The sequence below is a fragment of the Gopherus evgoodei genome, chromosome 3, assembly GCF_007399415.2.
Source record: "Gopherus evgoodei ecotype Sinaloan lineage chromosome 3, rGopEvg1_v1.p, whole genome shotgun sequence".
In the NCBI taxonomy this organism is placed as follows: Eukaryota; Metazoa; Chordata; order Testudines; family Testudinidae; genus Gopherus; species Gopherus evgoodei.
The window spans coordinates 43,403,195-43,547,373 of NC_044324.1; the positions used below are offsets into that span (position 1 = coordinate 43,403,195).

General features: G+C 41.6%; 1 protein-coding gene across 1 annotated transcript; it reads right to left on the reverse strand.

Annotated features, from left to right (window-relative positions):
• Window positions 1-89,892: 89,892 nt before the first annotated feature.
• Window positions 89,893-91,809, reverse strand: LOC115647690. The gene is made up of 2 exons (XM_030554380.1): window positions 90,603-91,809; window positions 89,893-90,395 (listed from the first exon to the last, which is right to left on the reverse strand). Exons 1-2 carry the CDS (start codon window positions 91,807-91,809, stop codon window positions 89,893-89,895), a joined length of 1,710 nt encoding a protein of 569 aa, XP_030410240.1.
• Between the last annotated feature and the right edge of the window lie 52,370 nt (window positions 91,810-144,179).

Here is a 144,179-nt window from a genome sequence, read left to right on the forward strand (position 1 = left end):
AAATTCAGATACAAAGTTTTGGTTCAGCCCATTTACAAAATCCTTTTACAAAATGTGGCTCTAAGTAGAGTTTGGATTTCAAACATTCCCAATGTTCCAACCAGCGCAAAAGCCGCTCTTATTTGTGCAAAGGTCTGAATAAGCCCATTGTCCCCAGGATCTGAGTGTGGAGTTGTGTGGGGCGGAATGTGGGCCCACATTTCCTACCAAATGCAACATGCAGAGCTCTGGCACACCTGAGGATCTGACCCAATTTCTCCAGTTCTCTGCTCACAGAAGCTTGCAGATAGGGTGACCAGACAGCAAGTGTGAAAAACTGGGACAGAGGGTGGGGGTAATAGAAGCCTATATAAGAAAAAAAGACCTAAAAATCGGGACTGCCCCTATAAAATTGGGATATCTGGGTCACCCTACTTGCAGACTAAGTTGGCTTGATATAATTACCCATAGAAGTGTGAGAGTGTGGGAGCACATAAAGACATAGGAAGGCTAGGTAAACTAAGGGCTTGTCTATACAGTGGGATGATGCACACTACAGTGGGTATGATTTCTAGAGCATATTAATTGGTCCATGCAGACCCTGCTGGTGTGCTTGAACACTGAACTGTTACAAACAGCACTCACTCATTTGCCAAACTTCTCCGTAACCGCTTAGGGCTTGTCTACATGGTGGGATAATGCACACTATGAGGGTGTGATTTCTAGGGTGTATTAATGTGTTGTGCATTAATTAGTCCATGTAGACCCTGTTGGTGCACCTGAAAGGTTCCCTAGTGAGTTTTCAGATAGTACTATTTCAAACACACCAGCAGGGTCTACATGGACCAATTAATGCGCAACACATTAATACCCTAGAAATCACACGCTCTTAGTGTGCATTATCCTACCATATAGACACGCCCTAAGTGGTTAAGGAAAAGTTTGGCAAATGAGAGTGAGAACTGTTACAACACAAGGAAAGGGAGGTTATTATAGGATGCTAGGTATTTACTCTCAGGAGATGCACTTTCTGCCATCAAGGGTTATCTCATATGTAGACAACACATGATTTAGGGTAAACATGCTATTAGATGTAGCTTAGAGGTGCAGCCACAGGGATATATTTTAGCCATATCAGTTCTATTTAATAGTAATCATAAGAAAATGGATTTTACATCCCAGGAAAGATTGAGATTTTTTAAAAATGTGGACCACATAGAAACAAAGTCAAAATTTCATTTTTTTGTGTGAAAAAAATCAAATAATTTCAGAAACATCAAAATATTTTGTTTCAATAAATTCAAAATGGTTTGATTTTCACAATTAAAAACTGTATGCAAAATAAATTCATTTTACAACTAGTTGTTTGAAATAAAAAATTAAAACTTTTTTCTGAAAACATCTCAAAATACAATGTTTTCACATTTGAGACATCTCCCTTCAATTTTTTAAAATGATATTCTCAAAATCAGTAAGTTCATGAAAAAACTGGTATAATCAAAATGGTATTTTCCAATGGAAAGCTATTTCAATGACAATTTTCCAGCTCAACTATTGTCTTAAATGGAATTATATGTTAAAACCCAGAACACTGAAAATATACACTATAATTGACTACAGGCAGTATGTACAGAATGGTTGATTGAAACTCTAGGCTGTTGGAAGTAAATTACAGAAGAATTGTACTGAATGTTCACGGGCAAAAATTAACTCTTCAGTCCACGGCTGTGGTATTCTGATTAAGTAATAGCAATGGTTTCTGAATATTTAGCTAGTTGCAATGGTGTAAATTACATAGAATGCTACTCTATAATCAGAATGCTCTTCATTCTAAAAGAAATGTTTACAAAACATTAAGATTATCATCATTTCCAAAGGTGCAATAGCTGTACTCAGAATTTCTGGGTTAGATGAACAGTGCTAGCAATTAGGAGAAATATGAAAAAAAAAAAAGTGTTCAATTAGAGAGTTAGCCTTCCATTCACCAGAATCAATTTCATGGTGATGAACAGAGCATTTTAATGGATTCCACTATTTTAAGATACATAATTCCACTAGATAGGTGCAACTTGGGCTCACAGAGAAAATTGCATATTGCTAACCTACCATACAATGCCCCTATAGCAGATCTGCCAGTCGCAATCATTGATACAGAACTATTTGCTACAACAGTTTTAAGACAATTTAAATGTCTTTATTTTTTATTCTCCCCTAGGGTTGACAACTTTGATTGAGTGATCTCCCTTCTGCTACACTGAGACTCAGAGACACTCCATTAACTGCTGTCATGGCAGTTCTCTGTTTGACCGAAGCTCGGGGGTGGGGAAACAAAGTGCAGGAACAATTTGACGGCTTATTATTATTTTTCAGTTTGTCTTATGCCTATCCACACCTTAGATAAGCTCCAAATTTTCAACAAATCATTAAAAAACCCACTAATGTTTACTGGTGTGAAATTTGAAGGAACATCTCCAGTTGCACAAATTCCTATATAAACTTTCTCACAAAAGAAAACCCAAAATTCTCCCATTCAGACAAAACCCCATTTAATTATCCTTCAGTCTCAACCCTCTTAAACCCTCCCAATCTCCTAGAATGCCTGTGTTAAAAGATGAGCTTTGCAGCATGCCCTCTGATCTCAGTTGTGTTATGAGGAATCAGGCAGTACCTCGAGTAACCAATATCAAACCTTTCAGGGATTTGTATTAAGAGCAGCCCTTAACTGCTATCTGGAAACTTATCGGAAGACAGTGCAATTCTTAGGGCTTGTCAACACTGGCACTTTACAGTGTTGCAAACTTTCTCACTCAGGAGTGTGAAAAAACTCCATGAGCGCTGCAAGTTTGACAGCTGTAAAGCGCCAGTGTAGATAGTGCACCAGCTCTAAGGGCTAGATTTCTAAGGGCTCTGGGCTGCCCGCAGCCACGGGGAGCTTTGAGCCCTTTACATCTCAGCAGAGGCCGGGATTTAAAGGGTTCAGGGCTGCCCGCAGCCACGGGCACAGCCCCAGAGCCCTTTCAATCCCCTGCTGTGGGAAGTCGATGCAGTCCAGCAGGGTCGTACTGCCTCTTGCCGGATATGCGTAACGGACCAGACCGGCTTACTTTCACCTCCTGACTGTATGTAGTGTTATGTGTATGAATGTGTACAAAACCATGCAGCTGCAGCCGCCAACCGACCAGCAGCGACCCCTAGCAACCGGCCCCCGTGGCTTGCTGTCTGCAGAAAGGCAGCAGGTGCTGCTGGGCTGGGTCTGCCAAGGAGTAAGTAACCAAGGCAAACACAGCAGCCAGCCAGCCAGGGAAGGAGCTGGGGAGGGGGGCGGGGGAAGGGAGGGGGAAGTCAGGATGAATGAAGGACAACTGGAATAGCCTTCATGAATATATACAAGAGATTAGAGAAAATTTTGTCCATTTCAGCATCGGCACTCTGCAGGCAGGACAAAACTAAAAGAGATCTGAGATTGCACCCAATGTCCTAAGGGACATTTCAGGTGTTTAAATCAATATACTAAAGAGGGTGGACTGGAATGAAAACTACTATTTCTTTCAAAGGAGGCACAATAATTTCCCCTGAATATTCAGCTTTCCCCTCCAATCCCTTGTGGTTTTGTCTATTGGGGCTATTTTGCTTTCCCTGTGAATATTAGTTGCCTTAGCAAAATTGCTTTGCCCACAATAACCCCTAATCATCATGACACATCTTTCCCCCATGGTTCTCCATGTTTTTTGTTTTTTTTTTAAAAAGTAACATTTCAAACGAGGATCTGCAAGCAGTTGGACATCACAACCATGATCCTATGCTGGGGAGGGAATGGGATAGATTTGAACTTGGAAATGGTTCCTGATTTTGTCTTAGGAGATCCCCTCATCCCGGGGCCAGAAAAGAACTGTCCTTTGCCATGGTCACACACACCAACAACAACTGGAGTGAAATTAACAAGGATGCCAGAAACGGCTCCTAACTCTGGGCACTGAACTGCACAGGGAACAGCTGAGTTTAAACTGTTCTTTTGCAGGCAGCAGCAGCAGGCATCTCAGCCAATGTCCCTACTGCAAGATAGAGCTTAGAGGAGAACCCCTGCTGGGGGGGTGGGAGGGGGAGGAACGCAGGGCCTTGTCTGCCACCTGGCTGGAGGAGGGGGAGGGAGGAGCTGAGAAACCAATGTGACAGTGAGGTTTCCCCTTCCACCTGCTTTTATTAGCTCTGGATTTAAGCTGTGCAGCCAAATGCTTGTATTGCTGTGTATTAGTATTGGAGAGATCCCCTCATCCCGGGGGCAGAAAAGGACTGCCCCTACCATGGTCAAACACACTCTCCCTTTGACCCCCTCCCTCCAGCTACTGTGAGTGAAATTAACAAAGATGCCAAACACCTAGCCCTGGGGGCTGAAGCATCAGGGAACTGCTGAGTTTAAAATATTTTTATGCAGGGAGCAGGCTTCTCTCTCCCTCTCTCAGTCAGTCTCTTTCTTACCAGTCCTCCGTATCGGCCCATACTAGCTTACTTTCACCTCTGGATATGAGTCAACAGTGTGCCCTTGTTGCTAAGAAGGCTAAGGGCATTTTGGGCTGTGTAAGTAGGGGCATTGCCAGCAGATTGAGGGACATGACAATTCCCCTCTATTTGACATTGGTGAGGGCTCATCTGGAGTACTGGGTCCAGTTCTGGGCCCCATACTAAAAGGAGGATGTGGAAAAATTGGAAAGAGTCCAGCAGAGGGCAACAAAAATTATTAGGGGGCTGGAACACATGACTTATAAGGATAGGCTGAGAGAACTGGGATTGCTTAGTCTGCAGAAGAAAAGAATGAAGGGGGATTTGATAGCTGGTTTCAACTACCTGAAAGGGGGTTCCAGAGAGGATGGATCTAGACTGTTCTCAGTGGTACCAGATGACAGAACAAGGAGTAATGGTCTCCAGTTGCAGTTGGGGAGGTCTAGGTTGGATATTAGGAAAAACGTTTTCACTAGGAGGATGGTGAAGCACTGGAATGGGTTACCTAGGGAGGTGGTGGAGTCTTCTTCCTTAGAGGTTTTTAAGGTCAGGCTTGACAAAGCCCTGGCTGGGATGATTTAGTTGGGGATTGGTCCTGCTTTGAGCAGGGGGTTGGACTAGATGACCTCCTGAGGTCTCTCCCAACCCTGATATTCTACGAAATGCTCAGGAACAGATTCAGCTCTCCAATATGGTAGAATAAATCTAGAGTAACTGCAGTGATATCTTCTGAGTTACTCTCATTACACCAATAATACCCTGGTCTTCAGACTAACATGGTGTTGCTTTTACTAAACATTTTTCCTAAGGAATCATTCACAATGTCTGCAATTGACTGAAAGTGTCAAATTCATCTTAAAATATTACTTTTTTTATATATTATAAACAAATGTCTTCCCCCCCACCCAATATTCAGACTATAAATGGAAGAATACACAGAGTATGGCCAAAGTACATCAACAGCTGCAAAGAAAAAGCTTATATTTTGTAATCCCTATAGTCAACAAGCTACCCTAGTTAAGAGGGAATCATCTGCTTATGATCCTAAAGTAAACAGTCCACAAAAATTGACATATTATCCAAAATTTTACTCTGGTACACTGAAATAATTGTGGAGCACTGACTTTCACTGAATTAGTCGGTCTATGTACTAATATGAGAACAAGACTTGTCTCATTGAGATTAAAAACAGTATAAGTGACCGAACAAATCTGGTCTCCAATAGAGAAGATAGGAGAATATACACATTTCATCAGTTTCACATCTGAACCAAAAAAGAGGGGAAAAAAGTCAAATGATGAAGTATTTACCTACATGTATGAACAACTCAAATTTAGTTGAAGTCACAACATTTGGAACTGTTTGGAACTCAATTTGGCTTTTGGCACGTGTGCCTCCATTATTAGGTGCCTGGACTTTGGTGAAGATGGACATGTAAGGTGAGGTGGTGGCGATGGAGCGAATAGGGGGCTGGTGGGAGGGGGCAGTGGGTTGAGAAGAGGAGGTGAGTGGAATATGGGACATGCCAGGCTGTGGTGGCCAGAGAAAGAGGCAACTTTCCCAAGCTCGGGGGCTGCTGCAGCATGGGAGACCCCCTCCCCTTCCCAGCTCAGGGGCTGCTGCTGCAGCGGGGAAGAGAAGGCACATCCATCTCATTAGAAAAAAGTCAGACTACTCATTAAAATACTAGGGTTTTTTTGTTCTACAAATAAAAACACACAATTGTTATTACCTTTTTTTTTTTTTTAAATATAGCACCTTTATCCAAAGTGCTTTACAATAGTGAGCTTACATTTGGAAAAATCATTAAGTGGTCCGACGAGACCCTCAGAAATTTTCAAGTGGTCAATGAAAAAAAATAGATCGAGCTCAGTGATTCTCAAACATCAGCTATTATATACGCAATCAGACATTATCTCCATTGCTTAACCCCCCCCCGCAAACATCAGAATACCCCCTTAATTGAAGTTTAAAAAGTATTCATGACATATTTAGTTCATCAGTCACTAGAATTAATGAAATATTCCTTCTGAGTGAAGAATTTATTACTAGCTGCACCAGATTTCAGGCTAGTTGTGCCAGATTCATACATACGCATTCTACTAGAGCAATATAAAGGAGTAGTGGGAATACTTCACTGAACAGCACAGCAACTACAGCAAAAAAAATCTGACACTTTCAAATGTGCCTTTAATTAACAAACATCTATAAAGTGATGGAACATACATGGTCCCACCTGAAATCCTGACTGCCATTGTTGGAAGTGGGGGATGTCAATCTCTTTGAAATTGCTGGAAACAGATTGTGGAGAATATATTTGTCTGATCCTAACAGAAATTCCCTGCACAATGCTGCAAAATGAGGTATACAAATCCTTCCAAAAATCGGTTCCAATCTGTCATGGGGAACAATACCTACCTTCTTTCCTGACTACAAATCTGTCGATCAGTTGAAGTTGTTGTGTCTGAGGAACTAATAAATACTTGTTTTATGTATTTATTTTACATCAAAAAAAAACATTTTAAAAATATCAAAAGAAATAATTTCAGATGCACACATTTGGTTTTTAAAAAGTCATACAAGAATTAAAGGGAGGGATTGGTATAGTGAAAGGCAAAGAGTAATGGTTGTTGCCAAGGGAAAGGTAGTTGTCAGATAATCAAAGAAAATGTGGGCAGAAAACAGATTTTGTTGTGGCCATTCACTTCCTGCTCATTCATTTGCTTGCATTCTACAATGGTTGACTATTAAATACCAGTACATAGAACTGTCCGGAATGTGCCAAGGCCATTCATGCTGAACAACCTGTGCACGCATTTTTTTTAAACACATAAAAAAGTTGGATCTCTTTGATGCTATCTAAATTATAGCCTGCAAAAAGAGTTTGCTTGCTAAAGTTTCTTTTGTGACATGCTGGGTCTAACTGGGTAATGAAAATGGATTCTCAAACCGTCTGCATGCTCTCTAAAAAAATTGAGGCTGTGGGGCAATAAAAATGTTCCTGAGTATTATGTATTACAGACAAACAACAAGCATTTGCCAAAGACTTCAGGCTCAGACCAGCTGAACTTAGCTTTTACCGTGCTTGCCTATGCTAACTTTGAAAATTATCTGTCCTTCACAGCTTTGGAAATTAAATTAAATTCTATGAGAAAAATCATCTTTTTAGGATATACACATTTCATGCTGCATTCCCCTAAAACAGAATTTTAGGCGTTATCTTTAGCTAGTATAAGGGATTGTCTACACTAGCCCTTTACAGCACTGCAACTCACTCAGGGGTGTGAAAAAACACCCTCCTGAGCACAGGAAGTTTCAGCACTGTAAAGCGCCAGTGTAGACAGTTACACCAGCTCTGGGAGCCGTGCTCCTAGCTTGGAAGCTATGCCCTCATGGAGGTGGTTTTTTAAAGAGCACTGGGAGAGCTCTCTCCCAGCACTGTGCCGTGACCACACAAGCCACGTTAAAGTGCTACCACAGCAGTGCTTTAACATGCCAGTGTAGACTAGCCCTAAATGGATGAACTTTACTCAAGTTATGTACTGTGTCCCTTACCTAGTTAAGAATGAAAACTTCAGGTTCCCAGTGGCACCAAAAGGATCTAGAACCTAATATAAAAATGAGGTGTTTGATTCTGTTTTTTAGCAAACTGCATAATATTTAATGCTCCAACATCAAGTTCTGGAGTAAGGGACTTGAGTTGAGATCGTTAAAAAAAGTCAAGATAGATACAAAATTATTTTCAGGAAACCCCTCCGGATTCAATGCTATTCAAAACTTTCAAAGGGCTGCAATATTTTGGTTGGTAGGATTGTTATACAGTATAATTTAAAGGAAAAGTCTGCCCAGACAAACTTGTTTAAAAAGTTCACCTTGCATGTAACCTAATTGTTTCAGAAGGAAAAACCAAAACCCATTTGATTTAACTAGACCAAGACGAGCAATAAATAAGTAAATCAAGCATTTCCTTACCTTAAAATCCATCATAATCTTGTGTGGGCGTTACTATTAAAGGCTTTCACAGTCAAAGACCAGCATACATATGAATAGGCATAAGAGTAGCAAATGTAGCTGTAAAAAGTGACAGGTCCATAAATTGCTGAAAACATTCTCACGTCACAGAATTGGGCCTGCACTTCAATTGAAATCTAAAACTTAACACCTGCTTCCTTTAGTCCCCCTGTAGTTTTCTCTATATGCTGTGATAGGCTCTGTTCTTTTATCTCCAGAAACACTTCCCTTTTCTATGTATGCCTACACTGAAGAGAAGTATCTGTCCATCCCATCCCACATCTCCTTTTACAATACTTAGGGTTAGTCTACATTAAATAGAGACAGGCCACACAGATAACTCCATACTTGTTATATTATTTTAGCTAGCTTGTACCTAACGATTTAGTCCCTGATTAAGCAAGGTGCTTGATACCCTATTGCCTTCAAGGGGAAACAATGATGTGCTGAAAGTCAGGCATGTGCTTGAATGAAGGATTTCTCTTTTCAGATTATTCAATGTAGTCGGCCAGGCTTAGAATGTTGTCCTTGTGAGACCAAGAACTTCAGAACTGTAAAAATACTAGCTGGCTAATGAGGGATTAAATGAATCTGAGAATAATTGATTGATTTTATGGTTTATATAGTACCTTTCACCCAGGAAGATCCCATCCGTACTTTATTAGCCATCGTTCCACTCACCAATGAAGAACAGCTGCTTTGGGGCAGAATACAGCGATTATGTACCACCAAACACCAAAGCTATACAACAGTTTAGGGTTGGAAGTGAGGGACCATATCACAATCATGAAATTGAGGGAATTTAGGTAACTGTAATGCATTAGCCAAATTAGATTTGGTCAGGACATAGGAATACACCTTATTTGACGCTAAGTGTAGAGATGGTCCCAAACCAAAACCTCGTATAATCTAGGGAAGTTTGGATTGTCACCCAAATTTACAGCTAGTCCCTTATATGTATAAAAGAATGAACCAGAAGCCTGGATCCCACACTCCAGAATTCTGGGCAAGTTGTGATTTATTACTTATATTAGCCTTGTATTAGAGGTATGTTTAAAAGCACCTGCGCTGAATGATGTTCTATACTTACATTGACAAAATCTGTCAAATTTGCTCTTGTTTGTCAGTCTATGGCAGAGGCATTGGTATTGATGCTAAATGGAAACCAGGATTACTATTATCTCATGTGGCTTCTGGCCTTTGACCTACCTTTCTCTTGACCATGACATCATGTTCTTGTATTCTGAACTGATAGCACCCAGCATTTCTGTGTTGTTTGACCAAGGCAAAGAAATATTCGTTTTGATTAAATGAGATTCTCCATTCTCTCATGAGTTTATTAGAGACCTGTCAAGACTTCAAAGAAACCTGAAATTACTTCAGTGGCATGATTGCATGGGTGAAGGCAGCTGCCCCCATAAGACAGAAGCAGATAAGAAATCCTGTGGCAGGGTTTTGTGCCTCATAAGCTTTAAAGGGCCTCCATAGAACATACACTTAGGCCCCAATCCTGCAATGAGCTCCTACTGGGCATACCCCCTGTGGAGTTCATTACAAGAATGGGGCCATAGTAGTCTGGCGAAATTCTGTAAATTCTCATCCTAAAGATAGGTGTTCCTTGCACAGTCAGCAGCGGAACACAGAGTTTGTGTTGTTAGAGTAAATGTGTGGGGAAGTGAAAAAAATCAGGCTAATCGGGGAGTGGGGGGGGGCAGGGAGGACTTGTAGGGGGACTATAGAGTGATTTCCTCCGACATGTTAATTAAAAAGATGGTGCAAGGCCTTCCTCACTCCCCACTCCAGAAACAACTTCCATGCCCATTACAGAAGGATTGAGCATTGATTGCACCTTTGGTTTCTCTGGTTCTCTGACTGAGTCCTACAACAGTTTAATCTCCAACGGACTGAAATGCTTTAGTCTAACTAAATGTCACTGGGCTCAGAGGGATATTTGTTTGAAACGTAATGGCCTGTGATATTACAGAAAGGCGATTAATAGTCCCTTTGGCCTTAAAGTGTACAGAACTAAGAAGTCAGATAATTTCACTTTGTTTGTATACTATGCAGAAGGGATTCTTGACCCATTCATATCAATTTGGATTGATGTTTTTTCAGTCCAATTGTGTGATTCTGGTCACTAAATTCCACTCTCACTGGAACAGGATAATTAATGACGGCCCTTAGTCTGAACCCATAGTCTTCTATGGGCGTGCACATGGCAAAGTGCACATTTATGACTGGATAGTGTTACCAATCAAACAGCTGAGTCAATGGTTTGGAAAAATAGTAAGAAGTTGATGGAGAACATTTTATATGTGGAACTAGACAGCCCCCCACCATCACTGAGTATAGGAAATGCTCTCCAAATTTTCTTTTAAAACAGCAACAGGAAGACAGTTATGTGTAAGGCTGGGTGAAAGTTTATTTTTCCAATTGAAAACTGGGGTTTTGAGAAAAAAAGTGTGAAAATTATAAGCTTCCCATGAAATTTTATTTAATAAAAACAAAAAGGAAATATTTTTATTCAAAATGACAATGTAGTGCCTCAGAGTTGTATTTTGGATGGCGCATACGCCCATTCTCCTCTACAGGCCCATCCTTGACAGGACTACATCCCCCATAATGCATCACAGCCAGTCTCCTGTGACACAACTCCTCCCCTCCCCAAGAGGTGAGATAGGAATACATTTATAGGAGAGATTGTCCAGTCAGTAAGCCTGGCCCATAGAGGAAAAATAGGCGTATAAGGCACCCATACAGGTGTACAAAGCCCATATTGGGCCTGAAAGAATTAAAGGACAGCAATGTGCCCAGGTATCCCTGCATCTCCAGACCTGCACAGCATGCTCCAACTGGAGAGCAAGCTTAAAAGGGAGCAACCCACCTCTGAAAGAAGAGACTGGGGAAGAATACAGACCTACCCTGAAGGACCACTCCACACTTCAAAGGTGCTGAAGAAGCCTCCCTGTAAGGATTGTACACTGAGCCCAGTTAGGGCTGAAAGTTTAGATGTCTTTGTTGCCTTATATTGGTCTTGGAATTTTTATCAGAGTTACCCCCTTGGGTCACTTTTTACCATCTGTCTCTCCCCATAGCTCCAAGGTGCCGACCTTCTAGAGGCCCTGGGTTGGAGCCTGTTGGAATGGAAGGGCCCTGGACTCCCCTCCCTACTGCAGGAGTGGCATAAACCTCATTCCCCTCCCCATCCTCCTCTGGGAAGACAAGGACATTGCAAACCTGAGGTGAAGCAAAGCCCATGTATGGGTGAGAAGCTGGATTGAAAGGCTTTCCAGCTGGAAAGTGAGGTTGAATACTGGATGCACTACCCACTAGAACACCTGGCCCTCTGAGAGCTCTATTACAGGGATGGACTTTCATTTCCTCTGGAAACTATATTTTTAAAACAATGACAGTCCCTTGCACTTAAGCCACAACTCAAAAAAGGAAGATATTGAGACACCTTTATTCACCTTCTGTTTGCACATTAAGACCCTTATGAGTGTCCTGCTGTGCGGTGAACTCAGTATCACTCTTCTCCTTTCTTCCCTGTGCCCACTGTTACAGAGCCTGGAGTAGCCAACAAGCAGCAATTTACAGAAAGTTACATAGTAGTGTAAGTAAACAAAGGATCTTGTAAATGCTTCTTTCTGAAACTGATTTCCTGCTGCTGACAGTTCTCAGTTCTGGGCACTTAATCTAGAGGCATTTAGTCTTGGTCTACGCTAACAATGTCGGTATCACTACATCAGTCAGGGGGGTGGAGGGTCAGGTGAGGAGGTCATGTGCCCCCTGTTAGCTGCTGCCTCTCATCCCCAGACTGGTAAAAAAAAGGATTCCACTGCACCGCTGATGGGAGGGCTTCTCCTGTCAACATAGCTACAGCCTCTCAGGGAGGTGGAATACCTACCCGATGGGAGAAGCTTTCCCATTTGCGTAGATAGCATCTTCACTAAACAAGCCCTTAGAATGAACCAATAAGCAAATTAAGTGGTCTAGTTTTATTTTATTCTATTCTACAAAAGCATAATATTAATTTGCTGACCTCAGTGATTTACTGCAGCTTTTCAGTCAGATTCTCATCTCAGTTTCACCAGTGTAAAGCTAGAGTAACTCCTCCCACTTCATGTTACACCTGATCCCAATTACATCAACAAGCCTAATTCTCCATCCTGTTACCTAGTGTTATGCTAGTGTAACTTCATTTAAACCAACTGATTACACCAGTGTCAAATAATGACTAGAACAGAATCACGGCCGTGAATTTCTCTGGGTTTATACTGGTGTAACTGAGATCATTATCTGGCCCTTTTTTGTGATTCACATACTATCAGTTGTATATTTAATAAATGATAAACTAGATTCTCTGGCATAAATTGACATAGCTCCACTCATTTCAGGTCTGGCAATGGCTCAATAATCCCATGTGTTCAGATCTCTCAGCTTAAAATTGTGCTTAAAATAGTAAATTCTGAAAGGCAAGGACTATCATTTACACTCAAAATATGTTTGTACGGTGCTTAATACATAGTAGCTCTGGTCTGGTCGAGGAGTCTAGGAACTGTTTTGATGTGAATTTCGTAGCTTGGCCCATAAGTCTTAAGTTAAGGATACCCCTAGATGAGATTCAGCCAATTCCACCAAACTGCAGCAATCCACAATCCAGTTGAAGCAGTGTAGAGCAGCCTACAGGCAGCTCTAACCTGTGCCAGAACTGATGCAGAGAATCAGAGGTCATAACTGAAGGGTGCTGGACATGGCAGAGAGTTGGTGGGCCCTGTTATATTAATGAAAGTTACATATAGGCACCAACTGGAGGATATTACCTTCCCTTGGTGACAGTAGGCATATAAAAAAACCTATGGGGTTATGCTCCGTAAGCTACATGGCAAAACTGGGTGCACTGCTCCTTGCAGACAAAGCCTCGTTTTAGAAAATTCATCTGTGCTTGTAAATATTCATTTTTGATCAATGAAAATATGCTAATTAAGGATTTGCTGTTAAAAATGTATAAATATCTTTCATTGCCGAAAGTAATAGAATAAGTAATTACTAAACATTATGATCTGAAGTTAAATAATTCAATGACAGCAAACTCAGTAAGGAGAAGATATAATTGAACTGTTGATCTACTCGCAGTATTTTATGTTTACATAAATATACATAAAGCATTGCAAGATTTTAGGTGTTGATTTTTGTATTCTACAAGTTCATCTTTTGCTTGTTTGCTCACCTTGGGATCAGTCCTGCAAGGAGCTGAGTACTCTAGCCCGGGGCCAGGGAAGCAATTAAACAACATGCCTCGCTTTCAGCTCACCAGTCATTTCATTGACTGTGATGGGATCTACTCACCTGCTTACAGTTAGGTACCTACTTAAGCACTGGCTGGATTAGGGCTGGAGTGAGCATCACCTAGCAGAAATCAGCACCTTCCTACCAGTTAAAACAGTGACCTTTTCCATCTCCCCCAGAATCTGCAAGAAGTTCAGATTTTTGTCAAGGATGTGTTCCATCCAGCAGGCAGGCAGGCTCCTTGGTCCCCTTGCCTACCTTGGACCTTGCAGCAAACCTTCCCTCACCCTGCAGGAAGCCTTCATCTTTGTCAAGTGCAAAATGGCTCTCTCCAAGTTCCCCCCAATGAGTCCTTTATAGAGCATGCTGGGGTCACTTGCTTATTTGGTCTACCTTTTGGTAATTTCTCACTGCTGTGAAACCCTGTTACTTCAGATCAAGAGGAGGAAGTGTCTGTCTCCAGCCAGAGCAAATCCATTGTCCCAAGGTGTTTATGTTAAACAGATGACTGTTAGTTTCACCCTGGCCCCTGGCAGAGCCGTGAAGACAATCCTGTTAAATCAGGGTGGATCCACATACTTACAAGTTTTCCCTGACAGGAATTTTAGATACAATTTCATAATATCAACCCTCAAGCAGAAATTGTACAGACAGAACCTCCTATTTGTCACAGTTGTGAATCTAAAAATAGAACTTAGGCATGTAAGTACCATCGTGCTCAAATTTACTTGATAGTTTTATAGGATAAAAGTTTCCTAAGCACCTAAGTATCTTGGGAGCTTAAGTCCCCCTGAAAGTCAATGAGACAGGCTCCCAAGGGCCCGACTTGAAGTCAATGGGAGTTAAGATCCCAACCTGATTAGGAACTTCTATAAATCCCACAAGGCATCCATCTACCTCTTTAGGCAGCAAAGTAGCTTATAAATCTGGCCCCTAGGTGCCTAAGTCCCATTTGAACAATGAAATTTAGGCTCCTAACCCTTATAGGCACTTTTGGAAATTTTATCCCTAGTGGCCTATATGAAATAATGGGCAGACCCTGTCCAGCACCTAGTGAATTTGGCAGACCCACATCACTAGAACCCAGTATCATAACTGGCTTGCACTTGAATGAGTGAAATGATTCCCATGGATATACTTTAAAATAATCTGATGATCTGCTGAGCCTAAAGATGTTATTAAATGTAATGTGATGTTATTCTGCAGAAGCATAAAGGTTCTCCACGTCATGATGAGTCAAAGGAAAATAAGGGTCCGGAGGGCAGAGCGCACAGCACAGAACAATCTAACTATGTGAAATACTGCAAAGGCAACTACAAACCATCAGCAGAAATACCTGTGAGCTAATGAAGCACAATGTCTTCATTCTGGATTACACGGCGGCCCATGCTGGTTTCAATCCTCCGTTATGGTCAGAGAGCTGACCCTGCCTTTGAAAAGAGAAAATGGGATTTGCAGTTGTCATCCATAACTATAACAATGCAGACAGAATGTCCCATAAAATCTGTTTGTAATTGGAAAAATTAACCAAGGGAATGGATCCTCAGCCAGTGTAAACCAGCACATATCTATTGATACTATATGGGAAATAGAAAACTATCTATTTTAGGTGACCTGCTACTAATAGTACAATGATCAAGGGAATTTGTATTTGCTTAGTCTACCTGTGTGAGGCATTTTAATCTTCTAATACACACATGCTTCCAGCTATCCATTAGGAATAGAATTAATATTGTTCTGCCACCATACCTGTCTATGCAGACTCCCTCCTGCCTGTCTGTCTCCATGTCAACATTCTCTTTTGTCATTCTGGGTGAAATTCACCATATGCAGAGGGCCAGCCCAAGACTCTCACATAACTTTAATCCCTGTAGTTCAATCCTGTTAAGGCTTATGAACATGTTTAATGTGACAATTGTTTATCTTGCTTTTCATAATTGTCTCTCCATTATATGATGCTTCGATGGCCTGTTTCTCGTAGGCATGTGTTGTCTCATCCTGGATTGCAAATTCTTCATGGCAGAAACCATCTTCTTTGTTCAGTGTGTAACTCCTATTTGGAATTAGATAGCTGAGCTCTTAGAGTTCCATACTGAGCCTCTAGTGGGTCACTGAGGGACTATAACAATAATGGCTATCAAAGCCCTCTGACATTTCCCAGCATGCTTGGAATCAGGGGTAGGATCAGAATGGATAAGAAACCCCTGCAGAGACCAATAGGGAGGAATTGCATGGGATGTTCTATATAAGCAGTTTGCTGGCCCAATGATGAGGCAGGGCTGTTTAGCCCCCTCAGTGGGAGGGGACAGCCTGACTCATGTTTCAGATTTGAGCTGGGGATGGAGATGGGGCTGCAAGAGAAGAGCAGAACAGCTCAGGGAGTCTGATTAACTTCCCCTTCCCACACAGGAAGTCTACAAATTGCTGTGGGATCTAGTGCATGGGTCAGGCAGTTCCAGCCCTGCAGAGACCAGAGTCAAGAGTGGTGGAGATCTGAACTGGTGCCAGCTACTGAGCCAGCGGAGACCTCTACAGGACTCCAGACCACAGAGTCAGGAGAGGACCCTGCTCCATCCAATGGCAAAGATACAGTGAGGTTTAAGCTGGACAGCATTCACAACATTGTAGCACTCTTCTCCAGATTCATCTTCAGTGGGCTACTGAGAAGGTGCCAGAAAGGAAGCTCAGGGCAGGGAAGAGTTGAGAGTGCTGGAAGATGGGGATCAGGTTGATTTGTGAATGTGTTCGAATTTCTTAAACTTAACCCTTTTCTTCCCCAGATCTTATTTTCCTGCTCTCAATAAAGTCATCTTGTTGTACTCCTATTTGGGGTGGGTGTCATTCTGTTCTTGGGGTTTATGCTGATGTACTTTATCATGCCTTTTGCACCAGGTCTTATACTTTCTGCTGGCTAGTAGCACTAGTCATTTCCACCAGGGATAGCACTCGGTCTTGGGCACAGTGAATGAATCACCTTGTGTGTAGAGGCATCACAAAAAGAAACCAGGACCCAGCCTACCCCCCTCCACCAGTGAGGAGACAGGAGCAGCTCTCTCCAAACAGCAAGTGCCAGCACCAGGCAGGGAAAAGGCTTGAGGAACACCTTGGAGGTAGGGTTGCCAACTTTCTAATCCCTGAAAACCAAACACCCCTGCCCCGCCTCTTCCTCCGAGGCCCTGTGCCCTCTATCCCCCCCATCACTCGCTCTCCACCCCCCGTCGCTGTACTTGCTCCCCTAAGACTCACCTGCCACTTGCAGAGCCAGGCTGGGAAGCGCTGATGTGGTCAGAGGTCAGTACTCAGAATGAGGAGCTGGACTGGGGAATTTGGGGACACAGTAGGTTAGGGGGTGGTCCCTGGAGCAAGGGGCTGAGGAGGGGAATGGGGACACAGCAGCATGGAGGAGGCAGACAGGTTACTCCCCCACTCTTCCCCCACATGGTGCCAGTACCTACTTTGGATCCTAGTCTGGGGGCCAGCCAGTTCTCTCTGTCAGGCTGGGGGGTAGGAAGAGCGGCAGCTGCTAACCAGATCTGTTCCTCCAGGCTTGATCAGCAGCTGCTGCTCGTCCCACCCCTGATGGCAGAGGCTGGGTACTGCAGGTAACTGAACTTTTAGCTTTGGTCAGCTGAGCTGACTGGATGCTGCCAGTTTCCTTTTTCAACTGGAATGTCTGGTCGAAAACCGGACACCTGACAACACTACTTGGGGGAGGGGTTACATGTGTTTATACAGCACCTAACAAAACATCCAGTCCTTGTCTGGGGCTCCTAAGTACTACTGAAATGGTAATAGTATTGAACAAGATTGGGGTCAAGTGGCGTAGATGCCTTGTGCTGGCCTTAAATTTCCCCCCGTGATATGTTTGCCTTTAGTGTTACCTCAGCCTTTTAAATCTGTATGACATATTTCATACATATGTCAAGGCTGACAGTCACATTAACAGGTTTTGTCAATTTCCTAAAAGGACAAACATTTTTGCCATGCAGCTGCTGTCATTACACCAAGGTAACCATGAAAACTGGATTTACATGGCTTTTACCAGCTAGCAGCTTAAAAATGGCAATTCTGACTGAAACGCAAGGCTTGAAAAAAGCATACAAACCAAAACTGAGAAAGGATTTCATAATCATTGGTGGCTCAATTACTGTGGCTGTTTTGTTTGTTTGTTTTGTCTTTTTGAGATCTAGTTGATACCTGCAAATATCTTGGGAAAAACTTTGTTTTTAACAAAAAATTAATTGTGATTTTAAAGGTTCATTTTTTTCTCCATTGCAAACATGAAACTAATTAATTCCTAACCCCTTGCATGCTACTGAAGCATGAATCATTCAGTTATAGTTATATTATATCTTGGTTCCACACAGACATTTTGTTAAGATTGAATCTTCTTCTTTAACCTCTGAAACAGGATTTTCTCTTTCTAAATGAAATGCTATAGTGTTCAGTTTACCATAACACATTAGATTTAGAAAGTCACAGGTAATACATTTTTTATGAATTCCCTCTTTATATTTACCAGCTACTGCTAAACTTCTAAGATATGTTAAAATTCTTGCTACAAAGCCATAATCACACACATTTTTGTCCAGCACTGCAAAAAGCAGATCTACTCAGCAAACTACAATATCACCAGCAATTAGAAGCAGTGAATAGACAAGAAGCACTGGAACTGGCGACCACAGTAATCAAATGGTTTGCAGATGTTAATCATGCCGTAAATGATATGCATGGTGACTGTTCTCTGTAGTTAAGAAGAGGATAAAAATGTGAGAGATAGGGTAACTTTTCTTATAGAAATAGCTTTTAGAATAAACATCTGAATAGACTTTTTTTTTAAAAATTGAACAGACACACACATGGCCTCTTTGCCAGTAGGACATGACCATAAAAGTAAAGTTTTCTAGAAAAGACACACTGGATCCTTTGTAGGTACCATAACAATCATCATAGAAGGAGGCCAGCTTGTATATTATCATCTCTAGAAAGCTAAAACTTAAAGTTGTCAGCATCATAAACTGAGTGAGGTGAGGGATGGGCTAAGAACATAAGAGTGGTCATACTGGGTCAGACCAAAGGTCCATCCAGCCCAGTATCCTGTCTTCCAACAATGGCCAATACCAGGTGCCCTAGAGGGAGTGACAAAATCATCCAGTGATTCATCCCTGTCCGCCCATTCCCAGCTTCTGGCAAACCAAGGCTAGGGACATCATCCCTGCCCATCCTGGCTAACAGCCATTGATGGACCTACGTTCCATGAATTTATCTAGTTCTTTTTTGAACCCTGTTATAGTCTTGGCCTTCACAACATCCTCTGGCAAAGAGTTCCACAGGTTGACTGTGTGTTGTGTGAAGAAATACTTCCTTTTGTTGGTTTTAGACCTGTTGCCTATTAATTTCATTTGGTGATCACTAGTTCATGGGTTATGAGAAAGCGTAAACAACACATTTACTTTCTCCACACCAGTCATGATTTTATAGACCTCAATCATATCCCCTCTTAGTCGTCTCTTTTCCAAGCTGAAAAGTCACAGTCTTATTAATCTCTCCTCACACAGTAGTTCCATACCCCTAATCATTTTGTTGCCCTTTTCTGAATCTTTTCCAATTCCAACACATCCCTCCTGAGATGCAGCAGCCACATCCACACACAGCATTCAAGACGTGGGCGTACCATGGCCCCACTTAGAGGCAATATAACAACACCTTCCGTCCCATTATCTATCCCTTTCTTAATGATTCCCAACATTCTCTTCGATCTTTTGACTGCTACTGCACACTGAGTGGATGTTTTCAGAAAGCCATCCACAATGGCTCCAATGTTCCTGAGGGGCAACAGCCAATATAGACCCCATCATTCAATATGTATAGTTGGGATTATGTTTTCCAATGTGCATTACTTTGCATTCATCAACACTGAATTTCATCTGCCATTTTGCTGCCCAGTCACCCAGCCTACATCCATTAGGCCTTTTTCTGGCTGCCTTCCCCAGTGTTTTGAAATGTTTCTGCATTTTACTTTTGTTTAAATTTGTAGCTGAACTCTTGCATAATTGTCTTCTGTGCATTAGCTGGTTTCCTTTATCGCTTTTTTCCAGATCATTCCACTTATTCTCTGCAAATTCAGGAAAGCACTTAAGTACACACAACTTTCAGACAATAGGACTCATGCTTATATGCTTTCCTCAGTTGGCACCTAAGGGCAAGATCACTTTATGCCACTCTTGTGTGGGCTACTCACCATGCAGTCACAGTGGAGGGAGGGAGAATAGCCTCAGCAAGGCAGCTACTTCTCCTTTCACATAGGCATGCAGGGAGTGAGCAGGGCCTGTCAGTCAGCACAGCGGAGCCATGGCAGAGAGAGAATAATTAGCAAATTGCTTAGGCATGCAGCAGTTGTCCAAAAATGGGCATATTTTTGGAGATTATTGTACTCTCTCCACACACACCCACATCATCATAGGAAAGCTTTTTCTTTACATTTAGATGAGGTATGATGTGGAGTTGTCAAGTGGTGCTGCGATTGTTTAGGCGAGGTAAAATGATACCCAAAATGACATCCATTTTTTGCACAGGCCTAGAAACACTGTAATATCTAGAGTTTAAATCCATTTCAACACTTATTGTAATGTTTATTGACCAAACCTACCAAATGTTAATGTATTAAAGATGGCTTTGCTTGGGCCAGTATATATTTTTTCCAAATATGATGAAGCTGTTTAGCATATGGCAAAACAGCAACATTTTGCAGTATTCTTAATTGTCAAAGTTTCTCACAACTGATTACAATCATTTTTTATACTGTCAGTTGAACCTTGCTGACCAGATCAGTCTGACACTCAAGCTTGTGCAGCAGTGGATTACATGCCCATACAGTTTGTAATGTACAGTGTACAGATATAAATGTACATGAATTCCTAATGTAACATCCCCATTTGTAAGCTTTTGTACATATAATATAGCACCTAGTCTGCCAGGTAGAAGGTATTTATTTCTTGTTGCGTATGCATGCAGTACTAGTCTTTGAAATACTCTAGAAACTAGCTTTTTCCATTCAGGGACCCTTATGCCTAGGTCATTATTCGTGTTAGAGATAATAAACAGCATCATATTGGGTTTCAATCAAAGTGACCACTAAACAAAAATGCCAACCTAATTTAGCACAAGTCTGTATGCTTGTAAAAAAATGAAAAATGGTGGTGGTGATAATGCTAACAATATACTTTGGGAATTTTACCTCTTCAGGGAAGTTACATTATATGAAAAGAGGGAGGATACAAGCTCCTTAAAACTTGGACTCTCCGCAAAGTTTAAATAATGTGTTTTGTCAAGAAAAACCAAAAATGCAAAAACTGTAAAAACCATCAGCACAGGAGAGAATTAGGATACAGTTTGTCAATGTGTCTTTCTTCCAACTTGAGTAAAATATATCTTGTAGTGTTACTAGATAGTTTTGCTTTAACTGTAAGCACTGCAGTTTATGACATGGTCTCTCTTCAATCAGCTGATAAAATGCAATGAAACAAGAAGAAAGCTCTTCTCCTGTCCAAGCTGCTACAAAGATATAACGCTTTACTTCCTTCACATGTGGAAACTACAAGCTATTCCAGTAGCAAATTACAGTCAAGATTAGAAAAACACTATGGTTCTGCAATTTCATTCCATGCACAGCATGGACAAGGCAAATCTACCATTGCTCTATGCAGTGCAACAACATTAGCTGATGCTGTACAAGCTGTTAGTAATCTGAAGCAGGAACTTATGTCATCAAAATGTTTTATGAATGTTCATCAGGCAAGTGAGCCTGATGAACAGCTTTCAAGTGAACAAGCAGTTCTGTATAATACCACTTCAAGCGTTTGGTCCGCAATAGCCAAAAAACAAGTGTCAGAATATTATAAAAACCAGATGATTATAGTTTACAGGAGGTCAACTACTTTTGTGCCTCAATTCATGCAGGAGTTTGTCCTTTGCTTGATAGATAAAGAAGCATTTAATTCAGCCAGCAAGGAGTATCATCCTTCAGAAGACATTTAAAGAATATGCCTCTCAACTAGAGTACAGAGTATTTAATAGTTCCAAAATGATCACATCATTTCATATAAGCTTTGCTACACAGCTGCACCATATGTTTGGGTCTCACAATGTAATGGACATACTGCACTTTCATGGATTTGCATCAATTCTGATGAGGTGAGGTAGTTTAACACTAGTGCTGAAAACATTGAAATGGGAAGTCTCCAGGGAGGTATATGTATTCCAGATGGAATTGTACCACTTCATACTGGAGGAAATTTCATCCAAAAAGGAAATTATAGTATAGTCATCAATGTAGAGACCATTGGTGGAAAGTATAGTAGAACCTTAGAGATACAAACACCAGAGTTATGAACTCACCAGTCAACCACACACCTCATTTGGAACCAGAGGTACACAAACAGACAGCAGCAGAGACAACCACCACCACCACCACACAGAACAGTACTGTGTTGAATGTAACTGCTAAAAAAATAAAATAAAGGTAAAGCAGCATTTTTCTTCTGCACAGTAAAGTTTCAAAGCTGTATTAAGTCAATGTTCAGTCAAACTTTTGAAAGAATAACCACAACATTTTGTTCAGTGTTATGAACATTTCAGAGTTATGAACAACCTCCATTCCGAGGTGTTGCAACTCTGAGGCTCTACTGTATACCGTCCATTAAAGGGCTAGAGTGGTATTTCAAGAACAGTCTGCAGATAGTCCAGCATCACAAGAAATACCACTAAACCATGGGAAAGTCACTTACTCTCCCTGGACAATCAGAGTCTCATATGCAGTGTGTAGCATCTGGAAGGCCTAGAACACCTCAGAGTTAACTTGCCATGAAAAAGTACTTGGGAAAATCAACTCTGTCTGTAGTCAGAACAATCTTCCCTGCAAAGAACTGTGTACATGCCAAGGCAATGAAGACTGTGGTAATCCACTCACACTCGATACATCATAATGAGGAACAAGATTATGATGTTGACTGGAAGTGTCACCTGCACTATTATATTTCAATTATACCCATACAAATTTATTAGATTGTTGTGATGCTTTGAGGTCAAAGAAATCCCATTCTACATCTTGAAATAGTTGTTAAACAAACAAACTAATACAAATATTTTCAAGTGATCATTTTAATGTGATAATATATTGTTATTTATCTCTGTTGCTATGGTAACAGCACTGCTTGACAGCTTCACATCATACCTCATCTTAAACGAGACATAATAAGCTTTCAAATTTATGCATAATGTGAGTGTGCATAGAGAGTACATTAAGTTGACCAAAGCGGTGTTCCAATTATTATTAATCGTCACTATTCTAGGAAAGGGGGACTTTTGGGGGGAAGAATGTTTCTTGAGACTATGATTAACCCATTGGGAGCTGCCCAGTTTTCGGCCATATAACATACATATCACTTCTGAAGAGGCTTTGTAAATCAGGGACACATGAGCCTGCCTGAAGCCACAGCCTACAGCTCTCTGTGTGGGTGCGCAAAGCCCTGAAATGCAGAGGAAATATCACATGGTCAATAGCACTGAGGAAAGGTTCACAAAGCAGAGAGCATTTTATGGAGACTATACAACCCACTGTGTTCTGCAGAGCAAAGCTCTCAGGTGGCACTCCATGCAGAAGAGTAGAAGGTGTAAAGAACACAATGGGTCGTTTGCAAGGCAGAATAACTATACTGAATCAGTAATTAGGAGATAATGCTATATGTCCGTAACTCTATACTGCTTTTCCTACACATTACAGACATATTTTAGAGTGCTCTCTCATAAGAGAAGAGAATTCCAAGATGGCCAAGGGCACAACAGGAAGACGGTCAGTTGTCCTGCACTGTTGTTCTGTTCTGCAGTGTTGACTGCCTCGTGTTAACCATTGAACGCCTCTCAGTGAGGTGAATTAAAGTTGAAGGTACTCAGCACCATGCAGGATTCTTTGCAGATCCACTAGTTCAAAACCTTGCAAAGTGGGTGAAACAGCAGGCCACCCCCTTTATGTCATCCCATAACCTGAATGGAAATATACAACCCTGCAAAATATAGTAGCTTGGGGCTGAGGAGTCCATTTCACAGCCATGAGTACGTTTCCCTGAGTGCCCAGCCTGCTTAATTTGGACTGTATGCCCTGTTGTAGAACTGGGCCCTGAATGTTCAGGCCCCGATCTTCAGGTCAAGATTCTTATTTACACTAATGTCTCCTTATATGGCCAGAATGGCCTATAGGGGTGTTCATGTCAATGAATATTCAGGTCTTAGCTAGCATATATTGGCATAGCTCCATTGACTTCAGTGAAGATACTCTATTTTACACGAGTTGATGATTTGGTCCAGAAGTGTGTATTTTAAAATGTGATTAAAATCATGTTGGGCCAGATCCTTGACTGGTATGGAGCTACACCAACTTACACCAGATAAGAACATGGCCCATTATTGCCAAAATGTGGAGATCATATTTACATAGCATAGAATAATCTAAATTTTACAATAATCACTGTACTTGCATTATGGATCCAATAAATCTCTTTTCCTCACCATTATGTTGTTAATTTTACTGCAAAGCCATTAAGCTGAACAGTACTTCAATAATGATATCAAAACCAGCATTTCAAAGGGAATAAAAACAAACATTGGATTTCCTCATAAATTGCCATTTGACACGCTCTCAGCAATAAAAGTCACTAAACCCAAGGGGAGGCATGAAAAGACTTTTTTTGTTAAATTATCTTTTAAAAAATATTTAATTAAAACACGATATGAATGTAGTGGGTTTTCAAAAGTGTTTGAAGGACACTGGGGTATATTTAATGCAGAATAATTAAGACACTAACTTGTGCCTAAATATTTAACTTTCAAATTGCTGAAATGGATTCCTTGCCTAAAATTTATTAATTTAAAAAAACCTACACACACGGAGTTAGAGTGAGGTTTTTAGCATGAGATTTGTGTGTGAGGCAGCACGTCGGTGCATTGTGAACTGCTCCAGGGACAGGCATAAATCCCTTCTTGCACCAGAGGGATAATAATCTGCTGTTGGTCCAAACCAGCAACATTACTACCTTCCTGGTCCATACTAGTAGAACAGTAGTTACCAATAGAAAGACATGATTTAGTCCTAGAAATAGCAACACCATGAACTATATAAATCATGTCTATCTCCTTGAATTAATTTATATTAGGTTTCTGAAATCTTTTTGGTTTAAAAACGTTACTTCCAGTAGTCTTATAAAAAGGACCACAAAAGAGGAATTTTAAATGTAGCTAGAATGCAGCTTCTGAAGGGGCTATGAGAGATCTTCTGAGCCACCATGAAAACATATGTGATGTCCAAATCTATACCGATTTTCTAGGACAGAGATGATTTATTCTTGTTTTCTAAGATCTGTTTTAATATAGAAAAATATTCTATAATTTATGGGAATATGTCCTGGGAACATTCTTTTCAATGCAGTGATATATATCGTAGCAAATTTTTAAATTATGTAGTATTACTTTAAACAAGAGCACGAAAATCTTTGATTTAGTGAGTGAGCCTGTACATAGTTAATTTTTCCAGACTTCATTATAATATCTCCCTACAGGCTACTGTATTCTCTAGCACTTGCAAAGTTAAAGGTTCTGCTCAAGGAAAGAATATAAACAATAGTAATTCTTTACTCAAGTCATTAACATTATCAAAGGTCCTAAAGGGGTGGGGGGGGGAGGCACCCTTTACTTGTGTGACTTGTGCAAGGACTTATTCCGACCAAAGTCTTTATCCCTCAGCTCAGCTTGTTTCCAAAGGTAGCAAGAAGTATCAAGAAGGTGATAGGGGTTGCAGCATCCTTTAGGATGATATAGCTGGTGCTGTTTCTCTGCACAGTGGGTTGTTTGAGCTATCTAGTTACTGAGGGCCACCTAAGTAAATTGGCAGAACTCTCCTGGAGTCAATGGAATTAAATAGACTTATGCTGGAGAAGGAATCTAGCCCAATGATTTTAACTGAAGTGCCTCAAAGTGTTTGAGAAACATGAATTAAGCCTCTCGAAATGGCCACAAAGTAGTTATGCCAATTTTACATACCGCAAAGAGCAGAGAGGCTATCTCCAGAATTGTCAAATTTGAGTGCATAAAATTAATCACTTAAATCCATACCTAGACAGCAAAATCAGAGGAGATGAGCACCTGCAGCTCTCATTGTGTTGCAGATGCTCATCAACTAAAAACTGTGCTTAATCACTTGATTCAGCTTTGACAAGAGTGTATCTCCACTCTGGCACTTTGAGTACAGAAGGTGAGGGTCTGCAAGGATTTTAAAAATTAATACTTGCCACTCCAGGCTTGTATTACACTCCCAAGGTTACAGCTTTTCTCTGACTGTAGTTTGGTAAATGCTGCCACCACCCAAATGCAAAAAACAAAACAAAAACCCTTTGAACCTAGGAAGGAGCACGTAGGAATTCCCTCCCTGTGGGGTACCCTCAAGCCCATTCACCCCCATTTGGGGAAGAGCTGAGAAAGAAAACAGAGAAAATTAGCTGTAGCTACCAGCCAATCACACACAATCCAATTCTGTCCATAAAAAAGGTAAATTTTTATTAGAAACAAAAAAGAAAATACATTTGGAATTTAGGCTTTTGCTAGATTTTAAAAGAGCAAATCCAGAAATTAAGTACAAAGAATAGCTTTCTTGAGGTCCATCTTAAAAGTTACAAGTTAAAAGCACCTGGGGTTTAGCACAGAGGAATCCACAAACCAAAATAATGAAATAAACCTAACCACATCTATTTAAACATTCCCTGTCTAATGATTTCTCCTAGGTATGGAAGATGAATTTTCATACCTGGTTCAAGCCTTACACAGCATTGCTGCTCCTTCTCCACAGAACAACAGACAAAGGGAAAGCTCCCTCCCCCATTTAAAAAAGTTCTAGCCTTCCCATTGGCTCTTTTAGTCAGGTGCCCACTTCTTTTCTTTTACCTGTAGGCTTGTTAACCCTTTACAGGTAAAGCAAGCAGATAACAGACACCAAGAGGGCTGGGTGTCCATAAAAGGGGAGCCACCCCCTCCACCTTTATTTATCATAACTCCATACAACACATGAAACTTCAAAATGAGTTACACAAATACTGCTCCACCATATATGAAGGCAACGTGTCTTAGCTCTCTTTGATACACCACAGTAGCATTTAACATAATAAAGGTGAACTACACAAACATGAGGAAGCTTGTTACATGAAAATGAAAAGGGATGGTCACAAAAGTGAAATACTTGCAGGCTGCATGGAAACTATTTAAAAACACCGGAGCAGAGGCTCAAATTAATGTATACCCCAAACAAAAACAAAACACAGTAAGAGGACCAAAAAAAAAAAGACACCTTGGCTAAACAGAGTAAAAGGCGGTTAGAGGCAAAAAGACATCCTTTAAAAATTAGAAGTCAAATCCTAAGGGGATAATAGAACGGAGCATAAACTTTGGAAGGTCAAGAGTAAAAGCATAATTAGGCAGGCCAAAAAATAACTTAAACAGCAATAAGAGAAAAACACTAACAGCACTTTTTTTTTGTAGTTACATCAGAAGTAGGAAGCTTGCCATACAAGTAGTGGGGCCACTGGATGATCAAGATGCTAAAGTAGCGTTCTAGAAAGACCAGGCTGATGTGGTGAAGTTAAATTAATTCTTTGCATCGGTTTTCACTGCAGGGGAAGTGAGAGAGATTACCACACCTGAGCTAATCTTTTTAAATCTGAGGAATTATCCCAGATTGAGGTGTCAATAGAGGAGGGTTTGGGACAAACTGATAAATTAAACAGTAATGAGTCACCAGGACCAGATGGTATTAATCCAAGAGTCCCAAAGGAACTCAAACATGAAACTACAGGACCACAGAAACTAGCTGTGGTATGTAAGCTATTGCTCAAATCAGCCTCTGTACCAGGTCACTGGGGAATAGCTAACATAACACTGATTTTTTTTAAAAGGCTCCAATGCGATCTTGGAAATTACAGGCCAGTAAGCCTAACTTCAGACATATTGGTTGAAACTACAGTAAAGAACAGAATTATCAGACACATGGTGAACACAATACATTGGGGAAGAGGCAACACAGCTTTTGTAAAGGGAAATAATGCTTCACTATTCTATTAGAATTAGTTGAGGGTGACAACAAGCAGGTGGACAAGGGTGATCTAATGGATATAGTGCACCTGGACTTTCAGAAAGTCTTTGACAAGGTCCCTGTAACAGGGTTGCGCTCACCTCGCACGAATGCCTTCAGGCTGAGCACATATTCCTGTACACTCTACCTGTTTGTGGTGGGTCTTTGCTGACTCAGCCCTCCAGTCTAGTCATGCACAGTCTGTGTGAGATCAAAGTAACGCAAACACCTTTCAGGGTACAAATCCAACGGGGCATCTCTCAGTGTCCTCTATAATGTCTTTCTGTTTCTACCTGCTCCAAACTAGAGCAGTGCCCCAGGGCTCCTTACCTGGAGGCAATGTCTTCACTCTTTCTGGCCCCAGCTCTTCAGCTTGGCCACTACAGTTCAATTCTCCTTCTGGGGTGCCTCAAAATCCAGGCCACTTTTCCAGTGGAGGGGACCACGGCCCAACCTCTAATCCAGGTCCCAGCCCAGGGACCCTATAGATAGCAGCCACCCACAATGTCCCTTTAAATAAACTAAATTGTAGCTATAATTTCTTAAACCACTTCACAGAATCTTCACCCTTGTGCCCATGGAGTCCCAGAAGCTAGAATGGAGCACCATCCACTCTCCTCCAGCTCTAGCAAGAAACTGTCCTCACTCTGGCTCTGCAGTTCTTCTTATATTAGCGTGCTGGGCCCTGATTGGCTGCTGCCCACAGCCACGTTCTAGGCAGCTCGCAGGACCTCTCTACTGTCCTTTTCTGGGGCAGGGTGTAGCAGGGCCACCAGGCGACCAGCAGGGAGCCTCAGGGCCTGGTCCACCCCATCACCAAAAGTTTTTAAGAAAATTAAGCAGTCATGGGATGAGAGGGATGGTCCTGTCATGGATCAGTAAAAGATTAATTTAAAAGATAGCAAACAAAGGCTAGAAATAAATGGTCAGTTCTCACAAAGGAGACAGGTAAATAGCCTGGGTCTCTGGACAAACTTTACTGGGACATATGTTTTTTAACATATTGACAAATGATCTAGAAAAGGGGATGAACAATGAGTCCAAAGTGGACTATGAAGAGTTACAAAGGGATCTCACAAAACTGGGTAACAGGGAACAAAATGGCAGGTGAAATTCAGTGTTGAAAAGTGTAAAGTAATGCATATTTTATTATACACATAAAATGGTGGGGTCTAAATCAGCTATTACCACTCAAGAAAGAGCTCTTAATCATCGCAAATAGTTCTTTGAAAGCATGTCCTCAATGTACGGCATCAGTCAAAAAAAAATTAGGAATCACTAGGCAAGGAAGAGATAATATATAGGGAGAGATAGAAGAGGTAAATAATAAGACAGAAAATATCATAATGCCACTATAAAAATCCATTGCATGCTCTTCTTGAATACTGCATGCAGATTAGGGTATGGCTCACCTTCCATATAGGAGAGGTTAAAAAGACTGGGACTATTCAGCTTAAAAAAGGGACAACTAAGGGGGATATGAACGAGACCTACAAAGTCATGAATAGTGTGGAAAAAGTCAATAGGGAAGTGTTATTTACCCCTTTGTATAACGAAAGAAACAGGGGGGTCACCCAATGAAATTAACAGGCAGCAGGTTTAAAACTAACATAAGGAAGTACTTCTTCATATAATGCACAGTCAACCTGTGGAACTCATTGACATTGGATGTTGTGAAGGCCAAAAACGTAACTGGTTTCAAAAAAGAATTAGATCAGTTCACACAATACATTAACCAAGATGGTCAGGGATGCAACCTCATACTCTGGATGTCCCTCAATCTCTGACTGCTAGAAGCTGTGACTGGAGAACAGGGAGATGGATCACTCAATAATTGTCCTGTTCTGTGCATTTCTTCTGACCCATCTGGTACTGGTTACTGTTGGAAGACAGGATACTGGGCTAGATGGGCCATTGATCCAACCCAGTAGGGCCATTCTTATGTTTTTCCATTCTTATGTTGATAGAGTACTATCATTGAAAAACTAGAGAAGGCAGAATTACAGTATGGGCCATTCCATTTTATGTCATCAGTGCTGCTGCCTATTGATGGAAGCAATTAAAAGTATTGATTAAAAGCATTCATTAAAAGTAATGAAAAAGCAGCTGCCAAAATGGCACAAGTGGCCTGAGTGATCCAGGGGTTTTCACAATCCTTATTGAACAGGGAGCAGGGCTTGTTTTCACTACTATGATTGTAGCAGCTGATGATTAATCCTGTGTTTCATTTGAATTTGCTTTGTTATACCAATACCTTCTGGCCAACTGTAAGGTCAACACTCTGCCAGGTCAACTATCAGGAAGTATCGACATACAATTAATTCATTTCCGCAACATTATGATCTGCATTGAAAAGGAATAGAAGGATCATTTTTATAGTCTTTCACATGTTTCTCTCCAGCAAAAAATGTATTGTTTAACCTACTGTGAGGAAGGTCAGCAGTAATATTAAAGCAATCAGATCAGCAATGTATTAATTTATCACATTCAGTCCTAGTTCAGAAAGTCCCATATAGATCTTGATCATTTACCCAACTATGATGAGTATATCCCTGTATTCAAAACCCCACACATAACTGTAACAATCTTGGTACAAAGTATGCCTTGTAAGGTATCATTTGAAAACTCATAATTTGCTGGTCAGTATTATCCTGATATTAAGCCCTCCTGGCATTCTCTCCCCCCAGGAGCTGCAGGGACACACGGAGATGAGTAGGTAGCATGCCAGCCCCATCCCAGCACTAGCAGGGGTCCTGGGCCACAGGCCGCCACCTGACCCCACTCCCAGTATAGTACAAGTCATTAACAGGTCACAGGCCATGAATTTTTGTTTATTGCCTGTGAGCGGTCCATGACTTTTACTAAAAATACCCATGATTAAAATGTAGGCTTAGTTATGAATACATGTTCCAAACTACAAAGCCCTGCCCTGGAGGAGTCATGTCTGTCCTAAACAAAGGAAGGAATGTGTGCTTGCCTTCATTTTTGTTTTATTTAAGCAATAAACATAATCATCAAGCAGGAGGGAAGACAAAGGAAGTTTAAACAGATAAAAAAACAGCAGATCCTTCCGCAGACGTTTTGTCTCCTTGGATCTCTGCTGATTTTCAACAGAGGGACCGAAACTATAAAAAGGAGGGACAAATACCCCAAGACATCCTCCTGTCTCTCCCTGATCATTGCATTCACTGTACCTGAAGAGACAAAGGAAGCAGCCGTTGGACTCTAGAAGATGGGTCCTGACCTGAAGGATTTGGTCACTAAGACTTCAGAAAGCCTGTGCTGAGAAAACTTTGCTTTGAATCTAATGTAGTTTGTTAAGTTAGGCATCAGTAGGTATTTTATTTTTATTTGTTTTATAACTATTTCTGACTTTTATGCCTCATTATATGTACTCACTTAAAATCTCTTTCTTTGTGGTTAATAAAATTGTTTTATTGTTGTATCTAATTCAGTGTGTTCAAGTTGAAGTGTTTGTGTGACTCCATTTTGGGTAATAAGTTGTGTGCATATTATTCCCTGGAAGGAATAACAGACCTGAATTTTTTGTACTATTCAGGAGAGGGATGGATCGTACAGGATGTACCTTTCTGAAGGGTAATCCAGAACTGGGTGTGTGCTGGGGTCACCTTGCAGCACAATTAAGGCTGGTAAGAGCCAAGGTGTGTCTGGCTGGCTGTAACACACACACAGACTGAAGGCTGTTTGTGAGCAGTCCAGACTGGAGGCTACAGACGCAAGGCATTGTAAAGGGCTCACCAGGCTACAGGGCAGGGGTGACACAGCTACTCCTTGGTCTGGATTGTATTCTGGTATGTCACACCAACACCAAAATCATCATCTTTCTCTTGATTCATTATCAATATATAAATATATAGAGCCATTAATAGCTAACTAATACAATAACACAGTAGAGGAACTCTTGACATTGAGTGAACTCATTTGTATGTTATTTTTCTCGTTCATATGAAGTTTCCAATTCACTAAAGGTAAACACCAAGTCATTATTTCTGGAATGCAGTTATCAAAATTAATATCCCTTGACATACTAGTCATGGACACTGATCTCCAGGAATAATCACATTAATTCAGATCTTTTGGATAGTTCATGAGTCCCAATTTAAATGCTGATGATCATGGGGAAAATGTTTGTGTGTGTGTGTGTTTTTAGGGAGGGCAAACCTTTAATAACAATTCTTTTCAATATCCCCATGGCCCTTTTGTGTTTTTATATCTAATAAGTTCAATCAATCAAGGGACATTTATTAAAAAGAGTGAAACAGGAAAAAGAGGAGGTTTATCATTTCTACCGGTATGTCTACACAAGGATAAAAACCCTGCAACTGGCCCAGGTCAGTTGACTTGAGCTCATGGGGCTTGGGCTGTGGGGCTGAAAAATTGCTGTGTAGACATTCGAACTCAGGCTGGAGCCTGAGCTCTGGGATCCTGAGAGGGTGGAAGGTCGCAGAGCATAGGCTGAGACATCAAGTCAGCTGACCCAGGCCAGCCACTGTCAGGTCACGTGGCTTTTACTTCTGTGTAGACATACACCTAAAGGCCTGTGTTCCCTTGGTTTCTTATGATATACTTTTGGTCTGGGGAGGTGGATCACTGCTGGTATCTCCATTTTTTAAAATATCAACCCAGTCCCTCTTCCACTACACTTTGTAATATTATTACAGAAGCCAAAGTGGCTTCTGAGATGCACAGTTTTACATGACAGAGGAGTAGGTAACAGCAGGGTGCAGCACCTAAGTCTGTACTGCAGGAAGGCACACCTCTGCTTGGGTCCACAGCCAGGAACTAACTGCTCTCCTGGAGTAATACAGCTAAGACCTTTTTTTGCAAGAGATACTGGAAGAGGTGGTGGTGGTTCCCACTTTTAACTTTTAGCTCACTGGTTAGCAAATTCACCCCTTCTGCTTGATGAGGTGAAAGAGACCTATGTTTGAATCCTACCTCTCATCACTCTAGTATGGGATACTCTAATGCAGGTGTCCCTCAATCACTTCTGTTTTATTTGTTGCACTTTGGCTAATTGAGTCACTACGCCAGAAAGACAGTTAGAATGACCCTATAGCCTGATGGCTAGAGCACTTATCTGGGAGGAAGTGGGAGACTCAGGATCCAGTCCTCCTGCTCCAATGAGTCCCAACCCTCTTCCTAGTGGGAAGAGCCACATGACTGGAATGTTAAAAATAATCAACGGTTAACCTATTGAGGAATAACCTATTTAGGAAGAATCAAGTGGGCAAAAGGGGAGTGGGTGTGGCACTCTATGTCAAAAATGGCTTTGCCTGTTTTTGAGTCACGGATAACTCACAAGCAAATAATCTTGACTGCTATATGGGTACATGTTCTAACAAATAAAGCAGACATAGGGCATTAGTTTGCGTCTGCTACAGACCACCAAATCACACTAGGGAACAGGTTGACTAGCAGGTTAGTTTGATCAGATCTATTTTTTATAAATCCTTATTGACTGGCATTAATTATATTACCCTCCTTTGATTCTTTATTAATTGAGTCCCATACCAGTCCTTCCATTATTTTGTCAGGCATTAATGACAGGCTGAATTTTAAAATATTACCACAATATTACCTTTCTTCCAGTCTTCTGGAACTTCCCCAGTGTTCCAAGCATATTGCAAAACAATATTAATAGTCCAGGTTGTTACTCAGCCATCACTTTTAGAACAATTGCATATATCTGGACCTGCTGATTTAAAAATGTCTAGTTTCAATATCTGCCATTTAATGTACTATATAGTTAATGTTGGAATGGAGAGTATTTCATATAATCATAGAAATGTAGGAGTGGAAGGGACATTGAGAGATCATAAAGTCCAGCCCCACACTTATCTTCATTGAATTTCATTTTGTTGATTTCAGATCATTTCTCTAATTCTCAAGGTTATTTTGAATTCTATCCTGTCGTCCAAAGTGCTTGTAATCCTTTCCAACTTGGTGTCATCTGAAAATTCATAATCATATTCTCCACTCCATTATCCAAGTCCTTAATGAAAATATTGAATAGTATCAGATTCAGGAGTGATCCCTGTAGGATCTAATTAGATATGCCTGTGATGCTGGTAAACCAGGTGCCAGCTCTTGTCAAGTCTGTAGGCATCAGCCAAGCACTGACAAATTCATAGTTGGAAACCAGATCAGCTCACCTATATGTTACTATTATTTGGGATAGGTGTTAGACTCATAAGGATGTGTTTAGACTCTATAAAATACTTGTAAGTTGCTGACTGCATTAATCTGACTTCTAATGTCTGTATTTCATGCTACAAGGTAACATATACATTTGTTTTATAATCGTAAAAATGCCTGCTCTGAATTTGTGAAGTGAGACAGGAAGGGTGGCTCTCCACTCCCATCCCAGAGGGCTATCAAAATTAAGTGTGGCATTGTAGGACAAAAGCTTCATTGGTTGCACCATCCACCTATGGAGAAGTACATGCAGAAGGCCTTATTCCACCCATTTGAACTGTGGAAGAGGGAAATAAAGATAGTTGATAGGAAGATTTGTCCTCTCTTTTGCTGTGTGGACTCTTATCAGGGCTGGAACTAAGAAACAAAAAGCAGAGATCACCAGGGTTGACTTGGGTAAAGCTGACAGATTACTACATCTCTATCACCTTTTGTAATCATAGACTGAAGCCATTTGTGCATATGTGTTGCCTGCTTTACTCCGTAAATAACTCATTTCTTTTCCCTAGCTAATAAATCCTTAAATAGTTTACTGTAGGATTGGCTATATTGTCTTTGGTTGAGATCTGAGGAACAAACTGATTTGGGGTAACTGACCAGACTCTTGGGAGAAATCTGAATATTTTGTGATTTTTTTGTGTAAAAGACCATTTATCACTAAATGCAGTTTTCCTAGGGTGGCAAGACAGACTGGGGAGCCTACGGAGACTGTTAGTGAGTCCATGGTGAGAAGATTACAGTGATCCAGGTATTCACATTTGTTACTGGGTTGGTGACATCTAATTAGATTTTGGAGTGGCTGCCCTGCTTTTGAAAGTCTGTTCTGAGGTTGGCACTCAAGGTTATGAGTCACTCTAGACAGCATGACAACACCCTCCCAGTCTGCTGGTGAGCTATTGATAACTACTACTCTTTGAATATGTGTTTTACCCAGTTGTGCACCCACATTACAGTAATTTCATCTAAACCACATCTCCCTAGTTTGCTTTTTAGACTGTTACCCAGGATTGTGTCCAAAGCCTTACTAAAATCAGTTCTCCCCTCTATGCACTAGGCAATAGATCTGTCAAAGAAGGAAATTAGGTTAGTTTGGCATGAGTTGTCCTTGACAAATCCATGCTGGTTATTTCCTTATAACCTCTCTAGGTGCTTACAAACTGATTGTTTAATAGACTCATAGACTCATAGACTTTAGGGTCAGAAGGGACCAATATGATCATCTAGTCTGACCTCCTGCACAAAGCAGGCCACAGAATCCTACCCATCCACTTCTATAACAAACCCCTAACCTATGTCTGAGTTATTGAAGTCTTCAAATTGTGGTTTGAAGACCTCAAGCTGCAGACAATCCACCAGCAAGTGACCCATACCCACGCTGCAGAGGAAGGCCAAAACCTCCAGGGCCTCTGCCAATCTGCCCCGGAGGAAAATTCCTTCCCGACCCCAAATATGGCAATCAGCTAAACCCTGAGCATGTGGGCAAGACTCACCAGCCAACACTCAGGAAAGAATTCTCTGCAGTAACTCAGATCCCATCCCATCTAACATCCCATCACAGACCACTGGGCATACTTACCTGCTGATAATCAAAGATCAGTTGCCCAAATTAAGCTATCCCGTCATACATCCCTTCCATAAACTTATCAAGCTTAGTCTTAAGCCAGATATGTCTTTCTGCCCCCACTACTCCCCTTGGAAGGCTGTTCCAGAACTTCACTCCTCTAATGGTTAGAACCTTCATCTAATTTCAAGTCTAAACTTCCTAGTGTCCAGTTTATACCCATTTGTTCTTGTGTCTACATTGGTACTAAGCTTAAATAATTCCTCTCCCTCCCTAATATTAATCCCCTATGATATATTTATAAAGAGCAAGCATATCCCCCCTCAACCTTCTTTTGGTTAGGCTAAACAAGCCAAGCTCTTTGAGACTCCTTTCATAAGACAGGTTTTCCATTCCTCGGATCATCCTAGTAGCCCGTCTCTGAACCTGTTCCAGTTTGAATTCATCCTTCTTAAACATGGGAGACCAGAGCTGCACACAGTGTTTCAGATGAGGTCTCACCAGTGCCTTATATACCGGTACTAACACCTCCTTATCTTTGCTGGAAATACCTCACCTGATGCATCCTAAACTGCACTAGCTTTTTTAACAGTCATATCAACTTGGCGGTTCATAGTCTCCTGTGATCAACCAATACTCCAAGGTCCTTCTCCTCCTCTGTTGCTTCCAACTGATGTGTCCCCAATTTATAACTAAAATTCTTTTTATTAATCCCTAAATGCATGACCTTGCACTTTTCACTATTAAATTACATCCTATTACTATTACTCCAGTTTATAAGGTCATCCAGATCTTCCTGTATGATATCCCGGCCCTTCTCTGTATTAGCAATACCTCCCAGCTTTGTGTCATCCTCAAACTTTATTAGCACATTCCTGCTTTTTGTGCCAAGGTCAGCAATAAAAAGATTAAATAAGATTGGTCCCAAAAGTGATCCTTGAGGAACTCCACTAGTAACCTCCTTCCAGTCTTACAGTTCACCCTTCAGTATGACCCGTTGTAGTCTGCCCTTTAACCAGTTCCTTATCCACCTTTCAATTTTCTTATTGATCTCCATCTTTTCCAATTTAACTAATAATTTCCCGTGTCAAATGCCTTACTGAAATCGAGGTAAATTAGATCTACTGCATTTCCTTTGTCTAAATAATCCTGTCACCTTCTCAAAGAAGGAGATCAGGTTGGTTTGGCACGATCTACCCTTTTGTAAAACCATGTTGTAATTTGTCCCAATTACCATTGACCTCAATGTCCTTAACTACTTTCTCCTTCAAAACTTTTTCCAAGACCTTACATACTACAGATGTCAAACTAACAGGCCTATAGTTACTCAGATCAATTTTTTCCCCTTTCTTAAAGATAGGAACTTTGTTAGCAATTCTCCAGTCGTACGGTACAACCCCTGAGTTTACCAATTCATTAAAAATTCTTGCTTGCAATTTCATGTGCCAGTTCCTTTAATATTCTTGGATGAAGATTATCTGGGCCCTCCGATTTTGTTCCATTAAACTGTTCAAGTTTGGCTTCTACCTCAGATGTGGTAATATCTACCTCCATATCCTCATTCCCATTTGTCATCCTTCCATTACCCCTAAGCTCCTCATTAGCCTTATTAAAGACTGAGGCAAAGTATCTTTCTGGGAACTGAAGTTAGGCTGACTGGCCTATAATTCCCCAGGTCCTCTTTGTTCCCCTTTTTAAAGGAAAGATACTATGTTTGCCCTTTTCCAGTCCTCTGGGAACTCACTCATCCTCCATGAGTTCTCAAAGATAATTGCTAATGTGTCCAAGATTGCTTCAGCTAGTTTCTTAAGTACTCTAGAATAAATTTTATCAGCCTCTACCAACTTGAATACATCTAACGTATCTAAGGCCTGGTCTACACTACGGGTTTATACCGAATTTAGCAGCGTTAAACCGAATTAACCCTGCACCCGTCCACACAACAAAGCCCTTCATATTGATCTAAAGGGCTCTTAAAACCGATTTCTGTAATCCTCCCTGATGAAGGGAGTAGCGGTATTGCCATTTCGGAATAGGGTTACTGTGGCAGCAATTCAACGGTATTTGCCTCCAGGCGGTATCCCACAGTGCACCATTGTGACTGCTCTGGACAGCAATCTGGAGTTGGATGCACTGGCCAGGTAGACAGGAAAAGTCCCGCGAACTTTTGAATTTCATTTCTTGTTTGCCCAGCGTGGAGAGCTGATCAGCACAGGTGACCATGCAGAGCTCATCAGCACAGGTAACTATGCAGTATGAGAATCGAAAAAGAAGTCCAGCATGGAATACATGGGAGGTACTGGATCTGATTGCTATAAGGGGAGAGGATTCCGTGCTAACAAAACTCTGTTCCAAAAGACTAAATGAAAAGACATTTGAAAAAATTTCCAAGGCCATGATGGAGAGAGGCCACAGCAGGGACTCAGTACAGTGTCGTGTGAAAGTTAAGGAGCTCAGACAAGCCTGCCAGAAAACCAAAGAAGCAAATGGAAAGTCCGGGCCAGGGCCGGGACACTGAGCTGCATGCAATTCTAGGGGGGTCTGCCACCACTACCCCATCCTGTCCGTGGATTCCGAGGTGAGGGTGGTAATCTCAGCCTTGCCTGAGGATTCTGCGGTCAGGGAAGATGGAGGAGGAAGAGGAGGATGAGCTTGCAGAGAGCACACAGAACTCCATTCTCCCCAACAGCCAGGAGCTTTTTCTCATCCTGAGAGAAGTACCCTCCCAACCCTCCCAAGCCACTATCCCACACAATGAAGCCATGGAAGGGACCTCTGGTGAGTGTACCTTTGTAAATATAAAACATGGCTTAAAAGCAAGCGTTTTTTAATGATTAATTTGCCCTGAGGACTTGGGATGCATTCGCGGCCAGTAAAGTTACTGGAAAAGTCTGTTAACGTGTCTGGGGATGGAGCGCAAATCCTCCAGGGACATCTCCATGAAGCTGTCCTGGAGGTACTCCAAAAGCCTTTGCAGAAGGTTTCTGGGCAGGGCAGCCTTATTCCGTCCTCCATGGTAGAACACTTGACCACGCCATCCATGTAGCAGGCAATCTGGTATCACTGCATGACAAAGCTCAGCTGTGTATGGTCCCGGTGTTTGCCAGCATTCAAGCAACATCCGTTCTTTATCTCTCTGTGTTATCCTCAGGAGAGTGATATTGTTCATGGTAACCTGGCTTAAATACGGGAATTTAATTAAGAGGACAGAGATCATTCAGCTGTTTGCCTGTGGCTTAAAAGAAATCCTTCCCTCCATTTAGCCAAGCGGGGGTGGGGGGAGGGGTGATTGGCGCTGAGCTTTTTCGTGTTTGACTAGCTGGTATCTTCCCTGCTATCAGCCACGCGGTGGGGGGAGGGGTAAAGCGATCATCCCAGAGAATTGGATGGGGGAGGTTCTGGTGCTGCACGTTAACAGGAAAGAAGCAGCACTCAATGGGCTTTGCTTGCTATTTGGGAAAGGAGGGTGCTGGATATATGAAGGCTGCAGAAGCCGAAAGACAATGGCTTACCATGGCCGCATGCAAGCTGAGTTCTGATGCCTGGACCTGCTTCTGTGATCTCTAACACCAAAGCCACAGACACTCAATATTAAGATGGAAAATGCGACCTTGTAGTGATATCACATGTGCAATGTAAGGTGAATAGTGTTGTTCGCCGTGAAAAAGTATAACCATTGTTCTGTAAAATGAATCTTTTTAAATACTTCTCTCCCTTTTTTCCCTTCCTCATGCAGCTGCACATTTTTCAAGTCTTCCTCCTCCATCCCGAAGGCTATCTCAAATAAGGCAGCGGAAAAAAAAGACGCGAGATGAAATGTTCTCGAAAATCATGGAAGTGACCCACAACGAAAGAGCTCATCTGAACGAGTGGAAGGACATGGTATCAAAGTACAGGAAAGATGCCAGTGACTGTGAGGACAGGAGGGACCAACATGAGGGTAGGAGAGACGCTCAAGACGAGAGGTGACGGCAGGAAGATCTGAGGTGTCAGGATGCAACTCTGGGGCTGCTGCGTGATCAAACGGACATGTTCAGGCGTCTGGTGGAGCTTCAGGAACAGCAGCAGGATCACAGAGTGCCGCTGCAGCCCCTGTATAACCGCCCTCCCCCTTCACCATGTTCCTTAGCCTCCTCACCCACCAGACAACTAAAAACGCATGGGGGGAGGCTCCGTGCACCTGCCCATTCCACCCCCGTGGACAGCCCAACCAAAAGGCTGTCATTATTTTGAAATTTGTTTAGTGGCCTTTTCCTTCCCTCCTATCCTTCTCCCAGACCGCACCCAGGCTGCCTTGTCAGTTCTCTCCCTCTTTTTATAATGAATTAATAAAGAATACATGTTTGTTAAACGAGAGTGACTTTATTTCCTTAAGCAGGCTGTAATCGAAGGGGGAGGGTGGGTTGTTTACAGGGAATGAGTCAATCAAGGGGGGTGGATTCATCAAGGAGAAACAAACACAACAGTCATACCGTACCCTGGCCCGTGATGAAACTGGTTTTCAAAGCTTCTCTGATGCGCACCGCTTCCTGGTGTCCTCTTCTAATCGCCCTGGCATCTGGCTGCGCATAATCAGCGGCCAGGTGATTTGCCTCAGCCTCCCACCGCGCCATAAAAGTCTCCCCCTTACTCTCACAGAGATTGTGGAGCACTCAGCAAGCAACAATAACAATGGATACATTGGTTTGGCTGAGGTCTGAGTGAGTCAGTAATGTGCGCCAGTGCACCTTTAAATGGCCAAATGCACATTCTACCACCATTCTGCACTTGCTCAGCCTGTAGTTGAACAACTCCTGACTACTGTCCAGGCTGCCTGTGTATGGCTTCATGAGCCATGGCATCAAGGGGTAGGCTGGGTCCCCCAGGATAACTACAGGCATTTCAACATCCCCAACTGTTATTTTCTGGTCTGGGAAGTAATTCCCTTGCTGCACCCATTTAAACAGAGTAGTGTTCCTGAAGATGCGAGAGTCATGAACCCTTCCTGGCCATCCCACGTGGATGTTGGTGAAACGTCCCTTGTGATCGACCAGTGCTTGCAGCACCATGGAAAAGTACCCCTTTCAGTTTATGTACTGGGTGCCCTGGTGCTACGGTGCCAAGATAGGGATATGTGTTCCATCTATTGCTCCCCCACAGTTAGGGAATCCCATTGCAGCAAAGCCATCCACTATGACCTGCACATTTCCCAGAGTCACAACCTTTCGTAGCAGCAGCTTAATGATTGCTTTGGCTACTTGCATCACAGCAGCCTCCACAGTAGATTTGCCCACTCCAAATTGATTCCCGACTGACCGGTAGCTGTCTGGCGTTGCAAGCTTCCAGAGGGCTATCGCCACTCACTTCTCAGCTGTGAAGGCTGCTCTCATCTTGGTATTATGGCATTTCAGGGCAGGGGAAAGCAAGTCACAAAGTTCAGTGAAAATGCCCTTACGCATGCGAAAGTTTCGCAGCCACTGGGAATCGTCCCAGACCTGCAACACTATGCGGTCCCACCAGTTTGTGCTTGTTTCCTGGGCCCAAAATTGGCGTTCCATGGCTGGAACCTGCCCCATTACCAGCATGATCTCCAAAGCGCAGGGACCCGTGGTTTGAGAGAATTCTGTGTCCAGGTCCTCATCACTCTCGTCGCTGCGCTGTCGTAACCGCCTCCTCCTCGACTGGTTTTGCAGGTCCTGGTTCAACACTGACTGCACTAGAATGCGCGAGGTGTTTACAACGTCCATGATTGCTGTCTTGAGCTGAGCAGGGTCCATGCTTGCCATGCTATGGCATCTGCACAGTTCACCCAGGGAAAAAGGCGCGAAATGGTTTTCTGAAACTTGAACGGAGGGAGGGGTGAGGCTGTACCCAGAACCACCTGTGACAATCTTTTTTGCCCCATCAGGCACTGGGATCTCAACCCAGAATTCCAGTGGGCGGGGGAGACTGCGAGAACTATGGGATAGCTATGGGATAGCTACCCACAGTGCAATGCTCCGGAAATCGACACTAGCCTCGGTACATGGACGCACACCGCCGAATTAATGTGCTTAGTGTGGCCGTGTGCACTCGACTTTATACAATCTGTTTTAAAAAACTGGTTTCTGTAAAATCGGAATAATCCCGTAGTGCAGACATACCCTAAATATTCTTTAAACTATTCTTTCCCTCTTTTGACTTATGTTCCTTCCCACTTCTTGTTAATATTAATTGGGTTAAATATCTGGTTACCATTAATGTTTTCAGTTAACACAGAAGCAAAATTGGCACTAAACACCTCATCCTTCTTGATGTCATCCATTATTAGTTCTCCTTCCCTGCTACACAGAGAGGGCCTACACTTTCCTTCATCTTTCTCTTGTTCCTAATGTATGTAAAGAACCTCTTATTAGCTTTTATGTTCCTTGATAGATATAACTCACTTTGTGCCTTAGCTCTCTGATTTTATCCCTATATGCTTGTGTTATTCTTTTCTGTTCTTCCTTAGCAATTTGTCCATATTTCCACTTTTTTGGATTCCTTTTTGATTCTGAGGTTATTAAAGAGATCCCGGTGGGGCCATAATGGCCTCTGACTATTCTTTCTATCTTTCCTTTGCATTGGGATAATTTATAATTTTGCTCTTATTATTGCTTCCTTGAGAAACTGCCAATTCTCTTGACCTCCTTTATCCCTTATACTCATAGACTTTAAGGTCATAAGCAACCATCGTGATCATCTAGTCTGACCTCCAGCACATTGCAGGCCACAGAACCTCATCCACTCCTGAAAAAGACACCTAAACTGAGTTTTAACTGTGAGTGTACTTAACTATTAGAACCACATGCTAAGGGTTGTGATGGATTCTTCATGACTGGAAATTTGTAAATCAAGACTGGATGTATTCTAAAAAATATATTCTAGTTCAGTGGTCCCCATTGCGGTGCCCATGGGGCATCTATGTGTGCCCGTGTACTGTCCAGCAGATAAGCATCCGCCAAAATGCCGCCAAGAAGCAGCGTCATCCAGAGGCGTCGCTGCTGAAATGCTGCCGAAAATCTGCGGCATTTCAGTAGTGACACCTCTGGATGCTGCTGCTTCTTGGCGGCATTTCAGCAGATGTTCATCTGCTGGACACGGTCCTCGGTGGCCCGTCATCCGGCGCCCAGCAGACGAAAAAGGTTGGGGACCATTACTCTAGTTCAAACAGGAATTAATTCAGGGAAGTCTTATGGCCTGTGTTATATCAGATCTTGGACTAGATGGTCGCAATAGTCCCTCCTGTTTTATAATCTATGAATCTATAATGTATCTTAAATCAGTACCGAGATTAAAATAATTGACTGGACTGAACAGAGAATTTAAGCAAGTGATTAAAAGTTATGTGACCAAACAACGACAATATTAGACACAAGCCAAATTTTGCTCAGTTATATCTATTCATTCTCATTAAACTTTGGTGGGTGTAAAGAGGTCAGAATTTGCTCCATAAGGGTGTCAATATTCCTAAAGACATTTTAAGGCTACTTAAAGGATGACAAATTTTGGTACCTAAGTAGTTAAACATGATTTTGCACATGTCAATATGATTTACCAATACACTAATAGGAAATATGTATATAAGTAAATATACTGGATCTAATCCATGTTGCTAGATAAGATGAAGGGAATGAATCCTTGTAATGCTATTATCTTAAAATGAATGCAGACAAATAGCTCTACAAACAGTACAATTTCTCTTGGGTCTATCCAATCATAGTTCAATTCAGTTAAATGTTCATCTAAAATTATTTGCATTATGGATATACTTAAAACAACATGTATGATATGATTAACTCGTTTTCTACAACAAAGTTGCTCTAGCAACAACAAATGTGATAAGCCTGTCTGTCTTTCTCCCATCAAAACATGTCATTCATTTGCATTGTATTTTCCCTGCAGAGGTCTGAGATTGTTTTTTGCTGATCAATTTCAGAAAAGGAGAAACAGATCTTGAATAGAATAATCACATACAATGAAAGTAACAAGGCTGTTAGGAGGAAAAAGAAGCTGTTTCAAAATTCTATAAAAAGAAATTGGCTTAGAATTATATATTTTGCAATAAAAAGGTAATTGAAAATTAAAGCTATTTAGCACTATGAGAATACAGCAGACTATGAACAAATATAATTAAGTTTGCACACACAATGAAGAATATTGGACATTTTGTAATGATCAGCTATCAACCCCATCTTTAGGATAGAACTGAGGCAACCCATCACCCCAGTTATACGCACAATGATATCCAGCTACCGAATTCCTACATAGGCTGTGGACTGCCGATGCTTCCTGCACAACAGCCCTTGGTAGAGACAGCTAGAAAAGGGCAGTTCTGTTCATGCTTTACAGGATAGAAAAACAATAAATGAAATGAAGAGGTTATTTGAGGGCACACATCTAGTATTGCTCTGCTAAGTCTTTAATCATAGGAACCAATGAAAATAACCATCAAGAAAATGTCTTGCTATAAACTCAAAGCTTTAGAGTAGGGGAAAATCCTGCCAATAACTGAAGAGCAGAAGTCCTCAGTATTGGCACAGTTCTCCTTCCCCTCAGCCCAGTACAAGTGCAAACACATCTCACCCATTCACTACGAAATGATTTTCAAGTGGTGAATGATTAAGATTGGGACCCAAGAGCTAATAGCCAAATTGTGGGAAGATAGGAACTGAAAGGAGAAAAAGGGTAAAAGTTGGTAAATGGCAACTAGAACAAAGGACAATCCGTAAAGATTCATAACAGGGCTTAACACACATTTTTTCAGGCCTTTGGACTAAAGTTCTATCACATAGTCCACTGCCAGTCTACTTAGCTTCAACTTTAAGAGGCAATAACTCTTTCCAATTGTCCAGCTTCCTACCCTTGACACTTCATCTCAATGCCAACAGGACACATTGACAACTACATTTTCCTCTCACCATGATAAAACAACAGGAAAGGTGAAGACAAAGCTAAAACAGCTGAATGGCAGCATAAGCAAGCCGTGGTGGAATGAAGATTGATGTCACCTATAAGGTCACAAAAAACAATGTACGGTTCTAAGAGCCCTGCAAAGGAGCCAGTTTGGTCTTTCTAAGTTTCATTTCATAGGGCCTGCAAAACCTAGAGCTGTCCCTTTAAGGAAGGATGCAGCTGGAGTGATGCAAAAGGAATATAAAGGGAGTCTAAGGATGTTACCCTTGGTTTCAAATATCTATGATCCAGGCTATGCAGGAACATTTCATGTGTTAAGCACCAAGCAACAAGACCCATCAACAAATATTTATTGAATTCATAGCAGGTCTCTCTGCACAAGGACTCTGGGATTTGGTCTATAGTGAAGGCTCTGACGACAATAAATAAATTCCTCAAGATGCTAAAAAGAAGGGCACTGGTTTTGCTCCATGGGAGAGACACTTCTCTTTCCACCTCAGTTAACTCAGCTACAAAATGGGAATAATGTTCCTTAGCATCTTTTTTAAAGCAGTTTGCTGTCCTGGGATGAAAGATACTACAAATGTGTAAAATATTATACATTATTCAGAGAGTGATTTTTGGTTAATGCAGTTGTGTTATTTGCACTTCACTGAGCAGCACTTATGGGTAGCTGAACATATACGGATGGCAGATGAATATATGAGGCCCAAGTCAATTGTGTCTGCTACTGTACAATGATACCATCATGATTTGCATATTCCTGGGGCAGGTAGAAGAGAGATTTAAGGAGGAACAAACAAATCTGGAGTGCACTGTGTGATGCCTTTAAAACAAGATCTACTCCTTCTATTTAAAGATTTTCTTTCCAGTTAAAGTGTAAGTGGGTGGTGATTTATTTATTTATTTTCTAAATAATGTAAACATCTTAGGCAGGAAGCTCTCAGAGTGTAGGGGGTCAAGGGAAAGAAAAGAGGCATACAGAGACAGGACCTAAAGCAATCCTGACTAAATTATTTTTAAGTGATTGTTTTTTTCCTCCACCCTAGTTATTTGACAGCTTCCAAATTTTCATCATCGGCACTGGAGAAAAGAGAAGTTGTGATTTGCTGGGCTTTTTTATTTTGTTAGAAAAACACTTGTTAGAATACATATTCATAAGTGAGACAAATACCATAAACAGCAGCTCAGACTGCTGCCGCTGTTGTATATAAAAATACATTATCATACTCTTTAAAGTAGCTGATTCAGGCAGAAGACAGTGGCAAGGCAAGAGGAACTGAAACAGGACAATTTTTTTTATATGCAGACTTCCCCTCCCCCTAGAGATATCTGCCCCTCCCAATATACTTAGTGGTAGATAGTCCGGCTTTTTCAGATTTCTCCATTATTTCCCTACCCATATTGCAAATGGGTCCCAGAACTCTAGATTCAATAGCACTATTTTAAAGTTGAAATCTTTTAGTAAAATAGTCTATACCCTAGATATAACCTGATTTCTTATAGTGCTGGGCAATCCCTTCTCTCATTAAGTCAACAAGAGTTGCAAGCATTCAGCATCTTTAAAAATCAGGCTACCAAGTCAATGGAACTGGTTGAAAAAATAAATAAATAAATAAATAAATAAAAATCCTGGAATGTCAGAATTCTTTCCATTTGACAGGGTTTGAAACATATCAATTTTTTCAATTTTTTTCTTGACATTTTTTATTGAAATTTTTAAAGTTTTTACAAAATTATTGAAAGTTTTCATTTACCAACAAACATTTTAATAACCATTTCAGTAACAATTTGATGAGAATTTTGATAAACACGTTGCTAAAATGTCATTAAACCATGCAAAAAAACCTAAATGTCTCAGAAAAGTCAATTGTATTTTGTAAATTATTTTTCTGAATTATTTTTAGTGGAAAAAACTTTGTTAGTAACTATTTGCTAAAGTATCCTCACAAGATAGACCCCATTGAGACTTATTTAGTAAGACTACAAAGTAGCTTATATCTATTTAGGAGATGTATCTACATAGAAAAGTGATACCACTATAAATTGCTACAATTCTACCTTTATAATTCACCCTGTGGGCACCTCTTATTCTGAACTAAAAGTGACTTTTTTCAGTTTAGTTTAACCTCCTTATAAAGCAACCTAAACTACACAACAACAACAAAAGAGCCCTCGTATTCTGCAATAAGAACATCCACATGGAGAATTATATAATGCTATCTGTTTAACTTCACACCTTAGTTTATGCTGGTATTATTTTCCTGGGGTAGACAAGCCTTCTATAGCCCAATGTACTTTAAAGACTATGTCCCTGACCCTGCAAATCACTGCACCAGTAGAGCCTCACTGAGTCACGTAGTGACTTCCAGGATCACGGCCTATATAGGAATCACTTTTCACCAATGAAAATCAGCCACTTCCCAGGTGGAATGTGGAGGGTGCATAACAATATTACAAAGCAGTATAACAAAGAATGAGAGACATACTGTATCTCACTGGGCCTACTGAGTGTAGGGTAAAGGCAAGAATTTTAATAGTCATAATGCAAACACAGTAGGTTCAGGGAGCTATTATCTTTGCTGTAGAAAAAAAGTGCTATGGGATCCACAAATAACAAGGGTTTGTTTTATCTCTCATTTTAGAGACAAAAAGACTGTCCAGCCCACCAGAACATTCATCCGGAATAATGAAAGGCTCAGTTAGGGCCAGACCAGCCATTAAATATCCTAATTTTTCACATCATGAAATTAATGCAATATGTTTTCCTGAACTAACACTTTGTATAACCATAGAAAAACTGCTTTCTGCAGGTATCATTTCTGAAAGGGTCCTCATCTTTAGTCACAGGTCTCTATGGTCTAAGAAATCCCTGAATATACAATGTTCTGTCTCTGCATGGGGGCAAAGAGATGTTATTTCTGATCATGAGAAACAGTTGTTCCTCCAAAAAATAGCTCGTTTGCCAGGTTTTTTAAATCATATTTGAATTGCTGGAATTTCATGAAAAATACTTATCTTGTATTTTTGCCAAAAGTTCAGTGCAGCAAATCTGATTGATTTTTGCTCTCAGCTCTAGTTCTCCGAGGATGTACATCAGAGGGGAACAAGTAAGTGTTGCAAATCATATTCTTTTCTTCCCCAAAAGGATCTGTCTCTACAAATGTATGTATATTTATATATAACATATTCCAACTTGAGGTACTGTTTCTTAAGTCTTGCAAGAAAAATCACATGCTTATCCTAGAATCATACAAGCCAGGGGATGGAATTACCTAGTCTAATCTATACACCGTCCAGTGCTGGCTGTTCCTTACTTTGTCCATCTTGCTTTAAAACTGAAATTGGATAGTCTCTTGTCTGGCTGCCGTCAACTGCTCAGATATTTGTTACCTCTCTCCTGACACACTGCTTGGGCAAACTTTAACAATCACCATCTTGATCGTCGTTATTGGTCCACAGAGGATATGAGTCTGCTATAGCTGCCAGCCAGGGCCTTTATAGATTCATAGACCCTAGGACTGGAAGGGACCTCGAGAGGTCATAAAGTCCAGTCCCCTGCCCTCATGGCAGGACCAAATACTGTTTAGAACATCCTTGATAGACATTTATCTAACTTACTCTTAAATATCTCCAGAGATGGAGATTCCACAACCTCCCTAGCCAATTTATTCCAGTGTTTAACCACCCTGACAGTTAGGAACTTTTTCCTAATGTCCAGCCTAAATCTCCCTTGCTGCAGTTTAAGCCCGTTGCTTCTTGTTCTATCATTAGAGGCTAAGATGAACAAGTTTTCTCCCTCCTCCCGATGACACCCTTTGAGATACCTGAAAACTGCTATTATGTCTCCTCTCAGTCTTCTCATTTCCAAACTAAACAAACCCAATTCGTTCAGCCTTCCTTCGTAGGTCATGTTCTCAAGACCTTTAATCACTCTTGTTGCCCTTCTCTGGACCCCCTCCAATTTCTCCACAACCCTTCTGAAATGTGGTGCCTAAAACTGGACACAACACTCCAGTTGAGGCCTAACCAGTGCAGAGTAGAGAGGAAGAATTACCTCTTGTGTCTTGCTCACAACACACCTGTTAATGCATCCCAGAATCACGTTTGCTTTTTTTGCAACAGCATCACACTGTTGACTCATATTTAGCTTGTGGTCCACTATAACCTCTAGATCCCTTTCTGCCATACTCCTTCCTAGACAGTCTCTTCCTGCTCTGTATGTGTGAAACTGATTGTTCCTTCCTAAGTGGAGCACTTTGCATTTGTCTTTATTAAACTTCATCCAGTTTACCTCAGATCATTTCTCCAATTTATCCAGATCTTTTTGAATTATGACCCTGTCCTCCAAAGCAGTTGCAATCTCTCCCAGTTTGGTATCATCTGCAAACTTAATAAGCATACTTTACCAACATCTAAGTCGTTGATGAAGACATTGAACAGAGCCGGTCCCAAAACAGACCCCTGTGGAACCCCACTTGTTATACCTTTCCAGCAGGATTGGGAACCATTAATAACTACTCTCTGAGTATGGTTATCCAGCCAGTTATGCACCCACCTTATAGTAGCCCCCTCTAAAGTGTATTTGCCTAGTTTGTCAATAAGAATATCGTGCAAGACCGTATCGAATGCCTTACTAAAGTCTAGGTATACCACATCCACCGCTTCTCCCTTATCCACAAGACTTGTTATCCTATCAAAGAAAGCTATCAGATTGGTTTGACATGATTTGTTCTTTTCAAATCCATGCTGGCTATTCTCTATCACCTTACCACCTTCCAAGTGTTTGCAGATGATTTTCTTAATTACTTGCTCCATTATCTTCCCTGGCACAGAAGTTAAACTAACTGGTCTGTAGTTTCCTGGGTTGTTTTTATTTCCCTTTTTATAGATGGGCACTATATTTGCCCTTTTCCAGTCTTCTGGAATCTCTCCCGTCTCCCATGATTTTCCAAAGATAATAGCTAGAGGTTCAGATACCTCCTCTATTAGCTCCTTGAGTATTCTAGGATGCATTTCATCAGGCCCTGGTGACTTGCAGGCATCTAACTTTTCTAAGTGATTTTTTACTTGTTCTTTTTTTATTTTATCTTCTAAACCTACCCCCTTCCCCTAAGCATTCACTATGTTAGGCATTCCTTCAGACTTCTTAGTGAAGACCAAAACAAAGAAGTCATTAAACATCTCTGCCATTTCCAAGTTTCCTGTTATGGTTTCTCCCTCCTCAGTGAGCAGTGGGCCTACCCTGTCCTTGGTCTTCCTCTTGCTTCTAATGTATTGATTAAAAAGTCTTCTTGTTTCCCTTTATTCCTGTAGCTAGTTTGAGCTCATTTTGTGGCTTTGTCTTTCTAATCTTGCCCCTGCATTCCTGTGTTGTTTGCCTTTATTCATCCTTTCTAATGTGACCTAGTTTCCACTTTTTATATGACTCCTTTTTATTTTTTAGATCATGCAAGATCTTGTGGTTAAGCCAAGGTGGTCTTTTGCAACATTTTCTATCTTTCCTACCCAGCGGAATAGCTTGTTTTGGGGCCCCTAATAGTGACCCTTTGAAAAACTGCCAACTCTCCTCAGTTGTTTTTCCCCTCAGACTTGATTCCCAAGGTACCTTACCCATCAGCTCTCTGAACTTACCAAAATCCGCTTTCCTGAAATCCATTGTCTCTATTTTGCTGTACTCCCTTCTACCCTTCCTTAGAATTGCAAACTCTATGATTTCATGATCACTTTCACCCAAGCTGCCTTCTACTTTCAAATTCTCAACAAGTTCCTCCCTATTTGTTAAAATCAAGTCTAGAACAGCTCCCCCCCAGTAGCTTTTTCAACCTTCTAAAATAAAAAGTTGTCTGCAATGCAGTCCAAGAACTTATTGGATAGTCTGTGACCCGCGGTGTTATTTTTCCATCATATATCTGGATAGTTGAAGTCCCCCATCACCACCAAACTTGGGCTTTGGATGATTTTGCTAGTTGTTTAAAAAAAGCCTCATCCACCTCTTCCACCTTTAGTCCTTTAGCAGCTCATACTGTAGAGGCTTATGCTTTAGCTCTGAAAGCCCTGGGTTCAATCAGTAGAGTGGGTTATGTAACACACACTGAACAGTGAATTACACCAGCTCTCTTAAGTATTTTGTGTATCACTTTTGGAAATGTTGATAGTTCAGGATCAAGCATATTCCCATTAGCCTGAAGTGAAGTTCATAGAATCATAGATTCAAGTCCTCCATTCCTTGCTATTGCTGCCGGTGCCCTCCCACTGCCTCCACTATCTAAACAAATGTGCAGTTAAGTTTTTCTAGCAGAAAATTCTATGCTGTTTGAATTAACCTTTGGATGTGTGACCAAAGGATCATTTCAGTAGCGTGGAATCCTTGTACAATCAATGAAGCAGATCGTTTAAAAGCTGTCTGCATGTATTGTAATGCCAAAGTAAGTAGAGGCAGAAAAGAAGGACAGTTGACAACTAGACGTGTAATTAATGAACTATTAGGATCTGCCATTTGCAGTTCCAGGAAGAGCAATATACTTCTGATGGAAACAGTTTTACTGGTATTGGAGGAGGGAAGCAATAGCAGGGCTGTATGAAAGTATCAGATGGGATATACCTGTTCTTATTCAAAGCCTGATTCTGCAACTCCTGGGCATGATTCTTTCTTGCCCTGCACCTCCTGTAGTCATTTACACAAGCGTGAAGTGAGCAATATCAAAACAGAATAGTAGCATTTTACACCCACTTTATATTGCTGCAAGCAATGACACTGGGTGCAAGAAAATGATGAATTACACCTATTGAGCGCAGGCGGATTACTTTTATGAGTACATAACTAATCAACATGAGTTGATCAACTAGAGAAAAAAAGGCTGAGGCTATGTCTGCACTACAGGCTGGACAGAGGCATAGCTGTACTCCTGTAACTTTGTAGTGTAAGCGCAGACTACAGCAACAGAAGGGGTTTTACTGTCACTGTAGGAACTCCACCTCCCCAAGCAGCAGTACCTAGGTTGACAGAACCATCCTTTGGTCCACTTTACGGTGTCTAGACTGAGGCTTGAGTTGGCACAGCCACAACACTCCAGGATATGGATTTTTCACTTCTGTGAGTGCCATAGCCATGTCAACCTAAGCTATAAGTGTCTATCAGGCCTGAGTAGTGGTAGGGTTGGAGGAAAGAGAGACTGAACAAGGCAAAGAGGATGCCAGGGCAGAGGGGGAAGAATGCTGGATAAGGCAGTTTCCGATCCCCAAGACAAGGGGGCATACTTAGATTGCTGTCACTACCACTGCTGCTCCGCCCCAAAGGCATGCCTATATCACAGAGGAACAAGGGTTTTTGTTATGGCTAACTTGCTTGATAGAATGAAGTTCTGCTTTGCTTTTGTCTGGAATTTTTTTTTTTTTGGTACTTTTTGTGTGATGGGAACTAAGTAGCTTTGTCATTTATTACATTTTGCACAACAATGATCAATAATCTCTTTAATGCATAATTTTGAAAGATGTGGTGTTCAAAACAAAGACTGCTCAGTTTGGTCACAGCTCAGTGACATCTGAGCAGGTCAGATACCAGTCTGTGAATGGCTGTCAGATTATAGATATCTGGAGTTTCCAAGCAGTTTCTGTGATCAGCATGCAGCTCCATTAATCTATCCCTTTCCATTCTTTTCATATGTCATATAATAATGATAATGAACCAGGAAGTGCATATTTGTAGCCTGCGCAATAGACATAAACAATTTATCATTTTCTTTTAATTAAAGAATAAAAAGAAAATTATCCATAACAGGCTAGAGTCTCCTGAAGGATTTATGATTAACATATGGCTAAATGACACTGAGGCCAGCAGTGTCTTCCACAGATGAGCACCAGGGGACAAATTTAGACATGGTGTAAGAGGGTACACAATCCCTTGGAAGTCTCTGGTTCAGTTTGACCAATAACGGATATGGTGAGGTAAACAGTGTGTCAGGCTGTTGATGTAAAGTGAGCATAACACACATATTGAGTGGTAAAAGGGATACAGAGGAAAAGCAAATAGCAGAATGTGTAAAATAAACAAGCTCCTTTTTGCTTGGGAGAGCAGTTAGTTTCTTTAGCCCATACCCACAGAAGCTGCATTTTGTGAAGCAAATTAACCATTTGAACTAGAGATATTGAACACATTTTCCAGACAGTTTACTTGCAGGCACAAACCTATTCTTTCTGATGACATCCTCCAATTATTTTTAATTGGGTTCCATTGTGCTTTAGAAGCACAGGCCTGGACCTGTGTTAAGCACAGTGTGGTGTCATCTCTCACAGTGTGGAGGCATTTTGTAGAGGAGCATGCCTTCCCATTGGCCCCCATGCACCAGCAAGCAGTGCTGGCAGTTGCATGTTGACATACAACAATCTTAAAACAGCTACAGGAAGGGGTGCTACCCTGGATCTCTTCCAGAACATAACATTCCAGCTTCCCTCAGCAGGTGCACAAAGTAGGAACAGCATAGTTTTAACTGAGTTTATTTCAGCATCTCTTGGTTGAGCAGAACTTTATTCATAGCTTGCATCATGCAGTGAGGTTATACACCCCATGATGTATGGGAATGCATGGCACAGTAATAAAGCTTAGATTTCCTGGAGACTTTCATGAGTCTTCATTCCATTTCACTTGTATTTGCATTATATTTACCTTTGTACAGGTCACTTTCTATTGGGGGAAAATCACAGAAGAAATGATTAAACAAATTGTAAAAATAACATAGAAGAATGCATTAGTCTTCTGGCTACCACTTTTTAAATTCAAACACACAGTTAACATAATGAGCTATAATGAACTACTTCACCGAGAGAGAGAGAGCTATGTAGTACAGAACATTATAACAATTGCAAGACAATTATTTCATTAACTTGTCACATTCAATTAATATTCCTTCCTAATTAAGAGGAAAGATGGTCTTGTGCTTAATGCATAGGAATTAGACTCAGGAATTCTCTGTGACTTCAGATTTAAATTTTTGTGCTCAGTTTCCTCATCTGCAAAATGGGAATATTACTACAGTACTTCCAGAATAAATTCATGTTTGTAAAGCACTTTGAGATTCTCTTATAGAAAAATGAACTGTTTTTATTGTTAAAAATATGTATCAGAGACTATAAAGAGGCTTCAGAACTAACATGCTCTGAAGGACACATACAATTTCCCAAATGAAGAAAGGTCCCAGCAACATTCAATTAAAACAGCGTTTTTCAAACTGGGGTCACTGCTTGTGTAGAGAAAGCCCCTGGTGGGCTGGGCCAGTTTGTTTACCTGCCCCATCTGCAGGTCCAGCCGATCGTGGCTCCCACTGGCAGCAGTTCACTGTTCCAGGCTAATTGGAGCTTCTGGAAGCAGTGCGGGCCAAAGGACTTACTGGCCGCCACTTCCAGCAGCCCCCATTGGCCTGCAGCAGTGAACCGTGGCCAGTGGGAGCCACGATTAGCTGGATCTGCAGACAGGGCAGTTAAACAAACCAGCCCGGCCCGCCAAGGGCTTTCCCTACACAAACGGCGACCCCATTTTGAGAAACACTGAATTAAAATGAAACCCATCACAGTCACCTTCTCTATTGTCCTTACCTGGCTATAGAATATCTTAATAAAATGACATTTAATGCACCTTTTCATTACACTTGAGCTAAGATTGCTATTTTTTCTATTTTATTTTCAGTCAGGCTCTGAAAACTTTCTGATCTTTCTCATGTCTTCTGCTTTCCCATTGTCCCAACCTCTGTATTTCCGTCTCCTTTATCTTTTCTAGAGCCCTTCTCATTCCCAGCACTGAATTTCCTAGTAATCCCAAATATATGCTCTGCCATCTTGGAGGGCTTGCAGTTGTTTTACAATAATTTCCTTACTCTACTTTGCTTGTGACATATAAATTAGGGCAAAATTCATCACTATAATCTGTCTTGCAGATCTCTTGTCTGGACTGTGAATCTTTCCTAGATATTCTACACTTGTTCCACACATGAAATAGCAATTTGGAGCAAGAAATGTGCCTTGCTTTCTGTTTTATAAAGCACCAGATTTGGGCAGAATTTACAACAAAGACATTTAGTGTATATCTCCAGAGAGAAGTATTTTTCCCTAAAAATTCTCCTACCAAAGCTTTCCTTCTGGTCTATTTTGTTTCCCAATCCCCAGACTCAGGAGCGTCGCCAGCTTTTTTGCCGCTCTAGGCGGCAGAAGGTCCCACCCCTGAAATATCACCCCCGACAGAGGCGGCAGAAGGTCCCGCCACCGCGCTCACAACCCCCCAAATTTTAGCGGCCTAGGCGACCGCCTAGGTCACCTAATGAGTTGCACCGGCCCTGCCCAGACTTTTGCAGCTACAAATATTCCATTTTAGAATGTCTATGAGAACTTTTTTTCTTTATATATTCCATGAAAACTTAAAACCTCAGTTCAGCAAGATCCTTAACCTAGCTCTGAAAACATCAAGACTACATGAGTAGATTAAAAGAGCCTTAACAGCAACTTATCCTGTAGCCCACTGACTAAGGCACTGCCTTGTAATATGGAAGATTCACAATCAAATCCCTTCTCTGCAGATGGGAGGATTGAATGTGGGTCTCCTACATCTGAGGTGAGTGCCCTAACTACTGGGCCCTTTACAGAAACTACATATTTCAGGACATATTAAACATTTTGTTCAGCCCAAAATGGACTTGGCTGAAATTTTTCAAGATTTTCAAATTCGATTCAACCTGAACCAATTTTTTCCCTATTTTTTGGAACTGCCAGAGAACTGGGGAAAAAATCAATTCTCCCAGCTCTACTCAGAAGTTTAAAGTAAAGCAAATACCTCGTAGAATCAGGTCCTAAATCCTGAAATACTTGCTCTCTTAAAGTCAGTGGGAGTTATTTTACCAGAAAAAAGGCTTAATAAGTTGGACCAAGTGGTATCTGTTGATCCCTGTTCTCCTTTCTGCTCAGTTTTGGCTAGTGTAAAAATATCTTCCAGAATTTTTCTAGTTATACCAAGTTGGAACCAATGCTAATTAACAAAAGCAGCTCTATTTTAATCTTTAAAAAATCAGTTTTACCTTTCATTATCTCAAGTATATGGCCCATACAGATAGCCAAATCATTAATTTGAAACTTAATTATGCCATGAATTTAACATCACTCTGTGTTTGCAAACTGTTTATGAAGTATTCCTGATTGCTTCTCATGGAATCTTCATTCTTATATATCCAGTGGATAGTTTGTGATCAAATTCCAGCCTCAAAGTTGCTTGTATACTGTTTATTTTAACTCTGTTATCTTTGGTGTGTGATCACTAAAGTCACATAGTATTGTTTCTGCTCACAAAACGGATTATTGAAACAGGAAGTGGGAGAATGAAAAATATCAGAAGATAAATAATACACTATTAGTTATGAATAATCATTCATGCTCAAATCAGTGAAACTCTGGGAATTCGTGAACATTTTCACAAACAGTAGTCATTCAAATGCAACTCTGTGAAGAATGGTAGAGTTAAGATGAGTGAGTTTCTTCCAGAGCAAGCCACAACTACACTATGACAAGGAAAACAATGCATTTTGAAAAATAAAATGTCCATTATAATCAAATCAATAAAGCAGGAGACACCTGCATTTAAAAGGCTCAGCCAACAGGTGCTGTTAAGTAGATTTAAAATTCTCCTAACAAACTAGGGAGGGAATGCACTTTAAATCCTCCAGTGTCCAAAACTTTTGTAGCTAGTGCACTCCTTCCTTTACTTCTGCTTGCCTGATTTGCAGGTCCACTGGGTGGGAAATTCCTGCTTTTAGCTATTTAGTGATTCAGTCTTATAAACCAACTCCTACATATTCCTGTAATGTCTACAGGGCTGATGCTACTTCAGGGACATTTCTCACTGTCTTTTAAGAAAATAACTTTTAGCCCGTGTCCTAGATCCTGTAGCACAGCCTGAGTAAACAGATTAGGGCATATGGGAAGTCTACTCAGGTTAGGGTGGAAGAAGTCCTCTCTCCTAAGGTGTGGAGTCGCTGTGAGGCTGCAGTAGCTTCAGCAGTCACTGAATCGCCTCCGTAAGTGGGCTTAGCCCAGTGAATCTATGAAGTCATATATATAACTGACCTATCACCCACAACTCCCCTGCACATTAAGGTTGAGGTTTGTGGTTCACAAAACGAAGATACTTTATGTATGCTCCCCACACACCAGTGCTGTGGAATCAGACTGTTCCCACTGCCTTCCACAGCAACAGTTTTGAGGAGGGTGGTGATATGACTTCCTTCTTTATTTTTCCACTTCTCTGAAGGAGCTTATTAAATAGAAAGGTGCAATAATAATAATAATAAACATAGTTCAAATATCTTATTCTTTATGTCATTTTGAAAAAAGTTAGTGCTAGAATGCTAGGAGAAGTGGCCATGTAAAAATTCTAATATTAGTAATAGTGTACATAGATTGTTTTCATTAACCCCAATCCCCATTGGTTTGCAATCAGCTACAATGAGAATACTATCCCCTTAAAAATGACTGGAGTCATATAGGAACAGAAATATGTTCCTTCAGTTTTGAGTTTTGTTATAATTTGTCCCTACTACTAGCTAATAATATAAATGCAGTCTATGCACATGATGTGCTTGTTATATTGTTAAAAATACAGGATTTTTGCAAAAAAAACAAATCAAAACATGCAAATAGATTGCCATTCAAATTAGGTATAGTCACTATGATGCCCTCATCTATTTCCTTTTCTACTTTGTATACTCCATGAACATTCTGCAAACTGAAATAGTATCTCTCTTTAGCATGCTGGGGATCATATTACAAAAGCATTACTTGGCTGCTTTCTTCCACAGGAGCATCTGCTCAGCTGACAGTCCCCAGTGTACCAGCTTTGTTTTGTCCAAGACACCAAATGTGAGTAATGGATCTGGCTAAGCGTGATAATGAATGATGTAATTGTCAAAGGGGTTTAATTATCAGAACATTACATGTGGGATTATTTTGTAGTACAGTTTTTTAGTTCACTTACAGGCAGTCTTGAATTTTCACAAACTAAAGTGAATTGCATCCATCCAAGTAGTCATCATATTAACATATTTCTCCAATGTCTAGAAGTGTGGAAGGATGGCACTGAAGCCCGGTTTGCAAATTCTAGGAGATGATATATATTGCTCTATAAAACGACCATTAAAGCACTTCTGGGGATAATGTATTTCCAGATATCCTACAAGAAGCTTTTTAAGTATCTAAGACTTCAAAACCACAAGCCACTCAAACACATTGTAAAAGTTTTACAGTAAGTGAAAGTGATGGTTACTCAGCATCTCCTTATGCAACTCTTCTTGGGTTCAGAGAAATCTGAATAATATACAGTATAGTACAGTACTACATCATCTGAGAACAGCTGTAACGAATGTGGGAAAGCCTCAGAGTGAGAATGCTCTTCTGTGTTCTGTACCTGCCCTTGAAACAAGTATCCAAATATAAAGGCTTCTATCATACAGTATCTTCACAAGCCATATTTAGCCCAAAAGCTCTCTCTAGGCATTTTTTTTCCCCTCAGAGGCATGTTGTGAACATTGGTTGGGGGGAGGGGGATCTGGAGCAGGTAGTACACTCAATAATGGCTCCTGGGCAGCACCTAGCACAATGGCTTTCTGTTAGTGGACTCTAGCCTTTAGCCATTACTACAATAAGGATAATAAATAAACAAACAAACAAATACTGTATGCTCCCCTTCCTCCCAGCCAGTGCAAATGAAAAGCGGAGCAATCATTTATAAAGTATCTATTGTAGCTTGATACACTAACACTCCCTTTGTTCTTATACTCAGAAAATGCAACAGTTGGGATTGTGCCATCTCCTGCTCATGCAGGTCAGAATGTGAAATAGCCAGAAGGTAGCCCCAAGCAATCTTCTTCCTTTGATTAGCTAGATTAGTACAGTAATTTGAGGGATATTCCATGGATGCAGTAGCATGTCTTGAAAAGGACAGTGGTTTAGCAGTTATAGAAGGGGACGGGGAGTCAATCTTCTAAGGTCTCTTTCCAGCTCTGCCACAGATTCCCAGTATGATTTTGATCAACCAAATATATACTAAAAGTAAAACCATGAAGTGTGCCTGCTGACATAGCTAGCCAACGTAGTCCAAAGATCACAGCCATCATTGGTTCTCCCAGGGGAAGGTCACACCACTGTGTTCCACAATGAGGCAGAATATGACTGGTTTTCAACGTTACCCTCCAACAGAGCACACATCAATAGCTGATCTTAATATATATATGTATTTAAAAAAGGATCTCCTGGCAAGGTTTACATCCAGAAAGGACACCAAATTCTAAATCTTCTATATATGTACAAGCCATCCTTGATGGTGTTTGAAACCTAAGCTTGCAGGATTAGCTCTCAATCAAAATGACCTTTTTGTTGCACAACTTATCTTTCTGCCGAGGGTAGACTCCGTCAAGAGATGGAGCTAAAAATGAACAGGCAATAGTCTGCACTGTCTTATCCGCATTGTAGTTCAACCAGGCACCATGCTAAGGGGCTGCATTCCATCCATTCTTGGGGTGGCACAGTCCGTGTGGCTTTTTTTCTGTTTTGCTTTGGCAGTTTGGGCGGCAGTCCAAGCAGATTTTTTATTTTATTTTTTTTTGTGGTTCGGCAGTTCGGGTGGCAGTCTGAGTGGTTTTTTGGTGTTTTTTTTATTTTTTTTTCTTTTTTCCTTGAGGTGGCAAAAATGGAAGAGCCGACCATGGCTTCAACCTGCCAGGGTAGGCAATTTCCCCAGGAAAAAAACTAGCATGGATGTCCAGTAAGTTCACCAATCTTGCTAAACTTTGGATATATCCATTCAAAACTAAGGAATAGGCTCAGTTTATTAACAACATCAATGCTAGTCTTCTGCTACAGAATGCTGCATGGCCAAACGGACCTGGGCTGGTAGACTGAAACTCTGCATGCTTCTCACTGCTTAGTGTGTTAAGACTACAACTCAGCCATGCCATTTTCATATAATTGAATGTTTTTGACCTTTGTTTATATAAGATTGAAAACTGAAATGAGTCATGATATATATAACTTCCTTGAGAAAATACCAAACCAATGTATATCAACATCCCAAAGTCCAATATTACAGTTACAGATATTAGCAGATATTAGCATTACACCCACTGCAGTTTTACTTTTTATTTGTAAATTAATGAATCTACAAATCTACTGCCTTATGTAACCACAATTTGAATATGTAATTAAAATTAACTGTAAGGTGGTGCACATTATTGAACAAGCTTTTAAAATAGAAAATGCCTTAAATCATGACTAACTAGTTTTTTCCAGGGTGGTAAAAACCATAATTTATCTTGGCAAATGCTATGCCATCCCTGCAGCAGGAGGCTGTAACTGACTCACCTACTCTATGGATTGGGCATAAAGAGGGAACACATGATACATACTTACCCGTAACGTAAATTCCTGGGACAGAGGAAGCTCTTATCAAGTGTCTGAGGCCTACAGTAATTAAAATCCCAGACAAGCCCCCACTTATGTGATGGCTAACAGACCAGAGATTCCCAGAGCTATAAACAAGCCTATGGTTAAGCCAGGGTCTCAGGTTGAGAGCTGTAACAGATCCACGTCCTCTGTGGACTAGGCACAGAGGGGGACACGTAACTCAAACTGACCAATGTACTATACACACAAAGCAACTAATAATGTGTGTAAATACTCCATGCATATGCCTACTCATTTTGTGGAAAATGGATCAAATTCATCCCTTGTTTAACTACTCACTTCAGAGGAGCTGTAGGAGAGCATATTTGGTCCAGTATCATGACTTGGTTTTTGTTGTTAAAATTAAAATTTTGGATATGTATGTAAAAAAATGACCCCTTCTTGCCTCACTGAGCTATATGATAGATTGTACTTCTTTTCTAAATAGATCAGAGTGAAAATTTCCATGTGCATTATAGTTTGGGGCACAGGCGCTGACTTTTGTTTTTGCCAGTAGGAGCTCCTCGCTGCCCACTCCCCACCCCCCATGTGGCGAGTGGTAGGGGCCTAGGGGGAAAAGGCCAAGTGGGGCTGGGGCCTTGTGGGGAGAAGAGTCTGAGCAGGGGTGGGCCCTCAGGAGGCAGTGCAGGGGGAGCAGGGTCACACAAAAGATTAATCCAACCCTATGGGTGCTGAGCACCCCCTATTTTTTTCGATGGGTGCTTGGGTCCTGGAGCACTCACAGAGTCGGCACCTATGGTTTGGGGAGAAATAAATACATTGCTCAATCTTACTTTTGCCCTCCTGCTCCATCTCACGCTCACAAATTCATTCTTTCATACAACTGCAGAGTGGAAAAAGCTTTGGAAGAGGCCTTGTGTGCTCATCTGAAACTGTGCAACAGTGTCCGTTTTGTATCATAGCTTAGCTCCCAGCCAGTAGAATGAAAATGAAGGAACAATTCAGAAGATAAAGCATAGTCCTCCAGACAGGGAGATCCTATTCTGAGTCACACAACTGTAAATATTACTTTGCATTTACACTGGTATATGCAACAGTGCTCTTTGGCCATTTACCTTGCCCAGAATGGTTCAATGATTAGAGCAGAGAACTAGGATTTATATTCTAGCTCTTGCCTCTAACATGGACTAGCTGAGGCTGCACCTCAGTTTACCTATTGGTAAAGTGGACATCATAAAGTTACTCACCTTTGTATAGCATAAAGTTGAGACACAAAGATTAAAGGAACTAAGTATTATTAAGCAGCCAAATCCTGAAGTCCTTACTCACACAAGACTCATTTCTTCCATAGGGCCTTGCCTGTGTAGGATTTAAACCCTAGATTACAAACTCTACTGGGTTGGGAATATGTGGCCCCAATTCTGCAAGGTGCTGAGAACCCTCAACTCTCACATAGCACCTTGCAGCAAGCATTGAACACTTGATGGGATCATGTTCATTCTCCTTGCAGTCTCTCCTCTGGAGTGCACATCTAGGAGATACACCATCCCCCATTGCTTCATTTTTTCCTTCACAAAATTGTATTTGAAAATGAAAAATCACCAGTTCTGCAGTCAGTGCATTAAGAGAAAGCTCCAGGACTAAACAGACAATCAAATCCGATAACACTTCACAGTCAGACACCCTCCCACTCACTCTCCCCACTCCTTCACCCAAGTAGTAGCAGTGGGGAGGGTGGGAATAAAATGGCATTTAAGTGTTTTTCTCCTCCAAAGCTTTTACAAAAAGCTTTTAAAGTGAGTTTTATGGCTCTCCACTGACAGGAACATTATCTTTATCTGTTTCACCCTATTGAATGTAATAAATCATTGTACACCACTTTGGTGATTTCTAAACTCAGATTATGCCCTGTGAATTATGGGTAACCTCCTAAAAACACATATACACACAGTTTCTTGGTGTAGATTTTGAATGCTAGCATAGGTGAACATCTTTCAGAATGCTCTTCAAAATGAAGCAGCTTTGGATAGGCAGTGTCCTATGTACTTCTATTAGGTTTGTATAATTCAGAACACACTGGCTGTTACTAGATACAAGTTATGCTTATTCATCCGTAGTCTTGTGTGACACTCTTTTTTGTAGCCATTAGTAGAAGGCGGGAGTCATGGTTGACTATGAAACATGTATGGAGATGTGCTGGATTTCTCAGATGACTGTAACTGTGAATAAACACTAGAGTGTCAGTATCTGCTAGTCAGTGGTTACTGGGCACCATGGATAGGCTGCTTGCTGTCTACTTTGTGCCTCTGCTCCAGAAATGTCTCAGCTCAAATGATTCATGAAGTTATTCAAATTGGAATACCACAAATCTAATGCTAAAAAAGGAGTGCTTCTCTCTAGGTTTCATTCAGTGTTGTATAACACTCCATCCTGCCAGCTGCTGATCTAATGTAATTTGATGTGACCCATGCAGTCAAGTGTGACATTTCATTTTTGGATCAGATACTTGCTAATAGAGGTGATAGTGGGTATCAAAACTGATCTGCTAGAAGCAATCACCATGTATGAGCTGTCAAAACTAGAACTGAGGATGGAAATTCCATTTCCTGAAGGATTTTGATGTTTGTCTTCATTCTGATTAGGTACAATATCTGTAAATTTAGAAGTTATCCATAAAGGAAAAGCCCCAGAAAAATATTTTGTTTTGGCTTTTTAAAAATTTATATTGTATTGTAATACAACATTTCAAAAATGAAATGAGAAATTCAAAAACAAACAAACCCAAAATATTTCATTCTACAAATATTGAAATGGCAATTTTGACATTGCCAGAACTTCCCTCCATCTCACTTCCCAATTTTTTTCTCCTAAATTACATTTTGGCAAATTCAACATGCATATTTGGACATCAAAGGAACTTCATTCTTGGATGAAAAATGATTGTATCAGAGTTTCTGACCCATTCTAGTGAACTGTATACTATTTCTCCTTGTTGAGGCTCCAATTCACCAAAACAGGTAACCAACCCCTCCCTATTCAATAAACACTTAAATACATACTTAAAGTTAATCATGCACTTATGTTCCTTTGTTGTCAATGGGACTTCATAGAATCATAGACTTAAGCATGTTCCTAAAGTTAAGCATGTGCTTAGCCAAATAGGGATGGACTGCTAAATCACACATATTCAGTACTTGTATCTGCATTAATCAGTAAGAGAGGAAATATTATGTCATCATAACCACATATTCAGTACTTGTATCTGCATTAATCAGTAAGAGAGGAAATATTACATCATCATAACCTAATTTATTTATTTAGACTCCTGAATTTACATAAATATTTGTAATGAAATAAATATTTATTGGAGCAGGGACTTAAACCTGAGTCTCTCACTGCTCAGGTGAGTAGCCTAACCATTTGGTTAGAGAGTCATAGACTCATAGGTCAGAAGGGACCAATATGATCATCTAGTCTGACCTCCTGCACAAGGCAGGCCAGAGAACCCTACCCATCCACTTTTATAACAACCCCTAACCCAGGACTGAGTTATTGAAATCCTCAAAATTGGTTTGAAGACCTCAAGCTGCAGAGAATCCACCAGCAAGCGACCCATGCCCCATGCTGCAGGGGAAGGCGAAAAACCTCCAGGGCCCCTGCCAATCCGCCCTGGAGGAAAATTCCCTCCCGACCCCAAATATGGCGATCAGCTAAACCGTGAGCACGTGGGCAAGACTCACCAGCCAGCACCCAAGAAGGAATTCTCTGCAGTAACTCAGTTCCCATCCCATCCAACATCTCCCCGCAGACTATTGAGCAGACTTATCTGGTGATAATCCAAGATACAATTGCCCAAATTAAACTATCCTATCATAACATCCCCTCCATATACTTATCAAGCTTAGTCTTAAAGCCAGATAAGTCTTTTGCCCCCACTACTTCCCTCGGAAGGCTGTTCCAGAACTTCACTCCCCTAATGGTTAGAAACCTTCATCTAATTTCAAGTCTAAACTTCCTAATATCTAGTTTGTACCCATTCGTCCTCATGCCTACATTAGTACTAAACTTAAATAATTCCTCTCCCTCCCTAACGTTAACCCCCCTGATATATTTATATAGAGCAAGCATATCCCCCCACAGCCTTCTTTTGGCCAGGCTAAACAAGCCAAGCTCTTTGAGTCTCCTTTCATAAGGCAGGTTTTCCATTCCTCGGATCATCCTAGTAGCCCGTCTCTGGACCTGTTCCAGTTTGAATTCATCCTTCTTGAACATGGGACACCAGAACTGCACACAATATTCCAGATGGGGCCTCACCAGCGCCTTATATAATGGTACTAACACCTCCTTATCCTTGCTGGAAATACCTTGCCTGATGCATCCTAAAATCGCATTTGCTTTTTTAACAGCCGTATCACATTGGCGGCTCATAGTCATCCTGCTATCAACCAATACCCCAAGGTCCTTCTCCTCCTCTGTCGCTTCCAACTGATGCTTCCCCAACATATATCTAAAATTCTTATTATTAATCCCTAAGTGCATGACCTTGCACTTTTCACTATTGTATTTCATCCTATTACTATTACTCCAGTTTACAAGGTGGTCCAGATCTTCCTGAATAGTATCCCTGTCCTTCTCCGTGTTAGCAATATCCCCCAACTTTGTGTCCTCCGCAAACTTTATTAGCACATTCCCGCTCTTTGTGCCAAGGTCAGTAATAAAAAGGTTAAATAAGATCGGTCCCAAAACCGATCCTTGAGGGACTCCACTAGTAACCTCCTCCCAGCCTGACAGTTCACCCTTCAATACGACCCGCTGGAGTCTCCCCTTTAACCAGTTCCTTATCCACCTTTCAACTTTCATATCCATCCCCATCTTTTCCAATTTAACTAACAGTTCCTCATGTGGAACTGTGTCAAATGCCTTACTGAAATCGAGGTAAATTAGATCTACCGCATTTCCTTTATCTAAGTAATCCGTCACCTTCTCAAAGAAGGAGATCAGATTGGTTTGGCATGATCTACCTTTAGTAAATCCATGTTGCAATTCGTCCCAATTACCATTGACCTCTATGTCCTTAACTACTTTCTCCCTTAAAATTTTTTCCAAGACCTTACATACTACAGACGTCAAGCTGACAGGCCTATAATTACCCGGATCACTTTTATTCCCTTTCTTAAAAATAGGAACTACGTTAGCAATCCTCCAGTCATACGGCACAACCCCCGAGTTTATCGATTGCTTAAAAATTCTCGCTAACGGGCTCGCAATTTCACGTGCCAGTTCCTTTAATATCCTCGGATGGAGATTGTTCGGGCCCTCCGATTTTGTCCCATTAAGCTTTTCAAGTTTGGCCTCTACCTCAGTTGCGGTAATATCCACCTCCATATCCACATTCCCGTTTATCATCCTTCCATCATCGCTAAACTCCTCACTAGTCTTATTAAAAACTGAGGCAAAGTACTTATTTAGATATTGGGCCATGCCTAGGTTATCCTTAACCTCCATTCCATCCTCAGTGTATAGCGGCCCCACTTCTTCTTTCTTTGTTTTCTTCTTATTTATGTGGCTGTAGAACCTTTTACTATTGGTTTTGATTCCCTTTGGAAGGTCCAGTTCAATGCGGCTTTTAGCCTTCCTCACTTTATCCCTACATGTTCTGACCTCACCAAGGTAGCTTCCCTTGCTAATCCCGCATTTCTTCCACTCCCTGTAAGCTTTCTGCTTTTTCCTAATCCCCTCTCTGAGTTGCTTGCTCATCCAGCTTGGCCTATAACTCCTGCCCATGGTTTTTTTCCCCTTTCTTGGGATGCAGACTTCCGACAATTTCCGCAGCTGCGACTTAAAGTAATTCCAGGCCTCCTCCGCATTTAAATCCACAAGTTCCTCCGTCCAATCCACTTCCCTAACTAATTTCCTTAACTCTTTAAAGTTAGCCCTCGAGAAGTCGAACACCCTAATCCCAGATCTACATTCGTTTATCCTTCCATCTAGTTTGAACTGAATCAGCTCATGATCACTCGAACCAAGGTTGTCCCCTACCACCATTTCTTTTACGAGGTCCTCACTGCTCACCAAAACCAAATCTAAAATGGCATCCCCTCTCGTAGGTACTTCAACTACTTGATGAAGAAATCCATCCGCTATCACATCCAGAAAAATCTGACCCCTATTATTCTTGCAAGCACTCGTCCTCCAGTCTATATCCGGGAAGTTGAAGTCTCCCATAATCACGCATTTCCCCTTTGTGTTTACTTCATTAAAGACATTAAAGAGGTCTCTATCCATATCCAAATCACATCCCGGTGGTCTATAGCACACCCCAAGCACTATCTCAGGGGAAGCTCTAGTTGCTTTTTTACCCAGTGTGATTTTTGCCCAGACTCTGTCTTATCCATTTCATCGCTTCTTATTTCATTACAGTTAATCTCATCATTGATGTACAAGGCTACTCCACCACCTTTGCCTTTCTTCCTGTCTTTTCTAAACAGCACATAGCCTTCAATACTTGTACTCCAGTCATGAGTACTATTCCACCAGGTTTCTGTTATCCCTATAATATCCGGTTTCACTTCCTGCACCAGTAGCTCCAGTTCCTCCATCTTGTTACCTAGGCTCCTCGCATTAGTGTACAGACATTTTAATTTTTGGCATTCGGCGTCAGTGACATTCTTTCCCCCGTCGGGCACAGACCTTCTACCACCAGCATCACCCATTAATCTGGTTTCTACTCCACTATTCCTCCTTGGATCAATTCTTTGGTCATTCTGACTCTTCCTGGCAAATGGATATTTAAATTATGTGTACAGAGTGGAACTACTCCAACAGTAGAGACACACCCCAGAATACTCAATAGCATAGTGGCTAGAGCATTCACCTGGGAGACCTGGATTGAACTTCCTGCTCCTCATCCAGCAGAGTGGGAAGTCAGGCCTGCATTTCCGACATCCCAGAAGATTGCCCTCACCTCGGTGTCATTGGACACAATGAAGTTATTGTCGTCACAAGAAAGGGCTGACCTGACTTAGGGAGAGACTGCTCAAGACAATCTGCCACTCTCAGCAGAACACCAGTGTATTCCCCATTCCTATTTCTCCCTGAGAAGTTCCATAGCCATAGCTTTAATGTGAGAGTTGAATTTACCATAAAATGCCTATAGCATACATGATACAATAGTTTCTACTGATGCAAAGCTTTGGCACCTATCTGCATCTTTAGGTGCTAGATAGCTTTATGAATCTGTCCCCCACATCCCAATAATGATCAACAAATCATTTTGTTTTAAACACAAAAATAATAAATGGTGGGTCCTTTGTCTTCTGGTTTCAGAGCCTTCACATGCTTGCTGCTCATGTTTACTGGCTTTTCTCTGTAAACGTTTTTTTAAATGATAGCTGAGATTCTAACAAAAGCACATGCTTCCAGGAGGTGGAGCTTTAAAATCCCCACTAAATATCACAAGAACTGACAAGACCAAAAGGCTCATGTTTTAGCTCTGGATTTTCTGGGTTCAGTCCCTAGCAAAAGACCAAGATAACTGTCATTACACATGCTTGCACTGTTCACACCTGATAGCAAAAGGTGAGGGAAATGCTTCTGGCTGCACGTACTGTCAGATTCTGCCAGGTATACAATGCCTCTGGCCAACCCCTCATCCCAGCTAGCAATGCCCCTTTGTGATGAAAAGAAAGCAAGAACAAAGGAATGAGCTGCAGTAGTAAAAAGAGAATGCAGGCAGAAGTCCAGTTACAGAGTGGGGGCTACCAAATTTCTTGCACCCAATGCAGCATATGGGTAGGTGACATATGTGTGCATTCAGTGCAAGGAATTCCTGGCCCTCAAAGACCATGTATGGGCTTTGGAGACCAGGGTGGCTGAGCTGGAGGAGCAAAGGGAGATAGAGAGGTACAGTAACTCCTTGCTTAACTTTGTAGTTATGTTCTTGAAAAATGCGACTTTAAGCGAAACAATGTTAAGCGAATCAAATTTCCCCATAAGAATTCATGTAAATGGGGGTGGAGTTAGGTTCCAGGCAATTTTTTTTTCACCAGACCAAAAAATGTATATTATATATATATGCACACAGTATACGTTTTAAACAAACAATTTAATGCTGTTCACAATGATGATTGTGAAGTTTGGTTGAGGTGATGAGGTTAGAGGGTGGAAGAGGGAGAGATATTTCCCAGTGAATGCCTTACTGCTGAATGATGAACTAGCACTCGGCTGAGCCCTCAAGGGTTAACACGTTGTTAATGTAGCCTCTCACATAAGGCAGCATGAACAAGAGGGAGGGGAGATAGCATAGCAGACAGAGACAGACACACACTTTGTGTGTGGAAGAGAGAGAGAGATCCACACTGCCCCTTTAAGTAAGCTGACCCACTCTTAAGTGCATTGTCTTTTTACGTGGATCTGGAAGTTGAGACAGCAGCTGCTGCCCCAGGCTCTCTCTGTCTGTCTTCGTCCGTGCCCTCTCCCTGCTCTATATGGAGAAGGGGTAAGCAGGGTGCAGAAGCAGGGGGGAAGGGAAAACCCTGACAGTCTCTGGGAGCAGCTCCAAGGCAGAGGGCAGGAGCAGCACTTGGCAGTGGGGGGAGGGACAGCTGAACTGCCCTGATAGCCTGCTGGGCGGCTGCAGCACAGGGAACTTAGGGGAGCGGGGAGCTGATAGGGGGGCTGCTGGTCCACCCTGGTTACAAGCCCCCACCAGCTAGCTGCAACGGGCTGCTCTTCCTGCAAGCAGTGGACAAAGAAGGCAGCTGCCAAACGACATTAGAAGGGAGCATTGCACAACTTTAAACAAGCATGTTCCCTAATTGACCAGCAATGTAACAATGAAACAACGTTAACCGAGACGACTTTAAGTGAGGAGTTACTGTACATAGATGAGACTTTCCAGGACACAGTAGAACGGTCCCACCCCTGGTGCTCTTGAGGAGGATGAAAGTCACAGGGAAGGAGAACATCCAGCTGGAGCAGAGGGAAACGATCGCATAGCTGGGGCCCTCCTTCCAGATGATGTTGTGGGATCCTCTCACACAGAGGATACCTCTCCGGGGGAGGGAACTCCAGTTATTAGGAAGAGACAGGTATTAGTAATGGGCTATTTGATTATTAGAAACATAGATAACTAGGTTTACGATGACCGGGAGAACCGCATGGTGACTTGCCTGCCTGGTATGAAGGTTGCAGATCTCTCGAGACCTCTTGATAGACTTATGTGTAGTGCTGGGGAGGAGCCGATGGTCATAGTACATGTAGGTACCAATGACATAGGGAAGGATAGGAGAAAAGTCCTGGAGGCCAAATTAAGGCTGCTAGGTAAGAGATTGAAGTCCAGGACCTCCATGGCAGCATTCCCTGAAATGCTTCCAGTTCCATACGCAGGGGCAGTTAGACAGGCAGAACTGCAGGGTCTCAATACGTGGATGAGACAATAGTGTAGGGAGGACGAGATTAGATTTATTAGAAAACTTTTAGGAGAGGGGTAGTGTATACAGAAAACCAAAATGGAACCAGATTGCTGGCACTTAAAATTAAAAAAGGTAGTACGGCAGTTTTTAAACTAAGGGCTGGGGGAAAGTCGACAGGTGCGGAGGAGCATGTGGTTTGGACAGAGACATCCCTTAGGGGAGGATCTATTAATGGAGATTTTCTATATTGTAGTAAGAAGGAGAGTATGGAAAATGATAAAATACAGGTGGGATCTGATGAGAAACAGTCAAATGAAAAAAAGTCTAATTCAATCACATTAGGTAATGGGAGACAGATAAAAAAGTGACAAGTTTTTAAAGTGCTTATATACCAATGCTAGAAGTCTAAATAATAAGATGGGTGAACTAGAGTGCCTCATATTAAATGAGGATATTGATATAATAGGCATCACATAAACTTGTTGGAATGAGGATGACCAATGGGACACAGTAATACCAGGGTACAAAATATATCTGACGGACAGAACAGGTTGTGCTGGTGGGGGAGTGGCACTATATGTGAAAGAAAGCATAGAATCAAATGAAGTAAAAATCTTAAATGAACCAAACTGTACCATAGACTCTCTATGGATAGTAATTTTATGCTTGAATAATAAAAATATAGTAGATGGGATATATTACCGACCACCTGACCAGGATGGTGATAGTGACTGTGAAATGCACAGGGAGATAAGACAGTCTATTAAAATAAAAAACTCAGTAATAATGGGGGATTTCAACTATCCCATAGTGACTAGGTACATATCACCTCAGATGGGATGCAGAGATAAAGTTTCTTGACACCTTAAATGACTGTTTCTTGGAGCAGCTAGTCATGGATCCTACAAAAGGAGAGGCAATTCTTGATTTAGTCCTAAGTGGAGCACAGGATCAGGTCCAAAAGGTTAATATAGCTGGACTGCTTGGTGAAAATGACCATAATATAATTAAATTTAACATCCATGTGGCAGGGAAAACACAGTGGCCTAACACTGTAGCATTTAATTTCAGAAAGGGGAACTACACAAAAATGAAGAGGTTAGTTAAACAGAAATTAAAAGGTACAGTGCTAAAAGTAAACTCCCTGAAAGCTGCATGGAAACTTTTAAAAGACACGGTTGAGTATATGAGGGAGATTCCCAAACCTGAGCCATTCTTTTTAGGTGACAAATCTGAGGAAGTGTCCCAGATTAGAGGAGTATTGGAACAAACTGATAAACTAAACAGTAATAAGTCACTGGGACCAAATGGTATTCACCCAAGCGTTCTGAAGGAATTGCAGGACTACTAACTGTAGCCTGTAACGTATCATTTAAATCAGCTTCTGTACCAAATGACAGATAGCTAATGTGCCACTAAATTTTATAAAGGGCTCCAGAGGTGACTCTGGCAATTACAGGCCAGTAAGCCTGACTTCAGTACCGGGCAAACTGGTTGAAACTACAATAAAGAACAAAATTGTCAGACACAAAGATGAACATAATTTGTTGAGGAAGAATCAACATGGCTTTTGTAAAGTGAAATCATGCCTCACCAATCTACTAGAATTCATTGAGGGGGTCAACAAGCATGTGGACAAAGGGGGATGCAGTGAACATAGTGTATTTAGATTTTCAGAAAGCCTTTGACAAGGCTCTTAAGCAAAGTAAGCTGTCATGGGATAAGAGGTCCTCTCATGGTTTGGTAACTGGTTAAAAGATAGGAAACAAAGGGTAGGAATAAATGGTCAGTTTTCAGAATGTAGAGAAGTAAATAGTTGTGTCCTCCAGTGAGGAGGCAAAATTTGCAAATGATACAAAACTACTCAAGATAGAAGTCCCAGGTAGACTGTGAAGAGCTACAAAAGGATCTCTCAAAACTGGGTGACTGGGCAACAAAATGGCAGATGAAATTCAATGTTGAGAAATATGAAGTAATGCACATTGGAAAACATAATTTCAACTATACATATAAAGTGATGGAGTCTAAATTAGCCGTTACCACTCAAGAAAGAGACCTTGGAGTCATTGTGGATAGTTCTCTGAAAACATCCATCAATGCACAGCGGCAGTCAAAAAAAGTGAACAAAATGTTGGGAATCATGAAGAAAGGGATAGATAATGGGACGGAAGGTGTTATATTGCCTCTATGTGGGTCCATGGTACGCCCATGTCTTGAATGCTGTGTGTGGATGTGGTTGCCCCATCTCAGGAGGGATGTGCTGGAATTGGAAAAGGTTCTGAAAAGGGCAACAAAAATGATTAGGGGTATGGAATGGCTGCCATATGAGGAGAGATTAATAAGACTGGGACTTTTCAGCCCAGAAAAGAGACAGCTAAGGGGGGATATGATAGAGGTTTATAAAATCATGACTAGTGTGGAGAAGGTAAATAAGGAAGTTTATTTACTCCTTCTCATAAGACAAGAACTAGGGGTCACCAAATGAAATTAATATGCAGCAGATTTAAAACAAACAAAAGAAGTATTTTTCACACAACACACAATCAACCTGTGGAACTCCTTGCCAGAGGATATTGTGAAAGCCAAGATTATAATAGGGTTCAAAAAAGAACTAGATAAATTCATGGAGAGTAGGTCCATTAATAGCTATTAGCCAGGATGGGCAGAGATAGTGTCCCTAGCCTCTGTTTGCCAGAAGCTGGGAATGGGGGACAGGGGATGGATCACTTGATGATGACCTGTTCTGCTTATTCCCTCTAGGGCACCTGGCATTTGCCACTGTTGGAAGACAGGATACTGGGCTAGATGAACCTTTGATCTGACCAGTATGGCCTGTGATGCTGCACTTCATATGCTTTATGAAAATGTTTGTGAATGTGAATATAATGTAGCTGGAATATGTTTTACACAAAAGGTCTCTGTTAAGGTATCATTACAAAACTTATATTCTATTGAGTGTGTTCATCCTATTTGTTTGCATGTATTATTTCTAAGTCTGGAGTTAGGAGAATAAGATATAAATTTCTCTTAGTGATGTAAACACAACAAGTGGAAGCCATTAAGGGTGCTTCAGAATCAGTTAACTGTAAATGGTTCTGTTTACTTGCAAGCTATCCTCTGTACGTGAGGGCCAGCCCAGGAAGAATGGAGGCTGGGGTCTCACATGACATGTGACCATGTCACATGACAATGAAATCCATCTTAAATCTGGTACTTTTCCGTTTAGAAGGAGGGGTGGGGACCCAGAGAGACAAAAGAGTCCTGCCTTGAGCCAAAGCTATAAAAGAGGGTGGAGCAGAACAAAGGAGGCTGCCAGTCATGAGAAAACCCCTAGTTCAACCTGAGATGTCTGCTGGAAGTAACAAGGACTGTACCAGGGGAAAGGATTGGGCCCAGACTAGGAAGGTGTCTAGTCTGTGAAAGAATCTTATTGGAACATCTCTGAGGGTGAGATATTACCTGTAATCAGTTTCCTAATGTATTAGGCTTCCTCCCTCTCCTCCTCCCATACCAAGGAGGAGACCAGGATGTCACTGAGCAGGGCAATGCCTAAGTACCTTTGTGAATATATCCCTTCGGAGACTAAATCCCATTAGCTTTAACGTAAACATAGGGTTTGTGTTTAATTGTTAACTAGTGCATTTCTAAAGACATGTAGGCCTGATTCTGAACTTCATTACCCTGCTGTTACATCAGTGCAATGCCACTGACTTGAAAGAAGTTACTTCTAGTTTACACCATTATAAATGAGATTAAAAGCATGCTTTAAAGACCTCACCCTAAGTTCCTTCGAATCAATGCAAAACCTTCCACTGATTTCAATGGGCTTTGGCTGACGCCCGAAAACAGCAGTTCCTATTTTTTTTTCCAGACTGGGCCTCATTTCAGCGGATGTCGTCTCATGCACCACTTCTGCTGCAATACACTGTCATAAACAGATAGTTAAGGGTTAATGTCTCCTTTACCTGTAAAGGGTTACAAACAGTGAACCTGGAACACCTGACCAGAGGACCAATCAGGAGATAAGATACTTTCAAATCTCGGTAAAGGGAAGTCTTTGTCTGTGTTTTTTATTTGCCTGTTGTTCTCTCTGGATTCTGAGAGGGTAACCAGACCTACCTACAGGCTCTCTAATTTTCTATTCAAATAATAAGTACCAGTAGAAGGCGGTTTAGTCTTTTTGATTGTTTTCTTATTTGCAAATGTGTATTTTGCTGGAATGATTTTAATGTGTATTTGTGCTGGGGGGAAGTCTCCTCTCTAGTGTCTATAAGCTGAAAGACCCTGTAATATTTACCATCTAAATTACAGAGACAACTTTTACTTTTTTTTCTTTCTTTTTATTAAAAGTTTTTTTCTTTTTAAGACCTGATTGTTTTTTTCCCCTTGTTGAGGCTCAAGGGAATTGAGTCTGTACTCACCAGGGAATTGGTGGGAGACAGGGAGAGAGAAGGGAGGGGGGAAAGGTGGAATCCTTTTGTTTTAGATTCACGGAGCTTGAATCTGTATTACCTCTTGGGGAGGGGGAAAGAGGAGGGGGGAAAGGTGCATTCCTCTCTGTTTTAAGATTCAAGGAGTTTGAATCACAGTGATCTTCCAGGGTAACCCAGGGAGGGAAAGCCTGGGAGAGCAACGGTGAGGGAAAGGGTTTACTTTCCTTGTGTAAGATCCAGGGGGTCTGGGTCTTGGGGTCCTCTGAGAAGGTTTTGGGGGGACCAGAGTTTACCAGGCACTGCAAGTCCTGGTTGGTGGCAGCACTACAAGATCTAAGCTGGTAATTAAGCTTAGGAGGATTCATGCTGGTACCCCATCTTTTGGACGCTAAGGTTCATAGTGGGGATTTATACCATGACATACACAATCCATATAGAAGTTACAGCAGCTGTTTAAGGTAATATTGCACTAGGAATATAAACAAAACACTTATCTTCTCTAGAATTTGCATCTGTGTTCACACTAAGATGGAGTATGTGAGAGAGCACTTTTGAGAAAGCTTAATTATGGTAGGGAAGTGGAAGATGTTAAATCCTCCCTCTTTTATTAATGTTTGGTATTATTTAAAAGTAGGACAAAGGTACTTATATTGCTCTTTTACTAATGAACGATTATTGCAAATTGCAAATCTATCTACTATTGATCTTAACATTTTTATCCTAGGTTCTTTTTTTCTAACTAATTGGAACTTCAAATAGACCAGCTGCAAGTAATAAACATAACAAGTAGACTAGCATTATAAGCCTGTGTAATTGTATATGTGTGCGTAACACTGCTTTTTAATGGATCAAGTTTTAACCAAACTGTCTGGGAAAAATTAAAAATTTAGCAGATTACACACAAAGGAACCATGTACTTTTGAGTTTAATTTTAACACCACAAGGCTAATATCACTTCTTAATGTATTGTGTCACCTCTTCTCACTACAAAACTTTGAATATATTATAGGTCATAACCATAGAATTTAATTAACGTGATTCTGGCAATTTTTATTGCATGGTATAAACACAATAATAATAACTATGAACTGAAAAACAGCCCCTCAGTAAAAATACACCAAAAACAAGTAAACAAAATTTGCTAATCAACTAAACTGCATAATTAAAATGAATATAATTGGGAACACAGTATTGCCCTATCAAACCAGAACAATGGCTTATGAAGTCTGATAGCCTGCCTCCCTTTCACAGCATCCAGCTGACCAATAGTTTTGAAGAAGGTGAACATCCCCCTAATAAACTGTGCTTTAGGGGTTTAAATCACTGAGGGCAAGAGCTTAGTGGAGTTCAATATTAATACAGATAATGAGATAATCTATGATTCCACTACATGAATTAAAAAGAGATATAAACCCAATGGCTTTAGAGCAGAAGCCAACTACTAACTGAGGGGAGTTTGGATGACACCACTGGGCTAGACATGGGTGTTTTGCAGTGTTAGGGTGAAGAGATTTCTCTTTGTACAATGAGCTCAGGAAAGTCTCATGATAACATACACTTTAAACATGTCATAATTCTTAAAAACTACTAACTCAGTCATGTGCACTTCGATAACCCTCAAATAAGTGATGAGAGTGTAAAACAGAGATCCTCTGAAAAACAAATGAACATGCGGGACTAAATCAAGAGCACCACTTCCTCCTCTGTGCTTTGCCTATACAATACAGCTTTAGTACATAAGCAACATCCCATGTGCTTTACATGGGGAAGAACTTTGGTTTTATTGTACAGAGGATTTTGCATTTGTCAGAGAGGAGAAAATGCCCAGTAATTAAAAAAAAACAAATCCAGCAAAAATCTCTTTTCAGATTGTTGGTCTATGTCTGCAGGAAATTACATCTGATTGTTGTTATTCTAGTTGATCTGCTTTTAAACATTGGATTAACCGTTAGGGCAGCAGAGTTGTTGGGAGAGAAAAATAACTAGCTGAGTCCAGCAACTTGTCTCGTCATGCAAAGAACAGAGATCTTCTCTAAGGGGGCTTTGGTACTTGAGGCACAGTTAAGGTGCACCGAGTGAATCTCCGAGACTTGGTAGGTTTGCCTAACTTAAATCCACTTTGATTTCTGAACACCCACCTGTGATCCCTTGTTCTTTGACCTCCAATCCTCAGGATGTCCTGCCAGCAATTGCTATTTAAGAATGAGACAGTGGAACTATATTACCTTGAGTGCCTCACTTGCATTAACAATAACATCCTCCATATATGCTGTTCTTTTCATCTTACATTACAAATTCTCACTATAGATGTAACACACGTGTATCAGCACACACGCATGTAAGAATCACTTCACCCACCACTTAAATGCAGCCTCCTATGTTGTGAAACAAAGCAGCTATTTTAACCACATGCAACTATGCTTCCCCCCGACACACAAACACAAGGAAATAAATCATTCATTTAATGCTCAAGATCAATTCATGTTGCAAAAATGGAATGTAACTGAAATTTGGGTAGGACTTTGGGGCTAACACCTCTTCTTTTGAAGAAAAAAAAGATAGTAGTTCATTAAGGACTGCACATTCACAACCTCAGTTTAATATCTCATCCAAAAGTCAGAAGCCTCAGGGCCCAATCCTTTACTCAGGCAAAATTTTGAGGTCATTATAACAGTCTTGATTTCTCTGGGAGTTTTGCCTGGGCAACAATTAAAGGATCAGGCCTCTAATTAATTCCCTGTAATAGTGTGAAACCACCTACACTACATTTTAAATAATTCTGTGTTACACTAGCCTCACCCACTGGACTATGGTAACAGCCGCTTTTGACAACCAGGGGTCAGACTCTCCTCTCAGTTACACCTGTATAAATCCAATGTATAACCACTACTGGAGTAAATCGTGTTAATTCTGGTGTGCATAGACATCCTAAATGTACATTTTACATGGATTATCATGTAATTTTGAATTAATCTAATGCCCTTGTATTATAATCACTAATATCTTTCATTTGAAATAAATATTGCTATTTACCATTAGACGGTATATACTCTATTCAATTTTGCTTTCCTATAACAATATATAATTAAAGTATATTTCTCCTGTTGCCATAAACACTTTTGAAAAAGTAAGTGATGAGTTATCAGGAGGTATCATCTATTGTATACAGTGTTTAGAGTCTTCTGAAGTCTTATCTTCTATTCTCATTTTGCAGTCTCTTCCCTTTTTTGATCAGTACTGCTTATCTCAGTTCCTTGTCTTATGAATCTCATTTCACACATATCAAAGACACCATATCAAAACAGCAATATTTTAACATTAGTTTGAAACTTCATGAGTTTGATGTTATATCTGCATCACAGGATTATACAATCATTCTTAGTTCATAAACATCTGTATGTAACACACTTCCCCAAGGAGAGGTTAAAATAAAGGCACGTATTTTATGGATTTTTTTCCGTCTAATATATTAGAAGTGTTAAACTTTGATTTTGGATTTTTATAAGATTACTAGATATATTAATGTTAATAATTCAATACTTTATAGGCACCCATCAAACAAATTTCAGGATGGAATTTTAAAATGGCAAAGCCTTCTTTTAGCACTTAATTTTACCTTAATAAATAAATAAGAAGAAGAATGGAATCTGGACTACTTTAAATTGAAGAGTTTGTCAGTTACTTACAGGAATTCTCCTCAACTATCATCATTGCAGATATTAAACATAATAATGGTTAGCTAATTTACAATGCTTGTTCTGTTGCAAAGCCACTTATTAAGTACGCTAAGAGTATAATAGTGGTGTCATGTTAATGCTAAATCCACTCATACGTCCTATGAATAATCTAATTTACATGTTCATAGTTTCCCATGGACTATAAAGAACTTTAGAATGAAAGAAGGCCAGAAATACAGCCTCGGTTTGTTCCTTTCTGTGAACAAAAGTTTTTACCCCGCTCCAGAAACATCTGATTTTACTTGCTGTCAGACTGAATAAATTAATGCAAAACATTTTTTTTGGCACACTTGGTTGTGCATTGTACCACATGTTAATACTCAGTGGCGGTGACACTTGTCAGTTGTATATATATGGATAGGCATCATGCTACTCTGCTGCAAAAAATCACTTTCCTTACCTGCTTCTACAACCACATTCACTCCCTCCTACATTTCCTCTGCTGGCTCCTCCACTGTCTCCTGCATCTAATTCAAGCTCCTCATTCTCGCCTTCAATGCCATTCACCATTTAGCATCCTTTTACCGTGCTACTCTTGTCTCCTTTTCCTCTTCCACTCCACATCCTCTTTTCTTAGAACACATTGCTCACTGGGATACCCCCCTAATGCCCTTCTTACTAATTAGCCTCTGTGCTTTCTTTACACACAGGACCATATGTTTGCAACACCCTTCCTAGTCCTATCCATTTTGGGGGGAGGGTATTTCAAATCCATCAGCTTCAGTTCTGTCTAGAAAATGATAGGCAACCGTACAGTTCACAGAGTACTTATGTGAACTACTCCTTGTGAGATACACTGCTTACCAAGTAGGCTGTAGTCCATTTTACCAGCTGAAGTCAGTGTGTGGACTTCAGGTGTGACCTCATATAGAGTGCATTGCAGTGAAGGAATGAAACATGGTAGCAAGGTTCCCATCTGAGAGAAATAGACACAATTTCCTAGCTAGATGAAGATGGGGGAAAAAAGTATCCCTGGTCACTGTCACTATATGATCATCTGACAGGAGCTGGAAATCCAACAAGATTATGAACACAAGAAACAAAACACACACTCTGTCAGAGGGGCAAGTATAACCCTCATCATATCTTCTAGTGACCAGGAACAACTCAATCTCAACCAGATATAACTTCAATGAGATCATTCTCATCCATGCCTCAATCCCTGGAAACACTGATTTAATAATACAGATGCTCATGTCCCTAGGTTGACTGTGATGTTCAATGGTTCAAGATGCTGCTGATGCAGTCTGATATTTTTATTTTAAATATATGTATTTGGTGTGAAAATGTGACCCAAAGGCCTATTATCTGGTGTATCTTTTTCCAGCAGCTCTCCTGAGCAGGCATAATATGACAGATATTATGAGTTCTATTTGTATGGTATGTTTTCTGCTTATGCTTGTCTTTCCTATTATCCAGTGGTCATCATGCAGAGCTCATTTAGCTGGTAGCTGAATGTTAAGGTACAAGAGCAGCACAGGGACACTTCTGTATTTGGAATATGTGAGCACAGCAATTTTATTATTTGCATTACAGTAGTACCTAGAGGTCCCACCTGAGATCAGGGCCCCACTGAAGAAAAGTTTAGTGAGAGTCTCTCCTCTGATTAGTTTATGAAATAAGCAGACAAAAAGGTGTGAGGGCCAAGAGAGGAACAGAGAAGTGAAGTGATTTGCCCAAGATCACACAGCAGGTCAGTGGCAAGATCAAATCCCAGATCTGATTTCCAGTTCAGTGCCCTGTCCCTTGGATAATGCTGCCTTTCTGTAGCATGATATAGTAACTGACTGGATAGCTGGCTCTTTGAAATCCCTGAAACTGAGCACTCCAGCGGTTTTAGAACACCAAACAGCTGGGGCAGCCGAACAGGGTCAATATTGTCAGAACTTTTGTGCTGCCCATATTCATCTTTGAAAGTGCCCTTGTATTCAAAGCACCTCTTACTGAATGTTCCAATTCCCTTCTGTATTTCTGACATGGGGAGCTGCCCTCCAGCATGCCGCTCATGGCCCTGCAGCTGCATTGCTCTCAGCGCCTTTTTGGGTTCTTTCAATCAACTAGTCAGAGTAGGTTGGTTCAAGGCATATACCCCCTTCTGCGAGGTCTGATTTATTAAATCTTTCTACTAAGTGTATCTCACTTTGTTAGTCACCCAGTTCACACCCCATCTGGCACCATATGAGTCCTAATTAGTGTCTTACCTCTGTTCGGTAGCTCTCACAGCTATCCTTCTGGAGCTGGGCCTGTACTTTAAATGAGTACACACCATTCCTCTTCAAGCCAGGAGTCCCCAGCTCTCCTCCTGGACCAGGGCTATAATTTATGCAGTCACTTTCTCTTTCCTAAAGACAGGAGCCCCCAGCTCTCCTCCTGGAGCAGGGCTGTAATTTAAGTCAGCTGTAAGATCTCAGCCAGGCTAGCCCTTTCCTCACCTGTCACCTTTAGAAGGGATCAGCACACAGACCCTGTTTTGAAGGAAAAGGCAGAATATATACAGCCCATTCGTCAAGCTCATTCCCAATTGGTGGGGTGAGGGAAGTCTTGCCCCACACATTCTGTAAGGCTCCTTGTCCAAGGCCCTTAAAGAAACAGTAACTGACTTTCTCCCAGACACTACTTATTCCCAGGACCACTTCCTCCCCAACAATACCTTTTGTTCCCTAGGTGTTTGTATATATCAAAATATCCCAAAATCTTCAAAGGCCATGCTATGTAACTGGTGTGGGCTGACCACAAGGCACTACTATTAGGGGGCTTATTCCTTTACCCTCTCACTTCCCTGGTCCTTCTCGCATGAACAGAGAGCAACAATACCCAAAGTCCAAAGGCACAAAAAATTCGATGTTTATTGGGGTGAACTTCCGGCAAGCATGATTCCAGTTTCCTTCCTTAGTGTTCCCCTTCCCAGCTCTGATACCGCAAAGCCTTGCCTGTGTCCCTGTTCCCGTTCCCATTCCCCCCTTTAGCAAAACATGATCCCAATTCCCCCATCCCCATGCCCAGTCCCTGTTTCCATTCCCCCTTACTTCCTGATTGACTGCAGACTATATAGTAAAACTTGAGTTCTACTTAGCTATACCTTAAACAATCATTTTACTGAAATTTAACTAACCAATCCTAACATATTGTAACATGGTTATTTAACCAATTATATCTTACCACCTTAATTGGTTTACACCCAACAAAGTTAATTATACAGCAGACAGAAACAAACACAGAAGCAGACAGAGATTATACAGACAAACAATAGGGAAGTGGAGACTACAGTGATCGAACAATACAGAAATGAAGATTTCACATCCCAGCTATTAATAAGTGAGTTCTTGCCAGACAGGATGCTATCAAACTAAGTTTCCTTTTACATCTTCTAGGCTCTATCCTTTCCCTGGAGGTGATAGGAATATCAGGACAGGATTGTATTCCTAACAGCCCAATAGCACCTTATTTCAATGTGACTAGTTTGGAATGTGAGGATGTGACCATAGATTTCCCAGTTTATGGCTGGCCTCTGCTGCTTAGCTGAAGAACCAGGCCTCAGACTGTCACAGTAAAAAAAGGCCATTACACAGACAGACAGTGATTTTTAAATTCTTTCTTTTATACCTCTATAACTAGCTAAGTGATAAAAATATACCTAAATTCTTAAAGTATAGGACTTTGCAGATAGGTCTAAATACCTATATCCTAACAACTACTCTTACAGGGTCAGACTATCTCCCTTCCCTCCACAACTACCAATAGCCACCTTTGAAAATCATCCTGCATGTGCTTAGTGGCATTATTGTACAATCTGCTGGTGACAGTACAATTAATTACTCTGAGGATTATGCCTTCAAACAACAAATAACCAGCAGATGAACCTCTAAGAAACAAAAATCCTGATTTCCTTTAAAAGATAGGGCTGGGCAGCTGGCAGAAAACAAATTTGCTTTTTATCTTCCCTCTAACACAGAAATTGGTTAATGAAATCTAAGCGCTAGTTAATTTGGCACATGTTCTCATTACATTACCATATACAGGTGTCTATGCCTAAGAGAGATGTGCAAGTAAATCTACATTGGTTAGGAAGCGATCTACTGTAGACAGAGAGCTGTGTGTTGAGTGGACTTGTCAGTGTACCTAAATTTGCCCAATTAGCAAGATACCCCTGAAATTTTCAGCTCAAAAGTCCTTCAGAGAATCATTATTCACCCATTCATAACAGAATCTGAGAGAACATCCTTACAGATTTAGTAGAAGCCAGGAAGCTCGTTCACTACCCCCAAAGGAAAAAGCTTTTAAGTATCACAGTAGAATGGCACCATGATCTCTCACACATCAGGAAATATTTTTGAGGGAATGGCAATCTGATTTCTCCTGCACCTGTCCATTATGTCCTTGGGGGAGCAGGAGACTGGCACTCACAAGCCAGCATGAGATCCATTCCCTGCAGATCTCTGAATATATTGAAGAATTTCTAAAAATTCTTCTACTAGCAGAGCAAGTGAAACAAGCTTTATCTGAAAAGGCTATACCCTCCCTCCACCCTCCGCACACACACATCCACACAAAGGAGTCAAGCGTTTCCTTTGAAGAATCTCTTGGCTGGGTTTTGAAAGTGGGGAGAATATTGGAGGGGATTTATGACTTCATTGTAAATGCAGAGAGCAGATGGACATGCTATTTCACATGAGGGATTTAAGGATACCAAATCCAGATACGGTGCTCCTCAGTTTGTGACTCCTGGACATGCTGAAGGGCAATTAAGACACGTCTACAGATTTAAATATGGATGAACTCATCACTTTTTAATTGTTTGAGGTTATAAATGCTTAAAAGGTTGCTCAGACTGTCTCGACGACAATCTCTACCTCTGATTGCAGCTCGAGCTAACATACTTGAACTACCTTTAATCTGGTTTCAGAGTAGCAGCCGTGTTAGTCTGTATCCACAAAAAGAACAGGAGTACTTGTGGCACCTTAGAGACTAACAAATTTATTTGAGCATAAGCTTTCGTGGGCTACAGCCCACTTCATTGGATGCATAGAATGGAACATATAGTGAGGAGATATATATACACATACAGAGAACATGAAAAGGTGGGAGTAGTTTAATCTAGTTAGCTCTGGTCCTGGAACAGTGAGCTTCTTGCAGCAGGGACTTCAGCATGGGCTAAACCTGCAAGTAATTACCCAGGGTTTCCAGTGGGTTTGTACAGCCTACGAGGAAGCTGATTCGCTGCAGCTTCACTGTTCCAGGATTAAAACTAACTCAGTTATGTCTGCACACCCAGTGACTACAGTCTAAATACACCTGTAGAGTCTTGAACTTTGGAGGTCAGCAGCTATAGTTTGGCTGAACTGACCTGACTTTAAACCATCTTTATGATACCCTGCTCCTGGGATCAGCTAGAGGCCAGTCTGACCATTTAGCTGCAGAATCACTTGGAAAAAAACATAAAATCATCACCGATAAAGTCTGCAGAAGATACAAAAATTGGGAGAATGATAAATAATTAATAGGATAGGTCACTGATTCAGAGTGATCTGGGTCACTTGGTAAACTGGGTGCAAGCCAAGAATGTGTGTTTTAATATGGCTAAATGTAAACATATACGTCTAGGAACAAAGCAAGTAGGCCATACTGATAGATGGGGTCCTCTCTCCTGGGAATCAGTGACTTTGAAAAAGATTTGGGAGCTGTAGTAGATACTCAGCTGAACATGAGCTCCCAGTGTGACACTGTGGCCAAAAGAGCACAAGTGTGGTCCTGGGATGCTTAAACAGGGAATCATGAGCAGGAATAGAGGATATTTTACATCCATATTTGTCACTTGTGCAATCGCTGCTTGAATACTTGTGTTAAGTTTTAGTGCCCACAAATCAAGAAAGATGTTGGTAAATTGGAGAAGGTTCAGAGAAAAGCCATGGGAATGATTAAAGGATTAGAAAACATGCCTTATAGTGATAGATTTAAGAAGATCAATCAATTTAGCTTAACCAAGAAAACATTAAGGAGTGATTTGATTACAGTCTGCAAGTATCTACATGGGGAACAAATATTTAATAATAGACTCTTCTATCTAGCCAAGAGAGGCACAACACGATGCAATGGCTGGAAGATGACGCTAGACAAATCCAGACTGGAAGTAAGGCGTACATTTTTGACAGTGAGGGTGATTAACCTTTGGAACAATTTACCAAGGGTCATGGTGGATTCTCCATCACTAACAATTTTTTAATCGAGATTGGATGTTTTTCTAAAAGCTATGCTCTAGGAATGACTTAGGGGAAGAACTATGACCTATGTTATACAAGAGGTCAGACTAGATGATCACAATGGTTCCATCCCTTCTGGCCTTGGAATCTATGAATCTGTGAATCTATTATGAGGCCATCTGAATTCTTTTCTTAATTATGCCTAGCTGTCCAAACCCAAGGGGCCATTTTGACATCCAGGGATTGCTGGTCATGCTCTCTTTGCCCAGGAGTGCCTACTGCAGTGGCGGGTAAGAGGGGATGGTATAGAGAAGCTATTGTGGCTCTTTGCCATCTAAGCATTTCCCCTTACACTGTATGGCTGCTTGATGCTGCTGAAACTAAAGCAGGGCCTCACATCTCTTACAATTCTTATATTATTTAAAAATAAAACAGTTATGTGGTGGCAGCCATATATTTTGTTTGTTTGTTTTTAAAGCAGAGTATAGACCCAATTGTGTTAAGCGCCTGATCTGCTATATAAAAAAGCATAGGCAGGAAGAGACTTTCCCTCTTCTTGTGAATTCCCAAGCAGAGTGACTCCTCATAGTAGAGAATTCATGCTCAAGGAGGACATGGATTTGACAGCACTGCCACTGCTGTCAGTGCTCAAATCCACAAAGGGGTAAGGAGAGGGCCAGACCAAGCCTTGTTCTTCATTTGTATGGACTAGCAGAGCTGGGCAAGCATAGAGGAAACGTGGTACAATTCTATCTAGGGTTTACACAGGCCACACAGGGGGGTGGGAGAGGCCTGCTATCAACCTCCACCCCAAACTGTGCTCCCATGAAAGGCACAGGAAGAATCTGGACTAAAAGACAGATCTAAGCCACACTGAAAACAATGGGAGTGTTTCCATTGACCACAGCTGGCTTTGGATCATATCCTATGAATATTCAGATGGCATATAAGAGATTTAACTTACATTTAGAATACTGGTCCTGGGAAATTAGTAGTTAGGGCTTTAAAAATATATAATTATAGCAAGTGCTATCATAGCAGCTATTAACATTAACATGGCTACCTCACCACAATTATATAAAAATAAGCTTCTCTACGGAAACAATCAGGAAGCAGTATTTTAAAGGCCAAGCCTATGACAATCAAAGGTCACTTACACCCAGGAAGAATTATACTCTAAATACATACAAATATTTTCATAACTGGTAGCCAAGGGATGAGTTTAATAGTAGTGCAGAAAAACTACTGACTGACATGTGGATTCAGGTAGAAAATTTAATAGCTGGATATACCATCATCTGGTAGGAATGATGGATCTGGCATTAGTTTTGACAGTTTTACGTTTTGACTGTTTTACTCAAGCATCAATAGAATGTAAATTTCCTGGAAGTTGCTAGTAAATACTAGCAATTGGTTTTACAGTTTGAAAATGATTTTCCTAGAGGTGGAAAGAGCATATTCAGACATCAATTCATTTATGGCTGTCCTCTAAATTTCTATAGCAATAGAGGAAAGATGGACTTTTAAAAGACTGACTGGATCTCTTTTTTCTGTCTATTTAAAGGGGTTTATGTAAACGGTCACTGACAATGTCGAGAAGCTTTTTATCTGGGTATTTCTGTCACTGGTTTTTGGCTATTCCTAAGTTGTATGGGAAGAAAAGCAAGTCTCCCTTTCTAGAGTAAGAATTGTGAAAGGATAGTCAAAGAAAAAGGAAGGGCTTTGAATAAGGCGAGACATTCCTTAAAGTTAGAGGATTTGGTAGATTATGAAAGGAAGCAAGCTCAGACTCAAAAGGTTATTAGAAGATCTAAGAAGCCCTGCTGCCAAAACCTCTATAGCACTATTAATAAAAATACTTCAGTGGGTAAAATATGAAATAAGGTTATAAGGATCAATGTAAGAGAGCACAGATCCTTTGCAATACCTAGTTTAATTAAAAGTGGCATTACTGTTGATTCTAATATAGCGACATTGAACATGGTGAAGGTTTTATTTAATGTTATTAAAAGCATGATGATATAAATTTCGGGTTTTTTCTGCCAGGAATTCTTTTAAAAATGTTTCATGTTATTCTTTAAAATTATGAAGAGGATACATATTTTTTGTTGCCACTTAGTGAATTTAAAGAGGAAGTGTTACCTGTTTTGGGGATACTTTCCCTTGACTGACTTAATTTAACTTACAGAGACTTTAATCATGTAAGCAGGGCCGGCTCCAGGCCCCAGCGTGCCAAGCGCGTGCTTGGGGCGGCACGCCACAGGGGGCGCTCTGCCGGTTGCCGGGAGGGCAGCAGGCGGCTCCAGTGGATGCCTGCGGGAGGTCCACCGGAGCCGTGGGACCGGCGAGTGGCAGAGCGCTCCCCGTGGCATGCCGCCGTGCTTGGGGCTGTGAAATGGCTAGAGCCGGCCCTGCATGCAAGTGACAAATGTATTTGTTAATATTTTAATCTCAATTGAAGTAAGAGACAAGTTTCATACTTTTTTAAAGGCATATGAAATTACTACAGCTGGGTGAAAGATCCATAATAAGCCTCATACCAGGCATATCTCACTTGCTTCCATGTTTTGTTATCAACCCCAAATTTCTCAGGTTAATCTGGGCCAGGTTCTAGATGAACCCTAGGGATTTTTTTCCACACACACACAAAATGGTTTCACAGGGTTTTGCTGTGAAACTAGGCAGAGATTTAGCTGAGTTTTGAGGGTTTGTTCAAAACTCAAAATGTAAGAGATATGAAACCACCAGGAATGAAGAGAGGACCAGCCCAGAATGGGGAGAAAGCACATGGTGGTAGGAAGGGGGACATAATAGGCTTCATTAATGAAGCTGAGGAGTGTAGGTATATGAATAAGCCCAGGAACAGAAGACTTGCTGGGAAAAGAAACTCCCTAGCTCCCTTTATAGACAAAAAGGAAAAATAGATGGTGTGTTTGTAGTAGTATCTGAGGCCAGGTTAATTTGCATTTTAAGCTCCCTGGCTCCCCTCAAGGTAAAAAAAATTAGGGTTTCCTGTCTGCTGCCAAGTATGATTTGTGTATGAGCAAGGGGGATCAGTGGGAGAGGTAGCTCCCTAAACACACTAGAGGAGATGTGAGGGGGGAAACAGGCCTGACAACCTCTGCCTAAAGATGCCAGAAGGAGAAATGGGCATGCCCTCAGCCACCATGAAGATGCTGGAGTGATTCAGGTTAGTCTGAAGCAAGAAGGAACCACCAATAACATCAGGGTAATAGACCACTAGCTTTCCCTTCCATGAAGATAACAAGTTGGGGAGCGATGGCCTGTGACAGAAGGGTTGTTGTGTGGGCCAGGGCTACAAGGCTGGGTAGGAGTCACCATTCTTTAGACATGCATCAAGTTCATGAATTTCAAATATTTAGGATCCTGGTATTGGAATTTTTTAATGTATTATTGCTATGTTAATGTTGGGGTTTTGTGGGATCACATGATTTGCAATTATTTTGAAATGTTGTATTGTTATGATGAAACACCATTATATATGCACCCAATATTACAATACATAAGGTGGAGAACTCAGAGTTAGGGTACTTTTTTTGTTTGCTTTCTTTCTTTATCCACCAGGAAAGAAGTTCTTTAGGCACAGCCTGAAAAGTAGATCATTCTGGAACATAGTGAGCATTAGATCCCATCCTGCTTATTTAGAAAAGAGTCCTGTGAAAAATGGAACAGTCGGAATTACTGTTATTTTAGATTGGGGGGTGCAGGCAAGAAACAAGAAAGAACAAAAATAAAGTCTCCATAGGAGATCACAGTGTATATGTCTTCTCTGTAACAAGCTGCTGCATCTTTGCCTGACAAAATAGTTGCCCTCTGTAGCAGCAGACTTTTAAAAATTTAAAGGTATAGGATGTGGGGAAAAAGTCATACCAGTTACATAAGTTACATATACAAAATAGGAGGGAAAAGGTAGAATTATAGCCAGTCTCCACTTCGACATGGACCGGTGGAGAAGGGATAGCATGGACATAAATGCAAACTGCACCCTACATAAGCTGCTGATGGGACAATCTAAATACATTAGATAGATGCTGCTACTGTGTGCATCCCCCAAATGTGTGGAAGACATAAGGTCTGCCTCACATGCAGGTGCCATCATTTTGCTTGCTTTATCTTAACCATCATTACACTCAACACGGGCAGTGGCTTAAAGCACAACCTACCTTTAAAAGTATAAGAATCGTAGGGCTTGGCTATACTGTGTGACTAATGAATTTATCTGAGCATAAGCGTTCATGGGCTACATCTCACTTCATCGGATGCATGAAATGAAACAATGGGTGTTACCATACACACTATAATGAGGGTGATCAGTTAAGATGAGCTATTATCAACAGGAGAGAAAAAGAACTGCTTGTAGTGGTAATGAAAATGGCCCATTTCCAGCAAATGACAATGGGATGTGAGGAACTGTAGGCGGGGGGCGGGGGGGGAATTAGCATGGGGAGATAGTTTTACTTTGTGTAATGACCCATCCACTCCCAGTCTTTATTCAAGCCTAATTTAATGGTGTCCAATTTGCAAATTAATTCCAATTCAGCAGTCTCTCATTGGAGTCTGTTTTTGAAGTTTTTTTGTTTGTAACATTGCTACTTTTAGGTCTGTAATTGAGTGGCCAGGGAGATTGAAGTGTTCTCCAACTGGTTTTTGAATGTTATAATTCTTGATGTCTGATTTGTGTCCATTTATTCTTTTACGTAGAGACTGTCTGGTTTGGCCAATGTACATGGCAGAGGGGCATTGCTGGCAGATGATGGCATATATCACATTGGTAGATGTGCAGGTGAACGAGTCCCTGACAGGACAGGCCCAACATAGAAAGTAACAAGATGCCACTAGCCATCACTTTCAGCCCCCAGCTAAAACCTCTCCAGTACATCATCAAGGATCTACAACCTATCCTGAAGGACGATCCATCACTCTCACATATCTTAGGAGACAGGCCAGTCCTTGCTTACAGACAGCCCCCCAGCCTGAAGCAAATACTCACCAGCAACCACACACCACACACCAAATACACTAACCCAGGAACCTATCCTTGCAACAAAGCCCGTTGCCAACTCTGTCCACATATCTATTCAGGGGATACCATCATAGGACCTAATCAGGGGCTCATTCACCTGCACATCTACCACTGTGATATATGCCATCATGGAATCCCAGAATTGCAAAAGAGCTCCAGCCAGGGCCGGCCTTAGGATTCATGGTGCCCTAGGCGAGATTATTAAACTGGTGCCCCTGTGCCTGATCTGCTCTTAGCAACACAAACATAAGCTTACGCTATTGGAAAACTTGCCACATTCACGTTATTAAAACCAGTTTAACTTAATTAAGCACACTGTAATGCTGATGGACTAGCACTAAAGAAGCAGCCCTATAGAAAAAATTCTGATGACAGAATGATGCAATTTTTTTTTAATTTATCAAAATTTTATTGGAAATTTATATGAAGAGGTATTGAAACAAAGATTTGTTTTTAATTAAAAGCAATCTTTCTGGCTTTTTTGGCTGCAAAATCAGTAATAATGTCATCATATGACAAAGACAAAGTCGTGTCTAGTTCGATTGCGAGAATAGCAAGACCAGTTAAGCGTTCCTGACTCATTGTAGAGCGGAGATAGTTTTTAATGAGCTTTAGTTTTGAGAAACTCTGTTCTCCTGATGCTACTGTTACAGGAATTGTCAGTAGAATACGAATGACAATGTACACATTAGGATATATGTCAACAAGTTTGCGGGTATGAATAAACTGTACAATGTCCATCACTGCTTTTGCATGTGGCAACATTGATGACAATGTACTCAATTCTTCGTACAGTTCAAGTCCATTTAAATCAAAACTATCACCGTGCTTCAGGAGGCTCTCTAGGTTCTTGCACTTTGTCATTAGTTGTTTTCCTATTTCGTTGAATTTAGTTATGTCATACAAAAATCCAAACTGTTCATGGTGTACTTGCAAGGTATTAAACCTTTCATCAACATCAGATACTGCTTTATCCATCACAACATTAAAAAATTCAACCTCAAATTTCTATGGGCTCATCTGCTCCTTCATATTCCATTTGTCGTTTTTTCCTTGAAACTCGTGTCACATTCGCACATGGAAATTTTGGTTCTACACCGAGTGCCTGTGCAAGCTCTCTTGCTGTAACCTGTGCTTCTTTGAATCCATGTTCTCTGTATTTCACTAAAAAGTCTCGTGTGTTGTTTAGTAAGGTAAGTGTTGAATCAAGCTGCATCATTGGACTCTGCATTATTTTGCTTACACTTGAGATTTTAACAAGAATGTCATACCAGATTACGACAGATGTTAGAAACTTGAAGCTGGATATTTCAGAGGCCAATGACTGTGCTTCACTTTTAGCTTTTGGATCTCTGGCTTCTTCCGAAATAGCAACCAATGCTTCATAAACTTCCTCAGATTGATATCTCAACGTTTTTACACTTTCTACTCTGCTTTCCCAGCGTGTCTCAGATAGAGGCTTAATGGTAATACCATTGACATGTGCTTTGAATGTTTGCCATCGTTGAGTGGAAGCTGAAAAGAGCACGTAAATGCGTTGCAGCAAACCAAAAAAAGATATAGCTTCTACAGAAGACTTGGCCATATCACACAATGTCAAATTAAGGCTGTTGCATGCACATGGAACAAAAAAGGCTCATGGATTTTCTCTCAGCAATCTAGCTTGCATGCCAGAAATGCATCCTTTCATATTGGCGTCATTATCATAGCCTTGTCCTCGAATGTTCATTATGGACAATCCCATTTGTTTTAGTTCATCAAGGAGAGTTTGAAGAAGTCCAAAACCTGTAGTATCTTGTACTTCTAAAAATGTGATAAACAATTCCTTAACTGTAATCTGTGCTGAATCACTAATGTCGACAAATCTCACTGTTAATGACATCTGTTCTTGATGACTTATGTCCGGAGTGCAATCTAGAATTACGGCAAAATATTTTGCCAAAGTAACCAATGAAACAATTTTGTCTCTCACTTTATTACTCATTAGCATGATCAGTTCATTTTGAATTCTTGGTCCCAAATAGTGGTCATGTATTTCATTTTCAGTTACTCTTCGGAGATGTTCACTCATCACTGTGTCAAATTTTCCCAGCAGTTGTACAAGGCCCAAAAAATTTCCATTTTGGGGCTGGAATAATTTCTCAACGTTTCCTCTAAAAGCAAGATTGTTTGTTGATAGATATTCAACAATAGATAATAGACGTTCAAGAACACGACTCCAATGCTGTTTTTCTGACTCCAGCAATCTTTGATTTTGGGCATCAAGAGTTGTCTGATTTTTTAACCTTACACTCAGCTCACACCATTTGTGCACACTTTCAATGTGGTATTGTGCCTTTTCATGTTGTGGTAATATGTGACTAAGATTTTTCCAATCATTAATACCCATGGTTGCTATCTTAAAATTGCAATTATTGAAAATCTTGCATGGGAAACAAAATACAGCATCCTTGCATTTAGAGTACACAAGCCACCGTCTGTTGACAATTTCACCATTAGAAAGTCTTCTGTAGTAATTGTTTTTTGTGAATTTCCTACCTCTAATGTCTTTAGGATATTCAAGACCTTTTATTCTCACAGGGCCTTTCTCAAGTATAATGGCACGGTATTCGTTGTTTAAAGATTGCAGCCATGTGCCAATGTCATCTATATCCCATGCTAGTACAGTTTCAACTATTTTAATTTCTTGTTTTGTGTCTGCATCTGTTTCAAATGATTGTTCTGTGTGTTCTTGCGTTTCTTGAGCTTCATCTGCATAAAAATTTTCTTGGGAAGTTACATGATGATCTTGATCAACTTCGTTGTTTTCATGACGTACAAACTTAAGTATAGAACCCTTCTGTGCTTCTACAGCTAATCCTATTTCATTTTTCCGTTTTCTTTTTTGTGACCCAGAAGGTTGTTTTCGATAGGACATAACTTATAAGGGTGTTTTTTAAAGAAATAACTGTTTAAATTATTGTTATTATCAGAAATATTATTTAAAATAGCTAATATAGGATAGCCGTGAGCCTGTTAACTTGAGCTAGTGCGAAGACTGAGACACAGTAGAGTTGGAAACCCATGTCATTTTTACAAAGCCACTTTTTAGTTTTAAATGTATAATGGGCATCAGTCTTAATGTTAGTTACAACTCTATATCAACTTTATACTGTAAATAGATCAATGGCATTATCCAGTTTAATAAGCTGGGTTTCCAAACAGTGGGAAAATATAACCTAGTTTTACTCCTAGGTAAAGCGCAAAGTGACCAAAATGAAGTCAGCACAGAATCATCTCATCTAGATTAAGGTAGCACAGAAATGTTACAGAAGTCCTGTTGTGCCTTATTTTTGTTTGGAAAGACATTAGCAATAGCAGCACATTCACATGATGATAAAATACATGATAAATCACTGCCTCTAAAGTTCCATCAAAAACTGACATTTTCACAGCTCTAGCATGATCTGCTGTACAGATTCTTCACAAAGAAGTGTCCCTGACCTTTTTAACTCATATTAACTATGTATTTACTTTATGAAAGTTGGAGAAAACATTGTGAAAATGTAAAACATTGGCTGCCCAACTTCTGGGCTGGCAAAAGTTATACTGACTCACAGGGAAAAAAAAAAGCAGGAGAATCTTAGTACAATATATGGTCACTCTATACCACGGGTCAGCAACCTTTCAGAAGTGGTGTGCCAAGTTCACTGTAATTTAAGGTTTCTCGTGCCAGTAATACATTTTAATGTTTGTAGAAGGTTTGTCTCTATGTCTATATTATATAAATAAACTATTGTTATTATCTGAGGTCTTGGCCACCAGTCCTGCTCAGGCCACTGCCAGATGAGTAAATGAAACCCCAAACTGGCAGCGGGCTAAGCGGGGCTGGTGGCTGGAACCCTAGACAAGGATCCCAGGCCCTGCTCAGCCCGCTGCTGGTCTGGGGTTCTGGCCACCAACTCCTGCCAGCCAGGATCCCAGCCGCCAATCCCCCCTCAGCCTGCTACCAGCCTGGGATTCTGCTCACCCAGGCTGGCAGGAGGCAGAGTGGGGCTGGCGGCTGAGCTCCTGACTGGCAAGTGGCCGGCAGCCGGAACCCCAGAGTAGCAGTAGGCTGAGTGCTGCTGGCACCCTAGACTGGCAGCAGACTGAGCCACTCAACCCCCCACCGGCCCTGCTCAACCCGCCACCAGCCCGCTCAGCCCGCTGCTGGCTGAGTGAATGGAACCCCAGGCTGACAGCAGGTTGAGTGGTTCAGCTGGCCTGCTCAGCCCACTGCCAGCCTGGGGTTCCTTGGGAGTCCCCAGGCCAGCAGCAGGTGCTGAGTGGGGCCGATGGCTGGTATCCCAGCCGGCAATAGGGCAGCAGCCGGAACCCCAGAGCAGTGATGGGCTGAGCCGCTCAGCCTGCTGCTGCATACCATCAAAAATCAGCTCACCTGCCACCTTTGACACATGTGCCGTAGGTTGCCAACCCCTGCTTTATACACTAGTAAGGAGATGAGCATATTACAGTTGTTGGAGGGCTCTATTTAGCACTAACAGGGCTATAGGAAAGTCAGTCAACATTTTTTATTTCTCTGATGAAAACTGGCCCACTCCCTGCCTCAAACCAAACCTGTCACTAATAATTGTCAACAACTTAATTTTCTGTTTTTGGCTAGGATATTGATTTTTAAAAAAAAAAATATTGAAATTGGATTCAGGATTGTTAGCAAGAATTTTTGGCAAACAAAGTTGTTAAATGACAATCTAAATGGCAACACAGTACTGCTTTCATGCTTGGCTCACCCCCAAAAGCTGCAGTAGAGGAGGAGATAGGTGGAAAACTGCAGGATCCCAAAATCCACCTCTTGGGGTGCAGAGTGGCAACAGCAGCAGCAAACCCTCAGGTCCAATCACACGCCAATGGGCACCACCACCAGCCTTATGGACCATGGTGAAGTTAGCACAGCATCTGATCTCAGGGACAGGGAACCCATGGAGCCACAGCAGCTCATCCTGTCCTGTGCAGCTCCCCCCGGATGAGATGGATCGCTGGCAGCTGCCAGCCTGGGGGAGAGGCGCTCCCCAGCTAAGGTGGCCAGATCCAGATGTCCTGATTTTATATGGCCAGTCTCGATATTTGGGGCTTTGTCTTATATAGGCACCAATTACCCCCACCTAGAGTGACCAGACAGAAAGTGTGTAAAATCAGGACAGGGATGGGTGGGGGTGGGGGTGGGGGGGGCAAAAGGAGCCTATATAAGAAAAAGACCCCAAAATTGGGACTGTCCCTATAAAATAGGGATATCTGCTCACCCTACCCCAATCCCCTATCCTGATTTTTCACAGATCTGGCTAACCCCAGCCAAACCCTGTGTGACATTCCAATTCTGGCTGCCTGCCCAGGAAGTGAGTTACTTTCACTTTCATTCCTCAGCAAGCAGCCAGCCAGCCTCCCCTCCCCCACCAGCACTTCACCCAACCTAGCCCTGACGGAGGGGAGGGAGGAGAGAGAGAGGGGTGCTCCTGGGGAGGAGGGAGAAAGGAGGGGGTGCTCCATGGGGCAAGGGGGAGAAGAATGGATGTTATGGGAGACAACAAAGGATACTGGTTCCAGAGCCACAGCCTCACCTGACCTCAGCCGGTGGGGGGAAAGAGTCACACTCCTAGGTGAGCTCCTTTCCCAACCCCCACCCCCTCCCCTTCCCAGAGACCCCAGCAGCCAATCCCATTCCTCAGACTGTGCTGTATTCGGCTCTCTCTAGGACCCAGCAGCCCTGCTTCTACACTGTCTGGGCTGCCTGGAGAGTGGTGCCCTCAGGCAGTGTGAGGCCCTACGCGGCTGCCTATTCTGCCTATGCCTAAGGACGGCCCTGGCTCCAGCATGGACCAGATGGGAGGTATTGGATCTGATCGCTGTACGGAGAGATGAATCCATGCTATCAGAACTCCATTCTAAAAGACAAAATGATTAAGCACAGCCAGACACAAGGGCAGTTAGAAGACTGCAGCAGGGTGTGCTGCACATAAGAGAAACTTTGAAAACCAGTTTTATGACTGGCCAGACTACGGTGTGAAAGTTATGTTTGTTTCTCCTGATGAAAACCCGCCCACTTGGTTCACTCTACTGCCCTGTAAGCCAACCGCCCTCCCCTCCCCCCTTTGATCTCCGCTTGCAGAGGCAATAAAATCTTTGTTTCAAATTCATGCATTCTTTATTAATTCATCACACAAATGGGGGGACAACTGACAAGGTAGCCTGGGAGGGGTTAGGGAGGAGGGAAGCACAGGGGTGGGGTAGTTGTAGGGGCACCCCCTAGAATGTCATGCAGCTCTTCATAGAAGCAGGATGTCTGGGGCTCTGACCCGGAGAGGCCGTTTGCCTCTCTGGTTCTTTGGCAGGCTTGCTTGATATTCCGGGCAAGAGTGAATCTCCATTAGATGAAACTTAAAGAAGGGAATGACCTGGAGTTACTCCCATTTATGTCCAGGCACCCCGACCAACCTCACCAAGGTCGGCCAGGAGCACCCATGTCTGCACAGGAGCCCCCGACTGACCTCACTGAGGCCAGCCAGGAGGAACCAGGAGACACCAGCAGATGGTACAATCCGGCTGCTAACCGTCTTTGCTAACTTGCAAAGGCAAGGAGCTGCTGCTGTGTAGCACTGCAGTACGGTGTCTGCTAGCAGCACCCAGGAGATGTACGGCGACAGTGAGCTGAGCGGGCTCCATGCTTGCCGTGGTATGTCGGCTGCATGAGTAACCCAGGAAAAAAGGCAAGAAACAATTTTTTGCCATTGCTTTCATGGAGGGGGAGGAGGGGGAGGCCGGGCTGACAACATGTACTCAGAACCACTTGCAACAATGTTTTTGTCCCATCAGGCACTGGGAACTCAACCCAGAATTCCAATGGGCGGTGGAGACTGTGGGAACTGTGGGATAGTTACCCACAGTGCAATGCTCCAAAAGTTGATGCTAGACTCGGTACTGTGGATGCACTCCGCTGACTTAATGGTCTTAAGTGGGGACATACACAATCAACTGTATCAAATTGATTTCTAAAAAATCGACATATTAAATTGACCTAATTTTGTAGTGTAGACATACCCATAGAATCATAGAATATAGGGTTGGAAGAGACTTCAGGAGATCATCTAGTCCAACCCCCTGCTCAAAGCAGGACCAACACCAACAAAATCTAAATTAGTGATATCATTTCACGTCTGTCTGTACCATGGGAGAGAAAAGTACAGTAACAACCCAAATAGAATTTATTCAAAACTTGGTTTCAGTCTTAGTTGCAATCACGGTGTAAATAGGAATTTTTCTCCAAAGGCCAAGTGTGGTTCTGATTAAATTAAAAATGATCTGGATAAGAGGATAAATTATCTGAGTCACAGTCAAACTGGGTCAAAGATGACCTACGTTTCCCTCAGTACAATGCTTTGACATTAGTATGCACATGGCTAGACTATTTGTGAATAAGGGAGCTGATATTACATGCATGCAAGCTTTGATATCTATCAGTAGTTAAATTAGCGTTAAAGTCTTTTTGATAAGGAGTGAAAGTGGGAGTCTGTGGACAATTGCCATTAAGCAGGTAGCAGAAGCAAGGGAAAAATGAATAATCCTCCATTCAGATCATATTTTAATTTCAATCCTATTTCATTAAATAGTGGCAGGGTTCTCAATACCTCAGGATAAGAAAACTTTATTCTTTAGATTTCATACTGGGCATATTGCTTTCAGTCATACATTATGCCTTATTAGTAAACACTCATCTGAGCTTTGCTCTGAGTTTTTTATTGAGAATGGTCAGAATTGCTCTTTACTTCAAGCTACTTACCCAAAATGTTTATACATTGTGGTAGATTTTTTAAGGGCACTTTCCAATTCCCCCCTCCCCAATAACTTAAAATGCAGATCAGCTAGACTAAATTTCTGCTTAATTCTGTTGCATAATGAAGCAGAGTGTCTATTGCTATACACTAAACAGATAAAAGTGTCTACAAAGAGTGCGTTTGCTGGTGACCTCAGCTTTTACAAGACAAAAAACACAGCTGGGAGCAGTATCACAAAGCAGGAAGAGAGGGCTGCAAGCTGTGTCTCAGTAGGGCATGGACAGCTGCAGAAATGGAACGGGGAATGCAACCTGTTGGAGGAAGCCAAGCTGAGCTGCACTGTAGCTATGCTTTTTTGAAGCTCTGCCACAGCTCCCCAAGCAGCATAGCCAGCTGAAAGAAAAGTATTGCCCATGGCACAGTGTCCGATGGAACTTCTGAGGAGAGGAGGTGAAGAGTGTGTGCTGCTGAGGGCAACAACATCCATGGAGACAAATCACTAAACGGCTGCTGACCCAAACAGAGAAAGAGTTTAACAGCTAAGAGGTGAGGCTAGAGTTGGGCTGGAAGATAGGGCATAGCGGAAGTGAGTTAAACCACTTATGCAGCTGATGCATAGGATCTGGCATGCAAATTTTATGAGACAGCTCCGAGGGGAAGTAACCCAATTCAAATTAACATGAACCCTTTTAGATGGGGAATTTATTTTCCCAGGAGATCAGTAAAACAGGCCGGATGGTGAGTGCAGACACAGTACTGGAAGGAAACATGTCAGGAGCCAGCATGACAGGATGTTAAAATGAAGTGTCAGCTCCCCCAGTATCATCATGTAATAAGGATCAGCCCAGAGTTGACAGCCACGAGAAAGACAGTCCAACCACCAGACGCAAATCCTTACAGCACAGAATTATGATAGGACCAGAAGGAAGCAGATTAGTCCTACCCAGTACAAGAAAGGAGAATCTGTACAATTTAACTGGACTTGCTTAAATAAAGAAGCCTAAAGTTTTAGCCACCAAGGCAAACATATATATGACCATATCTACATTGTCCAAAAAAGAATAAAATTCAGTCCTGATGAGAAATTCAATATTAACATTCATTAACTAAAAGGTTCTTAATCATTCACTCTCCTGGGGCTCATTGTATCTTGCTTAATCTATATTTGTTTCATTCAGACTGTAAACTATTCAAAGCAAGGACAGTTTTTATTTTTGTTTAATGAACAATGCTAGAAAATTGATTGTGCTAAAGAAATAATGTTAATAAAGGAAACATTTGGAATGATATTAAATGCTTTTAGAGCACTAAAATGTAAAGTGTTAAATTATTATTTGGGAGTGTTAACCATTATTGTTCTAAAAAATAAATGAAGATGGCTGGCTCTGCAAACTAGTAACATGATGTCAAGGACAGCCTGGTCAGAATGGCTGAGAGTTGTTACAATTTGATTAGTTCAGGAGCCTGCAAAAATGCAGCTGATGGTTTCCATCCAGTTCCTAGTGAACAGATGTCTACAATGGAAGAGCCACTATTAAAAATTAGCACTACATGGCACCTTTGGGTTGGCAATTTCAGAAGAAAGGCCAGTGAATAAATGGGCGGAAAGAATGCACTTCCTCCAGGTAATTTTTGAGGCATGTTGGGTTGCTTATATGGATAATAAATAAATGACTTCTCTCTACAAGGTAATAAACTGGAGCCACTTCACCTCAATTTTTTAGTAAGCTCATTTTAACAAAGGGAAAAAGCAAGGACTAATGAATGTGTAGCACTCGAAAACAGTGATTCCACTATGAAGAGAGAGATGAAATTGCTGCAGTCTCCTGTCTTCAGCATCTTGCTATATGTGAGACATGGACATTAAGGAAACAGGACATTCAGGGTAGACAGACTCCTGAGTAGACAGATGCATATTACTTCAAGCCCCAGTAGTTTGTCTACCCAGGATCTCAAGCCCACCTGATCCCCTAGTCTTGAGAGCCTGATCTCCACCCCGAGCTGCAACATCCACATTTTTAGCACACTGTCTCAAGTCCCTCTAGAGTGAATCCATCTACCTGGGATGGGAGTCTCACTCCCAGCTGCAATGTAGACAAAACTTTTGAATTGAAATGTTACTGGCAATTGTTTCACATTAGCTATACCTGGCACACAACTAATGAGGAGGTAATTGCCTGAATTTAACTAGAGTGATACTGAGTATCATCAAGATGAACAGAGATAGAACAATGGAGTTTGTCGGACATGTGGGTCAGATGAGTGGGAAAAGATTGCCAAAGCAAGTTTTGCAGGGGCTTGTGCCAGATGCTAGGGGCACAAGGTGACCATGGGTGAGTGTGATTCAAACATGTGGCTAACTGAATGGGATGTGGCCTGGCCACTTCTCAAGGCTGTGTGAAGATGACGAAACATGGAAGAAGATGGTTGTACAATGGCTCCCCTTTGTTTTCTTTACTGTTTGTTGTGATGTGACTCCGTGGTGCTTGGTGCTATGAAACAATGTATGTGTGTACCATAGAGGATCCACTACAAGTCAGATAGTAATGTATATGGAAGTTTACTGTCTTCTATTTAATTTTTTTTTTTTTTGTTGTCAAATTATTGATTAAATCTCAATTTTTATTGCTATTTTATATACCAGTTTTGATGCTCTATTTTGACCAAGCAATTAGTTAGAAAAGACAGATTATTCTTTGTATAAAGAACGTTTTTCAATGAAGTTTTTCAAATTTCAACCAAAGTATCCAAATGTCAAATTTTGAAATGAAAAGAAGGGGAAAAAATTAGCTAATTTTTGCAATTCCTTCTCCTCCATTTCTGATGACTAACTCAATAGTAGGCTCACATTTTTTTCAAATTTCAATGAAATGTTAATGTTGGGGAAAAAAGAAGAGGGTGGGGGTTCACATTGAAAATGTTTTCCCTTTTGGGGGGTCATTTCTAAAAGAAATTTCCCCATTTTTGTCAGGTAAAATTATATTCCAGATTCTTCATTTCCTTCCCTTCCACCCCTCCTTCTCTCCACTATCCTTAAAGAATCGTCCATCACAACGAATGGCACTATCTCCAGTTGAAAAGCCTGAAGAGTTGCATTCAGTAAGAGTATGTGGTTGTGTTGTCTAGAAGAAGTCACTCAAGCAACAAAGCTGCTTTCTCCTATCTCAATTAGACCATGTGACCTCTGCAGCTCCCAGCTGGGAATTAAATCTGAATCTGAATTCCAAGCACTGCAAATAAGTGAGCAAACTAAAATTTCTGCCTTTTTCCTGTTCATAATTCCAAAGTGTATTTTAAGGTTTTAGAGTTATTTTGTTATCAGATTGACTTCAGATATCAGAAAAATATTATTTTTTGTTCATTTGATACAGGTGCCACATTATTTGAGACCCCACTTCATTTGCTATTGTATTAGCAACAAGAACTGGTTTGAAAATTTTCAATCGTGTGGAAAAAAATTGAGGTTTTGAAGGTGTTTGTTTGTTTGTTTGTTTTTGGTCTTAAATGGGGATGAAAAGCCAAAGTTTCTAAATTAGTAATGAGGAAAAAATCCCCCCAAATTTTGTTTCAGGTCAATTGAAAAGTTTCATTTTGATTTTGACTCCTTTTTTACAAAAATAAAGCACACTTTGAAATTACCATTTGTTTCAAAATGAAAAATTGAAATTTCTCATTCAAAAATATCAAGACAGTATGTTTTGAAATTTTCAAAACATTTTCCCCCATTTTTTTCAAAATGAGATTGCTGAAATCGACACAATTATTTAAAAAAAATCACTTTAGTCTATATGGCATTTTCTGAAAGAAAATTGTTTTGACAAAAAGTTCTGATTAACTCTATTAGTAAATGCATTTACCACATTCACTAGAAACATTTATCTTAGCAAGTGAGACTAAAGCACATATTGAGATTCTAGCACAGAACATGAATCAAGGGCTTTACTTGGTGATAAAAATTCCATATACCTTCTCTTGTGAAATGAATTTCACACATAAAAAATACATAATCTTCTTTTGTATTACTTTAAGAAATAAAAAAAAGTCCCTTTAATGCCCATGCTGGGGAAAAAACAGCGAGGTTGATATGTATCACAGTTTAGTCATATTTAGAAAAAATCCATTCTGGATGATGTAATCTAGTGTTATGTCTAATGGATAATGACAGGGGAAGCCATGCCAAGACCATATTGCACCAGCTGAGCTAGGCAGCCAGCGTTTCACCAGTCTGTCTTTATTAGTGTGTATCCTACAGAAAAGCATTCGTCTATTGTAGAGAGATAGAGCCAAAGATAATGCTCATTGTTTTTCATACATAAAAATGACTAGTCATCATCATAACTAAGTTGCTATAGTTATGGGGGGAAGTAAATATTCTGCATAACTGGATTTACCAATTCCAAAAAAAACAGTGTTTTCATAGAAAAATATTTTCTAAGAAATCTATACTCTAGGTTCAACAATCCATGTAAGACAAATGTGCTTGATTGAGGAAATTAATGCTTTGTCATCATTTGAACTGTTGAAGGAAAACTATGCCTGAAGAAAGATTTTTTTTTTTTATGGATTCACCTACAAAATGGACACGGCCCTGTAAAGGCATTGGTTAGCAGTGAAGATGTTTGCATGTTATACAAATGCACCAAATAATTAATGGATAATTTGCCACAATAGTATGAGGGACAGTTTGCTCAAATCTACCTTCTGTTTGTAAATCATGCAGCCCCTTCATATATTCTATGCTGGGTTTTCTTACCCTGAGATATCCCGTTTTGTTTGTCCCAATCTACATGAGAACTATGTAAGGTCAGTGAGAATCAGATTCTTTCCTCTCCTGCTCACACTGAGCAGTGCTTTATTCCATGAGATGTCCCATTGTAGGACTAAATGCCAAGTAATTTACTGGTCAACTTGGGTAAGGGTGGCAGCAGGCAACAAGAGTGTGTTTTTAATCATGTATCAGAGGGGTAGCCATGCTAGTCTGGATCTATAAAAAGTAACAGAGTGTCCTGTGGCACCTTATAGATTACAAGACGTATTGGAGCATAAGCTTTCGTGGGTGAATACCCACTTCCTCAGGCGCATGAAGGAAGTAGGTATTCACCCACGAGAGCTTATGCTCCAATATGTCTGTTAGTCTATAAGGTGCCACAGGACTCTTTGTTATTTTTTAATCATGTTACCTCAATTGAGTTAGTTTAACACGTTTAAAAAGCCCCTTTTAAGCTTCCTTCTGAAGGAACCCTACTGTACAACGCAGCCAGTAACATGGCTTCAGATGTGCTAGCCTTTGTCTTCACCGGGTTCTTCACACATGTTAAGCTAACACAGCTGGAAACCATACCCCCTTTTGCCTGTCAAGGCAGAGTAAAAGTGACTTGCTTTTTTACATTAGACTATTTAAGTCACACAGTTATCTTCTAATACATACCACAGGGAAAGAGAATCATGTGAATATTTAGAAAGGAAAAAGTAGCCTTTTTAAATAAGGGGTTACTGAGATTATTTAGTAAATTTTGATGCATTGATGGTTATGAGGAGATATCAGTCACTAACTCAAAAATGGAATGATTCCAAAAGCAAGTCTGTGTTGAGACAATGATGTCCTAATTTACAAACATGTTAGCCTCTGCTATTATTTTTAATAGATGTAGCAGTTACAAAAACAAGATTACGGTAGTGCTGCATAGATCATGTGGCATCTGGTAAAGTGGTCCACAATCTGCCTTTTTTAAAAAAAAAAAACAAATACATTAAAGATGTGCCAGTTTATCTTTGTGTATCTTCTGTGCAGGTGGCTGGACTTAACATTTAAAAGCAGAACGGGATGTGAGCTAAATCCCAACAGGAGGAGTCCTTTGACCTCTTATTAATGTACAGACATGTTAAACAGTTTATGAGCTCTAGCTGGGAATCTGTCTGCCTATTTTTGAAAAGTAGCTTTTATTTCCATGCTCAGTATTGTACTGCAGCTGTCATATGGCCATGCATTTTAAAGTTCTCTGTCTGTCAATCATTGCCAAATTAAAAAAACAAAACAAAAAACACAAAAACCTAAAAGCACCAGGATTTCAAAAGAGCAGAGATTCGAGCATTTTGCAAAGTAACTGGGCTGTCTACAGGAGAACATTTGATATATATTATTTTTAGACCAAAGAACCACTGTATTTTTTACTGTAAATTATGTATTTTGTAGTGGGTGATGGTGGGTGGTGGTGGGGAGAAGCAGCAGATTCATTGTGAGTTTACCGGAAATTCAAATTAATCTGGGAGTATAGTGCAGAACTGAGACAAAGTAGATATTAATTTAATTACAAAGGATTAAGCCAGGACTCCCTTCAGTGCATGTAGATGCTTGGGATAAGGTACTGCAGGTGGGTGAGGGTTGTTCTCTTAGTAGCTCAGTGTGACTCGAAGGCCTGAGATGTCTGTATTAAAGGAAAAGACAGACACTGATATTGGAACACTAAAGACAATGGCAAAGCTCCTATTGACTTTAATGGGAGCAGGCGCAGGTCCATTTGTATGGTTTGATTAAAAAACTTTAACCAACCAACTACAGTGGGGTCCGCAGTAAGAAGAGTGACTATTTCATTGTTTGTGGATTTCCAGTCTGCTAGTGACAGGAGGAGACATTGCTACTTTTAGATCACAATTTAAAGTGGAATCACCTGAAAGCAAAATATAAAAATATTAGTATAAACACCATGCATTCATAAAACACTAAATACCCTTGTTTTCTTTCTCACACAAAATGGACCAGTGTTTTGCATCAATGGAGTTGGGATGAACAAGTTCAGTCCCCTGTGGGTGCCTCTGAACATTGAGAAAACCAGAGGAAGGGCCAGATGTATTACTGTGTTGATCTCAGTCGTATCCTTGTTATTACTACTGACAGGTAACTTACATTGTACTTTTGCCTGCAGCCAAACTACCTTAGGCTCTACTCTCATCAGATTTTGTATGCTAAGCAGAATTGGAAGACTGCCAAAGAAAAATCAGGGGTCATGGGTGTAATACCTCTTTTGCCACTGGCTTAGTACCTGTATGGTGTGCAAACAGGATATGGATACTTCACAGTCTTAGGCCTGGTCTACACTATGATTTTAGGTCAAATTTAGCAGTGTTACCTTGATTTAAGCTTGGACCCGTCCACATGATGAAGCTCTTTTTTTCAACTTAAAGGGCTCTTTAAATCGATTTCTTTATTCCACCCGTGACAAGGGGATTAGAGCTGAAATTGGCCTTTCTGGGTCGAATTTGGGGTAGTGTGGATGCAATTCGAAGGTTTTGGCCTCTGGGAGCTATCCAGCTAACCAATTTTCCCAACAGCCAAGATATGTTTCTCACCCTGGACCTGGAGCCAGTAACCCCCAAACCCACCTAAGGCCTGCTCCCGGACCCTGAAGGTGGAGAAGGGACCTCTGGTGAGTGTACCTTTGTAAATATTACACATGGTTTAAAAGCAAGTGTGTTTAACGATTAATTTGCCCTGGCATTCATGGGCAGTACAGCTACTGGAAAAGTCTGTTAACATATATGGGGATGGAGCAGAAATCCTCCAGGGACATCTCCATAAAGCTCTCCTGGATGTACTCCCAAAGCCTTTGCAAAAGGTTTCTGGGGAGGTTGGCCTTATTTCATCTGCCATGGTAGGACACTTTACCACGCCAGGCCAGTAGCATGTAGTCGGGAATCATTGCATAACAAAGCATGGCAGCGTATGGTCCTGGTGTTTGCTGGCATTCAAACAACATCAGTTCTTTATCTTGCTGTGTTATCCTCAGCAGAGTGATATCATTCATGGCCACCATTCATGGTTGAAGTAGGGTGCTTTTATTAAGGGGACATTCAGAGGTGCCCATTCCTGCTTGGCTGTTCGGCTGTGACTGAACAGAAATGTTCCCCGCTGTTAGCCATGTGGTGGGGGGATGGGTGAAGCGTGAAGCGTGAGTGATCTTTCACACCAAACCAGCAGGCCCTCAATACAAGAGGCAAAATGCTACCTTGTAATGAAAGCACATGTGCTGTGTAATGTGAACAGCAAGGTTTAATGTGAAAGAGTGTACCCATTGTTCTCTAAAATGTGACTTTTTAAACTACCACTCTCCTTTTTCCTCCACCAGCTACAATTGTTTCTCCTTTGCAGAGGCTAGCGAAGATTAGAAGGTGAAAAAAATGCACTCGGGGTGAAATGTTCTCTGAGCTCCTGCAGTCCTCCCACACTGACAAAGCACAGCAGAATGCGCTGAGGCAGACAATGTCAGAGTGCAGGAAAGCACAATATGAATGCGAGGAGAGGTAGCGGGCTGAAGAGAGTAAATGGCGGGCTGAAGAGAGTAAGTGATGGGCTGAAGATGATAGGTGGCATTACCTTGCTGACAGAAGGCAAGAGTCAATGCTCAGGCTGCTGGAAGATCAAATTCATATACTCCACCGTATGACTGAGCGCCAGGAGAGGCAGCAGGAGCACAGACAGCCACTACAGCCTCTGTGTAACCAACAGCCCTCCTCCCCAAGTTCCATAGCCTCCGCACCCAGACGCCCAAGAACGCAGTGGGGGGGGGCCTCTGGCCATCCAGCCATTCCACCCCAGAGGATTACCCAAGCAACAGAAGGCTGGACTTCAATAAGTTTTAAAGTTTTTAAGTTTTAAAGTGCAGTGTGGCCTTGCCCTTCCCTCCTCCCCCACCCCTCCCAGGCTACCTTGTCAGTTATCCCCCTATTTGTGTGATGAATTAATAAAGAATGCATGAATGTGAAGCAACAATTACTTCATTGCCTCTGCAAGTGGTGATCTAAGGGGGGAGGGGAGGGTGGCTAGCTTACAGGGAAGTAGAGTGAACCAAGGTGGGGGAGGGTTCACCAAGGAGAAACAAGCATAACTTTCACACCGTAGCCTGGCCAGTCATGAAACTGGTTTTCAAAGCTTCTCTGATGCACCCCGCACCCTCCTGTACTCTTCTAACTGACCTGGTGTCTGGCTGCGCATAATCAGCAGCCAGGCAATTTGCCTCAACCTCCCACCCTGCCATAAACGTCTCCCCCTTACTCTCACAGATATTGTGGAGCACAGCAAGCAGTAATAACAATGGGAATATTGGTTTTGCTGAGGTCTTTCCGAGTCAGTAAACTGTGCCCGCGCGCTTTTAAACATCCAAATGCACATTCTACGACCATTCTGCACTTGCTCAGCCTATAGTTGAACAGCTCCTAACTACTGTCCAGGCTGCCTGTGTATGGCTTCATGAGCCATGGCATTAAGGGGTAGGCTGGGTCCATAAGGATAACTATAGGAATTTCAACATCCCCAATGGTTATTTTCTGGTTTGAGAAGAAAGTCCCTACCTGCAGCTTTTGAAACAGACCAGAGATCCTGAAGACGCGAGTGTCATGTACCTTTCCCAGCCATCCCACACTGATGTTGGTGAAACGTCCCTTGTGATTCACTAGTGCTTGCAGCAGCATTGAAAAGTACCCCTTTCAGTTTATGTACTCTCTGGCTTGGTGCTCCAGTGCCAAGATAGGGATATGGTTCCATCTATCGCTTCCCCACAGTTAGGGAATCCCATTGCAGCAAAGCCATCCACTATGACCTGCACGTTTCCCAGAGTCACTATCCTTGATATCAGCGGCTTTTTTATTGCGTTGGCTACTTGGATCACAGCAGCCTCCACAGTAGATCTGCCCAAAATGATGCCCAACTGACTGGTAGCTGTCTGTTGCTGCAAGCTTCCACAGGGCTATCGCCACTTGCTTCTCAACTGTGAGGTCTGCTCTCATCTTGGTATTCTGGTGCTTCAGGGCAGGGGAAAGCAAGTCACAAAGTTCCATGAAACTGCCCTTACGCATGCAAAAGTTTCGCAGCCACCGGGAATCGTCCCAGACCTGCAACACTATGCGGTTCCACCAGTCTGTGCTTGTTTCCCAGGCCCAGAATCGGTGTTCCACAGCATGGACCTGCCCCATTAACACCATGATGTGAACGTTGCCGGCGCTCATACTTTGTGAGAAGTCTGTGTCCATGTCTATGTCCTCATCACTCTCGTCACCGTGCTGCTATTGCCTCCTCGCCTGGTTTTGCTTTGGAAGGTTCTGGTTCTGCATATATTCCAGGATAATGTGCGTGGTGTTTACAGTGCTCATAATTGCCGCAGTGATCTGAGTGGGCTCCATGATCCCAGTGCTATGGCATCTGCACTGAAAAAAGGTGCAAAACAATTGTCTGCTCTGACGGAGGGAGGGGCGACTGACGACATGGCTTACAGGGAATTAAAGTTCACAAAGGGGGTGGCTTGGCATCAAGGAGAAACACAAACAACTGTCACACAGAATGGCCCCCTCAAGGATTGAATTCAAAACCCTGGGTTTAGCAGGCCATTGATTTCAGGGAGAAAGGGAGGGAGAGAGGAAGCAAATGAATACAAAACAAATTGGGTCTATCTCTTGTTTTGATCCTCTCCATCTATCTTTTACATCTTTAGAATGGCAGCAGACAGTGCAGTTAGACTGCTAGCCATCATCATCTCTTGGGTGCTCGGCAGAAAATGGGTATGACCTGGCTGAGTCACTCCCATGTCTGCCCAGGCACCCCTGAGTGACCTCACCGAGATCAGTTAAAAGAGACCTAGGAGTATGACGATGATGGCTACCAGTTGTAATGCACCATTTGCTGCCAAAAGGCAGTGAGCTGCTGCTGTGTAGCAATGCAGTCTCACGTCTGCCAGCACCCAGGAGACTTACGGTGACAATCAGTTTGCCATGCTTTGGCGTCTGCACAGGTAACCCAGGAAAAAAGGTGCGAAATGATTGTCTGCCATTGCTTTCACGGGGGGAGGGGGCGCGGCTGATGACATGTACCCAGAACCACCCACAACACTGTTTTTGCCCCATCAGGCATTGGGATCTCAACCCAGAATTCCAATGGGCGGTGGAGACTGCAGGAACTGTGGGATAGCTACTCACAGCTACCCACAGTGCAATGCTCTGGAAGCTAGCCTCGGTCCGCTGACTTAATGCACTTAGAGCATTTTTTGTGGGGACACACACAATCGACTGTATAAAAATGATTTCTGAAAAAACAACTTCAATAAATTCGACCTACTCTTGTAGTGTAGACATACCATTAGTCAGTTCCAAAGTTTCTGTCGCCTGGCTCGTTTTGCGTTGCTGCTGGTAGGTGCATGACTCCTCCTACTGGTGTGCTAAAGAATAAAGCTACTTAGCAGCACCTCTAGTGCGACATGGGGTTGACCACACTAAGGCAGTAGCTACCACACTTGAATTTACCCAATTATTCAAACTCACACAAGCAAATATATTAAAAACAATTATAAACTGTATGTAGGGATGTGATTAAAGAGACATATACAATTAGTACAAATATTAAATGATTAAAATGCTTAGAGATATTCATAATACTTTGTAGTTACTAAAGGCTACACTGGCAAGCATGTGACCACACAGTCCCGCAATGTTCCTAAACAAAAGGGTCTCCAAACTTAGTTTTATCTGCCCCCATGTCTCAGGTACCCAGCTGTGGAGACATGTTGCAGGCCTGTAAGATGTTGTTGTTAGAAATACATTTTATTATACTGTGAACTTGAGTGCAGGTCTTGATGATCTAGGTAGATACAAGGCTTTTTGCAGATGCTATGTGCCTTAATGGTGCAAGATTAAATCTTAACCACCTATCTAAACTATAATACAGGGTACTCACTCAGGTTCCTCTTCTGGTTGAGCGGTCAGGAGACTGGTGCAGGCCAGCAGGTCCTCCCTGGGATGGCTGGAGAAGGACTAACCACTTGCTCCCTTCTGGAACAGTGCTGACAGTCTTTAAAGCTTGGAATCTGCAGGTTCAGTTGTAAAGAGGTCAGGTCTCTGCAGTGATGCTGAACTAGGTTTGCTGGGATGCTGCCACATCCTCTGGCTTGAGGTAACAACACCACACACCAAACACATGGTTTCCATAGTTTCCATCATCAGCACCTTCACTATAAAAATTGTTCCCGCACCCTTGGGTCTCTGGATACAAAATCCCAGATCTGGTGTGGGCTGGCTGCCGTGCAAGCAGACTGCTGGTGGTGGCAGGAGAGACAGGCTGTCTCCTCTTCTTGCTGGAAGGCTAGTGGAACAGATTGTATCCTCCTGAGGCTCTTCTGCAGGCTGAGGTTACAGTCAGTTCAATTGCTGGGCCTGGAAGTGCTGGTCTGGCTGGCTGTACCATTATCCACTAGTCCCAGCTGGGCTCTGCCATATGGAGGGAATACAAGGCTATTTATAGCCTCCCTCCTGTTTTGCCACACATCCAGGGCTCTGCACAAGCTAGAAACTGCTTGCAGTCCATCTGTCTTCTGCCATCTAAGTGGCCGCTGGGGACTGCTGTTGTCTCCCCGCCCCACATTGATTGAAGGAGGAAGGTTGCCAGAGTTACTGGGGGGTGGTGTCATAATCCCTCCCTTTACCTTCTGCTGATGGTGGAAGTCAACAGTACAGGACTCTGTTGTGGACTCCTTCTTCTCTTGGGGCATAGCCCCCTTGTTAAGGGGGTGAGTAGCTACACAGTGAATGGCGTGGTTCTTCCTGCTGATCAGTGATCCTCTTCCCAGTTGACACTCCTGAAGTGGCACTTTCCCCACTTCATTAGTACTGAAATAAGCATTGTAGTCCCAAGTACAGTGGTATTGGTGGTGTGATCCAGAGGATTGGACACCTGAGTAGAGTCAACAGATGTGGATTCAATTCCCAGTTGTACCATTAACTTGCCACGTGATCTTGGATGAATTACTTTGTCCTTATGTCTCAGTTTCCCAATAATGTTAACCCAGCTTTATAAATCTACATTTTTGATGAATGGCATGGACTGACTATAGTATTTGCCCCCAACTGTAAACTGAATCCAAATATTGATGAACCAAGCCAAGTATGTTAGTCCATAAATAAAATAAACTCTAATGTAAACCAAAGAAAAAGAAGATTCAATATTTGCAATGTGATATGATGTGTAAGCTATTCCCTTCTCACCAGCCCTGCCAGGATGTCTAATTCTGTGCACATGGGTTTCTATGTCACGGACCACTTTGTAATTGACCACAGTCTTAATGGAAGGAATATCTAAACCATGAGCTTCCACAACAGTAGCAACCAGAATTGGGATCCCCTTTTTCTTAAAGTCTGGAATGACTTTACAAAGATGTATATCTGAAAAGTGTCTAAATAATCATGTGTTTTTTCAAAGCAACATGGTGTGTACATAAACATAGTTTACTAGGGTGAATATGTTTGCAGAAGATACAAGCTCTCAGGGGCTCAGTTTGAATCAGGGAGCTGGAACACTTTATATACCCATTGTTTGGCATAGCACTGCTGCTCCTCCTGAAATCTTTGATTCTGATTCTCCCTTTCCCCATTTCTTCTGTTCCCTACCTCACTGTCCTCTCCAGAATAACTTATTGGGCTGCTACCCATTTCATCATCCCCTACGTGCTTCAGAAAATGGATCCTTTGGGAAAAAAGCACATCCTGGAAAAAGAGTATAAGACCAGTAGTGAGCATCTCGAACATCCCTTGAATTTCTAGTTAACACCACATTTTTCACAAGCATATCAGTTAAAGTAATTTTAGATGTTATAACAATAGCAGGTGTAGGCACCCTTTACTGAGGACCCTTTGAACTTAATTTGGAGTGTTCTAAATTTGGGGAGATCCTGAGTGCTGCAATCCAGCCTTTAAGACTGCAACGCCCATGATGCCTTGGGGAAAAGAGAGAGAGAGAGAGAGAGAGAGACTCTTCCTCCTCTAGGGAATTCAGGGAGAGCATGTAGTGAGTTCCATTTTGGGAGAGAAGCTGAGATCACTTTGTGGAGCTCTGTCCAAATCAGGACTGGAGCTGCTGCTAAACTGCTGCTAGTAAGCCAGAAGCTTCTGCTGAGAACCTGCTGGGTTTTGATCAAGCAAGGAGTCTCAGAGGATGTTGATGGGCTTCACTGAAGCTAGAGCAGAGACTCATGCTGTGCCAGAGCTGGCAATACATCAAGTTTCTCTCACCCGCCCCTCTAAAACCTCTCCTGGTCCCTCTTCAGGGATGATTCTTGTGAGGAGATCCTCCTTCAGGAGGTAGCTAGCTGCTCCACTAGGGGGCAATAGATCAGGTATCTCTTCAACATCAAGGAAAAGGGTTTTATTCCAAATATTTTCTAGTCCCCCAAAAGACTGGGCAGTGGAGACCCACCCTTGACCTGAAGCAACTCACTGTTTTTATTTCGCAAGTTAAACTTCTGCATGGTTACAGTAGTATCAATAATACTGTCCGTAGAAAAAGATACATAGTTTACAGTTCTTGATTTGAAAGAAATGTTCTTTCCTGCCAATATTCCCCTTCCTGTAAAAGAATCCTCAGAGTCATGGTGAGGCCTGACCACTATCAATTTAAAATACTCCCATTCAGTCTGTAACTGCAAGCAGGGTCTTCATGAAAGTATTTTCCATAATAGCAGCACAACTCAGATGGGCAGTTCCACCATCTTCCTGTACCTAGATGACTGGTTTCTTACAAGGCAGGACATGTCCACAAGTCATAGCATTGACCTCATAGCTGCTATATCTCCAGCATCCCTAGGAATCTCTGGGAACATGGAAAAGTCTACTCTGACTCTGACCTAGACTATAGATTTCATAGAAGCAACCTTAAACTCAGTCAGAGCAAAGGCTTATCTCCCTTTGGACAGATTCCAAGTCATAGGCAGACCAACAGATCAGGTTACATACAACCTTAGGACATCAATCCAGATTTGCCTTATTCTCCTTGGTCACGTGGTATCAAGTACTTATGTAACACTGTTCACCACAGACTTGGCTTTGAATTATATATATATATATGAGCAAATACAGAATGAATATGTGGTGACAATCCCCATCAACATAAGGGTTCTCTAACTTGATGGAAAGATCCTGCACAAGAGTGCCTGGGCATTCCTTTATTATCCCCAACACCCAGAGCTGTCCCTTGGGTACAGCGAATTGGGGCGACAGCTCCAGGCCCTGCGCTTTGGGGGGCCCCGCAGGTGGGAAGATGAGGCAGGCAGGTGAGCGGAGTGAGGGAGGAGGAGCCACCCTATGAGAGCCTTCCCCTCCCCATAGCACCTCCTGCCAGCTGGTGGGCCCCACCAATAAGACAAACAGGAAGTGCAGCACATACAGTTCCAGGGGAGCTCAGGGCTTATTCTATAGAGAAAATTATCTACTCCCTTTGACGGTCCATTTGAACTATGCCTTTTTTTTATCACGCTATTTCCTTGAGTACTGCAGAAGACCATGATTTATTCTCATCACACCCAAATAATCCAGGAAGTTCTGGTTCACAGGTTTTCTGCTTATGTCAGCCTAGCAGCCCATCAGCATATACACCTTCCCGGACGTCTTATCTCAAGAGAACAGCAGGGTCAGACATCCCAACCTTGAAGCTCTTCACCTTACAATTTGGCATTTGGATGAGCATGAGACATAGAACATTGCTGTTCCAAAACTGTGCAACCCATTCTTCCTATTAGCAGAAAGGACTCCAAAAGAAAATGTTACCTAGTAAAGAGGAAATGTTTCTCTATCTGGATACAGCAGCACTGTATGTCTCCTGAGATAATGGGTATTCCTTATATTTTAGATTATCTCCTTACCCTCAGGACAACAGGTCTTTCCACAGGTCAATATGGGTTGACCTGTTGGCAATCAGAGCATTTCACCAACCAATGGATGGCTACTCTGTCTTTACTCAGCCAAACACCTCAAGATTCCTAAAGGGCTTAATTAGAACAACCCTCAATGGGACCTTAATTTAGCATTTTCAGCATTTACCAAACCAACTTTTGAATCACTGGCCACTTGTTTGATGCTTCACTTATCTATCAAATTTGCCTTTCTTGTTGCCATCACCTCGGCCAGACAGGCAGGTGAACTGGAGGCCCAAATGGCAATTTCCTCCTTGTACTCTATTTCATAAAGACAAGTTCTCACTACAGCTATATCCAAAATTCACCTCTAAAGTACTTTTAGAATGTCTTATAAACCAGACTGTCCTGCATTCCTCCCGAAGCCCTATATCTCCAGCATAGAGAAGAGACTTCATTCCCTCAATGAGAGAGAAGGTTTTGCATTTTGCCTACAGAGAACAAAACAGATCAGAAAGTCACCTAGGCTGTTCGCTGTCATAGCGGAATGAGTCCAAGGAGAAGCTGCTTCTTCCCAGAGGAACTCCAAGTGGATCTCTGCCTATCTGCTACTTTATCAGTTGGCATACCTTCCTGCCCCACATGGGGAACAAACTCACTCTATAACAGCACAGGTAGTCTCAGAAACAGAACTTCAAGAAGTATCTCTGTCTTACATTTGCAAGGCAGCAATGTGGAGTTCTATCCACACATGCACAAGACATTATGCTTTGGTCCAAGACTGCTCCTCTGACATAACCTTTGGGGTGGCAGTTCTGCATCCTCATACTTTCCTCTTTTTTAAAGTACTGCTTCCCAGTCACCCAGAGTGGAATACACAAGGTCCAGGATTTGAAGAAGAAAGGGAAGTTACTTACCCTTCATAACTGGAGGTTTTTCAACTATGGTCCCTATTTGTATTCTACTACCCACTTTCCTTCCTCTCGTCTTTAGATAATCTCTGATCTGCAGTAAGAGGAGGAACTGGAGAAGCATCAGTCTTTTCAAGACCAGAAAAAGAGCTCTGTATAGGCTCAAAAACTAGTCTCTTTTCACCAACAGAATATGGTCCAATAAAACATATTACCTCACCCACTTTGTTTCTTTAATATCCTGGGATCAATATGGCTACAACAACACTACTGTCCTGCTAGCTCTTTTACAGTATGCATAATACTGTCCCAACAAGTAGCATGTTCTTGTAATTACTTTGCTGACCTCTACCCTGGGTTTATTTGCAAACATTGACCTTGACTTGAAATCAGAACATGGGTAGACCCTTGCACCCGCATGGGAATCTGACATCAATGACTCTCCAGGAGTCAGCCTATATGGCTCCATAATATATTGCTGCCAGTTCTTCCTATACCAGTTTCTCATTCTCACCAGTGTCACCTCTCTGACAAATGGTATCAGATGTCTGTGGCCTTGCAGGTTGGCTTCCCAGTGGTGGCAAAATGAGCAACATGAAGTCTGGGTTTATTGTAAGTTTAAATTGTTTTATTTACATACATACACAGTCCTAGAACAGGGGTAATCACAAACAGCATGCAGGAAATTGCCTCTGCTCTCACACCAATGCCTGGTTTCCAGGAAGCCACTTTGCATCACAAATTTACAGTAACAGAGAATAAACCCATCTGCTGTTCTCCACAGCTTCTCTTTATACAGAAGAACCTTGCAACAACAAAACAAAACAACAACATAATGAAAAAATCCACAAATCCATAAATCCAGCATTTCTCCCTGGACTAAAAACTGGTTCACTTACCAAGAAAACTTGGAAGATTATGTAACAGTGACATCTGGTGACACCTGTCATAACAATATCAGATTTATTTAAAGTGTATTTAAAAATAAAAGAGCATTAATAAAATGCTATGTGACATTAAGCACATCTCTTTATATTATGCTGTGGTACCCCATAGCCTTCAATTCATCCTAATTCCTCTTCCACTTTTTTTAAAATTATAATTTCTTCTGTTATTTCTAATTTAAATTGCAAGCTCCTCTGACCAGGGATGTCTTGTTGTTTATCTATAAGCTGTCACATATTCCCTAATACACATTATAAATAATAAATAGTGAATGTGAATGCAGCAATGGTGCCATATATGAATGCTATAAATTTCATGAACTGTTTCTGTTCTGAGTTATATTATCCAGCCACAAGATGATGCAAAAATCTAAATAGCATTTAGATTTTGGTCGCTACCCCAACAATAAACAACAATAATAGAATGAAGGGTTTGGAAGGGAAAACCAATACAATGTGAAAACTTTCTCCCAAAGATTGCAATGTGAGTTATTAAAAAAAGCAAATGTACAACTCTGAGGTTATTTGATTCTACCACAGTACTGGCAGTATAACCCATTCCAAGCAAAGGAAGAGTCAGATAATATGGTATTGTTGGTTTTTTTTAACTGGTGCCTATTGCAGCCTTTTGCAGAATTGTCCATGGTGTGTGTCAGTTTTCTCTTCTGAACTCCATCTCTTTTCCATTTCAGCCACCATAGGTTATATATTTGCAAAGAGTGACTTTCAGCTACGAATCTTATCACAGGCCCTGTTGGCTTGGCTTCTTTTGACCCTACCTGGCAAAGCAACTGCCTCAGAGCCCCAAGAAGCTCTGTTTTGTTTTGGTTTGTGTTGAGTTTTTTTTTTTGTTACAGCCTTGGCAACAATAACATGCAGCACACAAATACACAAAAACTCCAGGCACCAGATGGGTTGGTTAAGTCTGTTCTAGTGTCTTGCCACCAGCTTGCAAACCCAACAGACTACAGACAACTGTCACTAAAACAAAAACACTTGTTGACTGTCAAATGACTGAACCAAATCTGTCACTGCAGTATGTTCTTGTTTGTCCATATCTACACCAAACTAGACTGCTCCTAGTTACAAACACTTGAAAGGATAACATAATAGGGTCTTCCTGGGGCATGAGCTTATACTCAACTCTCTTTACTTGTATGGGAGCTCATCTACAATGGCAGCATCTTGAAAGAGAAAGGTGAACAGTAGAATCACAATCAGAAGATGATGACTTTTAAATAAATTTCTTCCCAAGTCTATCAAAGTGACTGCTACCTTATTTAAAAACTGCTGCATACAATAACAGAATAAAGAAGAGAGCAATATAGATGCAGAGAGTTTTAATATCTGAGAGCTAACAGAAGGCATAAAGCAACAAACATTAGATAAGCCGGGGGCAAAAATCAGGGTTTCTCATATAAACCTTTTACAGAAGTTAGAGTCTCTAACCTACTTAACCATCTTCATTCACAATATGCTGTTTCACTTCTCGGACTCTCTGCCATTATATTATCTTCTTGGCCAAGTTGTGGATCCTACTTTTGTCTTCATGAGAAAGAACATCCAGGAGACAGGCCAGCGTAGAAGTTGCATTGACCAACATCACAGAGAGCAGCTAATCCAAGTGATGAGTGGCAAATAGAGAAACCATTTCTCCCCACTCCCAAATGCAGAATATGATGACAGGTTGGAGAACCACTGTTCCCCAGGGGAAGTGCAGTGATATGTTATGGGCTATCCTATTCTGAGCCCTGGGGAGTAAAGTCTGGTACCTTTTCATTTCAGCAACCCTCCTGCAGCTAAAGGACTGAATTATTTTCTTTTCACAGAGGGCTAGAAGCCAGGATCTCACAGAGACTGACACAGGTTCAGTCTATTGTCAATTCCCTCTAGTGCACCACACCTCAGGAAGTCCTGAAAAGTGTGCAGGGCAGGCACTCCTCCAGCAAGCTAGGTCTACTCTATATGCCAATATGGAAGCAGGGTAGCATCATGAGCTTGCCTTATCCATTAGGAGGAATGTGCAAACAGGGACACATGCAGTGGGTGCACAAATCTCCTTGATCCTGAGACTAAACAGGGAGATTACTTAATTTCCACATGCCCCAAAACGTGTTGCTCCTCTGTATCACAGCACATGGCTTTCCCCTCCTCCTCCTCCCCTAAGCCACTAGGCCAGCTAAGCAGAACAGACCACATCCCCGACTAGGGTAAATCGGCATCGCTCCATAAATGTCAGTGGAGCAATGCTGATTTATATCAGCTGAGGGTTTTGCCCACACAGCTGAACATTTTTCTTCTATTTTTAGATGAAAAAAAAATACAAGTTAGGAATATAATCTCTATCATCTACAGATATAAAATTATAACACATATAAATGTCCCCCACACACACATTGTATGTCAGACGTGGAGAATCACATTGTTTTGAAGAAGATTACAAATTAAATTTAGGCTACAAGATTGTGCAGGAAGCTTAGTCTTAAAATAGGGTGTTTGTAGGAGAAAGAAAAAAATATCAGACAACTTTGAAAAATGGGTTTATTATTCAGCCATCATGGGGCTTCTGAGGGCTAATCACTGGCTGCTTTTATTATGCAAAACTGCATCTGGTGTTCAGCTTCAACATTTGGACTAAGTACTGTATAATAACCCTGCTATTCTATGCTTATTTTCAAGTTCTAATATTTTTAATATCCTGTTAAGCACACCGCTGGCTTATCTTCAGTAAGAATCAGAGTTTTAAAAGAATTAAATGAATTCACCAAAAGCTAAGAATATATAAATCCAGTTATTAGTTAGGCTGTTGAGGGCATTAGACTACATATTAGTATGCTTTTTCAGGAACACACAAGATGTGCACATGTGAAAGGAAGGGGAAATGCATGTTTCAGTTTAGGTTTATTCACATTGCAATCTTTTGGCATGTTTTCTGGCACAGTTATTGGAGAAGGTACACTAAATTTTCCCTGTTCTCTCTCATCAACAGCAGGGGTTGAAACCACATTTTTCTAACAAAAGTTAGAGCTGTCATGGCCATGGAGGGAACAAGCTGGGTTAATTTAATCAACCATCCTGGTTGAGTGTTTTATCCAACATGGGCACTGTGTTCTACTCACTGGACTTCTTAGAGAGCCCGAATCTCATATGGGCTGAGCTAGAGGTAGGTTGGGTCTGAAAAGCCCATTTTCTATTTCCCTTCACTGAGGTCTGACCTGAAGACCTGGCTTGGCTTTGACCCTAGCCTCAAGAGTCATTCAAGGATCAATGTCTAGAGCAGCAAGCCGCCAGGCACCTGGAGGCTGCCATCAGGCACATTCATTCTGTTGTGTATGTCTTCTTCAGAGAAGGGATGCAAAATCTCCCTTTGTCCATTGATCAACTGCCTGGTTACTTGCTGACCCAGTATGGGGTAGAGGGAAAAAAGAGAATGAAAAGCCCTGTTCATCCCTTACAGGAGAACACACAAATTGCAGAGTGCAGCAAACTGAGGTAATATCCATTCACTCCTGTCCTGTCCACTGTTTTTAAACACACCTGAAAAACCCGCCCCAATCACCTCCAGCCAACCTCATGCTGAGCAGGCACGTAGATAAACATAGGGTATGTCTACACTACAAGATTATTCCGATTTTACATAAACCGGTTTTGTAAAACAGATTGTATAAAGTCGAATGCATGCGGCCACACAAAGCACAATAATTTGGTGGTGTACGTCCATGTACCGAGGCTAGCGTCGATTTCTGGAGTGTTGCACTGTGGGTAGCTAACCCGTAGCTATCCCATAGTTCCCGCAGTCGCTCCCGCCCATTGGAATTCTGGGTTGAGATCCCAATGTACGATGGTGCAAAAACAGTGTCGCGGGTGATTCTGGGTAAATGTCGTCACTCATTCCTTCCTCTTTGAAAGCAATGGCAGACAATCATTTCGCGCCCTTTTTCCCTGGATTGCCCTGGCAGATGCCATAGCATGGCAACCATGAAGCCCGTTTTGCCTTTTGTCACTGTCACCGTATGTGTACTGGATGCCGCTGACAGAGGCGGTACTGCAGCACTACACAGCAGCATTCATTTGCCTTTGCAAGGTAGCAGAGATTGTTACCAGTCATTCTGTACCATATGGTGTGCTATTGTAAATTGGCGATGAGATGATGGTTATCAGTCGTTCTGTACCGTCTGCTGCTGTCATGGGTGCTCCTGGCTGACCTTCACTGGGGTCGGCCGGGGGCGCAAAGACAAAAATGGGAATGAACCCCCGGGTCATTTTCTCCTTTATGTTGTATCTAAAAATAGAGTCAGTTCTGCCTAGAATCTGGGGCAAGTGTACTAGAGAACCAGTGTACCAGAGAACCAGAGAGCACAGCCACTCCGTGTCAGATCCCACAGAAATGATGAGCTGCATGCCATTCTAGGGGGTGTCCATGCAACAACTCCACCCATTGCTTCCCTCCTCCCCCAACCCTTCTGGGCTACCATTGCAGGGTCCCCTCATTTGTGTGATGAAGTAATAAAGAATGCAGGAATAAGCAACACTGACTTTTTAGTGAGATAAAATGAGGGAGAGGCAGCCTCCAGCTGCTATGATAGTCCAGGCAGTACAGAACCTTTTCTTTAGACATGAAAGTGGGGGGCTGATGGAGTTCAGCCCCCAATTGCTATGAAGAGGACGGTTACCAGCCGTTCTGTACCATCTACTGGGAATGACCGGGAGTTATTCCTATTTTGACCCAGGCGCCCCCAGCCGACCTCACCTGAGGCCAGCCATGAGCACTCACGGGCTGATGACAATGACGGTTACCAGTCCTACTGCACTGTACCATCTGCCACTGGGGAAGGGAGGGGAGAGGATGCTGCTGTTCAGTGCCCCAGCACCATGTCTACCAGCAGCATGCAGTAGACATGCGGTGACACTGAAAAAAGTCAACAAACGATTTTTTCCCCTTATCTTTCACGGGGGGAGGGGGAGTAAATTGACGACATATACCCTAAACCACTCTGGACAACATATTTGACCCTACAGGCATTGGGAGCTCAGCCAAGAATGCAAATGCTTTTCGGAGACTGCGGAAACTGTGGGATAGCTGGAGTCCTCAAGTCCCCCCTCCCTCCCTCCATGAGCATCCATTTGATTATTTGGCTTTCCGTTACACTTGTCACACAGCACTGCGCTGTGGACTCTGCATCATAGCCTGGAGATTTTTTTCAAAAGCTTTGGCATTTCGTCTTCTGTAAAGGAGCTGTGATAGAACCAATTTGTCTCCCCATAAAGCGATCAGATCCAGTATCTCCCGTACGATCCGTGCTAGAGCTCTTTTTGGATTTGGGACTGCATCACCACCCATGCTGATCAGAGCTCCACGCTGGGCAAACAGGAAATGCAATTCAAAAGTTCGCGGGGCTTTTCCTATCTACCTGGACAGTGCACCCGAGTTCAGATTGCTTTCCAGAGGAGTCACAGTGGTGCACTGTGGGATACCGCCCGGAGGCCAATACCGTCGATTTGCGGCCACACTAACCCTAATCCTATATGGTAATACCGATTTCAGCGCTACTCCTCTCATCGGGGAGGAGTACAGAAACCGGTTTAAAGAGCCCTGTATATCGATATAAAGGGCCTCGTGTGGACGGGTGCAGCACTAAATCGGTTTAATGCTGCTAATATCAGTATAAATGCATAGTGTAGACCAGGCCTAAGTGCCCTTTCTGCTCTGGAACGGAAAGCAGTTGGTTGGTTGCCTATTGTTAAAACAAGAGAAACTCTGGTCACTATAAACACTTCAATTCCAAATGCTCCCAGAACTGAGAGAACTGCAAGAAAGCTAATTGGGCCTTTTCTAAATTCATGAAATCTTTACATCACTTAGAAATACAAACTCTTAAATACCAATCTACTGTACCTGTAAAATTCAGTTTCACATTCTAGATTGCCCATACAGTTTAGCATATAGTCTGTGGGATTCCATATGCCTCTCTGAGGATGATGCATAAAAATGCTTCTGGCTTCACTTGATGGATTATACACAAAGAAACTGTGAGCCAGGTCCTCAGATGGAGTAAAAATCAGCATGTGATTTGAGTTAGCAGTATGCATATTTTAATTATTTTTTTGTACATTTTAGTCTGTTCATGATAGAAGTGCTAGGAGCTGTGACAGCTGAAATAGTGTCAGATGACTTAGCCGGGTCCATTTTAGATTAATTATTCCTGGCTGAAAATTACCCGCACACTGGTGTTTAATTAAGAATAAAATAGCCTGTCAACCAATAAATAAGAGTTTTTTATTTGATTTCAGCTGTTTCATTTTCATAGTATTCCAGAATATGGGACGCCTGTTATTAATCATTTTGTGCTTTGGGGAGACCAGGCTAAAGTTATAAACCTTTTCTTGAGATATATCATATAAGACAATTCAGTTACTGATGAGGCATGAATGCATCTAATGGCATATTTTGTAGGGTGATTTATTTTAATTGTCACTCTGGGACCTGTTATTACACAGCAGTAGAATGGGTCACTGCATTAAAAAAATTAAAGCTGATGCAAGTCATTCATTTTTAGCCTCTTTGTAAATTCAGGTATTTGGGGTAGAGATATGCTGACTACACAGATACTGTGTGGCAACATGCTCAGCAATGGCAAACTCCCCTTTACAGTAAACAATTATTTGCATTCGAATGCTAAGGAAATTCAGTGACTGGCACACCAGGACTCTGTCATATGTACTGCTGTCTAAGAGCAGTTTGGGGAGAGTATCCGTGGATGAGAGGCAATTCTGTTAACAAAAGTTGCTTAAAGGGAATCAAAAATTGCTGGGGTATATTTGGAACTTCAGTGCTTCCAGGATACAAGATGTCAGCTAGAAAGGTTGAAGCTGATGGACAGACAAGTTCATAAACTGTCGTTGGCCATTGTCAGAAGACAGGAATCTGGGCTAGACAGACCTTTGGTCTGACCCAGTATGGCCATGCTTATGTTCTCTTAAAATTGTCCCACCACCTCATGCATCTATTTTGCTAACCTAACCTTCCCTTCCCTCATAACTCAGCTTTTCTAACCACTTGTTCTTTCATTTAATTCAATGGATATTTCAGATTCTTGTTTTCACTTCAGTCAACTGGTTCTCAGTGATAGCGGATGATAGAACAAGGAGTAATGGTCTGAAGTTGCAGTGCGGGAGGTTTAGGTTGGATATTAGGAAGGATGGTGAGCCACTGGAATGGGTTACCTAGGGAGGTGGAGGAATCTCCTTTCTTAGAGGTTTTTAAGGTCAGGCTTGACAAAGCCCTGGCTGGGATGTTTAGTTGGGGATTGGTCCTCCTTTGAGCAGGGGGTTGGACTAGATGACCTCCTGAGGTCCCTTCCAACTCTGATATTCTATGATTCTATGATACTGTTTTATTGGAGCTCTTATCTTCTGGTTCCCACAACTACCTATGTCGTGATAACAATCAGTTTACGTGCTCACACAGATCTGTGAATTCAGATGGGAAGCCAATTTTTTAAAAAATTTTCAGTAAATCATCATTTTAAGTGCTACAGTTGTGGTTCTACACAGCTCTAAATGTTTCCCCTGACTTAATATCTCAATCACTTCTTGCAAGTATGCTTTTTATCTCTCTTTTCTGAAATCTATTCTCCATTAGCTTTAATATCATATGTCCCTCAGTTTTCTGAATGCCTTACAGTTTGAAAGTCAGCCTTTACATTAATAATCTGTGTTCTTATACTACCAACATCATCATAGTATTCAATCAATGTGACTAATATCTTTTCATGCAAGATATTGTCATTGTTCTTTCATCTGTGTGTACAGGCTCCTGAAATTACTGTTCTTCTACATCAAGATATTTTCATTCTCCACCTCTTCTTTTTCAGTCCTGTCATTCATTGGTTCCAATTCAATAATCTTTCAACCTTGTTTTACATTTAGCTTATTTATAATACCAAGAACTTCTTGCTGTAAACTCACCTAATCTTTTGTCAGTTTCTGCTTTTTTATTCCCATGGCAGTTTCTATGCTATGTCTAATCTCTGAAGTTATTACTGCATCATAACAATTTAGAAGATGTGATATCTCACTCTCCTGTGTTTTTGAATTGTCACTGATAGATCAGAGAAAATTAAAGAAGGGAAGCTACTGATGATGAAAGCTGTCTAAGATCTTAAGATAAAGTCACTTTTGCTTCCCATTTTGTAGGGAACGACCAATTGCTGCTTGTTTTATAGGTGTCTGACAGCCTCTTTTTTTCCCCAAAACCAGGTCAACAAATGGGTCAACCTATTACTATCCTGAATTGAGTCTGCTTTGCTGGATCATTCATTGCACTGACATCCACATTTGCAGTCATTCTCTACTGCCTCTTCTCAGTTTCACTCACATTTCCTCAAAACAAGACAATGACTAGATTCAGATTCTCACTACATCATTTTCGTGCTCAGAAAAATAAAGCTACACCTCAACTACAATATAGTATACACTGCTTTAACTGATTGCTTTGTTTTAGGGAGCACTGTGTAAGCTGGTGGCTCATGCTGATTGTACTGGGTGCCACAACTGGTTTAGAATATTTAAAATCAAGTTGGAGAAAAATAAAATACTTTCATCTATATCCTCCTGACAAAGAACTCTTCCTCACATAGTAAAGTCTACTGTTTCTAATCTAGGTATTAAACCTTCTCAAAAGCAAGAAACTGAGCACTTTATTTCATATTTTTGGCACCACCCTAATTATCTGTGTTGGAATATCAGCACCAGCAATGTTAGGATTCCACATATACTGTTAAAATATTCTCATCATCAGTAACAACTTGAACACTGTATTAACCACTGCAATTTCAGCAGCACTGCAAATTTTCCAACAGCTGCTGTGAGAACACATGCCCCTCTATTTATTTCAAATCAGTGTTACCCACCACTCCTCACTGTTTCTAAAGGTTCCTGAAGCAATGTCCTCTTCAGCAGTAGATTGAGTAGCAGGATTTTTCCCAGCATATTAAAATTCTGCAGTGGGTATTACCCCTTTGTTCAGATGCAAGCCCACCATTATAAAAGTTCCCAAAATATAAACACATAAGGGTTTTAACTTTTTTTAAATAAACAAAAACTGTAAACAAAAGTCTTTCAATTTAAAGAAAGGAAAAATGAACAGTGAGGTCTGGTGAGCAGGACTGACTTGAAATTATTAGACACATTCACCCCTAAAGGTATAAAGACCTAGCAGGATTGGATCAACTTGGACTAAGCTTGTTTACATCTTCTCTCACAAACATATCTCAGAGGACTTGATGGACAACTACTCACTTATGAAATCTCACAAGACTCAGTCCCATTTCTTTCACCCTATTCAATGCATAGATTAAAGTCTTTTTGGGAACTCATAACAAGCCATGGATTTCACAGTCAGCATTAAGTAAACGGAGACAGCCCTGTCATCCAGCTCTTCAGGTGCTGAAACAAGATGAGCATCTGGGTGAAACTGATTCCTGAAACTTAATCCAGGCAAGACACAAGTAGTCCCCATGGGCGGCAGAAGTGTTTTGAAGAATTAGTCAAAACCATTATGTTGCTATTAATCTGATGTTCATCAAGGTTGCATATTACCCACGCCTCTGCGTTTTGCCTCGCCTTTCCCTTGTTGCCATTCCCAGGCCATGGTCGCCTGTTAACATTGGTGTATAATCTTTCATCCTTCCCACACTCAGTCAGCAGTCCTTTGTCCATGCCAGGCTAAATGATTTCTTACCCTGATAATGCAAGGTTGAAAGGGAGATTTCTCCCTCCTTCATTAAGAAATCTTCAGCCTAGAGCCCTTACATAAGTACTGACTCAACACTGGGCCTCCAGTGCTATATTGCTCAGAACTTTTCTTCTTGTCTCACGTCTCAGGGGAGTCCTCCTTTGTCCTACCAAGCCACAGGCTTGTTGCCATTACTCCACCTCCCTGCAGGTCTATCTGCAAACTGAGCCACGCACTTCCCACTTCCCTTATAGATAGTCTGACAGTCACGTGATTTATCTTGGCCACATGCTCTGGACCTGCCTTTCCCATCAGTCCCTTACAGGCAACTACATCTCCCAGAGTCCCTCTACAGTCCTGTCCTGGAAGACCAATTCTAGTCTTGCAAGAGGAACCTGCAGAGAATTGTGTTGAATAGCTAACACAAAACACAGCTTCTCAGTATTTCATAACTAATTTGTCTGCTTATTGGGGTAAGATTTAATCTGTGCAGAGAGAAAAATAAGTTAAAAAGTGTTAATAAAGCTAATCATCTAAAATACATATTGGATTTTTCCATAAAATGAACACACATTCCAATATGTTGTAGAACATAAATTAAGGGTTCTCTGCTCTGGGCTATTTCTGGCATTTAAAGTAATTGCTGTAATGGATATGCTACAGCTATATCCAGATGTTACTACAGCTAAGATAAATGCTATTTTAAAAAAATAACCACCAGCAAATAGCCAGTGGGTTTGCTTTATCATCTTAATACCACTGAAATGAGCAGCAATTTTCAGAGGGCTGAAGTGAAACTCACCATTAGATGACTCACAAATTAAGTAGTGTTCCCACCTAAAACTAACATTAAATAAATATTCATTTTCAGGGCCGTCCTTAGGATTTATGGGGCCCTACGCAGTATTATTAAACTGGTGCCCCTATGCCAGATGGCAGCCCAAGCTCACAGCCTGGTGGGGGAGGGGGAGGAGGGACTTGACAGCAAAGGATAATGAGATGCCCAGCCTGCCTCATGGTGGCGGAGAGTCACAGTTCCCCGCAGAGACTTCCATGCACTCTCCCTCATGCAGAATGGACATGAAGAAAGTACCTAATTAAAAGCACTAAAATTTGGGAATAAAAAATGTCAGTCACAGGTTTTTTTGATATACCCTGAAGTTTGTCAGAGATTTATTTGCAAAAACTTAATAGTAAGGGTGAGTCAGCTATCCTGCTGAATACAACATTACATATAATGGAATACATGATGCAGCTCTTCTCTGTTTTACATTTTCTTCATCAGTATTTCTAAGTTGAATTTGTATTTTAAATGTACTAAAATCTTAAGCCAGCATTCCAGATTACTACATATTTAACTCACTGAAACAAAGACATTTTTTTAAATTAATCAGAGAGGTTTAGTGTGTTCATAACAATGTTCATTGCTTTTAGAAAAGGGAACAATAATTTACTTTGTGTGATCTCCATAACAAGAGACATGGTTATGAAATTTCACCAACTTTTAAAAAATATGTTTCCAAAGATTTTAGGTATAACGAGGATTTTGTCTTAAGGTACTGATTTTGCTGGAGGGTTCTTTTAAAACTAGTTTGTCGGATAGTCTGAAGTAAAGAAAGGGAACTCTTTGTCCAGCTATCTGGAAGGGAAGGACTGTTGTACCTTTAAGGGTTCTCTTCAGTGGGGAGTGGGGGGAGAGGTGGTGAAGGAATGGACAGAAAGGACAGGAAGACTTGGAAGCACTTTTTTTTTAACTATAGTAATTAAAATGTGTATTTTAGGTAAGGAGGTCTTTTGAAGGATTTATTTAAAAAACTATGTGTGAAGATCCACACATTTAAGGCTAAAGATGATTGTGCGTCTAAAACTCTATGCAAGCATTTTTTAGAAATGTGATTTTATAATCTTCACCAGCTCACTAATGAAATATTTTTAAAGCAAATTTTAAACTAAGGTCCTGTAGACTGACATGTTCTGTGTAAATATTACATTAATGCACAACTGTTTTTGTCAGTGAAGTCAGAAACTGAGAGTATAAAAATTTATCTGGGCATAAGCTTTTGTGGACATCTGATGAAATGGGTTCTAGTCCACAAAAGCTTATGCCCAAATAATTTGTTAGTCTTTGAGGTGACACAAGGTCTAGTTCTTGTTTTTGCTGATACAGACTAACAGGACTACCACTCTGAAACCTGTCAGTATATACCTTGGGGTTGGCAAATGCCTGTTAAATGGCTTTATTACCCCTTGAATGTCTCTTTAACAGTTTCAATGTTGTGCTAATAGGTCTGGCAGGCTGGAGGTTTTTTCACTTTTAACTACTAGATTCTCTCCCAAGGAAGACTCACCAGGCTAGAGCAGCCATCTGTGGTGCCTGCAGGAAGGGTCAGAACAGGGATAGGAAAACAAGAGGGTGGACACTAAGACCCAGTGGTGCCCCAAATTTTCAGGTGCCCTATGCAGCTGCCTATGTTGCCTATGCCTAAGGACGGCCCTGTTCATTTTGGCATATGTTCCCTGCATTGGTATGTCCACCCAAAAGGTAAGCTATCTTTTTTCACCAAAGAATCCTGAGTTCACAAGAGACCGTGAGCCTGATATTCTCCTCTTGCATGGGCCTGTCTTTCAGGAGCGTAAACTAGGATGGATGAATAGAGATGCTTTTGGAGGATTGCATAGAAAGAAGGAGCTGTTGTCTTGCAGGCAGTTAGACACATTGGTTCTTTATCTGAACCAATGTGAACATTAACAAAAGTTTTTTTGAATCAGGCAAGTTCTCACTGGTTTCAAACTGGTTTGTTCACTCTTTAGAAAATTCCTCTTCCCACTATAATCTAACTAGCCAAAAACTCATGTGTATAATAGTGCAGAGGAGGGACAGAGAAGTAGAAATGCTAGTTCAACTACAAATAATGTACATAATCTATGTTTATAAACAATCTACATCACAAAGAAAAGAAACTGAACAAAATTCATGACCTTAAAATCAAATAATTTTATCAAATGTCTTTTTACAAAGGCAGAATGCACGACAAATTAAGCAGAAATAATAAGCAGCAGTGTGAAATCACTGATTTGAATCATACATGACAGATAATTGTTTCACTTGAGTGAGATTTTCACCCAAAACAATGCAGTTTAATAACTAAGCATTTTATGTAATGTTATATAAACACAACTAGAAAAGCCCAGCTGCTTTAACAATTTTCATTCAAGATTGGGAAATATTTCTCTCTCACTCCCACATCTACAACTCTGGTCATTTTTGTACGGTGGAGCAAAACCTGAACTTCCAAGTGTGGTCAAAGAGGCTGCACCAGTGACTCAAAGTCCCCTTAGAAGTGCTAGGCCAGGGGTTAGCAACCTTTCAGAAGTGGTGTGCCGAGTCTTCATTTATTCACTCTAATTTAAAGTGTCGCGTACCAGTCATACATTTTAATATTTTCAGAAGGTGTCTATCTATAAGTCTATAATATATAACTAAACTATTGTTGTATGTAAAGTAAATAAGGTTTTTTAAATGGTTAAGAAGCTTCATTTAAAATTAAATTAAAATACCGAGCCCCTCGGACTGGTGGCCAGGATCCGGCAGTGTGAGTGCCACTGAAAATCAGCTCGCGTGCCGCCTTCGGCACGTGTGCCATAGGTTGCCTACCCCTGTGCTAGCCAATGTAGCAGCTGAGTAAATCACTCATTACTGATATTTACTGACCAAAGGGATAGCCTGTAGTAATCAACAGGAGATAGCAGGGGTATGTAGTCTAGCCACAGCTATAAATTTAGAGTTCTGCTTCTTGAGCAGAGCCCATTCTTGAGCAGAGAGAGCTTGTGACAGAGTGAGAGAGAGTTTAGTGACTGAGTGAGCTGCCAAGTTAAAGAGAATTTAGCTGCAGTAAGAGCTTGGCTGCAGGAAGAGGAGTCTGAGGGATTTAACAATTAGAAAGGCACTAAGTCCCAAGAAAACCAACTGGCAGAAAAAAGAAAACCCAGTACATTTAATAAACATACCCTAAACATAAGCTAAATAAAAAAGCCCCAAGAATAAAAATGCAGTCAGAAGACCAGCAGCACAGCGGGGCCTAACAGTTTATTGCATTGTACAAGGGTGGCTCCAGGCAGCAGCGTAGCAAGCTCGTACCTGTGGTGGCAAGCCACGGGAGCGGCCTGCTGGTCGCTTTGAGGGCGGGAGGTCGGCCGGTCCCGCTGTTTCGGCGGCAATTCTATGGTGAGGACGCTTGCGTGGCATTGGCGGACCTCCTGCAGGCATGCCACCGAATCTGTGTGACCCATGGACCGCCTGCAGGCATACCACCAAAAGCTGCCTGACTGCCGTGCTTGGGGCAGCAAAAACCATACAGCCGCCCCTGCACTGTAAGAGGTAAATGTTTCTAATTACCTGCCTTGTGGGCAGGTGGCATATGTATGCATGTGGTGCAAATAACTCATGGCCCTCAGTGACAGAGTACAGACTCTGGAGGCCATAGTAGCTGAACCGAAGGGGTAATGGGAGATAGAGAGTGTTGGGACCTACTTTCCAGATGATGTCATGATATCCTCTCACACTGAGGAAATCCCTTTGTGTGCATGGACTCCGGTTATTAGGAAGAGACAGGCAATAGTAATGGGGGATTTGATTATTAGAAATATAGATAGATAGTTAGGTCTGTAATGATCAAGAGAACAGCACGGTGAACCGCTTGCACAGTGCAAAGATAATGGATCTCACAAGACATCTAGATATGCTTACAGGTAGTGCTGTGGTCCTGGCACCTGTAGGCACCAATAACACAGGGAAAGTAGGAGAGAGGGGCTGGAGGCCAAATTTTGGCTGTTAGGTAGGAGATTAAAAATCCAGAACCCTCCATGGTAGCATTCGCTAAAATGTTCCCAGATCCAGAAAGACATGCAGAACTGCAAGGTGTCAGTGCGTGCATGAGACAATGGTTTAGGGAGGAGTGTTTTAGGTTTATTAGGAACTAGGGAAACTTTCGGGGAAGTAATGGCTTATACAGGAGGGATGAGCTTTCTGCAGCTCCCATTGACGAACGGCAAAATGCAGCCACTGGGAGCTGCGGGTGGCCATACAAATGTAAACAAAGTGTCTGGTGGCCTGCCAGTGGATTATCCTAATGGGCTGCTTGTGGCCCACAGGTTCCCACCACTGTTTTAGAGGATTTTTTTAAAACTAAGGGATGGAGAAAGGCAGCAGGTGTGGAGAAGCACATGGCCTGGGTGATGTCCCTTAGAGATGAAATTATTAACGGGGGAAACTCTATCATAGTAAAGAGGATAGGCAAGAAGTTGGTAAGGTAGGAGGTAGAGAGGAACACAAACAAAGTAGAGTCCTATTTAAAAATAACTAATGAAGACAAGCAACTGAATATTGACAAAATGTACCATTGCTTATATACAAATGCTAGAAGTCTCAATACTAAGATTGGTGAACAAGCGTGCCTGGCACTAAATGAAGTTATTGATATAATAGGTATTACAGAAACTTGGTGGAATGAGGGTAATTAATAGGACACAGTAATGCCAGGGTATAAAATATATAAAAATGACAGAGTAGGTTGCCCTGAAGCAGGGATTGGCATTATATGTAAAGAAGGCAGAGTATCAAATAAGGTATACATCCACACTACAGCCAAATCGCTGCCCCATTGACCGACCTGACCAAAAAGACCCAGCCAAATGCCGTTAAGTGGACTGATGAGTGTCAAAAGGCCTTTACCCAGCTTAAGGCGATGCTCATGTCTGACCCTGTGCTCAGGGCCCCGGACTTTGACAAGCCATTCCTAGTAACCACAGATGCATCTGAGCGTGGTATAGGAGCAGTGCTCATGCAGGAAGCAACAGATCACAACTTCCATCCTGTCGTGTTTCTCAGCAAGAAACTGTCTGAGAGGGAAAGTCACTGGTCAGTCAGTGAAAAGGAATGCTATGCCATTGTGTACGCCCTGGAAAAGCTACGCCCATATGTTTGGGGACGGCGGTTCAAACTACAAACTGACCATGCTGCATTAAAGTGGCTTCATACTGCCAAGGGGAACAACAAGAAACTTCTTCGTTGGAGTTTAGCTCTCCAAGATTTTGATTTTGAAATTCAACACATCACAGGAGCTTCTAACAAAGTAGCTGATGCACTCTCCCGTCAGAGTTTCCCAGAATCCAGTAGTTAAAAAGTGTTCTTAAAATGTAAAAGTCTGTTAGTTATATACTTAGTACTATATGTAAAGGTGCATGTGTTGTATTAATCTGTTTATTTTCAAGTTCTAGAAGGAAATTGCCACCAGTGAGCTTCCCCACTGTCTGCAATTTGGGGGGCGTGTCATAAACAAATAGCTAAGGGTTAATGTCTCTTTCACCTGAAACACCTGACCAGAGAACCAATCAGGAAACCGGATGTTTTCAACTTTGGGTGGAGGGAATTGTGTGTCTGAGGTCTTTGTTTTCTGTCTGCCTGTTTTCTCTGAGCTTTGGAGAAGTAGTTCTGCTTTCTAATCTTTTGTTTCTAAGTGTAAGGACAAAGAGATCAGATAGTAAGTTATATGGTTTCTTTTCTTTGGTATTTGCATGAATATAAGTGCTGGAGTGCTTTGATTTGTATTCTTTTTGAATAAGGCTGTTTATTCAATATTCTTTTAAGCAATTAGCCCTGTATTGTATCACCTTAATACAGAGAGACCATTTGTATTTTTTCTTTCTTTTTTTATATAAAGCTTTCTTTTAAGACCTGTTGGAGTTTTTCTTTACTTCAGGGAAATTGAGTCTGTACTCACCAGGGAATTGGTGGGAGGAAGAAATCAGGGGAGATCGGTGTGTGTTGAATTGGCTAGCCTGATTTTGCATTCCCTCTGGGGGAATAGGAAAGTCCTTTTTGTTTCCAGGATTGGGAACGGAGAGGGTAGTTTCACAGAGCTTGTGTCTGTGTATCTCTCCAGGAGCACCTGGAGGGGGGAAGGGAAAAAGGATTATTTCCCTTTGTTGTGAGACTCAAGGGATTTGGGTCTTGGGGTCCCCAGGGAAGGTTTTTCAGTGGGACCAGAGTGCCCCAAAACACTCTAATTTTTTGGGTGGTGGCAGCAGGTACCAGGTCCAAGCTGGTAGCTAAGCTTGGAGGTTTTCATGGTAACCCCCATATTTTGGACGCTAAGGTCCAGATCTGGGACTAAGGTTATAACAGGACAGAAACCCAATAGGCCCTGATTAAGTGGGTCTCAAAATTTTCCCTATCATGACTTCTTTTGCAAATGCCCATTTATATTGGATAGATAGGAACTCATATGAATTAAGAACTATATCCATATACTTCTAAACACTGAGCCACATTCAGCAAAACTGGTCCAGGGAGATGTAAATTGAATCTCCCTGATCAAGGTCAGCCCAATGTGCCAGCTGGGAGATTCACCTCTCTACAAGACAGCCTGTAGTCTTGCTCAGCTCTAAAGGGTCATTTATGCTTATTTTGTGCATCTTCATTATTATAATATGGTTGCTATTTTCTGCGATTTTAAAAGAAAAGATTGAAATGCATAGGAGGAGGAATAAAAAGGTTACAGTCATGGTTATGGATCTAATAAGGTATATCTACACTACATTGTAAACCCTAGTCTGTAGGACCCACACTTGAGGATTGGTGTTTCCATGCCTGCTCTTGAGCATCCAAACAGCATTGCAAACCCAGATCTCAACTGTGGTAATGCATCCATACTGTGCTCTGCAGAAATTCTGACTCAAAGTCTGGGTTTGCAGCCTTGTCACGGCAAAATGACAGGGCTTGGATCCAAATCTCAGTGGGAGTCGGGCTCAGCCCCTCTCTCCCAAGTATGTCCTAGAACTCAGGTCCTGAATGCTTGCTGACCCAAGTCAGACATATTTGTTTGAGGATGACAGGCAAGTTTGGGCTCAAACCTGAGTCTGAGTCCAGGCTTACAATTCAGTGTAGACATATTCTTCTCCTTTTTGTAAGAATAATGCTGCAGTTCAGCACAGCCCACATGAAGTTCAAGTGGACATGTCTTCCATTTGACTGGCAAGCTACTGTCAGCTTTACAAGCAATGCCCAGTCTCACACCCTTGATTAGCCTGTTGCACTGAAATCAATGGGAGTCTTTCCACTGACTCCAGTGGCCCTATGTGCCTAGGACATGCTCAATTTCTCAGTGAGGTTCTGTTGAATATAGCTATAGGCTATGTTACCATTTTAAGCATTTAAGAATGCAAACCCAATAATGCCCTAGACTCACAACAACCTGTACACACACTCACCACCCGCAGTTTGGAAATGCTGAATTAAAGGAAACAGCCCATAGAAAAGTGATGAAGCCAACAGAATTAAATTGAAGTTACTCTAAAATCCTATAGAATTTAACAGAGAATTATATCCTTTCTGTAGCTTTTCTTAATCATCCCATAGAATTGTACAACAGGGATAAAATTCTCTATCAAGTTCTACAGGATTTTTTTTTAAAAAACCTATAAAAATGTGGTAAGAGTCCCTGTATGACCATCACAATTTTTCAAATGTCCTATGTCCTAATCTGACCAAAGTAATTTTGTTATGATCGCTGTTATAAATCCCATAAATAAAACATCTTCTACCTATGTACTAAAGGAGTTATTACTGCATTGTGGGAAGAATCTTCCCTTTAAAAAAAGAGCTGTGCATTGTCTTTTTTTAATTTCCCAGGAAGGTTTAAGTGTCATGGCAGTGTTGAGAGAAACAGAGGATATTTCTCTATGTCCCAGAGTATATCCTCACTCAGAAATTATACCACCAGATACTAATTAGCAAAATCCACATCCTCCCACCTGTAAACCAGATGTCGCTGAGCACACAAATGCAGCCACAGTTATTTCACACATTTTCTACCACATTATAGGCTGGTAAATCATTATATTCAAATGTTAAAAAAAAGTAAGATAATAATAGAAAGTCTCTCAGCAGCTGTCATTATGGTAGAAACAACACACCCCTGCTAGACAGCATTAACAATCCACTAAGTCTCATTGCCCTGGTTCACTGCCAAAAGGCTTACATCACCACTTACATCAAATCTCAGACTGTAATAATGTAGTTTAAAACTCATCAACAGACTGCTTTTAAAAAGAGGAGTAAAAGGCTGGTCGTGCAATCTCTGAGATGCTTTGTATACTATAATATGGAGTTAGTTAATAATCTGACATTCAAATAGAGCTAACCTAGAGAGGCTATTATTAAATTACATTGTATCTCATGGTAGAGAATACAGTTGGACCTGAAATCCTTATTGTGGTGAATTGGGTTTCGTTTAATGAAATCTTCTTCATTATATCTCAGCTTGATGGAATGAAAGCGAAATAAATCTCTCAGGCACACAGTCAAAAGTAATCTCTGATCTCCTAAAGTGACAATGTCCTCAACATGATTAACATTTTTAGATTTGCTAAATGTTTCATACAGTGAAGACTAGCAGTGGTCTCTGGGTATTTTAGTATCAATAGTGCAACATTTTTCTTGAAAATAGTGCTTAAAGCAGCAGAGTTCTAACTAGGGAGGAATACACTGATTCTGAGTTGCAAATGGATGACCATATGCCTTCCAGCACAGGACAGCGAAGTAGGCCTGTGAGGATGAGTTCTCTGGGTGATCTGACCATGCTATTTCAGTCTGATCCTGCATGTGCTTTTTTTTTCCCCCTCCTGAAAGCATAACACATGTATGTGGATCCTTCTTGGGCTCCCATCTAGTTTAACTCCATTCCTCCTGGCCTTAGATCAAAATGATAATGATTTATGGCCACAGAGGATCAGATATACATTAGACATGCATACTCCTTTCTGCAAGCAGCAGGGGATGTACAGAATTACAAGATATGCATGCATTCAGGACCAGCGATAGGGTTTCTCGTGCCCTAGGCCCATGGCCACTTCGCCGCCCCCCGCGCTGATCCCGTGGCTCCGGTGGAGCTGCCGCAGTCATTCCTGCGGAGGGTCCGTTGGTCCTTGGCTCCAGCGGAGCTACCGCAGGCATGCCTGCGGGCGGTCCACCGGAGCCGTGCGAGCAGCCGACTGTCCGCAGGCATGACTGCGGCAGCTCCACCGGAGCCGCGGACCAATGGACTCTCCGCAAGCATGCCTGTGGCAGGTCAACCGGAGCCGCCTGCTGCCCCCCTGGCAAAATGCGGCCCCCCAAATAATCCTGGGGCCCTAGGCGATTGCCTAGGCTGCCTAAATGGTAGCGCCAGCCCTGCATGCACTGTGCCTATGCATCCCTGCACCCAATACTGAAATGTAACCATTTTTTTTTCTAAGTGAGATCCTAAAGGTAGGCATGTAAATGTACATTTAGGCACTTAATATTCAGTGATTGATATTCAGAATGCTGACATCACTGAGAGCTCTGGGTGCTCAGCCTTTATAAAATCAAGCCTTTTACTTAGGTGCCTAAACATGGCTGGAAAATGTTGGTCTATTCTCAGCTGAGTTTTCCCAACTATACAATAGGTACATATCAATATTGTAAAGATCTTTCAGATTCTCACATGTAAAGCATTATATAAATGCTATACATATTTTATTATTAAAAGTTACATGGTGGATGATTGTATAAAGCAATACACTGCTTTTGTGAGTGACTACATTCTGAAGGGTTTGATCATGGCAAGAATCATTTATTCGGACTTCAACATCAAAGAGAAACAACAAAACAAAGCATAAAAATAGTACTTTCTTCACCTCATTCCAGTTAGAAAGTTCCATTCCTTACGCTTTCCACTGAGGTTACTTTCTAGGCATGGGTGGGAGAGGAATTACTGTCCAATACAAGTCAATAAGTGTTGCAGTGAATGATCTATGTTGAAATAAAGGTCTCAGTCCTCCAAAGGAGCAAACATCTTCAGCTCCTATTGGAATCAGAAGGAAATTCCAGGTATTCAGTAGCTCACAGGATTAAGCTCTAGAGCTGCTAGAAAAACAGGACAAATTATCACAAAAATGTATATGAAAAGGTTCCCCCCTTTTTGTTAAAAATTTTGTACGTAACATTAGCCGTGAGGCATAACTGCAGCTTTCTTCCTTTTCTCCTCAGAGTTACAGCTAGTGGGCTCACCCATAAGGTTGCCCAGGGCTGACGCTTCCATTTAGGCGACCTAGGCGGTCGCCTAGGGCACCAGGATTTGGGAGGGCGGCAGACTGCTCCGGTGGACCTGCCACAGGCGTGCCTGCAGACGGTCCGCTGGTCCCGCGGCTCCGGTGAATCTCCAACAGGCATTCCTGCGGCAGGTCCACCGGAGCCGTGGAACCAGTGGACCATCCGCAGGAACGCCTGCGGCAGGTCCACCGGAGCCACGGGACCAGCGGACTGTCCGCAGAAACACCTGCGGGAGGTCCACCAGAGCCGCAGGACCAGCGAGCCGGCCTTGCACCTAGGGCGCCAAAAATCCTAGCGCCGCCCCTGAGGGTGCCTGGTACCTCCATCCAAGGAAACCCCTCTGAGTGCAGAAAACACAAGAGGCTTGTCCCTTGGGGAAATATTTAACACACAATCTGTTACAGAGGAATGTCAGCCAGAGCACACGCAAAAATAAAATATTTACCACAATTCCCAGAGTAATAAAACCGTAACCTAGGCTTTGTTAGGTATGGGGAACTCAGGATTGGGGGCAATGGAAAAAGGAATCAGGATAATAGAAGTCAAACACAACAATACATAAACGACACCTTTCCCAAATGTACAGCCAGTGCAGCCCCGTTATGCTCCCTCCCAGTATCTTCCTAGGCAAATAGAGATTTAGGCTCAATCTTTGATAGGAGGTGCCATGCTGAAGTCAGTGGTTGGCTTAATACAAAATAAACAAACAGGAGTGTTCTTACAAAGTATCCACACCAAGATTGATAAGCTCATTCTTGATGGTTTCTGTTCTGGCTGATCATGAGGCTGGCTCTTGGTAGCCTGACCATGACTTTACTAAGACTCCTGGGTTTCTGGTCTCTGCTGAAATGACACTGTTCAATGTCCCAGAAATCCCCAAAGGACTCAAAGTTTTCCAATAGGTAAGAATGTGGAGGGTAGACAGGTCCCGCCTGGCTGTGATCCTTCTCACCCTACTACACACCAAACACAATCACAATTGAAAGTGAAACCAAGCCCTTTGTCTCTGAGTTCTAGCTTATGACTGTTTATGAGAGTGTTGCCAGCTGGCTCCATCTCCACCATAGACCCCAGGCAATCAGGGGAATGGCATCCTGAGTCTCTGTAGCCATAGCTGCTGTAGTTTGAGATGAGTCCCCTTGAGCCTCAGTGCAGTATTTCAGGAGTAGTATCTCCAAAGGGATTACACACAATTCTAAGTTTTTCAGTCAGTTCAGCTGGGCTCAGATTGATGTGACTGGACACACACAGACAACAAATTTTCAAACTTGGCTGCATAAATTGTAGGTATTGTGCATGCAAACCCTTCCATTTTGAACACTAGCAACCATTGGTGTATGTCAAATACATAATTAAGAACTTATACTCACCTTTATCCTTTTGCTCATGCAGATGACAGCTTGTGGGTGCAATACAGAAAAACAGATTTAGTTGGTGTTGATCCTGCTTTGAGCAGGCAGTTGGACTAGATGACCCCCTGAGGTCTCTTCCAACCCTAATCTTCTGAGTCTATGAATATGGGTTTAGCTTAACCAATGACTGCACAGGCAAGCTAGGTGGGAACAGGTTAGGGGCTGAGCTGCAAACACTTGACTCACATGCGTCTGACAGAGTGCGTATTCACCCACAGAAGCTCATGCTCCAATACGTCTGTTAGTCTTTAAGGTGCCACAGGACTCTTTGTTGCTTTTTACAGATCCAGACTAACATGGCTACCCCTCTGATACTTGACTCACAGTGACACAAATTATTTCAGTGTTGTGTGAGAGAAGAGATAATGTTTGACCTTCCTTGGCTGGGATTAGCAGAAATCCTTCAGTTAGGATATAATTTCACTTATTAGCTCTATGCCAACAGTTCAATATATCCATAAAACATCTGGATTCCCATCACCTATCAGGACACATTCAGAGGATGGTTACAACTCTCATATACTGGAAAACCAGAGACTTTTTAGAAAATAACAATATTAAGCACTGTGATGGGATGTACAAACCCCATTCTGGGCCACACAGGCTTAACAAGCTAATGTGGACTCAGATAGTAACACCCCATCACACCTGAGAGAGATGTCAGAACTGGAGGGAAAACCTTGTTCAGTTGATGACAGATCAGGGAACATAAGAATGGCCAGACCAAAGGTCCATCTAGCTCAGTATCCTATCTTTTGACAGTGGCCAATGCCAGGTGCCTCAGAGTAGTGAGAGAAGACATTCATTCAGGTAAGAGAGTAGACATTCATTCCTCAGCCCCTAGAGAGGGGACAGGAGCTTCTCAGATGACTGCTGCCTTATGGTCCCTCCCTGAAGGAAGGAAAGGAGGTCCATGCTGACTCACCTTGAGAAGGCCCCATTCCCCTCTATTACTTGCAAACTCAGTTTAGGGCCACAGCCTGGCAAGCAATCTCTGAAGGAAGCAAGCCTAAATCCAATTTTGGGATGATTCAGTTGCGTTAATTCCTTTTTATTCTATTCATTGACAACCCCACAAGGGGCAGACTATCTGGGGCCTAGTCAGAGGGCTGAGCCTCTTTGGACTGGAACTGGAGTGGGAAAACCACCCAGACATTAGAACCTAGGGAGCACTATGGGGAAGGAACTTTGGTGACAAGTGCTCATACTGTACATCTTCAAAGCACTGTGAAAAACATTATGTTTTAGATTCACATGCCATGGTGTATTCTTAGCAGCCAAAATCTAACCATTTATGCAAGTACCATGAGCACACTTCAGTCAAGTTGGAAAGATTCTTGCCATTTTGTTCCTTTGGGAAATCTGAGACAGGCAATGCAAAGAGAAAGAAAAGATTCAAACAAACAAACAAACAAAAAAAGGTTGATTGGAGTGCGATCAACAGTAATCAGCCAAATGTGAATAAAAATCAACCTCTCTCACACTGAACTGGATCTAACCAAAGGATTAAGTTCATGCATGTTTGCATCCTGGTGCATGTGAGCTTTTTGCACTTGTAGCCACTATAAACTATTAGAAAACTGAAAAATCTGACATAAAAAATAGACTGAAACTTATTATCCCATCACTTGTTCTCAACTTTACAATGAAAAATCCAATTGAATCCTTACAATTATCTACTTATTCAGACAGCAGTGAGCTCTAGGACACTTTATAACTTCAAATGTTTTAGTGAAGGGAATAGTTGTACAAAAAAATAATAGGTTCAACTGATCATGGAACAATAGGGTTAGAAGGGACTGCAAGGGTCATCTAGTCTAACCCCCTGCCAAAATGCAGGATTTGTTGTTTCTAAACCATCTAAAACTGATGGCTACCCAGCCTCCTTTTGAAAACCTCCAATGAAGAAGCTTCCACAGCTTTCCAAAGCAGTTTGTTCCATTGTCCTACTGTTCTTGCAATTCAGAAGTTTTCCCTGAGATTTAATCTAAATCCGCTATACTATAGTTTGAACCCATTGTCTCTTGTCCTGTCCTCTGTGGCAAAGAGAACAACTTTTCCATATCCCTTTTGGATGTCCCTTTAGTTTTTCAAGCCCCCAAGTTACTTTTTTTACAGTGCAGCCAAACAGAAGCATTTAATTCATATATTTATAATGGTTAGAGGGGTTGCTGATTGCATGAATTCAGTTTATGAATATTCACTTACATTGCTGAAGGAGCCTACAATATGCCGTGGCAGTCAGGTTTTGTTCACAACAGGGATACTCGTGGTAAGGATTGCCCATCTACCCACATGGGAAAAGTAGTAGCAGACTGGTTTCATAAAAAGAATAAATGGATCATTTGCTGGCAGTGATGAATGCTCTCCACTTCTCTCTAACATTAAAGTCTTTGTTTTTATGTGACAGACAGTTTATGGGATAGATATAAGAAAGGTTGTGTAGGCTTTAAATATCAGCTGCCATAAGGAGGAAGAGAAGCATCAAAAATTCTTAGATTGTCAACACAACTAAAAAGCCAGAAAAAAAACCGTTGTGATTTAAGCAACAAGCCTGACTTTTCCTGACAATGAAAGTTATGTTTAAGGAGACCTCTTATTGAGAAAATATTCACTCCACTATCTGATACACAGTCCTATCTACAAGTTACTTTTATGACAACCTGCAGAAGCAGCCAGCAGGCAGATGGACAGAAAACTGAATGCTCTGTTGGCTGCCTGCCATTTTCTGTATGGTGGCTGATAATAATACTTAATCAAATTCCTATCTGGTTTCTTTATCTCGCACCAATGTATGCATGTACTCACTTGTTATTTGGATCACGTCTCCTCAGTGCTAGTAACATTTTGAAAATGATAACATTCACTGCTATTTTTATTTCTCCTGCAGTGAAAGACAGGATTCCACCCTCCCTATCCATCCCTCTCCCTCCCTCAAGACACATATATTGGATTGTTGGCCTTCAGTTGAACTCTTTTACAAGGAGTTGTTTCCTTGCAGATTAACGCTCTAACAGAAAGCCTTCCTGTTTATGAAAATGGAGAATTCATATACAAAGCTGAACTTGACTACAGTAGAGAATGAATATTTAAGGGGGTGATGGGAGAGAACGCGGCATTACTATTAATAAATCCTGGCCAGAGTGAAGATTCTGCCAATTGTCCATCCTTAGAGCTCTAAAGAGGTAACCCAAGCCACATTCAAATGAAGAGGTTAAAATCATTACACCACTGAAAAGAAGTGAATCTTTAAAAGGCATATTTTACAGCTCATTAACCCGTCCATTTTTAAGGTTGAAGCCTTTAGAGGTTTATGTCTTGTGGACTAAAGTCTGCTCTCAATTGCTCGTTTTATTCCAGATTTTATGTTGATGTAGCAGAGCTCAGGATCTTTCCCACAGTTTAGGCCTCAAGTGGCACAGAGGTTAGAGAGAGCAGAAACAAGAGCCCTTTACGTAAATGATGTTTTTAGTATGGGAGTGTAACAATCAGGGTCCAAACACTCTAAGAGAAGAACTGGGGATCTGAAACCCAAAGAATAAGCAATTGAATCAACTGATTGTAAATGATGTTACTGTGTATAAAAAAACATCTAGTAAGATCTTTTATGAAAGTTCTAAACCTAACAATTATGAGAAAGGTCTACATGCTATGGTTATGAATTTATGTAGAAAGAGAACTAGTTCATAAAACTTTGCCTCCACCTCACAACAGGGTAGCAGTCAGGCAGGGAAGGGTTGCCTCCCTACCAGACAATACTAGCTCTAAGCACCTAGCATTGTACAACCCAAGAAAAGACAAATGATGGGCCATTAGGATTAATGGGAAAACAGACATTCTAGCTAGAATTTCCCTACCCTAAGTAATCATGAATCACCATGCCAGGAGAAAAGAAAAGAAAAAAGTCCCTTTTAAAAGGAGGCTTGAAACTGAAGTACTCATCCAGAACTGAGGGATAGTCTCAAAGGCAGGGGATTGTCTGTGAACACTGGATCCCACTTATGGTTAGGGGGCACACTCAAGCACTGATTCCGTGTGTGCTCTAGGGCTGGAGCATCCACTGGAAAAAAATAGTGGGTGCTCAGCACCCACCAGCCACCTGCTGATCAGCTGTTTGGCTGGGGGTGGAAGGTGCTGGGGGGAGAGGGCGGAGTGGGGGCCGGAAGAGGTGGAGTGTGGGTAGGGCCTTGGGTAAGGGGGCAAAATGGGGGTGGGGCTCGAGGCAGAGTGGGGGTGCAGCTCCCGCTTGGAAAAATAAAATCAGCGCCTGTGCACTGAAAAACTGTTCAAAGGCCATAGGTACATGTATTAGAAAAGGGAATTTATCCAATATGGAAGCGTAAAGCCTGCAGATGCATCTGTGTGTGTTTTCTGTGTAACTTGTATGCATTTGTTTCCCTTGCTTTTTTGTCTTTGAATCTGTGATTTTTCTATTAAATAAACCTTTTATTTATTTTTACCCTCAGCAGGTCTCTGATTTGCAAACTGTGTGTGCCAAAGTGAGATGACAACAGGGGGCTGTTTTCACATCTTTGGCAGGTAACGAACCAGATGGGAAAAGTCTGAATGCCTAGCAGTTAAGAATGCAGGATAAACAGATTTGGGGCATCTTGGGACCAGAAAGGCTGTTGGATCACCCTGCAGGGGGTAACTAGGCTGACTACTGGTGTCAGGGCTTTGAGCCCGAGCATTAAGGCACCCAAAGTTACAAGGCAGGCAGTAAGAGAACCTCTTAACTTGTCTGAGTGATCTCCGAACCATCACAGGGAATGACTCTACTAATGCTTATGTTAAGCCTTGGAGCATGCATAGCGTGAATTAGATGTTGAAGCTCGCTGCCCATCCTATTAATGCAAGTGCTGGGCCTGACACTGACTCCCAAGTGCTTACTAAATATTATGCCCTAGAGCCAGCCAGAGGATGGGCATTGGGGGAATCAAATAACTCAAATATCCCAAGGTCCTTGTTTCTTGGTGGGTACAGCAGCAACACCACTCATTCTGCCTGAGCCAGGACTTCAGTGATGACTCAAGATATGTCTACACAGTTTCGAGGAGCAAGCCTCTCGGTTGGGTCCACAGACTTGCAGTAGTAGGGCCCAGGCTAATGCACTAAAAGTAGCTGTGTAGCTTTGATGTTGTGGCTCAGGATGGAACTCAGGCTCTGAAGCCCACCCCCTATTCCAAGCTTCAAAGCCCAAGCTCCAGCTCTAGCTGTAACCACTACACAGGTATCTTTAATGCACTACTGCGAGCCCTGCTATTACAAGTCTGGGGCGCTTGCGCCCAGATGCAGCGTAGACATACCCATAATGCTTATAGTAGATCTGCTACTGGCGAAAGTTGCCATATAAGATTTAGATATTATCAATTATTATGTGTGCAGTTCCAACATGAGCTTCTGCAGCACTCTGTCTGGACTTACGGGCACAGTCCCCAATATCACACTGATCTCCACTCCCACCCGCCATAAGTCAGTAGGTAGGAAGGAGAGGGATATACCTGAGCCTCCAACTCCCTCTACATAAAAGAGTCCCTTAGCTCCTGAAGGAGCATGGAGAGCTGCAGTGAGCGATATTGCTATTGGCAATAGGTTGCCCAGGCTTTGATCTCCCCTGCTACCGTCCCACATATGCACTTGGGGTTCCCCCCCTGCTTCCTTCTTTCTCACTAGAGTGCCCTGTTGGAGTTTGCTGGGGATCTGTGCTAGCCCTTTTTCGGCCATCTCAGATCAGAGGGTTTTCCCATCTCTCTCATGTGTCATAGAGAATGGGAAGGGAGAGGTGGTTTCTATAAGCCCTTAATTCTCCCTTAAATTATATGTTTCTGAATTAGCCCCATTTTTGTCTTGAAATGACCCTGACACTCACATTTTTCATGAAGTTAGGCTGAGGGGAAGAGTGAGTACAACCACATGCAGCCAGCAAAAGCAAGAGAGAGGAAACACATTGTTGGCAGGCATAGACAAAGTAGCTGGAAAAATCAACAAACCAGCATGATTCTAAGGGCTTGTCTAACTTACCAGGGGTTCAACGCCTGGTGATGAATGCATAGGTGGTCAATTTAGCCGATCTAGTGAAGACCCACTAAATTGACTGCAGATCACTCTCCTGTCGACTTCTCTACTCTGAACAAGAAGCGCAATGGGAGTCGATGGGAGAACATCTCCAGTCAACAGTGTGTAGTGTGGACCCCGCGGTAACTAGATTTAAGTATGTCGACTTCAGCTACGTGAATAACATAGCCGAAGTTGGATAACTTGGCTCGTTCTCCCCCTGCAGTGTAGACAAGGCCTCAGGATTTTGCCTCAGACCAATCACCAAACCTTGTTTTAAACTCAACTTGGTTTAAGCTAGCCCCATAGTGAGATTTGGGCATCCTGTCCCAGCAAAGTTCAAAAGTCACTGGCAGGTCAAATCTGGCCCAAATCAAGCTTATGTAAAAACAAGTTTTTACAAAACTTTGGCCTATGAAAGCAAAAGTTACTAGAAACTGACTATAAAGTGAAATGGCCTCATTTATTTTAACTGTTCAGTTTGTGAGAAAAACATACAATATAAACACTAAACAGTAAACAAGAGTTAAAAAATAATCAGTTTAAATCATCTTAGGCAGGTGTGTGTGTGTGTGTGTGTGTGTGTGTGTAATGTACTCTTTTGAAAGGGTAGGTGGAGTTGTAGCCAAAGGATGCTGTTCTTCTTTGTAACATGAAAAAAATGAATGAATAAGTGTGCATGTGTGTATATGTATATAAATACGCACACACATACACACAATTATATATATATATTTATATATATTATATTTATATATTATATTTGTATTTTATATGTATATTTATACACACACACACACACACACTTATTCATTCATTTTTTCATGTTACAAAGAAGGAAAGCATCCTTTGGTTACAACTCCACCTACCCTTTCAAAAGAGTACATTAAATATGAATGTAGCTTAACCACATTTTAATATTATTTTCATATAAATATAAAAAAGTATCTTCTGTGTACAACACGCAAAGATAAAAGGGTCTAATACACGTACTGTCAGTATAGGGAATTAGTATCTAACCAATCCCATCTCAAAATCAGCTAAACTGGGACAGAACAACAGAAAACAGAATACTTCAACCTAAATCAACCATACCAGTGGCACTCTGTCAATTAAACAATCTTGAGGTTCTTCCCCTTCTTCCTGTCTAGAACACAAAGGTTCTACTTCTCAAAATGCTTAGCCACAGCATAAAAACTTGATCTCTGGGGCTGCCTTTTACAACATGTTCTCCTGTGATGTGCTGAGTATTCTTAGCTTCAGCTCTCTGCAGTGAGACTTGAGGGATCAGTTAAGGTGAGAGTAGCAAAATTATGAAGACTAAATGTAGCAGGGACATGAGTAAGAATTTAAGAGAGACACAGAATATAGTGTAGTGTTAAGACTCCATAGGTTGTGCAAAGTCCAATCAACATGATAGAAAACAGATGACTTGGGGTCAACTCAGGAGGTAGTTATCAGATTTGAAACAGAGCTTTGCAAAAGTAATGCTACCAAACATGGATGATAAGAACTGAGATTAGCCTCAATGGAAACCAGCTGGTTGAGTAAGCCTTCAGGGGCAAAACAGCTTAAGGGAGAGAACACATTCTTGTTGGTAAAGTCTCAAACTTAGTTGTAAAATAAGTTTTA

Bases quoted from the DNA above. Each gene is read 5' to 3' on its own strand.
- LOC115647690 (XM_030554380.1), bottom strand. From the start codon at position 91,809: ATGTCCTATCGAAAACAACCTTCTGGGTCACAAAAAAGAAAACGGAAA. The intron at 90,396-90,602 runs GCTATGATAATG...CTTCCACTCAAC, and splicing joins AATGAACATTCGAGGACAAG to GATGGCAAACATTCAAAGCA.